Source organism: Bufo bufo, chromosome 2, assembly GCF_905171765.1.
Source record: "Bufo bufo chromosome 2, aBufBuf1.1, whole genome shotgun sequence".
Classification (NCBI taxonomy): Eukaryota; Metazoa; Chordata; class Amphibia; order Anura; family Bufonidae; genus Bufo; species Bufo bufo.
This window is the reverse complement of record NC_053390.1, coordinates 448,932,414-449,070,674: the sequence shown is the minus strand read 5'-3', so window position 1 is coordinate 449,070,674 and position 138,261 is coordinate 448,932,414. Positions and strand designations below refer to the sequence as shown.

Sequence of the window (138,261 nt, the reverse complement as noted above, 5' to 3'; positions counted from 1 at the left end):
AAATGCACCACAGGTTTGGCTAAGGTTAGATGAGCGCATTTGGAAGCGAAAGTAGTTTGTATACCGAAAGCCATGTATGCTGCGAAACATGTCAGGTGGGGGTGGGGGCTCTGTCTTTATTTTTTAAATCGAATGTATTTGATGTTCTGATTACTCTCTGCTTTTAGTATGCAAACTGCATTCATCTATATAGTGCTATTTCTTCTAAACCAGGCATGCTCAACCTGCGGCCCTCCAGCTGTTGTAAAACTACATCTCCCACAATGCACTGCTGTAGGCTGTTCGGGCATGCTGGGAGTTGTAGTTTTGCAACAGCTGGAGGGACGCAGGTTGAGCATGCCTGTTCTAAACATTATACACGCTGCAGGCTTACTGCCTGAGTGCACCAACTCTACATGTATAAAATTAATTAATCCCAATCAGAAACCACTCATTTTTAAATCCCTTAATCTCATTTATTATGTTAATAAAAGTTATGTTTTAACACAATATGAACTACAAATTAATACATATCAATTAGCAGTAATGCATGATTAGGGTACTTTGTTGCCTATTTTCAATTAGCATATTATAGAATGAATTAGATTACCTGGCGCTTACTAGGGGTTAATTGATATATGGTTGTTAACGCACCTTCTAAGGCTACTTTCACACTAGCGGTACGGACCTCCGGCAGGCTGTTCCGTCAGGTGAACAGCCTGTCGGATCCGTCCTGCCGCTAGTGACCGTGTGCCCCTGGACTGCTGCTCCGTCCCCATTGACTATAATGGGGGTGGTGCGGAGTTCCGGTGGAGGCACGGCAGCGCACGGCGAGAGGCTGCCGGAATAAATTTCGGACATGTCGTAGTTTTATTCCGGCAGCCTTTCGCTGTGCGCTGCCGTGCCTCCGCCGGAACTCTGCACCACCCCCATTATAGTCAATGGGGACGGAGCAGCAGTCCGGGGTCACACGGTCACTAGCGGCAGGATGGATCTGAGAGGCTGTTCACCCGACGGAACAGCCTGCCGGAGGTCCGTGCCACTAGTGTGAAAGTAGCGTAAGCCAGCAGACAGAGGGTGGGGTTCCTCTGTCACCCAATGATGTCGCAGGGTGTCAAGTGGTCATCATGGCAGCTAGGGGCGTAAGGGAAGGCACCTTCGCCCTGCCATCATATTACACCCTGAGGCACGGTGAACATGAAGCTAACTGCTGTGGGGTTTCGCTCTGGTAGTTAGGACTAGCGGATGCAGTAAAGAGGCAAAGTACACAGTTCTTGAATCAATACAGCGGTGTTTATTCACACATTGGTGTATAACAAAATGCCGATAATGTGTATCACCAAACGCAGGTGGCTTGGTGTTTGTTCACACAGAAGGAAAGTCCATAAACAATAAAAGTCACCTTTTCTCCTGGGTGTTAATGCACAACCTGTTAGCAGTTTAGCCTCATCAAGTCCATAGGCGGCTTGTTCGCCTTTAGAGGGGCTTGAGTCCTCCAGCCTGGTTCAAATCTCAAATCCCAGCACAGCCCTCAGTTTACAGCACACAGACTCCTGAACTCCACTGTCAGAGGGAGGTAAATCCACACACCTGGCAGTGCTGGCTGCTTTTATGCCTGGCAAAACCCAGCCTGGAACATGGGGAGTAGTCACCCACCCAGCACTTTGACTACTCCCAGCAAGAGCCGTCCTGGATCAGCTATGACAGCCATGCTAAATAACAAGGTGTCAGTTAGCAATAGCTGCTGCTAACAAATAAAAAAACGGCTCTTACTTCACCGAGACCAGGAACCTCGGTGACACATACCTTCCATCCATAATGATTCCAGGTACCTTATTACACTGCTCATGGGTGTAGGCTGTCTTGCAAAAATTCCATTTCCCCACCAAATCTGTACCAAACAATGCTTTTTTTGGTGCGGATTTGATGTGGTTTTGCCAGAGATCTCATCCTTGCATAGAAAAGGCTGAAACCCGCACAAAAAATGGAAATGCTGTGGAATTCAAAATACACATGGCAGGTCAATTTCCACATGGAATGAAAAGTTTACATGAGATTTGCCTAACTGCATACATTTTACTGCAGTTTTTCCGCACGAGAATCCACCAGGAAAAAAATGCATGTAATATGCAAAATGTGCAAATAGGTAAAGGCTAGGTTTACATCGCTGGCATATTTTCCATCTTTATGTTCCAGTCTAGGAACTGAAAAAAAATGGTAATGCTGGATTTGTTATGACACCATTGACTATAAAGGGGGCATCAGGTTTCAGGACAGACAAAATGGCAGGTAAAATAAAGTTTAATAAAAAATTTAAAAAACAAACAATAAAGGCTCAAAAACCCAGCTTTTCCATTTACTACATATAAAACCTAAACAATTAGTTGGTCAAATTGGGGGATGAATTTTAATGTTGATAAGTGTAAAATAATTCACCTAGGTCACAGTAATCGTATGGGTACATACACATTACATAGAATAAGAAAAAGACTTGGATATTCTGGTCACAAGTAAGCTAGGCTCAATGTCAAGCAGCAGCTGCCAAAGCAAATAACCTTTTTTGTCACCGCCAGTTCTGTGAGAAGATCTGGCAGACGTTCTTCTCTACCTCTTGTATGATGTTCTATGTTTTGGTTTCACTTTCTCATCTCCTTTCCTTCTGCCAGGTGTCACTTATTTTGACTAATTGTCTTCCTTTATAATCCCTCCCATACTGCCTCACTTTGCGGTTTATACTACTTCCTGGATGAGGTGTTCACTGCTGGAGGCTGCTTTTGCTGTTTGCTCAGATAAGTCATTTACTTTATCGTGTTTCCTTGCTGGCTTGATTCTAGGTGACCCTAACTCCGTCCGTATTAAGTGCAGGGAGCCGGTGGTCGTGTCCCCTCACTATTATAGGATTTTCAGGTGTCACACAGTATTAGGTACGAGGGCATGCAATCGTCTACCATACAGACCCTTGCATGTGCATAGCAGTCAGGGAGAGCTCTTAGGGTTTTATAGAGCTCACCTATAAGCTCCTTAATTTGGGATCAAGCCAGTCGCTCATTTATTTATATGTTCCAGCTATCTGCTAACTTCATCCGTGACATTATAAACCGCCATAACCGTCTTAAGCATGGATCCGGTTTCAGCCTTGATTGACCGCATGCAAGGTCTTTCGCTGGAGGTAGCAAATCTCCGTAAAACTGTGTCTCAGTTTCAGGTGACCGGTTCTGCTGGCGTTCATGTAGTTTGTTCCAAGCCTAAGATCTCGCTCCCGGATACGTTCTCCGGGGGTAGTGAGAATTTTGTTCGCTTTAGAGAGGCTTGCAAACTCCATTTTCGCCTACTTCCCCATTCCTCTGGTGATGAGGAGCAGAGGGTGGGGATCATCATCTCGCTGCTCAGGGATAACGCTCAGTCTAGGGCCTTTTCGCTGCCGGTGGGGGCACGGCCCCTCCAATCGGTGGATTAATTTTTTTGTAGCCCTGTGGCAGATATATGATGACCCGGATCGTATTGCTCTGGCTGAATCTAAACTGCGTCTTTTATGCCAGGGTAAACAGTCCGCAGAGATATATTGTTCAGAATTTCGGAGATGGGCAGCTGATACTGGTTGGAATGATGCTGCACTCCAAAGTCAATTTTGCTATGGTCTTTCGGAAAGATTGAAACATGCATTCGCTTTTCATGAGAGACCAGCGTCGTTAGAGTCAGCCATGTCTCTAGCTGTTCGTATTGACAGGCGTCTTAGAGAGAGAGAAAGAGGAGACTACTCTTTCCTATCATATTCAGCCCAAGGACAGTGGGGCTGTCTCATTCAGTGCGCAGGGGTCTCAGTCTCTGTCAATCCCCTCTGAGGAGGAGGCCATGCAGCTGGGTTTGCTTGCCTCTGATAGTAGAGGATTCAGCTCTCAGAGGAGGGTTTGTTTCTGTTGTGGGGGTATAAATCATTTGGCTAATGTTTGCCCCTCTAAGAGATTCATGGCGTTTTCTGAGGGTAATAAAAACAAAACAAAACAAAAAAAAAACTCTAAAAACTGTCCATTTGCTACTATTGGCAAGGTTGATGCGGAAATTGAAGCCGTTTGCTTGTAGTTCCCGTTTTCTCCTACCTGCCAGGGTGGCGCTAGACAGCAAGAACATTGTTTGTGACATTTTTGTAGATAGTGGAGAAGCTGTCAATCTCATTGATAATCAATTTGCAACAACGCATGGTTTCCAGGTATGCACTTTGGAAAAGGATATACCTGTTTTTGCTATCGATTCCGCTCCACTTTCTCAAAGATCGTTAAAGGGCATAGTTCACAATATCCGTTTGACTGTGGGTGACGCTCATGTTGAGGATATGTTATGTTTCGTCTTAAGCGGATTACCTACTCCTCTAGTGTTGGGGCTACCCTGGCTCACTAAACATAACCCCACCATTGATTGGCAAGCAAGGCAAATAAATGGTTGGAGTGAGTTTTGCAGAGAGAATTGCCTCACTGCGTCTCTTTCAGAGGTTTCTACCAAGACTGTGCCATCTTTTCTCTCTGAATTTTCGGATGTGTTTTCCGAGAGTGGTGTCCAGGAGTTGCCCCCTCACCGGGAGTACAACTGCCCTATTAATCTCATCCCAGGCGCCAAGCTGCCAAAATCACGACTATACAATCTTTCCCAACCTGAAAGAGTCGCTATGCGTACTTATATCTCTGAGAGCCTGAGAAAGGGACACATCTGCCCCCCGAAGTCACCTGTTGCCGCAGGTTTTTTTTTTTGTTAAGAAAAAAGATGCTTCTTTAAGACCTTGTCTGGATTTCAGGGAGCTGAACCGTATCACGATTCGTGACCCATATCCGCTTCCTCTGATCCCGGACCTGTTTAACCAGATTGTTGGGGCTAAAGTTTTTTCTAAGTTGGATTTAAGAGGAGCATACAACCTAGTCAGGGTCAGGGAAGGGGATGAATGGAAGATGGCCTTCAATACCCCTGAGGGTCATTTCGAGAATTTGGTTATGCCCTTTGGTTTGATGAATGCTCCGGCCGTCTTCCAACATTTTGTGAACAGCATTTTTTAGCATTTAATGGGGAAATTTGTACTGGTGTTTCTAGATGACATTTAGATTTTTTTTCCTGATTTCAAGACTCATCGGGACCACCTATGTCAGGTCTTGCTGATTCTGCGAGAGAATAAATTATACGCTAAACTGGAAAAATGTGTGTTTGCAGTTCCGGAGATTCGATTTCTTGGTTTTCTTCTCTCTGCTTCTGGTTTTCGATGGACCCTGAGAAGGTCAGCGCTGTCCTTGATTGGGAGCTTCCTGAGAATCAGAAGGTGCTGATGCGGTTTTTGGGTTTTGCCAATTATTACAGAAAGTTCATTTTGAATTATTCCTCTGTTGTTAAGTCACTCACTGATATGACTAAAAAGGGGGTGGATTTTTCCTCGTGGTCGGTAGATGCGCTTAAAGCCTTTTCTAGTAATTAAGAGAGTTTTGCTTCCGCTCCCATTTTGGTACAACCTGATGTCTCTCTACCTTTTATTGTTGAGGTGGATGCTTCTGAGGTGGGTGTGGGTGCGGTCTTATCTCAGGGTCCCTCTCCTGCCAAATGGCGACCGTGTGCCTTTTTCTCAAGGAAACTCTCCTCTGCAGAGAGAAATTACGATGTGGGAGATAGGGAGTTGTTGGCCATCAAATTAGCTTTTGAGGAATGGCGCCATTGGTTAGAGGGAGCCAGACACCCTATTACCGTGTTTACCGACCATAAGAATCTGGCCTACTTGGAATCGGCCAAGCGTCTGAACCCGAGACAGGCCAGATGGTCTTTGTTCTTTTCTAGGTTTAATTTTGTTGTTACGTTCCGCCCTGGGGTTAAAAATGTGAAGGCGGATGCCCTGTCACGTTGTTTTCCGGGAGGGGGGAACTTTGAAGACCCTGGTCCCATTTTGGCTGAAGGGGTGGTCGTCTCTGCTCTTTATCCTGATTTAGAGGCAGAGGTTCAGGCAGCCCAGGCAGAGGCTCCTGATCTTTATCCCCCTGGGAGGTTGTTTGTGCCTCTCGCTTTATGACACAAGGTTTTTAAGGAGCACCACGATACTGTCCTTGCTAGGCACCCGGGAAGTAGAGCCACAGTGGATCTCATTGCTCAGAGATTCTGGTGGCCGGCTCTTCGTAAGACGGTTGAGGGTTTTCTGGCAGCCTGCGAGACCTGCGCTCGTGCCAAGGTCCCTCATTCACGGCCATCAGGTTCTCTCCTCCCGTTACCCATTCCTTCCCGTCCTTGGACGCATCTGTCCATGGACTTCATTACGGACCTGCCTCGTTCCTCGGGGAAGACTGTGATTCTGGTGGTAGTAGACCGTTTTAGCAAAATGGCACATTTCATTCCCTTTCCTGGGTTACCCAATGCTAAGACGCTGGGGCAAGCGTTTGTTGATCATATTGTTAAATTGCATTGCATTGCATTCCTTCAGACATCGTTTCTGATAGGGGCACGCAATTTGTTTCCAGATTCTGGAAGGCCATCTGTTCTCGCTTGGGGGTTCGGTTGTCGTTCTCTTCTGCTTTTCACCCGCAGTCGAATGGTCAGATCGAACGCGTCAATCAGAATCTGGAGACATATCTGCGCTGTTTTGTGGCGGAGAATCAGGAGGATTGGTATTCTTTTTTGTCCCTTGCTGAGTTTGCTTTAAATAACCGTCGCCAGGAGTCCTCTGATAAGTCACAATTTTTTGGTGCATATGGGTTTCATCTGCAGTTTGGGACATTCTCTGGAGAGGGGTCTTCTGGTTTACCTGATGAGAGATTTTCCTAGTCTTTGTCATTTATTTGGCAACAGATTCAGGGTAATCTGAAGAGGATGAGTGAGAGATATAAGCGTGTGGCGGATAAGAGACTAGTGCCTGGTCCGGACCTGAATGTTGGTGATCTGGTGTGGTTGTCTACAAAGAATATCAAACTGAAGGTTCCCTCCTGGAAGTTGGGTCCTAAGTTTATTGGGCCTTACAAGATCTTGTCCGTCATCAATCCTGTTGCCTTCCGTCTTGATCTTCCTCAGACTTGTGAAAAACATTATGGATCTTCCAAGTCCCTATTAAAACCTTATGTCCAACCCACTGTACCCTCCTCTTTGCCTCCTCCTCCGATTATTGTTGATGGTAATCTTGAATTTCAGGTCTCTAGAATTGTGGATTCTCTCATTATCCGCGGTTTTCTTCAGTACCTCGTTCATTGGGAGGGTTATGGTCCTGAGGAGTGGATGTGGGTCCCAGTGGCGGACATTAAGGCCATTCGTCTCATCAGGACTTTCCATAGGTCTCAACCTGAGAAGGTGGGCTCTGAGTGTCCGGAGTCCACCCGTAGAGGGAAGGGTACTGTCACCGCCAGTTCTGTGAGAAGATCTGGCAGACGTTCTTCTCTACCTCTTGTATGATGTTCTTTGTTTTGGTTTACTTTCTCATCTCCTTTCCTTCTGCCAGGTGTCTCTTATTTGTCACGGATGGTGTTGCAGAAAGCTGGAACTTATAAATAAACATCCGACTGGCTTGATCCCAAACTAAGGAGCATATGGGTGAGCCCTATAAAACCCTTAGAGCTCTCCCTGACTGCTATGCCCTTGCAAAGATCTTTATGGTAGACGATTGCATGTCCACGTACCTTATGCTATCTGACACCTGAAAACCCTATAATAGTGAGGGGACACTACCACCGGCTCCCTGCACTTAATACGGACGGAGTCAGGGTCACCTACAATCAAGCCAGCAAGTAAACACAAATAAAGGAAACAGACTTATCTGAGGAATCAGGAGAAGGAGCATCCAGCAGTGAACAACTCATCCAGGAAGAAGTATAAACCGCAAAGTGAGGCAGTATGGGAGGGAATATAAAGGGAGACAATCAGTGCAAATAGATGACAGCTGGGAGAAGGAAAGGAGATGACAAAGTGAAACCAAAACAAAGAACTTCATGCAAGAGGTAGCGAAGAACGTCTAACAGACCTTCTCACAAAGCTGGCGGTGACATTATTTAGACTAATTGTCTTCCTTTATAATCCCTCCCAAACTGCCTCACTTTGCGGTTTATACTACTTCCTGGATGAGGTGTTCACTGCTGGAGGCTGCTTTTGCTGTTTGTTCAGATAAGTCATTTACTTTATTGTGTTTCCTTGCTGGCTTGATTCTAGGTGACCCTGACTCCATCCGTATTAAGTGCAGGGAGCCGGTGGCCGTGTCCCCTCACTATTATAGGGTTTTCAGGTGTCACACAGTATTAGGTATGCGTGCATGCAATCGTCTACCATACAGACCCTTGCATGTGCATAGCAGTCAGGGAGAGCTCTTAGGGTTTTATAGGGCTCACCTATAAGCTCCTTAGTTTGGGATCAAGCCAGTCGCTCATTTATTTATATGTTCCAGCTATCTGCTAACTTCATCCGTGACAATTTTAGGGTCAATAAAAAGAGAGATGAAAACCTGTGATCCCAGTGTAATAATTCCCCTCTATAAATCCCTCGTAAGGCCACATCTTCAATATGGGATTTAGTTTTGGGCTTCATATACTATAAGGGCTCATGCACACAACCGTACTGGCTCAGTGAGGACTGTAAATGGCTGGTCCGCAATATAAGGGCACTGGCCGTGCACACTCCATGGCGCTGCCAGATACAACTGAAGATAAGACTTCACCTGTCTTTTGCATAGCAGAGGTACGGATCAGAAGACCACGGAAGCACTATGAAACTCTTCCGTGGGCTTTCTGATCCATGTTCTATCTTGGGTCGTAACTTGTGGATCGCGGACCTATTCAAGTTAACGAGTCTGTATCGGCAAACAGAGGGCACACAGCCAATGCCCATATATTGTGGACCGCAAGGGCACTGAGCCATTACGCTTGTGCGCATGAGCCCTAAAGCATACAGGAGAGCTAGAAAGGGTTCAGGAAACCAGATTACTAAATGGGATAGAAGGTGTGTCATATAATAAGGGGTTTAAAAAATTGGTCTTAGTTTGAAAAAAAGACGCTTCAGGATACATCCACAAGTTCAGCTTGTTTTTATGCTCTTTTTGAATCCAAAATCAGGAGTGGATCATAAAAGAAGAGAGAGTATTAAGGACAAATACTAGAGGAGAGATTTTTCAAAAATGGTGTAAAGCTAAACTTAATTGTTCATAGCAACCAATCATATTCCACTGTTCATTTTCCAAAGGAGCTCTGAAAAATGAAAGTTGGAATCCGATTGGTTGCTATGGGCAACTAAGGTATCTTTCCTTTAAAACAGTTTTCGTAGATGTCTCCTCTTCTTGAAACCACTCCTGGCTTTCCAAACCCTGAACGTGTGGCTGTACCCTTACTTAGAGGAGTTCTCATTTAAATGTATAAATACACGTGTGGTCAATACAAAGAACGACAGATGTAGCAGACACACACACTTGGTGAGTTATCACATCTAGTTCACGCGTTATGACTGTTAACTCTGCTGCATTTGTACAACATGATTTTTTTTATTCTAAGACATTCACAAAGGACCAGGAAATATTCTGGAGGAAAGGCGATTTAGACATCAAATAAAGGGGTTGTCTGCTGTATTTATATTGACGTATCCCCAGGATAAGTAATCAATAAAGATCATGGGGGGGCCCTTCTGCTACCTTAAGCGAAAACTGAAACCCCCCCCCCATTCCAATTTCTTAACCTGACCCCTTCCCTCCAGCCTTACTGTTAAACACATACTTGGAAAACATTACATACAGAGCTACAAAACATAAAGGATAATACAGCGCCACATAGCTATTACATACAGTGACATGTCCTCTGATGTAGACGTTCTCTTTCTTTATCTTCTCCATTCAGACCAGACCGCCATGATAATTTCTTTCAGCCATTTCTTCTCTGCAGAGTTTGACAGACATTGTAGTTTCCTACTTTTCCATCATCCTTCCCATCTTCTGAACACCCCATCCTGCCACCCCCAATACTGGGCCCACTGTGATCCCCAATACTATACTGCAGAAACAGATAACTTCCCTGAAAATACTAGTACCACACAGATAGTCCCCCTTCAATAATTTTTAGCACACAGTGCCCTAAAAAAAAACTGTACCCAGGAAATAGTGCCCCTAAACTTATAGTGCCATAAAACATAGTGTCCTCCAAAAATAATTGTGCTAAGCTGATACTGTGCCAGCGTGCCTACCAATGTAACAGTCCTCCAAAAAGTCCCACCAATAATAATAATTCTCTGCCAGAGTGCACTATGTGGTAACAGTGCACCCAATAGTAATAATGTCCCTCATTTTGCCCCCAGAAGTAATAATGCCCCCATAGTGCCCCTAGTAGTAATATTTTCCCCTATAATGTATGCCTGTACAAAAAATACCCCCTTATAATGTGTGCCAGTACAAAAATATAACCTCTTATAATGTTTGCCAGTAAAATAATCCCCCCATGTAATGTGCGCCAATACTAAAAATGCTCCCTTATAACGTGTGGCAGTACAAAAAAAACCTACTTTTTATTGTCCCCTGTGGAACAAATGTCCCCATAGTGGTCACCTTAGAATGTGTGCCAGTAAAAAAATGCCCCCTTATGTGCCAGTACAAAAAATGCTCCTTTATAATGTGTGTCAGTACAAAAAAGTACCCTCTTTTAGTGACCCGGGTATAACAGATGTCCCCATAGTGGTCCCCTTATAATGTGTGCCAGTATAAAAATGCTCCTTTTCACAGCCGCAATGTCCCCATAGTGCTTTATTCAGTTACAAAATAATGACTCCCACTCCATTGTGGCCTAACAGCATGCTGCCAAATAAAAATAATAAACTCAAATACTTACCTCCATTCTGCTGTCAGCAATGCAGTGCAAGACATAGACCTCTTCTAGTCTATGTCCTGAGCTCTATACAGCCCGGCTCAGGCAGCGAGATAATGATGACACCGGCCTCTGATAGGCTACAGGAACTAGGACTAAAGCCTATTAGAGGAAACGGTGGGCATTGGAGACATCACTCCCATGCCCCATCGTGGCATTCAAATGTATTGCTGTCCTGAGTATAGCGATGCAGTTGAATATGTAGAGATGAGCATTTCCAAGATGGAAGCACTCATTGCCAATGGCCCTTCTGCTGCCCCCTCTTGCCCCATCTGGTACTGTCTGAGGCGATCACCTTACCTTGCCTCATTGGTGGTGCACCCCTTGCCCCCACCGATCAGCTGTTTAAAGAGAAAGTGAACAGGAAGGAGCCGTCCCATAGAAGTGAATGGGGTGGCTTATGTGTAATTACACATGTTCACCACTGCGTTTGCAATGGTGAGCAGGTAAACAGTGAAGAGAAGGCAGCATTCGTAAAAGTACTGCATTCTCTGAGGATAGGTCATCAATATAAATAAAACAGACAACCCCTTTAACAGTTAGAGCAGTAAAACTATAAAATGCCCTACCCCAAGAAAGAGTAGTAATGGCAGATACTGTGTCAACATTTAAAAAAGAACCAGATGCTTAAAGGGATTGTTCACCTTTGTGGACCTTCTCTATAGACCCCACAGCATGGCCAGACCCGTGGTGGTAATCATACTAACCTAATCCCCTCTTCTGGGTTCTGGCTCCATTGCTGCCCTGTCGGCTCCTGGGTCTTGCCGCTTTAACATCTGGTTTGATGCCAGATAACATGATCTCTTCAGCCAATAACTGGACGGAGCAGTGACATGTGACCCATGCGTCATGTCACTGAGTCATGTGACATCACCTATGTGTCACATGACCCTGGATCACACCACATGTTGACACAGGACACCCGGGACCTGGAGAGCAGCGATGGAGCCAGAACCGAGCGGCGGGGATCAGGTACAGTTGTGTTCAAAATAATAGCAGTCAGACATCACTAACCTGATCAATCACTGTTTTTGGTAGAAATGATATTTCTACATGGCAAATAATTTACTAGCAGGTGTAGTAGATTAATAGAAGTCCAACAGACCCAACAGTCATGACATGCATGCTGCTGATTCTGTGCAATTGAATCACTAATTGAAAGGGGCATGTTCAAAATAATAGCAGTGTGGAGTTCAATTAGTGAGGTCATTCATTCTTCAAAAAACCATTGGCAATTATTGCCCTTTTTTTAACCACCTCCGGACCGCCTAACGCAGGATTGCGTTCCGGAGGTGGCAGCGCTGCGCAGAGTCACGCATATACGCGTCATCTCGCGAGACGCGAGATTTCGCTCAAAGCCGGCCCGCGCATGCGCATCGTGGGCCGGCAAAATTAAAAGAAGTATTTCGTCACCAGCCTGCCAGCAACGATCATTGGCTGGCAGGCTGGCGATTTTCAAAAAATCCAATCCAAAGTCATATAACAGATCATATTAGTAAATATGATCTGTTATATGGCTTGTCTGCTCCTGTGCTGGTCCTTTTCGTCGGTTGGATCCAGCACAGGAGCAGACTGAACTGTGAGTAGCACCAACACTACACCTTAGCCCCAGATCACCCACCTGCACCCCAATTAACCCTTTGATCACCCCTTTGATCGCCCCTGTCAATCACTAGTGAAAGGAAAAAAAGTGATCAGTGTAAACTGTCACTTTTTTTTTTTCACTGGTATTGGCTGTTAGGTTTTAGGGATAGTTTAGGCCCCTTGGTTAGGTAGTTAGCGTCAGTTAGCGCCCACCCCACCGCAGTCACTTTTATTCGCTGTTTAGCGTATCGCTAATCAGCATTTGTACTTTTATAGTATCTGTAAGTGATCAAAACTGATCACGGTCAGATCTATAATAGTATTAGTGTCAGCTTAGCTCGCCCTCCACCCAAAACGCAGTGTTTGCCCGATCAGGCCTGATCGGTCGCCCACACGTGCGTTCACCCACGCCCGCCCCACCGCAGTGACAAAAAATATATATTTTTTGATCACTGCACATTCATTTTACACGCACTGCGGCGATAAAAAAATCAGTTTTGATATTTTTTATCAACCGCAGCAGCCTCCGGTACTTCGCTAGCCTCCCCTTTGTAAGACAGGTTTGCTTTTTTTCTTGGGTAGTCTCAGGGAATACCCCTAAATTTAGTAGTCCAAAATGTCAAACAGGGGGTATTCTTCTGAAGAGGCCTACAGGATTCTGACCCAGTCGGATGAGGAGTGGGAACCCTCATCTGACGAATCTAGCGGGTCAGAATATGAACCTGTGGAAAGCAGTGGCTCTCTGACCCAAAGTTCGGACGAGGAGGTGGAGGTCCCTGGCAGCACCAGGCGTACCCGGCCCCATGTCGCTAGACCACAGGTTACGCAGGATCCGCTTCAAGAGCAGCAGAGTGGGGCTGTCGCTGCCGGATCACATGGTGAGGCATACACCAGCAGCGCAGCCCTTCCTGGACCTAGTACCAGCACTGCCGTACAACATGGTGAAGTAGCGAGCACCAGAAGGGCAGTTGAAGCTGGTACGGGGGCACGTGCAATAGTTACCCCGTCGCAGCCACCGCAAAGACGGGCCCGTAGAGCCCCTAGAGTCCCTGAGGTGCTGGCAAATCCTGATTGGCAGTCACCAACTTCAGCCGCACCAGTAGTTCCCCCTTTCACCGCCCAGTCTGGAGTTCGGGTTGAGACGGCTCAAATCGGTTCGGCCCTGGGATTTTTTGAGCTGTTCTTGACTGCGGAGCTCTTGGACTTAGTCGTGGCAGAGACCAACCAGTATGCCACACAATTTATAACCGCTAACCCGGGAAGCTATTATGCCCAGCCTTTCCGGTGGAAACCAGTCCAAGTTTCCGAACTTAAAATTTTTTTGGGCCTTCTCCTCAACATGGGCCTGACAAAAAAGCATGAATTGCGGTCATATTGGTCAACGCACCCAATTCATCACATGCCCATGTTCTCTGCTGCTATGTCTAGGACACGATTTGAGACCATCCTACGTTTTCTGCATTTTAGCGACAATACCACCTCCCGTCCCAGAGGCCACCCTGCTTTTGACCGGCTCCACAAAATTCGGCCCCTCATAGACCATTTCAACCTGAAATTTGCAGATTTGTATACCCCTGAGCAAAACATCTGCGTAGACGAGTCCCTAATACATTTTACCGGGCGCCTTGGCTTCAAACAATACATCCCAAGCAAGCGTGTCCGGTATGGGGTCAAATTGTATAAGCTCTGTGAAAGGGCCACAGGCTATACCCACAAATTTCGGATCTATGAGGGAAAAGATCAGACCCTGGAGCCGGTCGGTTGCCCTGACTACCTGGGGAGCAGTGGGAAGACAGTCTGGGACTTGGTGTCACCCTTATTCGGCAAGGGGTACCATCTTTATGTGGACAATTTCTACACAAGTGTGGCCCTCTTTAGGCATTTGTTTCTAGAACGGATTTGCGCCTGTGGCACCGCGCGAACTAGTCGCGTGGGCTTCCCCCAACGGCTTGTAACCACCCGTCTTGCAAGGGGGCAGAGGGCTGCCTTGTGTAACGAAGAACTGCTCGCGGTGAAATGGAGAGACAAGCGTGACGTTTACATGCTCTCCTCCATTCACGCAGACACGACAATCCAAATTGAGCGAGCAACCCGTGTCATTGAAAAGCCCCTCTGTGTCCACGACTATAATGCGCTCATGGGAGGGGTGGACTTCAATGACCAGATGTTGTCTCCGTATTTAGTATCCCGCAGAACCAGACGCTGGTATAAAAAGGTGTCTGTATATTTAATTCAATTGGCGCTCTACAATAGTTTTGTTCTCTACAGTAAGGCTGGGAGAACAGGATCCTTCCTCAAATTCCAGGAAGAGATCATCGAGAACCTCCTTTACCCAGGAGGTTCCGTGGCCCCATCCACCAGTGTAGTTAGCCGTCTACACGAGCGACATTTCCCCAGTGTCGTTCCTGGTACCTCAACCCAACCGTCACCCCGAAAAAGATGTGTCTGTAGCAGGAGTGGAATAAGGCGTGACACCCGCTATTTCTGTCCTGACTGTGCTGACCACCCTGCCCTATGCTATGGAGAGTGTTTCCGGAAGTACCACACACAGGTACACCTAGCATAGGGATCACATCTCACCAGGACAGGCACACAGGGCTATTAGGGCCCATTCACTCACAGCTGCTGCAAACCTCTCCTTTCACCTGGGATAAAGTGCATAACGTACTTCGCCACATCTTTGGGCGATTTGCGCTTTGCACATTGTCCCATGGGGAAGGAGAGGTTTGTTCTATAAAAGGTAAAAAAAACTAAACAAAAAAAAAAATACCGGTAAGTAAAAAAGTTAAATGTTCAGTTAAAAAAGTTTAAAAAAAGTTTCTATGTTCTGTTCAACAGTTAATAAAGTTATTGCTTTGCGGCCTGGTTTTTTCTTTTTTGTTTTGTTTTTATTACCTTTCAGGTGGACCAACCGATCGACTAGCTGCAGCACTGATGTGCATTCGGACAGAAGCATTGCGCTGCTGTCAGATTACACGCAAGTCGGTGTATGCGGCGCTGCAAGACGAGATTTCTCCTCTGCAGTAAAAGATACGTTTGCCGAGGCATATGAGCTGAGGAGGTGGCGGTGTTCATATACTTTGGCAAACACTTTGTATATATAAAAAAAAAAATCCCGGCAATGATTTATTCATCCACATCGATTGATGTGAATGGAGAAATCTGGTTTGCCAGGGCATACGAGCTGAAGTGGGTATGGATGTTGGGCGGAGCTCCTATGTCCTGGCAGACGCCTTTCCCCTCCTTTTTCTTTTTTTGGCAGAGATTTTTTCATCCACATTGATCGATGCGAATGAAGAAATCTGTGCCGTTCATTTTTTTCTTTCAGCCCAGAGGCTGAACGGAAAAAAAAAATCTCATTACCCGTATGCTCAATATAAGGAGAATAGCAGAAACTCCTAATGCTAGGCATACATGTAATGATTGCGGAGACCCTCAAATGCCAGGGCAGTACAAACACCCCACAAATAACACCATTTTGGAAAGAAGACACCCCAAGGTATTCGCTGAGGGGCATATTGAGTCCATGAAAGATTGAAATTTTTGTCCCAAGTTAGCGGAAAGGGAGACTTTGTGAGAACAAAATCAAAAAAATCTATTTCCGCTAACTTGTGCCAAAATTTTTTTTTTCAATGAACTCGCCATGCCCCTCATTGAATACCTTGGGGTGTCTTCTTTCCAAAATGGGTCACATGTGGGGTATTTATACTGCCCTGGCATTTTAGGGGCCCCAAAGCGTGAGAAGAAGTCTGGTATCCAAATGTCTAAAAATGCCCTCCTAAAAGGAATTTGGGCACCTTTGCCCACCTAGGCTGCAAAAAAGTGTCACACATGTGGTATCTCCGTATTCAGCAGAAGTTGGGGAATATGTTTTGGGGTGTCATTTTACATATACCCATGCTGGGTGAGATAAATATCTTGGTCAAATGCCAACTTTGTATAAAAAAAAATGGGAAAAGTTGTCTTTTGCCAAGATATTTCTCTCACCCAGCATGGGTATATGTAAAATGACACCCCAAAACACATTCCCCACCTTCTCCTGAGTACGGAGATACCAGATGTGTGACACTTTTTTGCAGCCTAGGTGGGCAAAGGGGCCCACATTCCAAAGAGCACCTTTCGGATTTCACAGGTCATTTACCTACTTACCAGACATTAGGGCCCCTGGAAAATGCCAGGGCAGTATAACTACCCCACAAGTGACCCCATTTTGGAAAGAAGACACCCCAAGGTATTCCGTGAGGGGCATGGCAAGTTCCTAGAATTTTTTATTTTTTGTCACAAGTTAGTGGAAAATGATGATTTTTTTTTTTTTTTTTCATACAAAGTCTCATATTCCACTAACTTGTGACAAAAAATAAAAATTTCCATGAACTCACTATGCCCATCAGCGAATACCTTGGGGTCTCTTCTTTCCAAAATGGGGTCATTTGTGGGGTAGTTATACTGCCCTGGCATTCTAGGGGCCCAAATGTGTGGTAAGGAGTTTGAAATCAAATTCTGAAAAAAATGACCTGTCAAATCCGAAAGGTGCTCTTTGGAATATGGGCCCCTTTGCCCACCTAGGCTGCAAAAAAATGTCACACATCTGGTATCTCCGTACTCAGGAGAAGGTGGGGAATGTGTTTTGGGGTGTCATTTTACATATACCCATGCTGGGTGAGAGAAATATCTTGGCAAAAGACAACTTTTCCCATTTTTTTATACAAAGTTGGCATTTGACCAAGATATTTATCTCACCCAGCATGGGTATATGTAAAAAGACACCCCAAAACACATTCCTCAACTTCTCCTGAGTACGGGGATACCAGATGTGTGACACTTTTTTGCAGCCTAGGTGGGCAAAGGGGCCCACATTCCAAAGAGCACCTTTTGGATTTCATAGGTCATTTTTTACTGAATTTGATTTCAAACTCCTTACCACACATTTGGGCCCCTAGAATGCCAGGGCAGTATAACTACCCCACAAGTGACCCCATTTTGGAAAGAAGAGACCCCAAGGTATTCGCTGATGGGCATAGTGAGTTCATGGAAGTTTTTATTTTTTGTCACAAGTTAGTGAAATATGAGACTTTGTATGAAAAAAAAAAAAATAATAAATCATCATTTTCCACTAACTTGTGACAAAAAATAAAAAATTCTAGGAACTCGCCATGCCCCTCACGGAATACCTTGGGGTGTCTTCTTTCCAAAATGGGGTCACTTGTGGGGTAGTTATACTGCCCTGGCATTCTAGGGGCCCAAATGTGTGGTAAGGAGTTTGAAATCAAATTCTGAAAAAAATGACCTGTCAAATCCGAAAGGTGCTCTTTGGAATATGGGCCCCTTTGCCCACCTAGGCTGCAAAAAAGTGTCACACATCTGGTATCTCCGTACTCAGGAGAAGGTGGGGAATGTGTTTTGGGGTGTCATTTTATATATACCCATGCTGGGTGAGATAAATATCTTGGTCAAATGCCAACTTTGTATAAAAAAATGGGAAAAGTTGTCTTTTGCCAAGATATTTCTCTTACCCAGCATGGGTATATATAAAATGACACCCCAAAACACATTCCCCACCTTCTCCTGAGTACGGAGATACCAGATGTGTGACACTTTTTTGCAGCCTAGGTGGGCAAAGGGGCCCATATTCCAAAGAGCACCTTTCGGATTTGACAGGTCATTTTTTTCAGAATTTGATTTCAAACTCCTTACCACACATTTGGGCCCCTAGAATGCCAGGGCAGTATAACTACCCCACAAGTGACCCCATTTTGGAAAGAGACCCCAAGGTATTTCGTGATGGGCATAGTGAGTTCATAGAAGTTTTTATTTTTTGTCACAAGTTAGTGGAATATGAGACTTTGTAAGAAAAAAAAAAAAAAAAAAAATCATCATTTTCCGCTAACTTGTGACAAAAAATAAAAAGTTCTATGAACTCACTATGCCCATCAGCGAATACCTTAGGGTGTGTACTTTCCGAAATGGGGTCATTTGTGGGGTGTTTGTACTGTCTGGCCATTGTAGAACCTCAGGAAACATGACAGGTGCTCAGAAAGTCAGAGCTGCTTCAAAAAGCGGAAATTCACATTTTTTGTACCATAGTTTGTAAACGCTATAACTTTTACCCAAACCATTTTTTTTTTACCCAAACATTTTTTTTTATCAAAGACATGTAGAACTATAAATTTAGAGCAAAATTTCTATATGGATCTCGTTTTTTTTGCAAAATTTTACAACTGAAAGTGAAAAATGTCATTTTTTTGCAAAAAAATCGTTAAATTTCGATTAATAACAAAAAAAGTAAAAATGTCAGCAGCAATGAAATACCACCAAATGAAAGCTCTATTAGTGAGAAGAAAAGGAGGTAAAATTCATTTGGGTGGTAAGTTGCATGACCGAGCAATAAACGGTGAAAGTAGTGTAGGTCAGAAGTGTAAAAAGTGGCCTGGTCTTTCAGGGTGTTTAAGCACTGGGGGCTGAAGTGGTTAAGGAAGGAAGGCAGCAAATGTTGTACATGCTGATTACAGTGCATTTCTCTATGAGGAAAATGGGTTTCTTCCAGACACTGTTCAGAAGAACAGCGTACCTTGATTAAAAAGTTGATTAGAGAGGGGAAAACATATAAAGAAGTGCAGAAAACGATAGGCTGCTAAAATGATCACAAATGCTTTAAAATGGCAACCAAAACCTAAAAGACATGGAAGAAAGCTAAAAACTACCATTCGAATAGATAGAAGAATAGCCAAAATGGCAAGGACTCAGCCAACAATCAGCTCCAGGAAGATCAAAGAAGGTCTAAAGTTACCTGTGAGTGCTGTTACAATTAGAAGAGGCCTATGTGAAGCCAAGCTATCTGCAAGAAGCCCCCGCAAAGCCCCACTGTTGAAAAAAATGCAGTTTCTGAGGCAAAACCAAGAAATGGAGAAGAACTGTGGAATGTAGTCCAATTATCCTGGGCTGGAATACCTGTTCACAGGTGCCAGAAGTTAGTTGACTCCATGCAACACAGATGTACAGCAGTTCCCAGAAACAGTGGTTATACAACTAAATATTAGTTAAGTGATTCAAAGGAAAGCAAAATCTTCAAACATTTTTCAGTTTGAATGTTTGAGTTTGTAAAGAAGAATACAAACACTGCTATTTTTTTGAACAGTCTAATATTTACTTTTCTTTTTTTTAGAGTAACAACACAAATTTGATATATTTTTCTTCATGTTTTGATTTGGAATAGAATGTGTAGTGTTCCCAATGCATTTGTGTGTATGGAAATAAAAGCTATTAGAAGGATTTTGAGCTTTATTCACTTTTTTAAACACACTGCTATTATTTTAAACACAACTGTAAGGATGATTGCCACCGTGGGTTTGTCCACAAAGGTAAACTATCCCTTTAAGTAATAGCAAATGGTATTGAGGGTTATAAAAAAACTATTAATGTTATATAATTATTCGAGAAAGGCTGACCTTGATGGACCAATGTCTTTTTTCCACCTATGTAATTATGTAATATAAAATGAACTTCATTAGTATGTTTTTATAAATAATTTTTAATTATACTACATTAAAATGATTACTAGAGAGCCAGTAATTTATTAACTACATAATTAGTATTGTGCCCGTACAAATCTGAGCTATCAAAATATTTTTACTACAATTTAGAAAAAAAAAAATACATAATGCCAGAATTGTTGTTTTCTTGTCACATTGTCTTCTTTAAAAAAAATAGAATAAAATCATTTTGCCTTTCTGTAATAAAAATCGGTTCTCCATGTGCTGACATCCAAATGATCCTGTGATAAATTTGTGATACATACTGCAGTCATTGTGAGGAGGCAGAGCTGCAATGGGAGAAAGGGGAAAGCAGCCTGAACCAGTGATGAGATGTAGACTCCTCTTAGCAGTGTAGCTGAACTGAGCTGAGGGACTTTTACACTGGCCAATTATCGGAAATGAGCATTCATACAAACATTTATTCCTGATAATCGGCCTCATGTAAATGCTCCTTAAGTTTAAAAGTCAAGCATCAAGCTCGCAGGTATATCTCAACAAATGTCACTGACTTGCATATGGTTTTGAAGCTTGCAACTGGACACTGGCTTTAAGGCTCAGTATATTCCCATATCCATTTTTAGTAGGTTTGAAAATACCTTAATCTTGTACCTATCCTTTACAGCCTGCAATAAAGTATTTGATGTTATCTAATCTGCTCATGATTTGATTTGCATTATGCTTTGTATATATTCCCCAAAACTGTCTGTAGGTGGCACTATTTATTTAATTATGCCATGACTCAGCAGAGGGAATTTGCTTTCCCCTCTGAGGGAGGAGCTTTCTAGTCAGAATTGCATCAGACATTTCAGTTTAGCTCTGACTGAAAGAGGCAGATGCTGGTTCAGTTCCAGGAGAAACATTAATCCTGTTGAGAGAAGAATCCCTGAGGGAAAGCTGGAAAAGACTTAGACTGTCCAGGATCACAAGGCTGTGTGTTCTAGAAAGTTTATGCTGTTTATGGCTGATATAGAGACATTATTGCTTGTGAAAGGATTAACAGTTAACTGCACCTTTCACACTTATATAATAGGTTGACCAACCGTTTGTAGGATTTTCAACCCGCTATGGGACTACAATACTTATTTTTGAGAGTTTTGCACACCGGCAATCACCTTTTGAAAGGTTGCAAAGTGTTTAAAATAAACTCAGGGACTACTACTCCTATTATCATCATTGTTGCCATTTGCCTATATACAGCTATTGGGAAGAGACTGCACTGTGACTTGTCTTGGAACTGTGTTTTGATACCGTTAGATATACTACAACTCCCATTCTGAAATTTAGTAAAGAGAGACTTGTTTATTTTCTGCAATCTGCCTGGTTACTAACTCCAGCACCATACACCGACCACAGCACCTACTGCCTTGCACCCATACAACAATCATAACAGCAAGGCCACCCCAACTACCTCCAGACTGTGCCCAAGGGAAGAAGGGGTGTGCTCTCCTGTCACGGCCTTTGGTTTGCGCTGTGACACTGTCGCCACACTTGCGGTTGCCTACGGCAACGTGTTGCTGTGCGAGCATGCGGTAACAGTGTCTCAGCCTTCTGGGTGATTGCCGTGACATGGTTGCCACGCATGCTGTTGCCGGTGGTAACGTGTGGTTTGGTATGCTTGTGTGTGCACTTCCCCTTTAACCCCTTAAGGACATAGGGCGTACAGGTACGCCCTTGTGCCCTGGTACTTAAGGACACAGGGCGTACATGTACGCCCTGTGTATTTCTGATCACTGCCGCCCGGCCGGCTGTGATCGGAACAAGGTGCCTGCTCAAATCATTGAGCAGGCAGGCTCAAATCATTGAGCAGGCACCTCGGCTAAATGCCCGGGGGGGTCCCGTGACCCCCCCATGTCGGCGATCGCAACAAACCGCAGGTCAATTCATACCTGCGGTTTGCTGCGCTTTTTGCAGTTTCTGATCCCCGCGGATCAGAAACTTTAGTGTGCCTAAACTAATATATGTTTCACCCCCCCTGCACCCCTGAATGATTTTATAAGTTTATGAATATAATTGGAGATTAGCTGTTATGTGCCAACCTCCATTAAGTTCAAACAAGGAGTAACCTTATCGCCTCCTTTAAGGAGGCGTATTTTGTTTCCGTGTCCGTTCCGCTTTTTTTGCAGATAGGATGCGGACCCATTCATTTCAATGGGTCCGCAAAAAATGCGGACAGCACACCGCGTGCTGTCCGCATCAGGATAGACCCGCGAAAAAAATAGAACATGCCTTATTCTTGTCTGATCCGCAAAAAAAAAACAGATGGCATACGGATGTCATCAGTTTTTTTTTTGCGGATCCGCAAATTGCGGACCGCAAAACACATACGGTCGTGTGCATGTAGCCTTAAATGCAACCCTGGCCCCACTGCATTAACCTATTCACAAATTATATGATCCTTCAGGCGGACATAATCGCCTCTAAGTTCTTTTATCGAGTATCTTAATTTGATTTGTGCAAGCAGTGAAACAAAGGGACAATTGTCGATGCAATAATATATATGTAATTTATTTTACACAATACAAACTAAGGATATAAAATCAATACAATTGCAAAGACAAACAATGAAGCTGTAAAAAAATACCCAAAATATGCCACACGTGGTGCTAACACACCACTATCTCACCAGCACAGTACAACTTAAAGTTACTTATGACAACATGCCAATGCTATACTTTTTACAAACAGACCAATGATTTAGTCCTTTAGACTTTTCAAATATTGTCAGATCCTCCATTAGCAATATGCATCTTTGCTAAGAGAATAATCAGCATTATAGAGGCGCCTAACACTATATATTCCCACAGTATGGGCACTTTTGGCTATATACCGAGAGAAATATCTTATTATTATCACAAGCAATAAGCACAGTATACGTTACCGGGTCCAAGGTAGACAGAGTTTCAGATGGGACCAGTTCTCAAGAACTTTCCTAATAGTCAAAATATAATCCAAGTTTCTTTTGGTATATCTTTCTTGTGGTCAGTTTCCTTTGTGAGTTTTTCTTTTTGGTCTCTGTTTCCTGATGCCCTGCACACGAGTAATTATTCCACACCTTATCTAAGAATCATCCCCTTCTGGATTAGGGATTTCCAATGAGGTAAGTTGGGTGTATTCTTATGCTAATAACACAATGATGTCATATTAACCCTTGACATGGCATAAAAAAATTGTAAAATAATATAATATTGTCCATCTGCCTCCAGATGGCACTGTTGTACAACATATTAACATCAGACTTTTACTACATATTATACCTTTGACCTTTGAAACTATTCTCAATGTATATCAAAGAGGAGGGATACTTCTCTGACACTCTGAAGTAATCTTTCCAGACTTACTGGTACTATCATGACTCTTGAATTCATGTGTTTGATAAGAAATACAATGGGCCTTACACTTGCACCGTGGATTTGTATATCTAACTGTCCAAGCTATTGAGTAACGATGCCTGGAATAACATTAGCTTTTCTGAGAGAGAAACTTCCATTAGTAGAAAACCTTAGACTATATCCACTCATGGCATAAAGTATACCTTAATACTTGGTTATTCTATATATCAATATTGCATATACATGAATTATTGATATATTGTTATCCCATATATAGCCGTATATTAAATAAGTTCATGATCTATACTATATATGGCAATATTATAATAGATAGAAACTGTAGCGCAAGTTAACTTAATATCGATGTCTATTAAATAATTCTATGATGAATAGAGTAAACATTAATGATACTATAGATATAAATTATAGTGAAAACTAATGTAGTAATTATAAATCCCCTGTGCGGTCCAAATCGTAGCGGGCGCATGCGCAGTAGGTATCGCGATGCCCTGCCAGGAGCGGGCATCGCATTGCGCATGCGCCTGCTACGATTTGGACCGCACAGCAGCATTGGAAAAGGACAGGGGAGGGGAGTAAACAGGCGGGCAGAGGCGCACGGAGGGCGGGGTTATGAGCCGTTTAGGAGGTGCTGCCTGGGGCTTCGAGGATTGAGAGACCGCCCTGGGCACTTGAGAGGGCTCATTAACATAACCTTATAAGTTCATTTTCGGCTAAAAGAAAAGTCCGTTTTCTACAACAAAGGTACCGTTTTTAAGTTCTGGGTGGATCATATAACCCTATTTGATCGGTCTAATATGCTGAAATGTGGTGACAGACTCCCTTTAAACCGGCTGATAAGGGGGGAGGGGTAGTTGTCTTGAATAAGGTCGATTATAATACCGAAATGCAGAGAATCCTTAGTGATATTATCACATACAAAAAATTAAAGAGTGACCCGATAAATGATTACAAAAAAGAACTTAAAATTCTCTTGGATAGAGGATTAACGCAGAAAGTGTTGAATCAAAAGGAGTATCAATATTTAAATAATTTACATCCAAAGACTCCCACCATTTACTATTTACCTAAGGTACATAAGAATGCGGAGTTCCCCCCTGGGAGACCTATAGTCTCGGGGATTGACTCGATCACTAGCCGTGTATCAGAATACATTGACATTTTTTTACAAAGATATGTAACTACCACACCTTCCTATCTAAGGGACACTGGACACATTTTGGATTTTTTAAAAGAATTTGATAATATCCCTGAGAATGCCTTTATGATGACTTTAGATGTCACTTCATTATATACAATCATACCAAATAACATAGGTATGGAGGCGATCAAATTTTATATGGATAGAGACGATCAAATGCGTGAGGAACAAAAATCCTTTATTTTGGATTGTATACAGTATTGCCTCGGGCATAATTACTTCTGGTACGATGATTATTCTTTTTTACAAATTTCTGGCGTGGCGATGGGTGCGAAATTCGCACCCAGTTTCGCCAACCTTTTTATGGCTTATTGGGAGCATTTTAATATTTGTCCAGTTATAAAAAAAAGATATGGAGGGTGGCAGCTTACAACTTTGGAGAAGGTATATTGATGACTGCATTGGAGTCTGGTACGGCACTGAGATAGGATTAATGGAATTTATTTCCCAGATTAATTTAAATATGTGGAATATTCACTTCACCCAGGATGTGAGTAAAAGTACCATCCATTTTTTAGATCTTGAGATTAGGGTGGAAGAAGGAAAAATTAGAACTGTAACCTATTTCAAGCCGACCGACCGTAATGGTTATATAGAAAGGAGCAGTTGTCATTATGAACCTTGGATTTGCAATGTACCAAAGGGGCAGCTAAAACGCATTAAAAGAAACTGTACCAGTATTGATGAAACGCAGAGTGACATTATTGTGAATAAATTCATAGAAAAAGGCTACAAAAAGGAAGCATTATATAATCAGAGGGAGGAAGTGAAGTCCGAGAATTTGAATATAATAAAAAAAGAAGGATTCGAGTGAATATAAAACACAGAATAGGGATAAATATAAATTTGCATTCTCCACTACTTACTCCATCAATTGTCCCCAAATTAAGAGAATTATTAATCAAAACTGGAATGTCCTAAAAAATGATTCGGTTATAGGAGACCTCATCCCCACCAAACCCCCTTTTATATTTAAAAGAGCCCCTACAGTCAGAAATAGCATTGTGCGTAGCTTTGTGAAAGAGGACGTGAAATTATCCAAACCCCGTAATGTCTTCACCTGGTGCGGTTTTTGCCAGTGTTGTAAAAACCGCTCCAGGGAGGATAAGAAAAAAAGTAAAATGGAGGAAATTGTGTCTACTTCTAAATCTATTTCCAAAAAAGTTAGAGGGAATATTTTGTGCGAGTTTATGGGGGTTATTTATATACTTGAGTGCCCATGCGGACTCCAGTATGTCGGTAGAACACTGAGGAAGCTGAAAGTCCGAATTGCAGAACACATTAGGAATATTAAAAAGGGGTTGGAGACCCATAGTGTCTCGGCACATTATAAAAAATTCCATCAAAAGGACCCTATTGGTCTTAAATTTTGTGGCGTGGAACTAGTGAAGCGCCATTGTCGAGGAGGTAATCCGGCTACACAAATTAATAAAAAGGAGGCTGAATGGATTTATGAAATGAATACATTGCAGCCACAAGGACATAATATTGAATGGGCCATAAAATCAGTCTGCATGGTGTGATTTAGTTGAATATATGTTGTCTGAATTTATTTATTGTTTTTATATTTATCAGCTTTATATTAATTAATTTTATATTTCATTATTTTTAATGATATTTTGGGATATTGATACGTTTTATGTAAGGGATTGAAGTGTTTTATGTAATATACTGTAAGTTTGTACATGTTTTTAGCAATTTTAGCATGTAATTGTTTGATATGTTGCCAGACAACGGAAGTCCGTTTTTGTTCCGGGGTAAAAGGTTGTTATATGCTCGTGGACTACAGCGGCGTTTGTACCGCAGCCCCTGACGAAGCTAATAGCGAAACCCAGGTCGGGCAATCATATATGCATGTGAATACCTTGGAGTATGTGAGTAAAATAAAATTTGTTCACCTCTGATTTTTTAGGGTATTGCACCATCTTTTTGTCCTTTTGTGAAGGTAATCTTGATCCGGTTTGGAGTGAGCGGTTGGTGGCTCAAAGCGAGATCTAACGACAGGCTGGAGGTGGATAGCAGGTTCATTACATATGAGGTTCGGACTTGTGATTGCCACTTCTGACAGCTGGATATGAACTCGGTTCTTCACGTTTATGGTTCTTCATTCCAACTACTTTCATAAACTGTTAAAAATACAGCGCGGTTCCCGTATTTAACTTTTCACTTTATATTAAGGAGATTGAACCTACTCTATTAAGGGCACCGCTGCTTGGTCTAGTTTTTTCACACCAAACATCACTTGTTTTACCACTTTGTTACACCACAGACCGCTATATCACAGATTGTTATAAAAGTATACGAAAAGTTACACCTTGGTGTCCGGAAATCTACACCACTCATGCACGGAGTGCCATTACCAGCGAGAGACGACTCGTGGGGCTACTAATGTCCGTAAATTTACATCACGCAGGCGCAGAGTGCCGTTACCAGCGAGATTCAACTCGTGGGGCCGCCAGCATACAACTCAGATTCCAGTAGGTACCACTCCACAGACGGAGCCACAGACAACTGGTAAGAAGCGAATCTGCGCTTAATGCTGTGTGAGAAAAAAGGAGCCGACCATTAGTATATTCATCAAGTTTTAATAGCTATGGGATGGTAGCTGGCCGTGCTCTATTTTGGTGAGCTTCCCAATATTTTGCTTTCCTTTAAGTAATGGTCTGCTATGGGTCTTCTAAAAAATCCAGAAATCTACAGCATCAAAATCTGCACCAAAAAGTGTGGATTTTGGTATGGAAATGTTTACCACAGATTTCACCCTCTGCAATGCAAAATGTGAAATCCACAACATTTTTCCATTTAGGATGTCGTCAGCCCATCTATAGCAGCGAGGGGATATAGATATGGGATCCTTTTTTCAAACTGGTGTAAAGTAGAACTTGCTTAGTTGCCCATAGCATTTTATAAAGGAGCTATGAAAAATGAAAGGTGGAATCTGATTGGTTGCTATGGGCGACTAAGCCAGTTCTACTTTACACCAGTTTGATAAATGACCCCAATAGTTCTCAGTTGAGCACATCTCCGGCAGTCAGTGCGCCTATACTGAAATCTGGCGTACATTTCAGTATTCTTTTACACCAGAAAACTGGTGTAAAAGAAAAATAATGAAAATTAATGAGCTGCACCCACCCCTCTCTGCCCTTACAATACCCCTTTTGCAGCAAAAGGGCAAGAGCGGTAGAGAAACTCCACTTGTGTAAAAAATATTGTGCTTGTGGGCTTAAAAAGTCAGAAATACAGTTTTTGCAACTTTTCCCACCAGAATACTGACAGGGGGGGAGGGGGAGGAGGTGAGTGAATAATAAATCCCCCATGTATATTTCCCACACAAAATTCTGCTGTTGAAAAGCCACCGCATTTACGCCATTTGTGACCATACTCTAAAGGGGCTTTGCAGCAAATCAAAAATTAGTGGCAGCAGGATTGGAGTGGCTTCAAACCATAAAACAAGCAATATTCAGCTGTTCAGATGCTGCCCAAATCTCATTTCAACACCGCAATCAATGGTTGAGACAAATCACCGCTGCAGCCAGGGATTGGATAAGCAGGAATTTCACAGAATTTCTGTCACGTCCAGATGGGAATTGGAAGTAAACAGCTGTCAGGACCTGGGTAATGTTCAAAATTGGAGTTCTTTGGATTTTCCCTAATGACAACACACTCCTTTGATGGTGAGCAGTGCAGGTACTGAATGAGTCTAGAGCTACATCTTCACTGCAGAAGAGGGCCATGTGTATTCCTGCTCTAAGAACAAGCTTCTGATTATGGCTGGGATTAGATACTGCCCATTTAACCCTTTTATCCTCATGGTCCACCTAACTTATTAGGAGGCACATGCTTTTTAAAGTGAACCTGTCACCGGGATTTGATGTATAGAGCTGAGGACATGGGTTGCTAGGTGGCCGCTAGCACATCTGCAATACCCAGCCCCCATAGCTCTGTCAGAAAGCCAGAGCGCCGTAATCTTGCGATGCGCGAGCTAACGCATGCGCAGCAGTAGTGGATTACAATAGGGACGTTCGGGTCGGCAGCCCCGGGCCCAGCACCGCTGGGGGGCCCAACACCAACCCGAACGCCCACATACTGCGGCGGGGCACGGGAGCGCATAGCTCCCTGTCCCGTTGCCGATCACCGCCATAGGCTTCAGGCCTAGTAGGCCTGAGGCCTATGCGGTAGTGAAATCCCGGCGCAGGCGTGCGTGATGACGTCATCGCGCGCCTGTGTCGGGACGCAGCACTGCCTCATCCCACCTTCCTCTGCGAGCAAGCGGCTGGCCCTGGACATAGGTGAGTATTTAGCTTTTCATTTTTTTTTCTTTTTTTCTTGTTTTATTTCATGTGCCTACTTTGGGGGACATGTGGGGGGTGGGGGACAAACTGTAGGACATATTAAGAGACATGGAGTACATGGGGGGGGGGGGTGTGGGGCCAAATTATTATGGGAGGGAATACTATGTGGGGACAAATTACTGTGTGGGGACAAATTATTATGGGAGGGACTACTATGTGGGGGCAAATTACTATATGGGGCAGTGTGGGGGCAAATTACTGTATGGGGCAGTGTGGGGGAAAATTACTATGTGGGGAAAAATTATTATGGGAGGGACTACTATGTGGGGGAAAATTACTATATGGGGCAATGTGGGGGAAAATTACTATATGGGGCAGTGTGGGGCAAATTACTGTATGGGGCTGTGTCAGGGCAAATTAGTATGTGGGGGCAGTGTGGGGGCAAATTATTATGGGAGGGACTACTATGTGGGGGCAAATTACTATATGGGGCAGTGTGGGGACAAATTATTATGGGAGGGACTACTATGTGGGGGCAAATTACTATGTGGAGGAAACTATTGTGTGGGAAAAACTATTGTGTGGGGACAGTGTGGTGAAATTGCTATGTGGGGGCAAATTACTATGGGGGGCAGTGTGGGGGCAAATTACTATGGGGGGACAATGTGGGGGAAATTACTATGGGGGGCAGTGTGGTGGAAATTACTATGTGGGGACAGTGTGGGGTAATTTCTATGTTGGGACAGTGTGGGGTAATTTCTATGTGGGGACAGTGTGGGGTAATTTCTATGTGGGGACAGTGTGGGGTAATTTCTATGTGGGGGCAGTGTGGGGTAATTTCTATGTGGGGGCAAATTACTATGTGGGGACAGTGTGGGGGCAAATTACTATGTGGGGACAGTGTGGTGGAAATTACTATGTAGGGGCAGTATGGTGGAAATTACTATGTAGGGGCAGTGTGGTGGAAATTACTATGTAGGGGCAGTGTGGTGGAAATTACTATGTGAGGCAGTGTCGGGGGAAATTACTATGTGGGGGCAGTGTGGTGGAAATTACTATGTAGGGGCAGTGTGGTGGAAATTACTATGTAGGGGCAGTGTGGTGGAAATTACTATGTGAGGCAGTGTCGGGGGAAATTACTATGTGGGGGCAGTGTGGTGGAAATTACTATGTAGGGGCAGTGTGGTGGAAATTACTATGTAGGGGCAGTGTGGTGGAAATTACTATGTAGGGGAAACTACTGTGTGGGGGCAAACTACTATATGGGGGCAGTTTGGGGGAAATTACTGTGTGGGGGCAAATTACTATGGGGGGATTACTGGGGCAGTGTGGTGGAAATTACTATATGGGGGTGTTGCTATTGGGGAGGCACTGTAGGGGCAATTCTATTATTTTTGGGGACACTATACAGGAATTATTGCCTGGAGCACAATATAGGGTGTTATTATTACTGGGGGCACTCTAGGGGACATTATAGCTGCTGTGGACACTATAGGAACATTTGGGGTAATTTATCAAACTGGTGTAAAGTAGAACTGGGTTAGTTGCCCATAGCAGCCAATCAGATTCCACCTTTCATATTTGACAGCTCTTTTGGAAATCCAGTTCTACTTTACACCAGTTTGATAAATGACTCCAATTATGTCTTTTTGGGTCACTATTTTTTCAGCAATATAGTACCTTGGACATTGGGGAGCAAAACGGGCACAGTATTGGGAGTGGCAGCAGGCTGACACTGTGGGGACACCAGGATGAGGAGGTTGTTGGAAAAATTTAGAAATCTATTGTGTCTGTGTTACAAACTGTAGAGACGAGATGCGGCTGAAAGAATTTGCCATGGTGGTCTGGGTCAAATGGAGGAGAAGAGGAAAGAGAAGGTCTACATGACAGGAGATGTCACTGGATGTAAGAGGTATGTGGTGCTGTATTCTCCTCTATGTCTTTTCTATTATAATTATATGTATTTTAAATTTGGCAACCAAATTTTTCAGTTTAGGACCCAATTTGGGGTATTTTTTTTTTAGTCTGAAGATGTCATATGGCCTAGGAAGAGACTGTGGCGCTCATGAAGCACCGCAGCCTCTTCATACAAAAAAAAAAAAACGAAACTAAAATGGAGGGAGGGGCCCAAGTTGGGTAGACAGCCCCGGGCCTATCATGCACTTAATCCGCCCCTGATGCGCAGTGTCGGCATAGTGTTCCTTCCCTGTGCTGGCATCAGCCTCAGGGAAGGAACTGCGCATGCATTAGCCTCAGGGAAGGAACTGCGCATGCATTAGCTCGCGCATCGCGAGATTACGGCGCTCTAGCTTTCTGACGTCGGGGAGCAAGGAGGAGATTCTGAGCATGCCGCGCGGTGTTGGGCTCCTTCACGCTGGACTCATCTCAGGGACAGGACTCATCTCCGGTTAATTTGCATATGTATCAAATCATTTTTTTTACACAATAAAAGCACACAGAGCTATGGGGACTGGGTATTGCGGATGTGCTAGCGGCCATCTAGCAACCCGTGTCCTCAGCTCTATAAATCAAAGGTGACAGGTTCCCTTTAAATGTGTCACATCTTGGGCTGCCCATGCACTACAAGCCGAAATCTACTCCAGCTATGGGCTGATGGAAAGTTAATCTGCACTGTATAATTTATGCCAGTTTTCTTGTGTACACTGTGATAAACGTGTTGAGGCCAATTAGAGCAAACATGGCAAGAGTGGTATAAAAAGAAAAACACATACTTTGCGCAAAACGCTGCTTACACACAAGTTTGCGAAATTTGTGCAAGGAAAAGTGACAAAAAATTGGTGACGATTTTTCAGCGCGAGTGCAAAGTGTTTTAATGCGTTTTGCACGTGCGTGAGAAAAATCGGCATGTTTGGTACCCAGACCCGAACCTGGACTTCTTCACAGAAGTTCGGGTTTGAGTTAGGTGTTCTGTAGATTTTATTATTTTCCCTTATAACATGGTTATAAGGGAAAATAATAGCATTCTTAATACAGAATGCTTAGTAAAATGTCCATTGAGGGGTTAAAGATAATTAACAAATTTAACTCACCCCATTTACTTGGTCGTGTAGCGGATCGCCTCTTCTTTCTTCAGGACCTGGCTAAAGGACCTTTGATGATGTCACTGCGCTCATCACATGGTCCATCACCATGGTGATGGAACATGTGATCGATCGTGTGATGGACCATGTGATAAGCGCAGTGACATCATCAAAGGTCCTTTAGGCGGGTCCTGAATAAAGAAGAGGAGATCCACTACGCGACCAAGTGGATGGGGTGAGTTAAATTTGTTTATTATTTTTTAACCCCTCCATCCCTAATTTACTTAGCATTCTGTATTAAGAATGCTATTATTTTCCCTTATAACCATGTTATAAGGGAAAATAATAAAGATCGGGTCCCCATCCCGATCATCTCCTAGCAACCATGCGTGAAAATCGCACCGCATCCGCACTTGCTTGCGATTTTCAAGCAGCCCTATTCACTTCTATGGGGCCTGCGTTGCGTGAAAAACGCAGAATATAGAGCATGCTGCGATTTTCACACAACGCACAAGTGATGCATGAAAATCACCGCTCATGTGCACAGCCCCATAGAAATGAATGGGTCTGGATTCAGTGCGGGTGCAATGCGTTCACCTCACGAAAAACTCGCACGTGTGAAAGAGGCCTAAAGAGGACCTTTCATGTTTTTTTATTTTTAGGTTAGATAAATACCTTTCCTTGCGGGGTACTGATGCTGCCACCCTGCCTGTTTTTTTCAAATATCACTCACACGCCCCACTGTGCCCCCCTGCAGTTTTCCTGCTCAGTATGCTAATACTGAGCATCGGTACAGGGAAGAGGAGACGCCAGGGTTTCTCAATGGGCATCTCCTTCTCCCTGGCTGTGCCATGATCCAATCATGCGGAGAGTGTCACAGCCAGGGAGGAAAAAAAAGCTTGCCTTCTCCCTTGCAGGCATCAGCAGGGAAACCGGCAATGTGCGTTCCGCGTTTTGCGGACCGCACATTGCCGTCACGAATAGAATATGCCTATACTTGTCCGCTATTATGGGCAAGAATAAGACATATTCTATTTTTTTCGGGATCGGAATTGCGGACCCGGAAGTGCAGGTCCGCAATTCCGGATCCAGGCCGCACATCATACGGCCTCATAGAAATGAATGGGTCCGCAATTCCATTCCGCAAAATGCGGAACGAAATTGCGGACTTGTGAATGGACCCGAACTCCACAATATTGGCATAAAGAGCTTGATGAATACCCCTTATTGTGTTTAAAAAGCAGCATAAATTCTTGGGGTTGGCCAATTTCCTATGACTATACACTCATTGATAAAAAAAAAAAAAAAAATGCACCCAGATAGAAATATTTTATTCTGGCAAAACCCAGCATGCAGCCATGTCTCAGGCAGATATGTAAATGATTACAGGTTTGGTCTGATTACACACTGGATCTTTAGCCACAAAAGAGTGTAAAAGTGCTTCCCCTGCTACCCTCAGGGTCTCAGGCTATTTTTGGGTAGTGTTACTCTTGGTGAGATCATTGATTGAAATAAATACTTCTGCGAGGCAAAGACCTTTTGCTCAGTTGACAGACTTTGAGAGGGGGTGCATCATTGCACTTAGAGAAGGAAGATAGTCATTTCGACAAATTGCCTGTCATCTAGGCCATTAAGAACCAGGAGGTGTTGGGAGCAGTGGTTATGTTACGGCACACAAACACACTGTGGACTGCCCAGACAGACTACCAGGTTCATTGTCCACCATCCAGACACTGGTGGCACCTTCATTATTCAATCTTGTCTCTGCCCAGACCATTTCCAGGCACTTATTAGGAGGAAATTTGGTGTCATAGCTCCCATTCTGTGACCTGCCATTGACAGCCTGGCACAGTCATCTTAGTTTGCAGCATTGTCATGAACAAGAAACCTGGACTGCTACGGACTGGAACCATATTGTTTTTTTACGATGAATTCAAGTTGTGTTTGGGATCCCACGATGGTCAGGTTCAAGTATGGAGGCCTCATTGTCAGCACTTTAATCATGCCTTTGCTGGGGAGTGACACGCTGGCTCAACTGCTGGCTTGATGATCTGGGGAGCCATTTCATATGGTAGTCATTCACACTTTGAGTAGTGATACGAGGGATACTTGCAGCAAGCTCAGAAGAGGAGAGTGGAGGATGGGAGTAGTAGTAGTTATGGCTCTGAGGGTAGTAGTACTCAGAGTCCATGGTGACAATCTCCACGTTGACACTTCCTAGGATCATGCAGTGACTGGAGGGCATACCCTTTATTCTTAGGGCTTCTGCCTTATGATAATTGGGGTTGTTTGTCTGGGTGCAGGCAGAAGTTAGTGAAGTAGTGTCACGCCCGAGTGTGGGAGGGAGACACCACACCGGATGAAGAAGGAGAGGGAACAAGGACCAAGGCCTGAAAGCAAGGGAAGAAAGAAGGACACCTCCTAGTCAAATCCCTAGTCACAGTTCTGACTGGCTATCAGTATGAACAGACCCCAAAGGTAGGCGAGTCCTAACTCACCCTATAAGGCCCTAGCGATAGTGACAGGACTGAGACTACCTGTTTCTCCAGAAAGGAAGGACAACCAGGAGTCTCCCTCAGGCTTACAACAAAGGGCAGGGTAAAAACAACACACAGATACACCAAAACAAAATGCAAAGGAAACACTTAACTTTCCAGTAGCTATGGCAGCAACAGGAACTCAGCTGAGAACCAAGCATCAGCAGACAACAGAAGCTTGAAGGAGAAAATGAAAAATATATAGTATAAAACCATCTGATTATGCTTGACACTACATTCCCAAAATGTATGTTTGTGTACACATTCCTAAGGTGGGGGCACTGACTTGGGTGAGGGGCTATAGATTAGACAAAATGAAGCAGGCATTGGTAATGAATAACAGATATTGCCCAAGAAGAACATGAAGCAAGCACGCATTGTCCATGCATGGAGATGTCCAATAGGGTTGTAGAGGGAGTTTAACCTATCCAATGAGGATAAGACAAGTATGTAAAGTTTAGGATGTGTGTATAAGATGAGTGTGGGCCTCTCCCCCTTTGAGCATTTTCCTTTGTGCGATTGAAGCTGTTAATGCTCCTGGCTAGCCGCAATAAACCTTATTCTTCCTCAAGAATGCTTTTTTTGAGTGGTATTCCACAAGAAGCTATAAACCGCACAGGATTGTGGGAGAAGCAACTATAAATAAGCAAAGTTAAATGACCACACTAGCAACACCTGGAGGTTAGAGGTGTGGCCAGTATCAGAAACAACACAGATGTCTATTGATCCACAAGGAAACTTGTCAGATGAAAGCACGTGTTGCCATTCACACAGATCTTCTGTCACCCACTGTCGTGGGGACGTCCGTATGTCTCGGTATGTCCGTGACAAGTAGCCAGCGAATAGTGTCGTCAGTAACCAGTTAACTTGATTGCAACAAATAAAGTATCTCTTTACTAGAATGCAAAATGGGAGTAGCAGTTCATGCAGCAGGAACAAAAGCACAGTTCCACAGTGTATAAGGCCCCTTCCACACGGGCGAGTTTCCCACGCGGGTGCAATGCGTTAGGTGAACGTATTGCACCCGCACTGAATCCAGACCCATTCATTTCTATGGGGCTGTGCACATGAGCGATGATTTTCACGCATCACTTGTGCGTTGCGTGAAAATCGCAGCAAGCTCTATTTTGGGCGTTTTTCACGCAACGCAGGTCCCATAGAAGCGAATGGGACTGCGTGAAAATCGCAAGCAAGTGCGGATGCGGTGCGATTTTCACGCACGGTTGCTAGGAGATGATCAGGATGGAGACCCGATCATTATTATTTTTCCTTATAACATGGTTATAAGGAAAAATAATAGCATTCTTAATACAGAATGCATAGTACAATAGGGCTGGAGGGGTTAAAATAAATAAATAAATGAACTCGCCTTAATCCACTTGTTCGCGCAGCCCGGCTTCTCTTCTGTCTTCAGGACCTGGGTAAAGGACCTGTGATGACGTCACTGCGCTCATTACGTGGTCCGTCACATGATCCATCGTCATGGTAAAAGATCATGTGATGGACCATGTGATGAGCACAGTGACATCACCACAGGTCATTTACCCAAGTCTTGAAGAAGAGAAGCCGGGCTGCGCGAACAAGTGGATTAAGGTGAGTTAAAATATTTTTTATCCCCTCCAGCCCTATTGTACTATGCATTCTGTATTAAGAATGCTATTATTTTTCCTTATAACGATGTTATAAGGGAAAATAATACAATCTACCCAGCACCTAACCCAAACTTCTGTGAAGAAGTTCGGGTTTGGGTACCAAACATGCTGATTTTTCTCACGCACGTGCAAAACGCATTACAATGTTTTGCAATCGCGCATTTTCCCACAACGCACCCGCATCTTATCCGGGCAAAAAACATGACGCCCGTGTGAAAGAGGCCTAAGAGTGTTATGCTTTCTCAATGGCAGCGTATGGTCGATGGAGTGCAGATTTAAAATACGGTTGGCCAAACCGTCTCAGAGTGGAAGGGTGCCTTAGCAATAATCCCTCTCCCATCAACAAAATCTCTCTCTGCCATATACATGCACAATACCTTACTGACTTACTCCCATGCATGGCATTGTAGGTTCCAGACCTTCTAACTACCCTTTTCTCTAGAGCACTTAGATGGTAACAGTGCTTTTTTTGGCTGTAGAAGTCTCACAGACAGTGGTTTGCTAAACTTGGGCCTTGCCAGAACTAGATTCTCAACTGATTAATTGGGTGGCAGACTCACCCTGACAAGGTAACCAGTGAGCCAAGATGTTAACCATTAATTGTCCCTGCGATGCCATATAGTAGACTTTCACAATATAAATTTCTTTCAAGTCCAACAACTCCTTCCTGGTGTGCTATTTTCTGTCAATGAGCATGTTTCATGTAGGTCTACATATAAAAGTATAGCTTTTTGTGAAAAAAGAGAAAAATCTAACGAAGGCCCCCAAGTCCATCATGACTATGCCAGGGTGGGGTGGGAAGTTAAGTTAAATGGGTTATTCAGCTACTTAATGCTTTTTTGCTCACACCAATGGAGGGGAAAAATATTTACCTTCTCTCTGCTGCTCTGTTCTGGCTCCTTTGGTCCACTACTGTGTTTGTCGCGCTCCAGCCCCCACACATCACTAGGTCATGTGACACTTGCAGTGGACATTGGCTGCAGGGGCACATGTGACCCCCATCCATTCCTGACATTTACAAGCAGGGATCAGAGAGCAGCAGTGGACTCGAGGAGCAGGTAAGTATGATTTCCTCCAGAGGTCCAGCCAGGAGAGGGGTCAGTGTAAAAAAAAAAAAGCTGCACCGTGTTGTAGGTGGATCAAAGTTGACAAAAGGCACGGCCGACCGAAGCAGGTGGAGACAGCGATACCATAGTGCAGCAAAAAAATACCTACCCAGAAGCTGCCCCTCTGTGCTGGACAGCTCCAGCTGCCATGTTCTGTCCTCCTCCAGTTGTCTCTAATTATCTGCAGCATTTCTGTTTCTAATCTCCAGCAGAAGAAAACGCACCAAAAGCTGCCTTCAGAGGGTTTTGTTGCCGAAAAAACTGCTGATTAGATGCAGAATTCATTCTTTGTATTGGAAAAGGTGAAAACCGCAGTATAAATTGACATGCTGCAGATTTAAAATCCACACCACAGGTCAGTTTCTGGATGAATGGGCAAAAGTTCTCACAGACACACAAAAAAGTTGTAGAAAGTCTTGGCTGAAGCCTGGAAGCTGTTTCATTTGCAAAAGGGGGGGGGGGGGGTATCTAGCCCTTATAATGACACCCCCCTCCCCCAAATGCCCAGGCACCTCATATATAGGTTATACTTACCCCAGGTGGTAGAAGGCAGCCAATAGCACCCTACAACGGGAATGAGCCTCCCGAGCATTGCAGGTGACACTAGGAGGCTTGTTCCCATTGCAGCCTGCTATTGGCTGCTCCCCCCCCCAATCACCAGATGTTTGGATAACCCCTTTAATGCCTATAGATATAGAATTAGAGATTATAAAGCCTCTGGCAGGTGTATTGTGTAGCTGTCCCAATCATTTTATCCGTATAGAATAGGGGTATGTACATAGAGGGGAATCTGAAGGCAGCATAACTAGTGACAGACCCTAGAGAAAACAGGCTATTTAATTGAAATTAGCATTGAGCAGTTCCAGCACAAGCCAAGTGCAGGACTCCACTACTGATGACCTTACTAGCCATTGACTTTGCAGAGGCGAGCAGATGTAATTGCAGCTCCTCCTTCCCATGGAAGTGAATAGTGATGGAAGAGCTGCAGTTACAACTGCCCAGTGTTGGGGAACCAGCCTCTTCTGTCTAGCCCCAGTTCTGAATTAAGCAATTATGCGAGTTCAAGCTCAGAGAATCAAAGCACAAGACAAGGTGAGGTCCAAGTTGACTACTTTATTGAGGTCAGGGTGGGCCTTATATACCCTTGTTTGCATAAATAGAGGGTTGTGCAGAGAAGGGTGCTGTTCCAAAAACCTAGTACAAAAGCCTTATTGCTATTACCTTTATCCTAGTTGGTAAAGAGCCTAAAGCTATGTTATAAGACCTTGGTATACCGAGATAAACACATCCCAAAGCAAGTACATGTTGGGGGGGGGGGGGGGGGGGGGGCGAGCTTTCTATAGAGGGTTGCTAAAGTCTCAACTGCGGTCCTCGTGACCCACCTACCAGTCAAGTTTTCATGATTTCCTTAGTATTGAGCAGGCGATATAATTAGTGTCCATGCATCAGGTATTCATTCTGTGGGATATTCTCAAATCCTGACCTGTAGGTGGGTCCTAAGGACAGGACAGGAGTTGAAACCCTGTGAGACTGTTGAGATACAACAGGGATCAGCAACCTTCGGCACGCCAGCTGCTGTGAAACTACAATTCCCAGCATGCTCTGCTCATTTCTATAGGAATTCAAAGAGCACAGTTAGCATGCACGCTGGGAGTTGTAGTTTCACAACAACAGGAGTGCCGGAGGTTGCCTACTCCTGAGATACAAGATGGAGTACATATTGACACCTCTCAACAGCAAACAGTGAAGAGAAGGCAGTGCTTGCACAAGAGCTGCATTCTCTTCAAACAGCTGATCAGTGGGGTGTCAGCCATTGATGACACATCCTCATGGTACATAATCAATATAGGAAGGAACCCTTTAACCACCTCCCAACCGCCTAACGCACGGATGCGTCCGGAAGGTGGTTGATTCATTCCTCCTGGACGCATTCGTGCATCATCTCGCAAGACGCGAGATTTCGGTCAGAGCCGGCCCGCGCATGCGCATCGTGGGCCGGCAAAAGTTAAAGAACAATTTCGTCACCAGCCTGCCAGCAACGATCATTGGCTGGCGATTTTCAAAAAATCCAATCACAAGCCATATAACAGATCATATTAGTAAATATGATCTGTTATATGGCTTCTCTGCTCCTCTGCTGGTCCTTTTCGTCGGTTCGATCCAGCAGAGGAGCAGACTGAACTGTGAGTAGCACCAAACACTTCACTGTAGCCCCAGATGACCCCCCTGCACGCCAATTAACCCTTTGATTGCCCCTGTCAATCACTAGTGAAAGGAAAAAAAGTGATCAGTGTAAACTGTCACTTTTTTTTTCACTGGTATTGACTGTTAGGTTTTAGGGATAGTTTAGGCCCCTTGGTTAGGTAGTTTAGCGTGAGTTAGCGCCCAGCCCACCGCAGTCACTTATTCGCCGTTTAGCGTATCGCTAATCAGCATTTGTACTTTTATAGTATCTGTAAGTGATCAAAACTGATCACGGTCAGATCTATAATTGTATTAGTGTCACCTTAGCTCGCCCTCCACCCAAAACGCAGTGTTTGCCCACACGTGCGTTCACCCACACCCGCCCCAGTGACAAAAAATATATATTTTTTGATCACTGCACATTCACTTTACACACGCTGCAGCGATAAAAAAAATCAGTTTTGATATTTTTTATCAACCGCAGCGGCCTCCGGTACTTCGCTAGCCTCCCCTTTGTAAGACAGGCTTGCTTTTTTTCTTGGGTAGTCTCAGGGAATACCCCTAAATTTAGTAGTCCAAATGTCAAACAGGGGGTATTCTTCTGAAGAGGCCTACAGGATTCTGACCCAGTCGGATGAGGAGTGGGAACCCTCATCTGACGAATCTAGCGGGTCAGAATATGAACCTGTAGAAAGCAGTGGCTCTCTGACCCAAAGTTCGGACAAGGAGGCTGAGGTCCCTGATAGAACCAGGCGTACCCGGCCCCGTGTCGCTAGACCACAGGTTACGCAGGATCCGCTTCAAGAGCAGCAGAGTGGGGCTGTCGCTGCCGGATCACGTGGTGAGGCATACACCAGCAGAGCAGCCCTTCCTGGACCTAGTACCAGCACTGCCGTACAACATGGTGAAGTAGCGAGCACCAGAAGGGCAGTTGAAGCTGGTACGGTGGCACGTGCAGTAGTTACCCCGTCGCAGCCACCGCACAGACAGGCCCTTAGAGCCCCTAGAATCCCTGAGGTGCTGGCAAACCCTGATTGGCAGTCACCAACTTCAGCCGCACCATTAGTTCCCCCTTTCACCGCCCAGTCTGGAGTTCGGGTTGAGACGGCTCATATCGGTTCGGCCCTGGAGTTTTTTGAGCTGTTCTTGACTGCGGAGCTCTTAGGCTACTTTCACACTAGCGTTGTTTTAATCCGGCGTTCAATTCCGACACCGGAACTGCCCGCCGGATCCGGAAAAACGTGTGAAAACGGATTACATTTGAATCCTGATCAGGATTTTGATCACAATGAAAAAATGCATTGGAAAAAACGGATCCGCCATTTATGGACTTTAACTTTTTTTTCACATTTTTCGGGCTTAACATGCAAAAGCCGGATCCGTTTTGACTGAACACACAGTGCCAGATCCGGCGTTAATGCAAGTCAATGGGAAAAAGGCCTGATCAGGCGTTCAGTCAAAGTGTTCAGGCTTTTTGGCCGGAGGTAAAAATACTGCATGCTACGTTTTTCTGAAAAGCCTGATCAGTCAAAAAGACTGAACTGAAGACATCCTGAAGGACTGACTCTCCATTCAGAATGCATGGGGATAAAACTGATCAGTTCTTTTCCGGATTTGAGCCCCTAGGACGGAACTCAGCGCCGGAAAAGAAAAACGCTAGTGTGAAAGTAGCCTAAGACTTAGTTGTGGCAGAAACAAACCGGTATGCCACACAATTTATAACCGCAAACCCGGGAAGCTTTTATGCCCAGCCTTTCCGGTGGAAACCAGTCCAAGTTTCCGAAATTAAAATTTTTCTGGGCCTTCTCCTCAACATGGGTCTAACTAAAAAGCATGAATTGCGGTCATATTGGTCCACGAACCCAATTCATCACATGCCCATGTTCTCTGCTGCTATGTCCAGGACACGATTTGAGACCATCCTGCGTTTTAGCGACAACACCACCTCCCGTCCCAGAGGCCACCTAGCTTTTGACCGGCTCCACAAAATTCGGCCCCTCAGACCATTTCAACCAGAAATTTGCAGATTTGTATACCCCCGAGCAAAACATCTGCATAGATGAGTCCCTAATACATTTTACCGGGCGCCTTGGCTTCAAACAATACATCCCAAGCAAGCGTGCCCGGTATGGGGTCAAATTGTATAAGCTCTGTGAAAGGGCCACAGGCTATACCCACAAATTTCGGATCTATGAGGGGAAAAGATCAGACCCTGGAGCCGGTCGGTTGCCCTGACTACCTGGGGAGCAGTGGGAAGACAGTCTGGGACTTGGTGTCACCCTTATTCGGCAAGGGGTACCATCTTTATGTGGACAATTTCTACACAAGTGTGGCCCTCTTTAGGCATTTGTTTCTAGAACGGATTTGCGCCTGTGGCACCGTGCGACCTAGTCGCTGGGGCTTCCCCCAACGGCTCGTTACCACCCGTCTTGCAAGGGGGGAGAGGGCTGCCTTGTGTAACAAAGAACTGCTCGCGGTGAAATGGAGAGACAAGCGTGACGTTTACATGCTCTCCTCCATTCACGCAGACACGACAATCCAAATTGAGCGAGCAACCCGTGTCATTGAAAAGCCCCTCTCAGTCCACGACTATAATTTGATCATGGGAGGGGTGGACTTCAATGACCAGATGTTGTCTCCGTATTTAGTTTCCCGCAGAACCAGACGCTGGTATAAGGTGTCTGTATATTTGATTCAATTGGCTCTGTATAATAGTTTTGTTCTCTACAATAAGGCTGGGAGAACACGATCCTTCCTCAAATTCCAGGAAGAGATCATCGAGAACCTCCTGTATCCAGAAGGTTCCTTGGCCCCATCCACCAGTGTAGTTAGCCGTCTACACGAGCGACATTTCCCCAATGTCGTTGCTGGTACCTCAACCTGAAAAAGATGTCGTGTCTGTAGCAGGAGTGGAATAAGGCGTGACACCCGCTATTTCTGTCCTGACCACCCTGCCCTATGCTTAGGAGAGTGTTTCCGGAAGTACCACACACAGGTACACCTAGCATAGGGATCACATCTCACCAGGACAGGCACACAGGGCTATTAGGGCCCATTCACTCACAGCTGCTGCAAACATCTCCTTTCACATGGGACAAAGTGCATAACGTACTTCGCCACATCTTTGGGCGATTTGCGCTTTGCACATTGACCCATGGGGAAGGAGAGGTTTGTTCTATAAAGGTAAAAAAAAGAACAAAAAAAAACCCACCAGTAAGCAAAAAGGTTAATGTTCAGTTCAAAAAGTTAAAGTTTATATGTTCTCTTCCAAAGTTAATAAAATTGTGTTGCGGCCTGCTTTTTCTTTTTTTTTACCTTCCAGGTGGACCAACCGATCGACTAGCTGCAGCACTGATGTGCATTCTGACAGAAGCATTGCGCTGCTGTCAGATTACACGCAAGTCGGTGTATGCGGCGCTGCAAGACGAGATTTCTCCTCTGCAGTAAAAGATACGTTTGCCGAGGCATATGAGCTGAGGAGGTGGCGGTGTTCCTATGCTTTGCCAAACACTTTGTATATAAAAAAAAAATAAAATCCCGGCAATGATTTATTCATCCACATCGATTGATGTGAATGGAGAAATCTGGTTTGCCAGGGCATACGAGCTAAGTGGGTATGGATGTTGGGCGGAGCTCCTATGTCCTGGCAGACGCCTTTCCCCTCTTTTTTTTTTGGCAGAGATTTTTTCATCCACATTGATCGATGCGAATGAAGAAATCTGTGCCGTTCATTTTTTTCTTTCAGCCCAGAGGCTGAACGGAAAAAAAAAATCTCATTACCTGTATGCTCAATATAAGGAGAATAGCAGAAACTCCTAATGCTGGCCATACATGTAATGATTGCGGAAACCCTCAAATGCCAGGGCAGTACAAACACCCCACAAATACCATTTTGGAATGAAGACACCCCAAAGTATTCGCTGAGGGGCATATTGAGTCCATGAAAGATTGAAATTTTTGTCCCAAGTTAGCGGAAAGGGAGACTGAGAAAAAAATCAAAAAAATCAATTTCCGCTAACTTGTGCCAAATTTTTTTTTTTTCCTATGAACTCGCCATGCCCCTCATTGAATACCTTGGGGTGTCTTCTTTCCAAAATAGGGTCACATGTGGGGTATTTATACTGCCCTGGCATTTTAGGGGCCCCAAAGCGTGAGAAGAAGTCGTATCCAAACGTCTAAAAATGCCCTCCTAAAAGGAATTTGGGCACCTTTGCCCACCTAGGCTGCAAAAAAGTGTCACACATGTGGTATCTCCGTATTCAGGAGAAGTTGGGGAATGTGTTTTGGGGTGTCATTTTACATATACCCATGCTGGGTCAGATAAATATCTTGGTCAAATGCCAACTTTGTATAAAAAAAAATGGGAAAAGTTGTCTTTTGCCAAGATATTTCTCTCACCCAGCATGGGTATATGTAAAATGACACCCCAAAAAACATTCCCCAACTTCTCCTGAATACGGAGATACCACATGTGTGACACTTTTTTGCAGTCTAGGTGGGCAAAGGGGCCCACATTCCAAAGAGCACCTTTCGGATTTCACCGGCCATTTATTACAGAATTTGATTTCAAACTCCTTACCACACATTTGGGCCACTAGAATGCCAGGGCAGTATAACTACCCCACAAGTGACCCCATTTTGGAAAGAAGACACCCCAAGGTATTCGCTGATGGGCATAGTGAGTTCATAGAAGTTTTTATTTTTTGTCACAAGTTAGTGGAATATGAGACTTTGTAAGAAAAAAAAAAATCATCAGTTTCCGCTAACTTGTGACAAAAAATAAAAAGTTCTATGAACTCACTATGCCCATCAGCGAATACCTTAGGGTGTCTACTTTCCGAAATGGGGTCATTTGTGGGGTGTTTGTACTGTCTGGGCATTGTAGAACCTCAGGAAACATGACAGGTGCTCAGAAAGTCAGAGCCGCTTCAAAAAGCGGAAATTCACATTTTTGTACCATAGTTTGTAAACGCTATAACTTTTACCCAAACCATTTTTTTTTTTACCCAAACATTTTTTTTTTATCAAAGACATCTAGAACAGTAAATTTAGAGCAAAATGTATATATGGATCTCGTTTTTTTTGCAAAATTTTACAACTGAAAGTGAAAAGTCATTTTTTGCAAAAAAAATCGTTAAATTTCGATTAATAACAAAAAAAGTTAAAAATGGCAGCAGCAATGAAATACCACCAAATGAAAGCTCTATTAGTGAGAAGAAAAGGAGGTAAAATTCATTTGGGTGGTAAGTTCCATGACCGAGCAATAAACGGTGAAAGTAGTGTAGGTCAGAAGTGTAAAAAGTGGCCTGGTCTTTCAGGGTGTTTAACCACTGGGGGCTGAGGTGGTTAAAGGGGTTATCCCACAAATTTAAAAAACTGTTCTTTACTTATCTGGAGGATTTTCTTTCCTTTCTGTAGGTGGCCAGAAGCTCAAGCACCTCCATCTACACACACCAAGCTTGCACAAAGTTTTGTTAATTTTTGATGGGTGTTGTGACCCACTCACTGTTCAAAAAAACTGGCTGGACCATGAAACGGCCCAGCATGATTAGAACCAGTCTGGAAAATGTACATTATATCTGAAATCTACCTCCGCAACCTTGCTGGCAGATTTCAGTTCCGGAGCACATGCCTGCACAAATGCTCAAACTCAATATCTGAAGAACTTTCTTTCCTTCCTGAGGCACTGCAATTAGTTCTGGTAACACCTTCCTCCCCTGCACAGAAAATCGTTCCTCATCTATAGCCCCAGAGACACAAGTGGTATGTAACACGCCCACAATTTCCTACTCCACTGTCTGGAGTAGGGATGAATATAAGGTTGGCAGAGAGCACCAGGGAAGTGTTAGGCCACCACTAAATGCAGGAGAGAAGATGGACCAAAAGGACAGCAAGGGGTACTGCCACAGAGCAAAAATGTAATAAGAAAATATTCTATTGCAATAATTCATTTTAATGCCCTCTTCATTGAATAGTAATACTGCGTGGCCTACCAAACATACCTTCAAATGAAGCAGAAATCCACGTGCTTGTCGCCAAAACATTCGCATTCAAACAAATGGAACGGATTTTCAGTCAGAAAATTTCTGCAACAAAACCTGCCACATGTGAAGGGACTCCAAATATACTGCATAAGTTCAGGAGTCCTGAAATTCATGAGCTACTGGCTCCACGTATCTGGTTAGTAGAACAATAAAGAAAGTAACCAGCAGCATGGGGGGGGGGGGGGGGGTCATGAATATGAGGACCCCCGAGCTTCTGTAGCATACAGTGGACTGCACCACTCAGGTTGCGTTAGAGCTGTTCAATAAAATAGCCAAACCGGTGAATCATTTAATACAAGTGACTGTTTGTTTGCTCAATGTCTCAGACAGGGCAGCATAAAGCCAGTAATAGGCTCCTGGGCCTGAAGGGTTTCCCCACACCAAGAGCAAGGAGCCGGTTGGTGGTGGTAGCTGCCTCAGGGCTTCTGAAGGATCCAAGGCCTGCCACAGCAATGGTACTATGTGCCCGTTAGGGTCCATTCACACGTCCGCAATTTTGCAGAACAGGTGCGAACCCCTTCATTTTCAATGGGACCAGAATGTGCTGTGCAGAATTTGGGGGTTGAAATCTAGAGATAAGAAATTATTTTTCCCCAAAGATTATGTTTAGGGAAGGCAAGAAAAAAAAAAAATGGTAGGAAAACAAAAACCACAGGAACAGGTTAATAGCAGCGGTTACTACTTGGTCCCATTGGGCAGGACACACCTTCAATACTCTGCAACATAGGGTCCTATGTAACCATGAAGAGACCGCAGCTGATCAGCCAAGACTCAGAAGGCCTGAGCCCCCTCAGGATATGCCACAGACCTCGCGGGTCACCACAGTCCATGGACCCCCATTCGCCATACACTGCTCATGGAGAGGCACGGAAGGCGATGGCTTTTACACAAAGCGACAAGTAGTACATGTCAAGTCCTAAAAGTGTATTCTATTGAGAATACTTAAAAAAAACAAAACACGTCATACAAGTAGGCAATCCTCCTCAAATACAACCACTGGGTCAACACGTATAAGCAGCCATGTCTAGCGCTCCATTAACGCCAGCCGAACCGAGCCGCGCCGCAGAAAGTGAAACTAGCATCGTTCTGGCGGGAAACGCAAGCCCTCGGAAACGCCCCTTTTTTACGGAGCAAGAGGAAGCCTGTCATTGGTCGCTTTAAATAAGCGGTGAGAGAAGGCCCCGCCCCACTTTTCTTCACACTCCCTGGTTCGTGGAAAGAGCAAGGAGGAACTGCGGTAAGGGGCGGGGCTTTGCAGGCTGTCATCAGTAGGGCGGTCTCGGGTTAGTAACCGCGGACACTGAGCAAGCTGACAGCCGCCGGTAGGGTACGCTGCGTGTGTATGGGTATGCGGTGTTGTTTTGTGTGCATCATCTCCTGGGAACTGTCGTGCGCCCGCGATCATGTAGTTAGTAGCCCTGGCAGCGCTTCTCTTTCACCCCTGTCTCCCCCGGCTTTATGCCATGCGATGACTCCACCGTCTGAACGTGGCTGGAGGTTGCATGCATTCCGTAAAAGTTCCTGATTGCGGTTCATCTCTTCGTGTGATAGTTGGATCAGCTGTGTCATCAGTACTGTATGTCACCTGGGGCCACACACAATCGCCACAGGCCCTCTAGCATGTATATTTGGAGGCATTGCTGGCATCTGGGCACTGTGATAAGCCATTCGTGTCTGGCTGGTTGAGGGTGTGTCTGCTGGAACAAATCCACAGGGGCCCCAGAAAATATCTGCTGGCCGTACATAATGGCTGACCATGTGGCCCCCCAAAGAAAGCCTAGCAGTAGATGAGGTGGCACAGTTCTGGCAGTCAGCGAGGGTCCGACCCCTTGTATATCCCAGCGAAATGCCATGTCTGCAGTGGGACAACCCCTAAACCTCCCACATGTATATGTTAGAAGGGTGCCAGACCCCCACAGATGAACGTTGGGGTCCCACCGCTAGACCTGCCACTAGAATGGGGGTCCCGACCTTTGTTCCCCCACACCGCTACATTCAAACTGTGAAGAGGAACAGGACCCCCATTCTAGTGACTGGTGGGGGTACCTCCAATATGAAAATAAAGTGCTTGTCTTAGTAGGGCACATGGGGGGCCTTATGAAGTGGGGTCCCCTCCCCATTAGGCCTCATGCACATGACTATGTATTTTGCGGATCTGTAAAATACAGATACCGTCCAAGCTGCATCCAGATTTTTTAAGGACCCAATGACTTCAATGGGTCTGTGGTCCAAGTATGTGGCACGATCTATCTTTTTTGCGGAAAGGACACATGGATCATCTGTATGTTCTGCAGAAAGATAGAATATGTCCCCAATGTGCAGACCACAAATGGGTCTGCACACAGACTGCATCCGTCTTAGGCCTTAGTCAGAGCAGAGCGCCATTACAGATAGCTGTGCTTACTCTGCAGGATGAATTGGCATACATTTGGCTTCCTTCAAGCTCACATACCTTCAGTGTCAGCTAAATTACAGTGTATTCCACCGTAACCGTGGCAAATGTCGCAGCCTTCCATTAGCGGTATATTTCAGGAAGTCCTTGTATACCTCCAATGAAGGGCTCGTGCAGGGGGTCTTCCTTTAGGACAACCTGCATACATTTTAGGTAGGACTGACATTTAGGGTCCATTCACACGTTCGCATGAATGGGTCCGCATCCGTTCCACAATTTTGCGGAACGGGTGCAAACCCATTCATTTTCAATGGGGCCGGAAAAGATGTGAACAGCACACATTGTGCTGTCCGCATCCGCACTTCCGTTCTGCAAAAAAATAAAACATGTCCTATTCTTGTCCTCAGACACGGACAAGAAAAGGCATGTCTATTAAAGTGCCTGGCATGTGCGGTCCGCCGGTGTCCGTGTTTTGCGGACGTGTGAATAGAGCCTTAGGCTACTTTCACACTAGCGCTTGATCGGATCCGTTCTGAACGGATCCGATCATATTAATGCAGACGGAGGCTCCGTTCAGTACGGATCCGTCTGCATTAATAACTTAGAAAAATTTCTAAGTGCGAAAGTAGCCTGAGCGGATCCGTTCAGACTTTCAATGTAAAGTCAATGGGGGACGGATCCGCTTGAAGATTGAGCCATATGGTGTCATCTTCAAACGGATCCGTTCCCATTGACTTACATTGTAAGTCTGGACGGATCCGCACGCCTCCGCACGGCCAGGCGGACACCCGAACGCTGCAAGCAGCATTCAGCTGTCCGCCTGGCCGTGCGGAGGCGAGCGGAGCGGAGGCTGAACGCCGCCAGACTGATGCAGTCTGAGCGGATCCGCATCCATTCAGACTGCATCAGGGCTGGACGGAAGCGTTCTGCTCCGCTCGTGAGCCCCTTCAAACGGAGCTCACGAGCGGACAGCAGAACGCTAGTGTGAAAGTAGCTGTTTCTTCAATGACACCATTCATCCCAGGCTGTTGTATGGAGGGATTCTCCTCAGAAACATGGCTCATAGGGCAGAATGTGGTGCCAAACAGAAGCAGTATATGGGTCCATATGCCTCCATACAGGGTCTAGGCCAGGGGTGCACAACCTTTTTTTGGTCTAGGGGCCACATTGTCACATTATAAGGGGCCGCAAAAAAATAAAAATAATAATCAGCTCTTGTTTACATCAATGCGAAGTGACTGGGGAGGAATGATCACTACCACAGTCATTCCTCCCTCATTCACTTCTATTGATTATCGGTAGCACATTCCTGATTACACGGTGAGATGTGCTGACCAGAATTGTACATCTTTCACCCTGATAAAATATGTAAATCAGCCGACAAACGAGTGATTCCTTGTTTATTGCTGATCAGTGGCACCATTAGGGCTCTTTCATACGAGCGGATGCCGTGCGGGTAATCCGCAGCGTGAATGACAGCCAAGCCCCGCTCTGGACAGCAGAGACACAGAGCAGTAACATGATTGATAATGCTCTTTGCCTCTCTGTGATCTTTTTACTACAAAATAACGGTGACATCTTTATCTCACTGTGTGATTTTGTAGTAAAAAGATTACAGAGAGGCAAAGAGCATTATCAATCATGTTACTGCTCCGTGTCTCTGCTGTCCAGAGCGGGGCTTGGCTGTCATTCACGCTGCGGATTACCCACTCGTGTGAAAGAGCCCTTATACAGACCAGATATCAGGAATGGGCTTCCTATGAAGACTTGTTCCCAGTAATTGTCCCGAATTTCGTGCAAAAAAAATATTTTTTACTGGGAAACCCCTTTAAATGGCGACATTTCTTTCCTGCCTCCTATTCACAAATGAGTGCTTTCCTTCACTTTAGAGGACGGCGCCCACTGGTTCTTACCACCTCCTGCACCCCCAGATGTACTGTAGGTGCCCTGCAATAACCAGTAAGCACTTTCCCTAAGGGCTTATGCACACGATCGCTGTTTTGGTCCGCATCCAATCCGCATTGTTTGTGGCTTGGATGCGGACCCATTCACTTCAATGGGGCTGCAAAAGATGCGGACAGTAAGACACGGTACGGTCGTGTGGATGAGGCCTTAATGACAAGGCCTTAAAGAGGACCTTTCACCGATCCTGACATTGTGAACTAAGTATCATGATATATACAGCGGTGCCCGGGGATCTCACTGCACTTACTATTATCCCTGGGCGCCGCTCCGTTCTCCCGGTATGTCCTCCGGTATATTCAGGGACTTGGTTATAGTAGGCGGAGACTTAGGGGACTTGGTTATAGTAGGCGGAGTCTGCCCTTGTTCTGCTGGGCATCTCCTTCTCCTAGGCCAGGGGTGGCCAACCTGTGGCTCTTTGCTTCTTCAAGTGTGGCTCTAGCTGTGGAGCCGGGAAGCAGTCAGACGGCTCACTCTCCACCCCATGCTCAGATCTCTTTTCCTAATCGGGCACTGTTACTCCTTTGCAGCTCCATCTCACTCTTCACCACGTCCTGATGCACACAGTGTGCGAACGTAGTACGTGGAAACACGCACTATGAACTGACGTTGTGCTCGTCAGGTCACAGTGGAGAGCGTGTCAGACCTGCAGAGTAGCAGGTGCCCGAGCAGGAGCCCAGTGCCTGATCAGGACAGGGAAGAGATTTTTTTTAAATTATAGAACTGAGCAGGGGGGTCCTGATCTGAGCATGGGGGTCTGATCTGAGCGGGAAGATTTGAGCATGAGGGTGCAGATTTGAGCATGGGGGGCAGATCTGAGCAAGGGGGTCTTGTTTGAGCATGGGGGGCAGATCTGAGCAAGGGGGTCTTGTTTGAGCATGGGGGGCAGATCTGAGCAAGGGGGTCTTGTTTGAGCATGGGGGGCAGATCTGAGCAAGGGGGTCTTGTTTGAGCATGGGGGGCAGATCTGAGCAAGGGGGTCTTGTTTGAGCATGGGGGCAGATCTGAGCAAGGGGGTCTTGTTTGAGCATGGGTTGGTCAGGTCTGAGCATGGGGGTCATATCTGAGAAGGGGGGAGATCTGAGCATGGGGGGGGGGGGGGTCTGAGCACTGAGGGTCTGACACTGGGAGTCTGATTTGTGTTGTCTGATCCGAGCATTGGGGGTCTTATTTTGGGGGTCTGATTTGGAGGTCTGATGAGGTTTGGGGATCTTATTGTAGGTCAGATGAGGATTGGGGATCTGATTTAGGAGTCTGATCTGAGGTCTGATGAAAAATATATTTTTTCTTTTTTTCTCTGCTAATGAAAAATAAGAAAAAAATATTTTTATCAGTCCTCAGATCAGATGAAAAATCTTTTTTTTTCTCTTATTTTTCTTTGTTAAAACCTAGGTGCATCTTGTAGGGCGAAAAATACGGTGACTCGTGTGTAAATGTATAGCTTGTGGCTCCTGGTAGTCATAAGTTTTTTTTTTTTTTGGCTCTTTGTGTATGTAAGGTTGGCCACCCCTGTCCTAGGCTGTAGCGCTGGCCAATCGCAGCGCAGAGCTCACAGCCTGGGAGTTTTTTTTCTCCCAGGCTGTGAGCTCTGCGCTGCGATTGGCCAGCGCTACAGCCTAGAAGGAGACGCCCAGCAGAACAAGGGCAGAATCCGCCTACTATAACCAAGTCCCTGAACATACCGGAGGACTTAACGGGAGAACGGAGCGGCGCCCAGGGATAATAGTAAGTGCAGTGAGATCCTTGGGCGCCGCTGTATATGTCATGATACTTAGTTCACAATGTCAGGATCGGTGAAAGGTCCTCTTTAATGACCACTCAATGATCATCCAAAGGAGCCCTAGCTACAGGGGAAACCAGCCTGCTGGGGGAAGTCTTTGTACCAAGGCAGAGCTGGTCAGGGTCTACTGACCCTGTAGCTCTACATTCCTCTGCCCCCCTGAGACACCTGGTGATCACCGGGTTACACCCTGCATAGCTCTCCTTAAGGAGAAGAAAGAAGCACTGATAAACCGCTTCTGCCGGGACCTGTTGTTCTTATGGAGCAGTTAAATCTAATGGCTGCTGAACGAAATGGCAACTGATAACAGTACTTGTGCAGTCTAGTGCAGGAGGGTCTGCTGGAACTTATTGTTTTTGGAAGTTATAACCTCCCTTCTAGTCCTCAGCTCTGTCATGTGATCAACCCTCTGACTCTCCAGCTGACACAGCATCTTATGTGTGGACAGGGAGCCAGTTTCTCTATTAACAGTTTTCTGAGACTTAAATACTGATGACCTATCCTCTGAATAGCTCTTCAGTGTCTAATTGGTGGGGGTCTGACACCTGGGCCCCCCGCTGATCAGCTGTTTGAGAATGCAGCGGCGCTCGCAGTAGCGCCACGGCCTTCTCCCAGCTTAACCCAGGCCTAGTGATGTTTATCTGTCACGTGGCCTAGGCACAGCTCGGCCCCATAGAAGTGAATGAGGCTGAGCGTGATACCAAGCACAGCCGCCATACAATGTACGGTGCTATGCTTGGTGAGCTGTGAGAAGGCTGCAGCACTCAAAGGAGTGTCTTCTCAAACAGCTGATCGGCAGGGGTCCTGGGTGTTGGACCCTCACTGATCAGTATTTAAGTCTCGGAAAACCCTTTTAATTCTTTTGGCATCCTCAATGTCATTCTTATAGGAATGAATAGAGAAGTAACTAACTTCCTGCCCACAGAGGACAGTGTCGGGCACATGGCACAGTTTAGCACCAGAAGGGAGGGGATAACTCACAAATAGTCACAGGTAAAGAATATTGCCTACACTACATTTTACATCATGTACCTGTCTCACAAGCAAGAGAATAAAAAAAAGTTTCTGGGAGTACTTCTTTAAACTCATTGGCAAAAAAAGTTACAAAACCTCGTTTTGTTGCACAGCCATTTTTACTAGGACATCGGCCCTGACAAATTTAACATCTGGAGGCGTAAAAGATGAGTGAAAACTACTCCAGTCAGGGGATGTCGCAGTTTTCACTCCAGGAGCACCATATTCCCTAATGTACCGTATTTTTCAGACTGTAATATGCACTGAACCATAAGATACACCTAGGATATAGAGGAGGTAAATAACAAAAGACCTCAGATTAGTCCTCTGTATCAGATCCCAATTCCTCCTCAGATCAGACCCCTATGCTCCATTATTAAAAAAATAAAATAAATGAATTCACCTCTCCTGCTCTCACCGCTATATGATCTTCTTCTGGGCCCCTTCGCTGCACTGTGACCTGACATTGCACAGGGTCAGCTCATAGTGTGCACAACATCCTGATGCTGTACGTAGTCTGGACACCGTGCAGAACGGGCCCTGGAAAAAGACCAGGGAGTGGTGAGTACAGCCAGCGCAGTGATTCTCTCCCCGCGCCTCCTGCATGCTAATGACTGCTTGTATAATGGAAGCGGGCATTAGCACTATAAAACACACTGCCATTTCCCCCCGCTTTTGGGGAGGAAAAAGTGCGTCTTGTGGTCCGAAAAATATGTATGTGAGAATGCAGGAAGGTGTTAAAGACCGTATTGCAGTGTATTTTGCCTGTCAGCTTAACACTGTCCCGTTGGACCCTTTCTCAGTCACCCAAAAAACTGAGCCCCATATTCAAGATCAGGCAAAGGAATTCTAGAGGGGCTGGTTGGCCTGGACCAATTCACAGCACCTCTTAAGAAAGTTGTAGTGTGTTCTTTTATGGGTAATCAGGCTAAATAATGCATCAGTTTTGCATACTGCACATTGTGAGAGTTCAGAAACCTGATCAGTAAATACAGTAGTACCCACTTTAAAGTGAGATATCCAGTTGTAAGCAAGCTGGTGCTCTTAGATCAGTGATGGTGAACCTTTTAAAGGCTGAGTGCCCCAATTGCAAACCGAAACCCACATATTTATTGCAAAGTGCCAACATGGCAATTTACCCTAAATATTACAGTCCAATATAGTATATCTTCCATGTACTTTATCATTTAGCTATAATAGCACTGCCTGTGCTTTTCATAGTGCGCCCTGCTCTGATGTATGGCAGGAAAAGTCTAATGCATATTGGTACACCATAGACTTTTTCCAGGGTGCGGGTACCCACAGAGAGGACTCTTAGTGCTGCCTCTGGCACCCATGCCATAGGTTTAACACCACTTTCCTAGATGATGCTTACCTGCTTTTAAATATAGGTGACTGTAGTTAGCTGCATTGCCTACAAGGAGCTTGAGGCGCACCTGCTGTGTATTGGTCCAGGCTCCTGCAACCTTCGTCCTCTTCAGGAGAGATAGATGTCACCTATCAGTAGGTTTCAGTTTCTGCCGACTGTTGTGTTGCGGCAACCTGAGGGTCATAACGCTACCGCCTTCACTATTATTTGTTGCACTGTTGTGGCACGACATCTTGTGTAGTAAATTTATGCTTTCTGTTTTTATTAATAGAACTAAAAAAATATCCTCACCACTGAAGAACTAAACTATCTGAGGGGTCTTAAAAAGTGCTCTGGATATGATCAAACCACCTATCTTCTCAGCATCTCAGAACTAAGGTGGACCCAGCATGCAAGCTTGCGAAAAGAAAGAGAACACCGTTGACCAAACAGAACATAAATCTTCTCGAACAACTCCTAGGCAACATAAGACTAGTGGAAAGGAGAAAGGAAAATGTGAGGGAAATAATAACAAAAAGAAAGATACAAATGCAGACATTCTTAAAGATGCTTTGGAAATTCCTACATGTGACACTGGCGTTTCTCCAACAAAAGATAGCATGGACAAAAGGCAAGATGAACCTCTAGGTGAAGAAGAAACAGTTTATGGTGACGTACCTCTTTCAGATGATCAAAAATCTACCAAAAGTGTTATTTCAGTCAGCAAAATAAGGAACTATATCAACAAGATAAAGGATTTTGATTCTTCGACAAAATCTCTGGAAAAAAGAGGGCAGGAAGAGACTAAGCAGCATTCTGCACAATGCAGACTACGTCTTTTCAGCAAGAGAAATCAAAAGACAAGTACAGATGCGCAGGAGGAATCTTCTGATACTGACTGCGAGAATGGCAGTGGCCACAGATCTTTGAAGCACCCCATGCCAGACTTCGAAGAGGATAAAGGTTTGGCATAAGCAATTAGTCTTATTTTAATCATTTCACGATGGAAGGAAATATTAAAAGGGTTGTCGTAATTAGACAATTCCTTTAAAGGCTTTGTACACCTTCAGAGGGAATTTTTTTTATGCATGTTACTCATTTTTGGCTAAAAATCTTTTTTTTTTCAATTGGCCTTAGAAATTAAAAATATTGAGCGGTTCTGTCACAATGGGTTAACAGTTTTTGTAGCTGAGTGACTGGTACTTTCACTTTCACTTTTGGTCATCAAATAAACCTTATCTCTAAAATACTGAGAGGAGAGAGCAGAGATAAGGAGTCCATCTGCTCCTAGTCAGACGGAAAAGAAAACCCAAAGGGTGCTACTACAGCATGTCAGCTCTGTACAGAAAAAAGGACACCATGTTTTTAATATAAACCAACTTAAAAACGTATTTTTAGCTCAAAATAAGTACAATGCAATAATTTAAAAATATTGTCCCCAAAGGTGTACATAGCCTTTAATGATAAGCTGGTCACAGGATGCTCTACTTCTTTAGGTGTAACTCCTAGTTACAACCAACTCCACAGATCATCAATCAATGTGTTGTAAGGCAAATCTAGCACCCCAATATGAAAATACAATACAACACAGGATTTATACTTACAAATAACTTTATTACATATTAAATAAATCATAAAACCACATAATTGGTGATGGCATACATATACAGAAAAAAACGGAGAACACTAAAGCAATGGCAACAATCCTTAGACCCCACTACTGAGCACAGTGCATGGCAATATAGCACCTCGCTTCGTATATATATATACACCGCCAAAGTAAAGTGCATAGTGCAAATCAGAAATAAATAACAGTATAAGGCTACTTTCACACCTGCGTTTAGGTCGGATCCGTCTGGTATGTGCCCAGACGGATCCGCACCTATAATGCAAACGCTTAGATCCGTTCAGAACGGATCCGTTTGCATTACCATGATAATGATAATGCAAACGGATCCGTTTTGACTTTACATTGAAAGTCAATGGGAGACGGATCCGTTTGAAAATTGAGCCATACTGTGTCAACTTCAAACATCCGTCCCCATTGACTTACATTGTAAGTCTGGACGGATCCGTTTGCCTCCGCACGGCCAGGCGGACACCCGAACGCTGCAAGCTGCGTTCAGGTGTCCGCCTGCTGAGCGGAGCGGAGGCTGAACGCTGCCAGACTGATGCATTCTGAGCGGATCCGCCTCCACTCAGAATGCATTAGGACTGGACGGATCCGTTCGGGGCCGCTTGTGAGCCCCTTCAAACGGAACTCACAAGCGGAGCCCCGAACGCTAGTGTGAAAGTAGCCTAAGGCTACATTCACACGTCCGTATTTTTCTATATCCCGATTTTCGGTCCGTTTTTTTGCGGATCCGTTGTTCCTGAAAATGTTTCCGTATGTCATCCGTTTTTTGCGGATCCGCAAAAAAACGGAAACATGTATAAATTTCAATAAGCAAATAAAGTTGTTTGGATTTCTTTTGAAAAAAATAAAATAAAAAATTTTAAAATGTAATTTCCAGGAACGGAATCCGCATAAAACGGATGACATACGTAATGACATCCGAATGTCTTCCGTTTTTTGCGGATCCATTGACTTTGTATTGTACCAGGATCCGAATTTTGCGGAAAAGAATAGGACATGTTTTATATTTAAACGGACATGCGGAACGGAACAACGGAAATGGACAGCACACATTGTGCTGTCCGTTTTTTTCCAGGACCCATTGAAAATGAATGGGTCCAGATCTGGTCCAGATCTGTTCCGCAAAAAACGGAACAGATCAGGAAAGAAAAAACGGACGTGTGAATGGACCCTAAAACAGAGTAGTCTATAAGTATAGATCAATATACTATAATAAACAAAGCATAGGTCCAGAAGGGGAACATATAAAATATATATAGATACTGACCAGTCTAGCTCCAACCCCAACGTACGTTTCGCCTTAAGCTTCCTCAGGGGAAACCTGTAAGTAGCGGAAACCAGTAGCAAGTATTTGGCTTCACTGCAGTACCTCTGCAGGTCAAATTAGGCATAATATAGTTCCCATTCAAACCAGTGGACTACCTGCAATGCAAAGACAGACTCTTTCAGAGTAAGAGATACTTTGACTGATAGCTTAGGTTCTTTACTTTTTGCACTACATAGGTTGAATTCCACAGCTGTAAAATGATGTGGCTGTACCCATAAGATCCTAAATAGGAACCTCACTATTACTTTGAAAGTGGGTTTCCTAAACCAGACAATCCCTTTAAAGAGGAACCTCTTCAGTAATTTATCTTGGTTTAATAACTACTTGCTTGTAATAAGCAGTCTAGAGCATCTATTCTTATTGCTCTATGATGTTCCATTCATTTATTATTCCTGCTATTATGAATGAATTAGTAGCAGTTTGCAGTGAAGGTCCAGATGGGTGTTACCAGTTGGGGTGTATCTCTGCACAGTCTGACACCAGCAGCGCTGACTGAATAGTGTCAGACTGTGCAGGGTCACAACCCCAACTGGTAACACCCATCTAGACCTTCAGTAATTAATAAGGAATTACTGCTAGTAATTCATTATTAACTTCAAGGGGTTCTGCAGTTCTTTTAAACTGATGATCTATCCTCTGGATAGGTCATCAGCATCTGATCGGCGGGGGTCCAACACCCGGGACTCCTGCCGATCAGCTGTTTGAGAAGGCAGCGGCGCTGGCAGTAGCGCCGCGGCCTTCTCGCTGTTTACCGCAGGCCCAGTGACGTCACAACTAGTATCACTGGCCTGGGCGCGGCTAAGCTCCATTCAAGTGAACAGAGCTTAGCCGTGCCCAGGCCAGTGATACTAGTCGTGAGGTCACTGAGGGAAACCGAGAGAAGACCGCGGCGCTACTGCCAGCGTCGCTGTTTTCTAAAACAGCTGATCGGCAGGGGTCCCGGGTGTTGGACCCCCGCCAATCAGATGCTGATGATCTATCCAGAGGATAGATTGTCAGTTTAAAAGAACTGCAGAACCCCTTTCAGGAAGGAATAATAAAGAAATGGTACATCATACAGTAATAAGAATAGATGCTTCGAAATTATTAAATGAGGAATGCAAATACCGTATTTTTTCACCCTAATAAGAAGCACCTAGGTTTTAAATTTTTTTTTTTTTATCAGACCCCCAATGTTAATCAGAACTCAGCTTAGAGCCCTAATCAAACCCCATTGTTAGCAGACTTCAGATCAGACCCCCAGAGGATAGCTCATCAGTATTACAATCTCTGAAAACCCCTTTAAGTCATATGGACTTCATAAAGTAGTTTTCTCCGCCCGGAGCCTCCTGCTTTGGCAGACCGGACTCGTCACGGCAACCATTCACTTCAGCGGTTACCAAGTGTGGTGCCTTGCGTGTCCCCCACACCGGCCTCTGGCTGTTACTATAGCCACAGTTCATTATGTTCACATGATTCCCTCATTTGCTTCCAGGACTATTATCATCTGAGCTTTCTATGGAAATTAGCTCTCCTGAATTTAAGACTCATCATGCAGTGTCGCCATCAAATGATGACACAGAGGAAGACATACAACTGCCGATAGTTGTGCTGAAGAAAGGTAAGTCGTTTGGTTGGAGTTCAGTTGACAACTTCCTCTTCTCCGGCTGTTTTAGAAGGACTGTATTAGGACTATCTCTTTACCCATTAAGCTCTACTAATATATAGTTGGAGGTATTCCTTCTCTGGGACATGTATGAAATATCCACAGGGTATGCCGTAAATGTCCATTAGGTCCCACATCTTGGACCTGTGGCTGCTCCCATAGAAATGAATGTGGAGAGAAGATCGTGCACGGCCACCTCTCCATTCAGAAAAATAACCTTGTTTTTCCCTCTTTCATTCCTCCTGGGAATTGTATGAAGAAAATGAGAACTGTGTTTTAAAGGGAACCTGTCACCGGGATTTTGTGTATAGAGCTGAGGACATGGGTTGCTAGATGGCCGCTAGCACATCAGCAATACCCAGTCCCCATAGCTCTGTGTGCTTTTATTGTGTAAAAACCAGATTTGATACATATGCAAATTAACCTGAGATGAGTCCTGTCCCCGACTCATCTCACATACAGGACTCATCTCAGGTTAATTTGCATATGGATGAAATCTGTTTTTTATACACAATAAAAGCACACAGAGCTATGGGGACTGGGTATTGCGGTTGTGCTAGCCGCCATCTAGCAACCCATGTCCTCAGCTCTATACACAAAATCCCGGAGACAGGTTCCCTTTAAGGCTCTAGTCACATGGTGTCGTTAAAACACTCTGCTTTCACAGCAATCTTTGCCACAAACGCCACCCCATGAAATTAAGTCCTTACCTTGTTCTTTGTCAAAGGGGCATGTACCTAAAAAGTTATACACTGTCCAATCAGCACACCATAACAAGGGGAAAGGTCATTATCATATGTCAGTTTATTCATGCATTCCCAAGAAGACTGGTACAAGATAAGGTGCTCCAGATTTGTTATTTCTTGGGGAGTACGAATATTTATTAGCCGAGTTGTCAGGTCCTTTTTAATGGGAATCTGTCACCAGTTTTATGCTGTCCTGACTACTATATCGTAACCGCTCCAGCGCATGCTGATGAGTCCTGATATTCATGAGCGCCAGGCTCTCCCCAACCCCTGCCTCGGATTGACAGTTGTTTCCTCCAGCATGCACTGGAGTCATTAGGACAGCATACAACTAGTGACTGATGGGGAAAAGATTTTAGCAAAACAGCTAAAGAAAGTGACTTAGAGTTTAGCTGAGAAGATGTGTCACTAATTCATGCTGCCCTTAGTTAGGACACCATAAAGGGGGAAAATCCAGTGCAGATAATCTTGTAATATGTCCCAGAGACGAGAATGAATGAGGTAATTGGTGAAGTCTGGTGTCTTGTACATCAGTGATTTCAAGAATGAATAGATTAAAGGAAATGCAGTTCAATCTGCGGGCATCATATTACAGAGCAGGAGGAGCAGAGCAGATTGATATATAGTTTTATGGGAAAAAATTCAATAAGTCTTCCATCAGTGACTGACAGCTATGTATGTATACACACATACACAGAGAATGCTACCAATCATTGATAACACCTCCCCCATGTACAACTATCAGTGACTGACAGCTATCTATGTATACACACTTACATAGAGAATGCTATCAATCACTGATAATATCTCCCCCATGTACAACTATCAGTGACTGATAGCTATCTATGTTTACACACATACACAGAGAATGCTATCAATCACTTATAACACCTCCCCCGTGTACAACTATCAGTGACTGACAGCTATCTATGCATACACACTTACACAGAGAATGCTATCAATCACTAATAACACCTCCCCCATGTACAACTATCAGTGACTGACAGCTATCTATGTATACACACTTACATAGAGAATGCTATCAATCACTGATAATATCTCCCCCATGTACAACTATCAGTGACTGATAGCTATCTATGTTTACACACATACACAGAGAATGCTATCAATCACTTATAACACCTCCCCTGTGTACAACTATCAGTGACTGACAGCTATCTCTGTATACACACTTACACAGAGAATGCTATCAATCACTAATAACACCTCCCCTGTGTACAACTATCAGTGACTGACAGCTATCTCTGTATACACACTTACACAGAGAATGCTATCAATCACTTATAACACCTCCCCTGTGTACAACTATCAGTGACTGACAGCTATCTATGTATACACACATACACAGAAAATGCTATCAATCACTGATAACACGTCCCCTGTTTACAATTATCAGTGATGACAGCTGTCTATATATACACACTTACAGAGAATGCCGTCACTAATAACACCTCCCCTGTGTACAACTATCAGTGACTGACAGCTATCTATGTATACACACATACACAGAGAATGCTATCAATCACTAATAACACCTCCCTGTGTACAACTATCAGTGACTGACAACAGGGGGCGACATACCGCCTTTGCAGCCGGTTCGGATGCACAGGGGCCGAGTGCAGGAGGGGGCCCCTTCTTACCGGCGGCAGGGGGAGATGAGCGCTTCCATTGTGGAAGCGCTCATCTCTCTATATTCATCTGTATAACCGTCCTTAGGACGGCGATACAGATGGATGCTGCGGCGGGGCAGGGGAGAGGCATCTCCCTTCCCAGTTCTCTCATAGGCTGCAGTGCCTGTAGCTTACCAGAGGCAGGCGTAGGCAGCGCAATGACATCATCGCACCACCTGAGCCGTACAGCGCGGGACACAGGCCGGAAGAGGCCTGCATTGCATTGCTGAAAGCGCTAAGGAAGTAAGTATATGTGTTTTTTTTATTTTTATTTACACTTTGCTAGGGGCCCTATCTGGCACTCATAGGGGCATCTACTGGGAGCCCTATCTTATGTACTGACACACGGGGGGAGTACTATTAACACCCTATTTTATATACTGAGAGTAGGAATACCCACGGCACTCCAGTTGAAGAATATGCAATTCTTTTTAATAATCAACGAAAGCTTTAACATAATTTATATTTCCATACAGTATTATTCATATCCAGGAGTAGAAAAAATATTACAGCCACATTATCTTCCCCAGACATTTCGGTCTGTAATTAGACCTTTTTCAGCGGGATCTGTAATAAACATATCGCATCTTAATTTGGACTGGTATAAAATGTTCAGAAATAGGTGAGTGAGAGGAAGGAGATGATTCCTCTCTCACGAGCACCCAGACCACAACATTGGAGTGCAGAACACATATTTTTTATCATTATTATTTTATATACTTGCACACATGGGGGGCACTATGGAGGGGGAGGAGCACTATGGGGACCCTCTCTTATATACTGGCACACATGAGGGGCACTATGGGAAAGGGGGGGAGCACTATGGGGGCATTATATAGGTGCATTATACTGGTACACATTATGGGGGTGTTTTATACTGGCACATTGTCAGGCACCATGGGGACAAAGGGAGGCACACTTTTGGTGCACGATATAGGAGTATTTTATACTGGCGCAAATTATAGGGCACTATGGGCACCTTGGCTCTACAGGGGGCACTAAGAGGAGGTATTTTTTATACTGCCACACAACAGGGAATTTTTATGTACTGGCGCACATTATAGGGGGCATGTTTCTACTGTTACATATAAAGAGATTTATTATTACCAGGGACATTATAGTGGGCTTTATTACGGGACTATGAGGAACTTGAATACTAGTATGAGCACTATGGGAGCATTATTACTTTTGGGACACAGTGGGGACATTACTGTAGGGGCACTATTACTACTACCTGTTGTCTGGTAGATAATTATTTCTAATGGTGGGACTTTGGAGAGCACTGTTACCTTGGTGGGCACCCTGGCATAGTATCAGATTAGCACAGTTATTTTTGGGGAACATTATGTTTACACTATTAGTGTCAGGGACACTGTTTCCTGGGCACAGTTATTTTTTTAGGGCACTGTGTGCCAATAATTATTAAAGGGGAACTATCTGTGTGTAAGGCTAGCTTCACACTCGCGTTTTGAGCAGATCCGTTGTGGATGTGCAAAAATGTATCTGTTACAATAATGCAACCGCATGCATCCGTTATGAATGGATCCGTCTGTATTATCTGTAACATAGCCAAGATGGATCCGTTATGAACTCCATTGAAAGTGGATGGGAGACGGATCCGTTTGACTCAGTTTCGTCAAGCGGACAGGAAAACGTTGCAGGCAGCGTTTTGGTGTCCGCTTCCAGAGTGGAATGGAGACTGATCGGAGACAAACTGATGCATTCTGAGCGGATCCTTTTCCATTCAGAATGCATTAGGGCAAAACTGATCAGTTTTGGACCGCTTGTGAGAGCCCATGACTGATCTCACAAACGGAAAGCCAAAACGCCAGTGTGAAAGTAGCCTAACTAGTATAGGGAGCACAGCAGGCACAATATTAGAGGTGGCAGGATGGGGTGTCCAGGCACATTCTTTGCACAGGGGCCTCTGCTGTCTGTGTCCGCCCCTGACTGACAACTTTGTATGTATACACACTTACACAGAATACTACACTGCTCAAAAAAATAAAGGGAACACTTAAACAACACAATGTAACTCCAAGTCATTCACACTTCTGGGAAATCAAACTGTCCACTTAGGAAGCAACACTGAGTGACAATCAATTTCACATGCTGTTGTGCAAATGGGATAGACAACAGGTGGAAATTATAGGCAATTAGCAAGACACCCCCAATAACGGAGTGGTTCTGCAGGTGGTGATCCCAGACCACTTCTCAGTTCCTATGCTTCCTGGCTGATGTTTTGGTCACTTTTGAATGCTGGCGGTGCTTTCACTCTAGTGGTAGCATGAGACGGAGTCTACAACCCACACAAGTGGCTCAGGTAGTGCAGCTTATCCAGGATGGCACATCAATGCGAGCTGTGGCAAGAAGGTTTGCTGTGTCTGTCAGCGTAGTGTCCAGAGCATGGAGGCGCTACCAGGAGACAGGCCAGTACATCAGGAGACGCGGAGGAGGCCGTAGGAGGGCAACAACCCAGCAGCAGGATCGCTACCTCCGCCTTTGTGCAAAGAGGAACAGGAGGAGCACTGCCAGAGCCCTGCAAAATGACCTCCAGCAGGCCACAAATGTGCATGTGTCTGCTCAAATGGTCAGAAACAGACTCCATGAGGGTGATATGAGGGCCCGACGTCCACAGGTGGGGGTTAAGCTTACAGCCCAACACCATGCAGGACGTTTGGCATTTGCCAGAGAACACCAAAATTGGCAAATTCGCCACTGGCGCCCTGTGCTCTTCACAGATGAAAGCAGGTTCACACTGAGCACATGTGACAGACGTGACAGAGTCTGGAGATGCCGTGGAGAAGGTTCTGCTGCCTGCAACATCCTCCAGCATGACCGGTTTGGCATTGGGTCATTAATGGTGTGGGGTGGCATTTCTTTAGAGGGCCGCACAGCCTTCCATGTGCTCGCCAGAGGTAGCCTGACTGCCATTAGGTACCGAGATGAGATCCTCAGACCCCTTGTGAGACCATATGCTGGTGCGGTTGGCCCTGGGTTCCTCCTAATGCAAGACAATGCTAGACCTCATGTGGCTGGAGTGTGTCAGCAGTTCCTGCAAGACTAAGGCATTGATGCTATGGACTGGCCCGCCCGTTCCCCAGACCTGAATCCAATTGAGCACATCTGGGACATCATGACTCGCTCTATCCACCAACGTCATGTTGCACCACAGACTGTCCAGGAGTTGGCAGATGCTTTAGTCCAGGTCTGGGAGGAGATCCCTCAGGAGACCGTCTGCCACCTCATCAGGAGCATGCACAGGCGTTGTAGGGAGGTCATACAGGCACGTGGAGGCCACACACACTACTGAGTCTCATTTTGACTTGTTTTAAGGACATTACATCAAAGTTGGATCAGCCTGTAGTGTGTTTTTCCACTTTAATTTTGAGTGTGACTCCAAATCCAGACCTCCATGGGTTGAAAAATTTGATTTCCATTTTTTTTTTTTTTTGTGTGATTTTGTTGTCAGCACATTCAACTATGTAAAGAACAAAGTATTTCAGAAGAATATTTAATTAATTCAGATCTAGGATGTGTTATTTTTGTGTTCCCTTTATTTTTTTGAGCAGTGTATCAATCACTTATAACACCTACCCTGTGTATAACTATCAGTGACTGACAACTATGTATGTACAGTCGTGGCCAAAAGTTTTGAGAATTGGATAAATATTGGAAATTCGAAAAGTTGCTGCTTAAGTTTTTATAATAGCAATTTGCATATACTCCAGAATGTTATGAAGAGTGATCAGATGAATTGCATACAGGGAGTGCAGAATTATTAGGCAAATGAGTATTTTGACCACATCATCCTCTTTATGCATGTTGTCTTACTCCAAGCTGTATAGGCTCGAAAGCCTACTACCAATTAAGCATATTAGGTGATGTGCATCTCTGTAATGAGAAGGGGTGTGGTCTAATGACATCAACACCCTATATTAGGTGTGCATAATTATTAGGCAACTTCCTTTCCTTTGGCAAAATGGGTCAAAAGAAGGACTTGACAGGCTCAGAAAAGTCAAAAATCGTGAGATATCTTGCAGAGGGATGCAGCACTCTTAAAATTGCAAAGCTTCTGAAGCGTGATCATCGAACAATCAAGCGTTTCATTCAAAATAGTCAACAGGGTCGCAAGAAGCGTGTGGAAAAACCAAGGCGCAAAATAACTGCCCATGAACTGAGAAAAGTCAAGCGTGCAGCTGCCAAGATGCCACTTGCCACCAGTTTGGCCATATTTCAGAGCTGCAACATCACTGGAGTGCCCAAAAGCACAAGGTGTGCAATACTCAGAGACATGGCCAAGGTAAGAAAGGCTGAAAGACGACCACCACTGAACAAGACACACAAGCTGAAACGTCAAGACTGGGCCAAGAAATATCTCAAGACTGATTTTTCTAAGGTTTTATGGACTGATGAAATGAGAGTGAGTCTTGATGGGCCAGATGGATGGGCCCGTGGCTGGATTGGTAAAGGGCAGAGAGCTCCAGTCCGACTCAGACGCCAGCAAGGTGGAGGTGGAGTACTGGTTTGGGCTGGTATCATCAAAGATGAGCTTGTGGGGCCTTTTCGGGTTGAGGATGGAGTCATGCTCAACTCCCAGTCCTACTGCCAGTTTCTGGAAGACACCTTCTTCAAGCAGTGGTACAGGAAGAAGTCTGCATCCTTCAAGAAAAACATGATTTTCATGCAGGACAATGCTCCATCACACGCGTCCAAGTACTCCACAGCGTGGCTGGCAAGAAAGGGTATAAAAGAAGAAAATCTAATGACATGGACTCCTTGTTCACCTGATCTGAACCCCATTGAGAACCTGTGGTCCATCATCAAATGTGAGATTTACAAGGAGGGAAAACAGTACACCTCTCTGAACAGTGTCTGGGAGGCTGTGGTTGCTGCTGCACGCAATGTTGATGGTGAACAGATCAAAACACTGACAGAATCCATGGATGGCAGGCTTTTGAGTGTCCTTGCAAAGAAAGGTGGCTATATTGGTCACTGATTTGTTTTTGTTTTGTTTTTGAATGTCAGAAATGTATATTTGTGAATGTTGAGATGTTATATTAGTTTCACTGGTAAAAATAAATAATTGAAATGGGTATATATTTGTTTTTTGTTAAGTTGCCTAATAATTATGCACAGTAATAGTCACCTGCACACACAGATATCCCCCTAAAATAGCTAAAACTAAAAACTACTACCAAAAATATTCAGCTTTTGATATTAATGAGTTTTTTGGGTTAATTGAGAACATGGTTGTTGTTCAATAATAAAATTAATCCTCAAAAATACAACTTGCCTAATAATTCTGCACTCCCTGTAGTCCTTCTTTGCCATGAAAATTAACTTAATCCCAAAAAAAACTTTCCACTGCATCTCATTGCTGTCATTAAAGGACCTGCTGAGATCACTTCAGTAATCGTCTTGTTAACTCATGTGAGAATGTTGACGAGCACAAGGCTGGAGATCATTATTTCAGGCTTATTGGGTTAAAATGGCAGACTTGACATGTTAAAAGGAGGGTGATGCTTGAAATCATTGTTCTTCCATTGTTAACCATGGTGACCTGCAAAGAAACACGTGCAGCCATCATTGCGTTGCATAAAAATGGCTTCACTGGCAAGGATATTGTGGCTACTAAGATTGCACCTCAATCAACAATTTATAGGATCATCAAGAACTTCAAGGAAAGGGGTTCAATTCTTGTTAAGAAGGCTTCAGGGCGTCCAAGAAAGTCCAGCAAGCGCCAGGATCGTCTCCTAAAGAGGATTCAGCTGCGGGGATCGGAGTGCCACCAGTGCAGAGCTTGCTCAGGAATGGCAGCAGGCAGGTGTGAGCGCATCTGCACGCACAGTGAGGCGAAGACTTTTGGAAGATGGCCTGCTGTCAAGAAGGCCAGCAAAGAAGCCACTTCTCTCCAAAAAAAACATCAGGGACAGATTGATCTTCTGCAGAAAGTATGGTGAATGGACTGCTGAGGACTGGGGCAAAATCACATTCTCCGATGAAACCTCTTTCTGATTGTTTGGGGCATCTGGAAAAATGCTTGTCCGGAGAAGAAAAGGTGAACGCTACGATCAATCCTGTGTCATGCCAACAGTAAAGCACCCTGAGACCATTCATGTGTGGGGTTGCTTCTCATCCAAGGGAGTGGGCTCACTCACAATTTTGCCCAAAAACACAGCCATGAATAAAGAATGGTACCAAAACACCCTCCAACAGCAACTTCTTCCAACAATCCAACAACAGTTTGGTGAAGAACAATGCATTTTCCAGCACGATGGAGCACCGTGCCATAAGGCAAAAGTGATAACTAAGTGGCTCGGGGACCAAAACGTTGACATTTTGGGTCCATGGCCTGGAAACTCCCCAGAACTTAATCCCATTGAGAACTTGTGGTCAATCCTCAAGAGGCGGGTGGACAAACAAAAACCCACTAATTCTGACAAACTCCAAGAAGTGATTATGAAAGAATGGGTTGCTATCAGTCAGGAATTGGCCCAGAAGTTGATTGAGAGCATGCCCAGTCGAATTGCAGAGGTCCTGAAAAAGAAGGGCCAACACTGCAAATACTGACTCTTTGCATAAATGTTATGTAATTGTCGATAAAAGCCTTTGAAACGTATGAAGTGCGTGTAATTATATTTCACTACATCACAGAAACAAAGATCTAAAAGCAGTTTAGCAGCAAACTTTGTGAAAACTAATATTTGTGTCATTCTCAAAACTTTTGGCCACGACTGTATACAGACTTAGGACTCATGCACATGACCGTATGCCCTCCGAGACATGCTGTCCGTGAGCGGGCCATATGTCCCGGAGCAGCATACATCGTGCGCACAGGAGTGCACAACATCATAGGTTACTATGACACTGTGCGCATCGGGCCGCCCGCGGGGCTATTGTCCCGCACTCATAAGATCATATAAGTGTGGGACAATAGTCCCGCGGGCAGCCCGATGCGCAAAGCATCATAGTAACCTATGATGCTGTGCCCTCCCGTGCGCACAATGTATGCCACTCCGGGACATATGACCCGCTCACGGACCGTATGTCTTGTAGGGCATACTGTCGTGTGCATGAGCCCTTATACAGAAAATACTATGAATCACTGATGACACCTCCCCGTGTACAACTATCAGTGACTGACGGCTATGTATACACACTTACTCAGAGAATACTATCAACCACTGATAATACGATCCAAATGGCTAATGAGCTCAGAAAGAGCAGAGATTTTAAGGGGTTCTACACTTTCATTTAACTGATGATCTGTCCTCTAGATAGATCATCAGCTTCTGATCGGCCGGGGTCCGACACCCAGGACCCCCGCCGATCAGCTGTTTGAGAAGGCAGCGGCGCTCCAGAAGAGCTGCGGCTTTCTCACTGTTTACCGCCGGGCCGCCGGCACACTGACGTCACGACTAGTATCAACTAGCGTGGGCGGGGCTAAGCTCTGTTCACTTGAATGGAGCTTAGCCGCGCCCACGCTAGTTGATACAAGTCGTGACGTCAGTGGGCCGGCGGCCCAGCTGTAAACAATGAGAAGGCCGCAGCGCTGCTGGAGCGCCGCTGCCTTCTCAAACAGCTGATCGGCAGGGGTCCCGGGTGTCGGACCCCGGCCGATCAGAAGCTGATGATCTATCCAGAGGATAGATCATCAGTTAAATGAAAGTGCAGAACCCCTTTAAGGAGGCGGCCCTGACTGTGATTGACTGCCTTCCTTCTATGACTGTGTATACAGAGATAGCTGTCAGTCACTGATAGGACCACCTCCTTGACTTCAAAGCCCAGAATAAGCAGGAATATAAATGAATGAAATACAAGTTATACTGAAGCTTTTCCCATAAATCTCTATATCAGGGGTGGCCAACCTGCGTTTCGCGAGCCGCATGCGGCTCCTTGCTCCTTTATTTGCGGCTTGCAGGGGAGTGGTCCGGCCAGCTCTTACTATTTAGGCTGCGCTGCTGCGCAGCCTAGTATCTACTCTTATAAGAGAACATGGCATGTGCTGCGCTCAGCGCGCACTATGTTCTCTCCGGCCAGGCAGTGGAGAAGGAGGGAGGGAGTCCCTCCCTCCAATGACGTGGCCGCCGCTGATCCCAATGAAAAGAGCATGCTCTGAAGCTACCCGCACCACTGCCACCAATGAATGGGCGGCTTATTAAAGCAGAAGGAGGGACGGGGGAGGGAATAAACTGCTGCGCCGTCTGAGCTAGTGAGCGCAGCAACCTCCTCCTCCTGAGTGTCCTGTCCTCAGCCCCGGAGTCAGTGTGCAGCCAGCATAGCAGGTACCCCTCCCCCACACAGGCAGGAAAAAAACATATGTATCAGGCAGCCAGTAAGATTGGAGTTAATATAACTCATTAATCCCAATCTTGCCACTGCCATATTGTAACCACTTAATGACCACAGGTTTATACCCCCCTAGTGACCAGGCCCTTTTTTACAAATCGGCACTTCACAACTTTAACGGTTTATTGCTCGGTCATGCAACTTGGCACCCAAATGAATTTTACCTCCTTTTCTTCTCACAAATACAGCTTTCTTTTGGTGGTATTTGATTTCTGCTGAGATTATTCGTTTTTCTGATAATAATCCAAATAGACCGCAATTTTCTAAAAAAAAGTGTATTTTTAACTTTTTCTGGTAAAATTGTTCAAATATAATTACATTTCTATACAAGTTTGTGTCAGAATTTATTGTGCTACATGTCTTTGATTAAAAAAATCCAATAAGTGTATATTTATTGGTTTGCGCAAAAGTTATAGCGTTTACAAACTATGGTACAAAAATGTGAATTTCCGCATTCTGAAGCAGCTCTGACTTTCTGAGCACCTGTCATGTTTCTTGAGGTGCTAGAATGGCAGGATAGTATAAATACCCCCCAAATGACCCCATTTTAGAAAGAAGACACCCCAAAGTATTCGCGGAGGGGCATGGTGAGTTCATGTATGATTTAATTATTTTTTCACAAGTTAGCGGAAAATGACACTTTCTGAGGGAAAAAAAAATAAAAATTAAGGTTTCCATTTCTGCAAACTTCTGGCAAAAAAATAAAATAAAATCTCCCACGAACTCACTATGCCCCTCAGTGAATACCTTGGGGTGTCTACTTTCCGAAATGGGGTCATTTGTGGGGTGTGTTTACTGCTCTGGCATTTTGGGCGGGGCAAAATTGTGAGCAACCCTGTAAAGCCTAAAGGTACTCGTTGGACTTTCGGCCCCTTTACGCACCTAGGCTGCAAAAAAGTGCCACACATGTGGTATCGCCGTAGGGCAATGTGTTTTGGGGTGTCTTTTTACATATACCCATGCTGGGTGAGAGAAATATCTCTGTAAATTGACAACTTTGTATAAAAAAAAATTAGTTGTCATTTACAGAGATATTTCTCACACACAGTATAGGTATATGTAAAAATACACCCCAAAACACATTGCCCTACTTCTTCTGAGTACGGCGATACCACATGTGTGACACTTTTTTGCAGCCTAGGTGCACAAAGGGGCACAAATTCCAATGAGAATCTTTAGGATTTCACAGGGCATTTTTTACGCATTTGGATTCCAAACTACTTCTCACACTTTAGGGCCCCTAAAATGCCAGGGCAGTATAAATACCCCACAAGTGACCCCATTTTGGAAAGAAGACACCCCAAGGTATTCCGTGAGGGGCATGGCGAGTTCACAGAAGATTTTATTTTTTGGCACAAGTTAGCGGAAAATGTTTTTAAATTTATTTATTTTTTCTTACAAAGTCTCATATTCCACTAACTTGTGACAAAAAATAAAATTTTACATGAACTCGCCATGCCCCTCACTGAATACCTTGGGGTGTCTTCTTTCCAAAATGGGGTCACTTGTGGGGTAATTATACTGCCCTGGCATTTTAGGGGCCCTAAAGCGTGAGAAGTAGTTTGGAATTCAAATGTCAAAAAAGGAGCATTTTTACGCATTTTGGGCTAACTAAATTTAGGGGGTATTTCTCTGAGACTACCCAGGAAAAAGAGCACACCTGCCTAGTAAAAGGAGTGCTTGCGAAGTAAAGCTGCGATTGCTAATAAAGATCCAAAAAGCTCAAAAGTGATCTTTTTATAGCGCCGCATCGATTTTACGGTGTTTTTGCAGTGATCAGAAAAAGCAAAATTCTGTCACTGCGGTGGGGCGGACTGAACGCAAGTGTGCGCACAAGATCAGGCCTGATCGGGTGAACACTGCGTTTTTTTGTAGAGCCTAAGGTGACCCTAATGTACTGATATAGATCTGATTGCGATCAGTCTTGATCACTTACAGATACTATATAGTACTAGTGCTGATTAGCGACAGCGATGACGCTAATCAGCGACTAATCAGTGAGTGCGGTGGGCTGGGCGCTAACTACCTAACAAGTAGCTAAGTAACTGGCGGTGATAAGGGACCCTTACAGGGGGGTTATCAATGACAGGGGGGTGATCAGGAGTTAATAAGGGGTTAATAAGTGCCGGGGGGGGGGGGTGTAGTGTAGTGTAGTGTGGTGATTGGTGCTACTTACAGAGCTGCCTGTGTTCTCTGGTGGTCAATCCAAGCAAAAGGGACCACCAGAGGAGCAGGTAGCAGGGATATCAGACGCTATTTACAAAATAGCGTCTGATATACCTATTTGATTGGTTATTTTAAAAATCTACAGCCTGCCAGCTAATGATCAGAGCTGGCAGGCTGTAGTTAAACTTGTGAACTGCGTAATCCTGTGAACGCGCGGAAATCTCAGGTCTCACAAGATGACGCCAATAAGCGTCACTGAGACCTGAGAGCGCTGCCGTCCGGACGCCTATCGGCGTTACCGTGACGGCAAGAGGTTAAACATGATGGGGGTCATTTATTCTTAATGTCGGGCTGGGCACATGCTTTTGGACTGGACCCCATGTGCCTCATTAATAGTAAGTGACCCCCAAACTAAGTGACCCCCTCTGGTGACAGATAAAGCATCAACTCAAATTGAGATGATTACTTACTGACTTACTGATGATTCTCACGGACACACGTTAGGCTACTTTCACACTAGCGTTATTACTGGATCCGGCAGGGTTCAGCAAAAACGCTTCCATTACTGATAATACAACCGTCTGCATCCGTTTGAACAGATCTGGTTGTATTATCTTTTTATCAAATCTTTATTTTGATATTTTCAAAAAAATATAAAAGTGTACAACAAGGGCAACCAGCCCACGGGTCATAGCAGCATAAACAAATATACTAAGGTACATAGTAGGCAAGCATTGTAACAATATTTAGATAGTGAATATCACAATGTAGAAGGGATCATAGAAGCTAAAATTATTAAAATAAGAGTAAGGTGAACACATTGTTAGATCACAGTGGGAGGAATTGCTATTATGATAAGGTGTGAGAATGGTGATCTCTACTTAAACCAAGGTGACCAAAGGGCCAAGTATTTGTCATGGGCAAGGCTCTCCCAACTGGACAATTCCTCCAATCTGCTAATGTCTTGAGTTTTTTGGATCCACTCCGACAATGTGGGAGTGCGCTCTGACAGCCAATTTAAGGGAATCAAAAGCTTTGCTGCAGCTATCAGATGGGAGACCAGAGAATGTTTATGTAGAGGATAGTGGCTATCCGGTTGTATTATTTTTAACATATTTTTAACATAGCAAGGATGGATCCGCCATGAACACCATTGAAAGTCAATGTGATTGTGCCAGAGAAAACTGATCCGTCCCCATTGACTTGCATTGGGGGTCATGACGGATCCGTCTTGTCCACATCCCAGGACGGAAAGAAAACCGCAGCATGTCCCATTGAACAGAATGGAATGTATTTTGGAGCATTCCGTTCTGTTCAGTTCAGTTTTGTCCCCATTTATAATGAATGCTTTTTTCCAGTATTGAGCCCCTATGACGGATCTCAATATCGGAAAACTTTAACGCTAGTGTGAAAGTACCCTTAAAGAATTGCCTTGAGTAGCATAGACTGAATACAAGCCAGATTTGAAACACATTGTGAAAAACAAAGATTGCCAGAAGTCTCACTAAAGCTGTCTACACTACAGGTAGGAAAGGTGGTTTAAATACACTTTTAAATGTTTGATAACTCAATTGCAGTAATACTGTCGTGTGCACGCATATTTGTGTAAATGTATAGCTTGTGGCTCCTGGCAGTCATACGGTTTTTTGGGGGGAGCTCTTTGTGTCTATAGGGTTGGCCACCCTGCTCTACATAAATGTGCTCAGCTCCTCCTGCTCTATAACATGCTGCCTGCAGATTGCACAGAATTTTCGGAAGACAAGTTCCCTTTGATGCACATAGACCGATTTTGCACATACCCATGTTCATTTTACACATTTCTTTTCCTTTGTCTCGTATTTTTACTTTCTCCTTAGAACCATCTCCAGTTAAACCAGGGTCCTTTGTCTGGTGTAAATTTCAGCATTATCCCTACTGGCCATCATTGGTAAGAGCAGAAATATGATTCTTCCTTGATGTTATTGTATGCTTCTCGGAGCCACCAAACAATGTTTCTGTAACAGGTCACATTAGTGGACTCAAGGAACAAGAGGGCAACGATAATATTTTTAGAGGAGTCCATTTCTGATCCTTCAAAGAAAAAGAGGAGGTGAGATGCTGATTTTCTTTTAATTTCTGCATGAGAGAAAATAGGTTGGAGGAATTGTGATCTTGAATGGTAAAAAATGCAATATTCTTGTTAGAAACCAAAACTTGCTTTTTCCTTCAATTTCAAATGTAGGGAACCCCAATTGCCACCCATTGAAATTACAGATATATTACAGTCCGTATGCTGCATTACACTAGCGAAATAAAAGTATAGAAAAGTAATGTACCTCAAGTTATGAATATTATTTTCTTTTTAGATCCACAAATATCTCGGAGCTTGCCTCTGCTCTACCTTTCAGTTTATTTATTTTTGACAAATTGTATGTTTTAAGTTAATGCTTTTGAATGATAACTTCCTTTTCTTCCTCCAGTAATGGAAGCAAACTGTATATAGATTTAAACAGCTGCAATCCTGTCCACAGCCAGATACCCTTCATTTAGCTCTAGGCAGAGTGAAGGAAAGCAAACTATTTGCTCCTCAGTAATATGAAGATGAAGCTCTTGCCCCTGTAAACATACAAATTTAACACCTTAAGGACCCAGGACGAGAACCCAGGACCCCGGTACTTTGCGCCCCAGGACAAGCATTCTCGTCCTGCGGTCCTTCCGCACCCCATATGCGGTCCGGCAATCATCAGCATGGATCCGGCTGTTATTATACTGACGGATCCCTGCTGCATGCACCAACATCGTTGATAACGCCGATGCCGGTGGATTAACCCCTCATATGCCACAGTCAGTGCTGACCGTGGCATATGGGAGGTTTGCGCTTCCTATCCATAGCCATCGGGTCCCGGCACTGCGGTGGTGGGGACCCAATAGTTGCCATGGCAGCCCCGATGCTTTACACAGGCATCGTGGCCTGCCAGTTATGAAAACACAGGAGAGCCTGAGGGCTGGGTCTCCTAGGCTACTGTCAGCATCTTACTGTGTAAGACGCTGACAGTTCAATTCAGTACAATATAGAATGTATTGTACGGAATTGAAACAGGGATAAAACCCTGAAAAGGTGAAGTCCCACAGTGGGACAAATATAAAAAGTGAAAAAAAAGTGTTTTTATATAATACATTTTTTTAAAGTTTTAAATAAAAAATAGTACCAATCTAACCATTACCTCATCCTGCAAAAAATGAGCTCCTACCTAAGACAATCTCCTAAAAAAAAAAAAAAAAAAAAAAAACTATGGCTCTCAGACTATGGAGACACTAAAACATGATTGTGTAAAACTTAAATAAATAAAAGAAAGTATACATAATAGGTATTGCTACTTCCGTAACGACCTGCTATATAAAAATATCACATGAACTAACCCCTCAGGTGAACACCGTAAAAAAAAAAAAAGTGTCACCTTACATCACAAAAAGTGTAATAGTAGCAAGCCATACGCACCCCAAAATCATACCAATCAAACAGTCATCTCATCCCGCAAAAAATGAGACCCTAACTAAGACAATCGCATAAAAAAAAAAAAAAAAACTATGGCTCTCGGAATGTGGAGACACTAAAAAATCATTTAAGTAGTCATATTTGGTATTGTCGCATCCGTAACAACCTGCTCTATAAAAATACCACGTGATCTAACCTGTCAGATGAACATTGTAAATAACAAAAAATAAAAACTGTGCCAAAACAGCTGTTTTTTCTTACCTTGCCTCACAAAAAGTGTAATATGTACCCTTAAATAGTACCAACAAAACTGCCACCTTATCCCATAGTTTCCAAAATGGGGTCTTTTTTTTTGGAGTTTCTACTCTAGGGGTGAATCAGGGGGTCTTCAAATGTGACATGGCAGCTTTAAAATTATCCCAGTGAAATCTGCCTTCCAAAAACCATATGGCGTTCCTTTCCTTCTGCACCCTGCCGTGTGCCCATACAGCAGTTTATGACCACATATGGGGTGTTTCTGTAAACGACAGAATCAGGGCAATAAATATTGATTTTTGTTTGGATTTTAACCTTTGCTTTATTAGTGGAAAAAAGTTGATTAAAATTGGAAATCTGCCAAAAAACTGAAATTCTGAAATTTCATCTACATATTCCTTAAATTTTTGTGGAACACCTAAAGGGTTAACAAAGTTTGTAAAATCAGTTTTGAATACCTTAGAGGTGTAGTTTCTAAAATGTGTTGTGTTTTTTTTTTTTTTTTTTGGGGAGTTTCTACTCCTAGCTGTTGACCCTTGCTTTGTTAGTGGAAAAAAATTGATTAACCACTTCACATCCGCCCATAGGCTATAAACATCATATGGGTGGATGTTTATCTCTGATTGGACGTTCTGGAACGTCCAGAGATGGCAGCTGCACGCTAATCGCAGCTGCACGCTAAATGCAGCCACCGAGCAGGGGGGGGTGCTGCTGTCAGCAGGGCAACCCAGGGAGAAGGCAGGGACAGTTCCCAGGTGTCCCTGCCTTCTAGATCGCTGTATACACCGCACTCAACGAGCGCTGTGTATAAATATCAGGAAGCTTCCTGTCCCAGCCCGGTGGTCATGTGACCACCGGGGTCGGGAGAGTGCAGGAGCTGTCAGTTATTCTACAGACCTCGATCAGCCCTGCCCTGAGGCTATACATAGTAACATGGTAACATAGTACACAAGGCCGAAAAAAGACATTTGTCCATCCAGTTCGGCCTGTTATACTGCAAGTTGATCCAGTGCTGTATTCTGCTGTACAGCCTCTCTGGGGGCTGTATTTCCCCTGTAAGTGGGGCTTCTATGTCAGCCCCAGTTACAGGAGAAATCAATGGTGAAAAAAATAATAATAATTGCCCCCCAGAGGTCTTGTATGACTTTATGGGGAACGCAAAGTGTAAAATAACAAAAAATAAAACAGTTTAAAAAAAATATATATAATAATAATGATTTCACAACCAGCTCTATAAAAATATCACATGACCTAACTCCTCAGATGAACACCGTAAATAAAATAAAAACTGTGCCAAAAAAAGCAATTTTTTTTTGTCGCCTTACATCACAAAAATTGCAAAACCAAGCGATCAAAAAGGCGTATGACCCCCAAAATAGTACCAATCAAACAGTCGCCTCATCTCGCAAAAAATGAGACCCTACCTAAGACAATCGGTCAAAAAATAAAAAAATCATGACTCTCAGACAATGGAGCCAAAAAAATAGATGAAAAACCGCAGCCCTCCCAGTCTTAAATCCAATTTTGTGTTTATTAACACACCGAAAAAAATAGCAACGTTTCAACAGCAAAGTCTTTTTCAAGCTTTTCACTTTGACGAGTCTCAGACCATGGAGACACTAAAATGTTTTTTTTTTTTTTCTTCAATACTGCTATTATTGTGTTAAAGGGAAACAAATATAAAAGTTGAAATATTAGGTATCACCGCATCCGCCCAAAAAAATCACCTAATCCACCAGGTGAACACCGTAAAAAAGATAAATAAAAACCGTGCCCAAATTATTTTTTTTATCACCTAACATCACATAAAGTGCAACACCAAGCGATCAAAAAGGCGTATGCCCCCCAAAATAGTAGCAATCAAACAGTCGCCTCATCCTGAAAAAAATTAGATCCTAACTAAGACATTCGGTCAAAAAATTTAAAAGCTATGGCTCTTAGACTATGGAGACAGTAAAACATCTTTTTTTTTTGTTTGTTTCAAAAATACTATTATTGTGTAAAACTTAAATAAATAAGAAAAAGTATACATATTGGGTATTGCCACGTCCTGCTCTATAAAAATGTCACATCACCTAAATTAAAACGGCTAAAACAACCAATTTTTTGGTCACCTTGCCCCATAAAGTGAAATAAAGAATGATCAAAAAATTATATGTTCCCAAAAATGGTACCATTAAAAACGTCAACTCTTCCTGCAAAAAAACGATCCCCTGCACCAGATGATCGGCAGAAAAATAATAAAAATATGGCGTTCAGAAAATGGAGACACAAAAACGTAATATTTTTTTTTTAAATGCTTTAGTATGTAAAACTGAAACAAACAAACAAAGAAAGTAGACATATTTGATATCATTGCATCCGTAACTACTTGGTCTATAAAAGTAGCACATGATCTACCCTGTCAGATGAATGTTGTAAAAAAAAAAAAAAAACTGCCAAAACAGCCATTTTTTTAAGTTACCTTGCCTCACAAAAAATGTAATATAGACCAATTAAAAATTATATGTACCCCAAAATAGTACCAATAAAACTGGCAACTTATCCCGTAGTTTCCAAAATGGTCACTTTTAATATTTGTAGAACACCTAAAGGGTTAACAAGGTTTGTAAAATCAGTTTTGAATACCTCGAGGGGTGTAGTTTCTAAAATGGGGTCATTGTTGGGTGGTTTCTATTATGTAAGCCTCAGAAAGTGACTTCAGACCTGAACTGGTAAAAAGTTGGTTTTTGAACATTTCTGTTATTATGTAAAGTAATAACTATTTTTGGAGGTATCACTTACTATCTATTATAAAAGTAGAGAAATTGAAATTTGCTAATTTTTCAAAATTTTGGGTAATTTTTTATTTTTTTTTATAAATAAAAATTAAATTTTTGGGCTCAATTTTACCACTGTCATGAAGTACAATATGTGATGAAAAAACAATCTCAGAATGGCCTGGATAAGTAAAAGCGTTTTAAAGTTGTCACCACATAAAGTGACACATGTCAGATTTGCTAAAAATGGCCTGGGCAGGAAGGTGAAAAATGGCTGGGTCCTGAAAGGGTTAATCAGTGTCTAATTTTGGAACACGTAAAGAGGATCGGTCACATCCTAACAGAACTGCAACTAGCTGTATACCTCCATTCTGCTGAAGTTAGTGCCATTAGTTTCAGGGTCCACTGCTAGTAAATTGTTGGGTTGGCCTGTCTTAATCGCTGAGGTGAAGGCACCCATAAGTGTAATGTGCCGTCAAAATTGTACCAGCAGAGAAAGAGTTAAATCAAATTTTTACGTTTATAAAACCCGCATTAATACAAAGTTGTACAAGAAAAGCTGTCCGTTCAGTGCCTCTGTGTTTGCAGAGGAAGCAGGACTCTGAGTATTCGCTGCCTTTAATCAGTTAGTGACCACCATTACATCTTTTTACGGACTTATACGCATTTTTGTCGTGCTGCAGCTTTAGCCTCTGCCAGGTGGAGCAGTTGTCTTATGCTCTGACGGCCGGGATTGAAGAAACCTCTGATCCTGGCTGTTTAACCCCTATTTACCACAACATCTAAGTGTTTTCAGAAGCAGGGGCCCAATCTGTCACCCATCGCACCCCTGTAAAATGCCATCTCAGGGTTATGATGCATTAAAATGGCACTCAGAGTTCTTATGAAGGCCCAGGGCCTTCCTTCTGTGTAAGGCATGGCTTAATCATTTTCTAGTACAAGCATAATACACTGTACTAGGTAGGTAGTACAGTGTATTATCTAAGTGATCATGCAAATGAAGTGGTAAAAAAAAACAACGATCACAATTTTTCCCACCCAGTAAATGTGAAAAAAAACCTAAAATAACAAGGTCAGAATTGCAGTTTATTGCATATCTGGCAACCAATAATGGAATATAAAAAGCACTAAAAATGTCTTATGTACCCCAAACTAATACCAATGAAAACTACAAGTTGGCCCGCAAAAATCAAGACCCACACAGCCCTGTAGAAAGCAAAATTTAAGGTTATGGGTCTTGAAATGTGATGAGGCAAACCTTTTTTCTATTTTTAAAGGGTTTTGAAATGCAACAATTAAAATTGTCCAAAAACAGACTGGTGACCGCTTTTTACATGTAATATCAAATCCTAGATGACCGTTTATCCTTGAGCTCAGCATCCCCTCCCTGTGCTGATGTCATTTTGGACAGAGCCGCTTTACACTCTATTTTTATTGCTTTCCTAATATTAAAATGACTTTTTTGTTTCTTATTCAGTTTTAAAGTTGCGCTTCGTTCCATAAAACTTTATGACTGTCCAGAAAAGCAGCAGTTTTTGGTGAGTCAATGGCCGTTTTATATAACTCGGGATGACTGTTTCAGGCCCACAGGCAGTAATCCTTCGTGACTTATTTACCATTGCAAATACGGACAGCGGATCTGTCAGCTATCCTGACCTGTCTGCTTTAGTAAATGTAGACGTGCAGGGGGCTTTCTGAGGACCCTGCTAAGGTCAGAACATTGCTTGTCTGTCATGCTGCCATAATCCAGGTCAGAAGGACTTCAGCATCCACGGAAGCTGCCACTTCTTCTGCACTGTATGATTTGTGGAGTCTCTCTGTATTGTGCCATTCCTTTTATTCCTCCCTGAAATATAGGTGTAAATTGTTTCAGTTTCCATGGTCAGTGGGAGTTGTCCCTACACAGACATAGGTTAGCTTATTTGGTTGTCAATGTCATTTTCAGGAGGTAGAGGAAAAGAGGCTCCGGAATTATTGAATAGGTATTACACGTATTTACTAAAACAGATATGTCAGGATTGCTGACCTGTTCTCCTAAAGGGAACTCGTCACCTATACTATGCTGCCTAGGGTAGTGACAGACCTGCTGATTTCAGCCGCCTGTCACTTCTGAGCTGGCAGTCAGTTCTTTTCTAGTTCCGACCTACCAAACCCTGCAGCATGCCAACCGTGGACAGGACAGAGCTGATTATTGCCGTGCCGCTCCCATTGAAATGAATTGGAGAAGTGCTGCAGTAACCAGCTCCGTCACAACACAATGGATGGAGCTGTGTAGTTCTGGCAACGACTTTTACCAAACAGCTAGTCAGCCTGTCTTGAGCATAGTTCAACACTTCTGCAAGTGTTTTGTTTTGCAATCTGCGGACCGCACATGGCCAGCCCTGTGATAGAAATGCCTTTTCTTGTCCGTGGTTGCGGACAACTATAGGGCATGCTCTATCTTTTTTTGCGGGGCCGTGGAACGGAACTACGGATGCAGACAGCACACAGTGTGCTGTCTGGATCATTTGCGGCCCCATTGAAATTAATGGGTCCGCACCCGTCCCGCAAAATTGTGGAATGGATGTGAACCCCATTCATACGGACGTGTGAATGGACCCTAAAAGGTTTTTTTCCCATCTCAGACAATGGGGACTTATCGTTAGGATATGCCCCCATTGTTTGATAGGTGCGGGTTCCACCCCTGTGACCCGCACCTACACCTAGAACTGAGCCCTGCAAGTTGTGAAGGACACACTGCGCATACGCAGACATCCTCCATTGATTTCTATGGGGCCGAGCACTGGTTAGGCTATTTCCGTCGGCCCCATAGAAATGAATGGGAGCAGTGGCTGCACAAGCTCAGTGCACTCCCATTCACTACTATGGGGAGAACGCATTGTCTCAGATGGGAATACCCCTTTAAAGAGGACCTTTCATCAGCATCAAGTATGTAAACTGACCATGCATACATGGAGAGCAGCGCCCAGGGATCCCCCTGCACTTACTATTATCCCCGGACGCCGCTCCGTTCTCCGGTTACAGGCTCCGGTAAAGTCATAGTTAGGCTCCACCCATTTGAGCCTGCCGGCGTCTCTTTCTCCTATGTTGTAGCGCTGGCCAATCGCAGCGCTCAGCTCATAGCATGGCTAAGAGCTGAGCGCTGCGATTGGCCAGCGCTACAGCATAGGAGAAGGAGACCGCGGCAGGCTCAAATGGGTGGAGCCTAACTATGACTTTACCGGAGCCTGTAACCGGAGAACGGAGCGGCGCCCGGGGATAATAGTAAGTGCAGGGGGGTCCCTGGGCGCTGCTCTCCATGTATGTATATTCAGTTTACATACTTGATGCTGATGAAAGGTCCTCTTTAAGTAAGCGCATCTGTTGCTCTACAGAAGCTACATACCGTAGTTGCACTCTCGAAACTGTGACCCAAAACTCTGTTACATGCTTTATATAAACTTATGTGATTTGCCAAAAGGCCTCACCTTGCCTTACCCAACAAGGCTCCTGGGAGCTATTCAGCAGGTGCAACAACGCTGATGCATTTTGTATAGAGAATCGAACCGACAATCGTTTAATTGTTATGAAATATTTTTTCTTTTTTAGCATGTAGTTTTACTACTGCATATTCTTTCTCAGCAGATGAAGCCACTATCCCCATATGGCAATAGTGATTTCATCTGTTGAAAACTCTTCAGTTAGTACAGCAGCAGTAGAACCACATGTGGTTTTTCTGATGTGGTTTTTTTATGTGGTTTCCTGTTGGCTCCAAAAACTTATCAAAACAGCAGTGTGAAAACAGCCTAAAAACATCATAAATCCCTGTATTAGCTACAGATGCTCATTTTGTCTAAAGTCTAACCAGGATGGGTTGTGTGCCACTGTAGACCTGTGGAGGGTGTAATACTGCACATTGTTCCTGTTCAGACTGACTGGCCACAAATCGCACGCTCAGCCTTAGCAGGAATGCACAGTTATTCTTTCTAAGTTCTCTTTTCTCGTCTTTTTAATTTAAGGAAAATGCTCGCAAAGACTATGGCAGGTCCATTGACTGGTGTGAGTCCCTGATCTCGGACTACAGAATCCGCTTGGGTAAGGTTTTTATTTTTTTCTTCTACTCCGCTTTTCATCTCCCCCCTCCACATTATTCTATGCCAACCTCTCCCACTATGATCTGGATAATTAATACTTGGAGGAGCAATGACAGAGGCTTGAGTGCAATAACAAGTAGGCCCAACAAGGAACTGTCGGACCGCTCCCTGCGTTGGCATCTTCACCGACAGTCACTGCGCCTGCGCCGAATACAGAAGCGCAGGCGCGGGAATTCGTCCGACATGGAGCGAGGTTGGCTGTCAATCAAGTGGAGCGGGGCGGGCTGGAAGGACGCGATGGGCGGCAGAAATAGTGAGTAGACGGAGCCTCTAGGTGCTGAAAAGACGCCCCCATAGCACCTAGAGGCTCATTTGCATTTCAATAAAAGTAAGTTTTTAACCCCTTAAGGACACAGCCTTTTTTCACCTTAGGACCAGGCCATTTTTTGCAAATCTGACCAGCGTCACTAAGTGCTAATAACTTTAAAACGCTTTGACTTATCCAGGCCATTCTGAGATTGTTTTTTCGTCACATATTTGTACTTCATGACACTGGTAAAATGAAGTCAAAAAAATTATTTTTTTTTGCACAAAAAAAATACCTAATTTACAAAAAAAATTGGAAAAAATAGCAAATTTCAAAGTTTCAAAATTTTCAAAGTTTCAGTTTCTCTACTTCGTACTACATAGTAATACCCCTAAAAATGTGATGACTTTACATTCCCCATATGTCTACTTCATGTTTAATTATTTTGGGAATGAGATGGTTATTTTTTGGGGATGTTATAAGGCTTAGAAGTTTAGAAGCAAAAACTCAATTTTAGGGACCAGTTCAGGTCTCAAGTCACTTTGCGAGGCTTACATAATAGAAACCACCCAAAAATGACCCCATCTAAGAAACTACACACCCCTCAAGGTATTCAAAACTGATTTTGCATACGTTGTTAACCCTTTAGGTGTTGCACACGGAGTTATTGGCAAATGGGGAGGAAATTTGAGAATTTCATTTTTTTGTCTAATTTTTCATTTTTAAACCACCCATTTTTTCCACTAACAAAGCAAGGGTTAACAGAGTGAAAGGTGCGCCGTAGAGTGAAAGGTGCGCCGTTTGGTTTTTGGAAGGCTGATTTTTATGACTGGTTTATTTACACCATGTCCCATTTGAAGCCCCATGATGCACCCCTAGAGTAGAAACTAACTCCTAAAAGTGACCCCATCTAAGAAACTACACCCCTCAAGGTATTCAATAACTGATTTTACATATGTCGTTAACCCTTTAGTGTTGCAACAAGATTTAATGGAAAATAGAGATACAATTTCAAAATTTCACTGTTGTTTGGCAGATTTTCCATTTTAAGATTTTTTTTTCCAGTTACAAAGCAAAGGTTAACAGCCAAACAAAACTCATTATTTATGGCCCTGATCTGGTAGTTTACAGAAACACCCCATATGTGGTTGTAAACTGCTGTTCGGGCACACGGCAGGGGCGCAGAAGGAAAGGTGCGACGAAATGGTTTTGGAAGGCAGGTTTTGCTGGACTGTTTTTTTTACACCATGTCCCATTTGAAGCCCCCCTGATGCACCCCTAGAGAAGAAACTCCAAAAAGTGACCCCATTTTAGAAACTACGGGTTAGGTTGGCAGTTTAGGGTACATATGATTTTTGGTTGCTCTATATTACACTTTTTGTGCGGCAAGGTAACAAGAAATAGCTTTTTTGGCACCGTTTTTTTTTTTGTTATTTACAACATTCATCTGACAGGTTAGATCATGTGGTAATTTTATAGAGCAGGTTTGGCACCCTGGTATACCCACTAGACGCCAACGATTATTCAAGGGGAGGCGGGCTCCGGCCGGCAGTGATCGGAACAACACATGACGTACCGTCATGTGTCCTTAAGGACTCGGGAAACATGCCGTATCGGTACGTCATGTGTCCTTAAGGGGTTAAGCTTAACGGCAGCAGACAAAGGTGATACAAGAGCACTGTTAGGTACAGCAGACACTAGCAGATCGCTAGTGTCAGTCAGCTAAATGTGTCAAAATCTGGTGGTAGAAACCCTTTAAGTGGAGCAAGGCTACAGAAGATCATGGTACCCACCCTGGGTAGTAAGGGATTGACCTATAGGATTCAGCCACACTGTAGTGCTACTGACTGACTTTAAAGGGGTTGTCCGGGATTGAGGACTTTGTTACATTAGTACAAGACAGGCATACATATAACATACATCCATGTCCTACCTTTTCCACATGTTTCTGAAGCCCCGTTTTCTTAAAGAAAACTCTTCACCGGAAGTGAACTTTTCTTAAACTCTGTGAGGTATCGGGTCCGTTGCAGGCGCGCTGAAGCCTCTTCTTCCGGCTGCTCAGGGAGACCGGGAGTAAAACGGCTAGGGCAGCGCTAAAGCCCGCCTATCGGAGCCGGTGACGTCACCGAACACACTGCCCCGGCGGAAGCCTCCCCGGGCAATTTGCTATTGTAAACAAAAGAGCCTTTGCCCTGCTTGATTTAGCGCAGGGCAAAGGAGAGCATCGGAGCATGAACTGCTCCGATGCTCAAGTCAGGGGGGCTGTCTGGGTGAAAATAGAGGTTTGTCCGGGTTCGCTCTGAACCCGGACAACCCCTTTAACTATGAGTGACAACTGAAAACCACAAGACTGTATACAAATACAACTCAATTTTGTCCTTTAAACTGTAGCTATAGTCAAAATTAATCGCTAGCACCACAAAAAGTCTTCATGTTGCCCTAGTCTTTAAAAAGTTGTCCAGTTTCAGGAGGAAAACCAGACAACTCTGGGGATCAGCCCTGCAGTAAATAACTGGTAAGTACTTACCTGGTAGATCCCACATGCTCCCTCCAGTTCTCCAGCTGGCCTCTGTTTACCTGCCTGGTGATGTCATGATGACAACATGTGAGTGCCTGCAGCCAGTCCACTGGCCTCTGTGGTGCACCACTGAGCCCAGTGATTGGCTGAAGTGGTCAGTATACACTTTATGGATCTATATATATTTTTTTATAACTAACCTTTTTTTAATTCCTTCTAGTTGTCTGTATTAGGCCCTCTTCACATGAGCGAGTTTACCACGCGGGTGCAATGCGTGTCGTGAACGCATAGCACCTCACTGAATCCTGACCCATTCATTTCAATGAGTCTGTGTACATGAGAGTTTTTGTTCACGCATCAGTTCTGCGCTGCGTGAGAAATCACAGCATGTTCTATATTCTGCGTTTTTTCACTCAGCCCTGGCCCCTAGAAGTGAATGGGGCTTCAGTGAAAAACGCTTTGCATCTGTGTTTTTCACTGATGGTTGCTAGAAGATGTTGTTTTTAAACCTTCAGTTTTTTATCACTCGCGTGAAAAGCGCATCAAAACGCATTGCATTCACGTGGACTGAACGCAATCGCAGAAAAAACTGACTGCACTTGCTTGCAAAATGGTGCAAATTTCACTTAACGCACCTTGAACGTATCCGGACCTAATCCGTCACGCTCGTGTGAAAGAGGCCTTAGTCATTCTCCCTAAGGCTACTTTCACACTGGCGTTTTGGCTTTCCGTTTGTGAGATCCGTTCAGCGGTCCAAAACGGATCAGTTTTGCCCTTAATGCATTCTAAATGGATAAGGATCCGCTCAGAATGAATCAGTTTGGCTCCGTTCCGCCTCCATTCCGCTTTGGAGGTGGACACCTAAACGCTGCTTGCAGCATTTTGGTGTCTGTCTGCCGAAACTGACCCAAACGTTCAATGGTGTTCAAGACTGATCCGTTTGGCTATGTTAAAGATAATACAAACGGATCTGTTCTGAACGGATGCAGATGGTTGTATTATCTGAACGGATCCGTCTGTGCAGATCCATGACAGATCCGCACCAAACGCGAGTGTGAAAGTAGCCTTAGATGTGTGACGGGAGAGTGAAGGAGGCTGAGAGACAGGACCACACCAGAAGCTTGTGTTGATCCAAACTTAGAGGACCTGTCATCTCTCCTAACATGTGCATTACCCATGCATTAACAATTCTGGAGTATTGTAACGGCACCCCGGGCATAAAAGGGGGTAAAAGCCGTTTAAGAGATATTCCCTTGACAGATGCAAAGGCAGCTACTAAAGACACCAATCTCCCGAACGGCATACAAGGGAATGCTCCAAACTCCCGAACGGAATACAGCATAGCTGCTAGCAGACGAGTAGGAAACGCACCCAAGCGGCTTACACTCCTAGCAATCAGTCTCTAACAGCATACAGTGAATCCCCCCAAGAACGAGACGAGGCTCTGTGTTGAGGGTCAAGAAGTGGTCAGCCAGAGCTTTGTGTTTATTGTTCTTATATACACATTCTTACACATTAGTACCACCCACAGGGTTTTGTAAAACAACCAGTAACCCCGTACAATACACTCAGACACTCCCACACAAAATCCTCCCCTCTGCCTCTGATACAATTACCTTACACAATGGGTTAATGTAATTATCACAGGCAGGAGAATACACAGTTTTACACAATGTCTTCTGTCCTGGAGACAATTGGGAAGTAATCCAATTTATCTCCAAGAGCAGAGGCAAAACTTCATTAGCCACATGGTAGCAAAAGACAATCAAAGACATAAGAATATTTAATTGTGCAGCTATTGCATAAAACATAGACATTTAACATATCCTCAGATAGCTCAGGTCTGAGTGCATATTATTAGGTGAATGGCACTCAGACTACACGAATACAATAGAATCGCCATGGAGCCAAAGTCTTTCACATAGTCTTTTGTTATCCGAATGGGCTCCATGGCATAGTTATCTGGGGTATCACTGTTCACATAGGGCAAGTACCAAATGACCCGGCTTTCATGTCTTTGCAGGGGAAAATCAAGCGTTTCAACATGGGGCCATAGTCTAAAGGAAGCAGGCAGGCAACCAGGCTTCTCCAATGCAATGTGGCGAGATTGGTCTTGTCACAAGTATCTATTCTTGTAACAACTGTGTTATGTCATTCCTTTATTATTCCTGCTAGAAGTTATGAATGAATTGCCAGCAGTCTGCAATGAAGGTCCAGCTGGGTGTTACCAGTTGGGGGTGTATCTGCACAGTCTTACACTGGCAGCCCTGATTGGATAGTGTCAGACTGTCCAGGGACACCCCCAACTGATAACGCCCATCTATTGCACACTGCTAGTATTTCATGCTTAACTTCTAGCAGGAATAATAAACAAATAGCACAATATAGAGTACTAAGAACAGATGCTCCAGAAACATTACAAGGGGAATGTAAGTAATTACTAAAACAGACTTGTCAGGAGAGGTGACAGGTCCTCTTTAACCCCTTAAGGACATAGGACGTACCGGTACGCCCTATTTCCCGAGTCCTTAAGGACCAAGGACGTACCGGTACGTCCTGACTTAAAATCGGGAATTCCGGCGCCGCGGGGGTTAATCGGAACGGGACGCCGGCTGAAATCATTCAGCCGGCATCCCGTAACAACGCAGGGGGGGGTCATTTGACCCCCCCGTATCAGCGATCGCAGAAAACCGCAGGTCAATTCAGACCTGCGGTTTTCTGCGTTTCCGGTCCATTCGGGTGTCCTGTGACCCGATGAACCGGAAAAAGACTGCGATCGGTGGCGTAATTATACACCACCTATCGCAGTCCGAGGATTTGGAGAGGCGGTGCTGGCCCTGCTGCTGAACGCCGCTGTCCAGGGTGCTGATTGGTGCAGGGGAGAGAGGCGCGAGATTCAAACTCGTGCACCCATCGCCACCCAGGTAGGTTAGGGTCAGTGAGGGAGAGGCACCGTTAGGCAGGGAAAGAAGGGAAAAGTAAGTTAGAAAAAAAAAAAGAAAAAGTACTTTTATTCCAAACTTCCATCTATCCATCTAACCCTAACCCAGACCCCCCCCTGTACTTGCCCCACCCACCAGCCTCCCCCCCTCCCCCCCACCAGCCTCCCCCCCTCCCCCCCCCCCCCCCCCCCCCCCCCCCCCCCCCCCCCCCCTCACCACCACTTTTTTTTTTTCTGCGTGCGCTGACTGGCCGGCACTTTTTAGCGTCCGTCCACTGTTAGCGCATCGCCTGCCCCACCGACCGCTGATCAGCAAGTTTTAACTTTTTTTTTTCCTAACACTTGCCCTTTTTTTTTTGCCTTTTTTAGTACGCGAACACCCGTTGCCCCCACACACACGCACATATAATAAAGGTTTACACACACGCACACCTACACGCGCACACACCCATGGCCGGCCGGATGTTCTCGGCCGAGGAGGCATATGCCCAGATTGCCTCCGACTCTGAGAGCCCCAGTGAGGATGAGGATGACCCCACATTCCTTTTATCATCCGCATCCTCCTCATCATCATCGGATGACGATGAGCCACCAAGGCGGCGGAGACGCCGCCAGGCGGAGCCAGGGGCCCCACATGCTAGGGATCCTGTGGCCCACCCTAGTACGAGCCGCCCTGGGGTTCGTACTGGTTTCCCGGCCCACCAAATAAGTCCACCGGAGCCCCCTGCCGATGAACTTAGTTGGTGTCCCCCAGTGGACTTTGAGCCTGAGATTCCGGATTTTGCTGGCAATCCTGGAATCCAGATTCCCACAGTGGGGTTTACTGAAATAGACTATTTTAGTTTTTTTTTCAGTAACCCACTGGTGAATTTGATGGTGGAGCAGACGAATCTGTACGCCCAACAGTTCGTCGCTCAAAACCCAGGCTCAGTTTTGGCTAGACCCGGTGGCTGGACGCCGGTCAGTGCAGCCGAAATGAGGACATTTTGGGGCCTCGTGCTGCATATGGGTCTAGTCCAAAAACCCAGTGTCAGGCAATACTGGAGTGGGGAAATGTCTGCATTATTCCGATAATGCAGCATGTCCACCCCGAGGTGATCCTGCCTATGACCGGCTGTATAAGATACGGCCGGTCATCGATCACTTTGGGGCCACATTTCAGCAGGCCTACGTACCTGGAAGGGAGGTCGCGGTTGATGAGTCTCTCGTTGCGTTCAAGGGGAGACTCAGTTTCCGCCAATACATTCCCACAAAGCGGGCGAGGTATGGCGTGAAGCTATACAAAATTTGTGAGAGTACCTCAGGGTACACTTACAAAGTTCGTGTGTACGAGGGGCGAGATTCCCGTATTCAACCCCCAGAATGTCCCCCCACTTTGGGTGTTAGCGGGAAACTCGTGTGGGACCTTATGTACCCACTGCTAGATAAGGGTTACCACCTGTATGTGGATAACTTTTATACTAGTATCCCCTTGTTCCAGTCCCTTGCCGCCAGATCCACGTTCGCTTGTGGGACCGTGCGGAAAAATCAACGCGGCCTCCCTGCCTACCCCCTCCAGGTACCTATCCCCAGGGGTGAGACCCGTGCCCTTACCAGTGGAAACCTGTTGCTGGTCAGGTATAAGGACAAGAGGGATGTCCTTATGCTGTCCACAATCCACGGTAACGGCACCACCCCTGTCCCTGTGCGAGGTACCGCGGCAACGGTCCTCAAGCCCGATTGTATCGTCGACTACAATCAGTATATGGGAGGAGTTGATCTCTCTGATCAAGTCCTCACGCCATATAACGCCATGCGCAAAACCCGGGCATGGTACAAAAAAGTTACGGTCTACTTGGTACAGGTTGCCATGTACAACTCTTTTGTACTATCCCGAAGCGCTGGCAGCACAGGGACATTCCTCCAGTTCTATGAGGCATTCCTCAAGGCCCTGATCTTTTCGGACCGGGAAAGAGCAGGCCGGAGTACCTCGGGAACTGGAGAGTGTGTCACAAGAGGGGGATACGGAAGGACACCACTACTCAATGTGACACGTGCCCCGATCATCCGGGCCTCTGCATTATCAATTGCTTCAGGGAGTATCACACTTCCATGGAGTACTAAATTTTTATAATCCCCAACAGTCCACTAGAGAACATAAAACACTATGGCTCTCAGACTTTGGAGACACGGAAACAATTTTTCTTTCCCCAAAAAATATTAGTTTTAGTGCAGGCATCCTCAAACTGCGGCCCTCCAGATGTTGTAAAACTATAACTCCCAGCATGCCCAGACAACCTACAGCCATCGGCAGCAGGGCTGTGGAGTCGGAGTCGAGGAGTCTGAGTCGGGGGAAATTTTGGGTACCTGGAGTCGGAGTCGGCAAACAATGCACCGACTCCGACTCCTACTAAATTTAGATTGGAATAAAAATAAAAAAAAGCAAGTTTAAATGTCCCAATTCACAAAAAGTTATAATTAATGACTTCTCTACTGTAAGAATAAAGACCAATGCATGCAGTGCCTCACGTAACCACAAAACGAACACGTTAAGTGACCGTGAAGAAGCAGACTTGGGCAGACTAGATGGGCCAAATATATTGGGCAGACTAGATGGGCCAAATGGTTCTTATCTGCCGACACATTCTATGTTTCTATGTTTCATGCTTTTCATGTGCTTCACTATATGTCACGCAACGCACAATTAGGAGCTGCAATACTTATACTTTCCATTGTGTTGTGTTCTGCTTTTACAGGGAACGCAGCGTCCATGTGTAACCTAGCCTCTCACTGATAAGGGATTAAATAAATATGTTTTTTGCAGGACTAGAGAGTGAGACACTTGTATAAGTGAAGGGAATGGAGGGCCAATAGTTCAAGACTGAAGCTGTAAACCATTGGAAAAACTGCTGTCATTTAGCTAAGGCTACTTTCACACTAGCGTTCGGAGCGGATCCGTCTGATGTTTCATCAGACGGATCCGCTCCGATAATGCAGACGTTTGCATCCGTTCAGAACGGATCCGTCTGCATTATAACTTAGAAATTTTCTAAGTCTGAAAGTAGCCTGAGCGGATCCGTTCAGACTTACATTGAAAGTCAATAGGGGACGGATCCACTTGAAGATTGTGCCATTTGGTGTCATCTTCAAGCAGATCCGTCCCCATTGACTTACATTGTAAGTCTGGACGGATCCGCTCGCCTCCGCACGGCCCAGCGTTCAGGTGTCCGCTCACTGAGCGGAGCGGAGGCTGAGCGCTGGCAGGCGGATGCATTCTCAGTGGATCCGCCTCCATTGAGAATGCATCAGGGCTGGACGGCTGCGTTCAGGACCGCTCGTGAGCCCCTTCAAAACGGAGCTCACGAGGCGGACACCTGAACGCAGGTGTGAAAGTAGCCTAAGGCTATAAAAACTTGTAAACTCCGATTGTTAGCTTAAACTTTAAACATGACTATGGGATTCTCCTAGGGAAATCATGTTTTAGAATAAATGCCCCTCCTGGATCCTCCTTGTTTTCATTGTGTTTGTCTTTTGCTTAAACTGTGCAATACAGTAGACTGTTGGCTTCCCAGCCAGTAGTCCTGTGGTAGGTTGCGTTTCTTTCCCTCAAGGAATGTATAAAATACATTCGCATATTAATACAGAGGAGTCGGAAGTACATAAAACTGAGGAGTCGGAGTCGGAACATTTATCTACCGACTCCACAGCCCTGATCAGCAGGGCATGGTGGGAATTGTAGTTTTACAACATCTGGAGGGCCGCAGTTTTAGGATGCCTGCTTAGTGTTTCCAAAGTCTGAGAGCCATACATATTGGGCATCGTCGCGTGCGTAAAAGTCGTCGCTATAAAAATAACTTTTGGACCAAACGCCTCGGATGAACGGGTTGTTAAAAATATTAAATAAAAACTGTGCCAAAACACCCATTTTTGGGCAAAATTTTCAATTTGAATCCATTTTGCCGTAATAAATCAAGGGTTAACAGCCAAACAAAAACTAAATATTTATTGCCCCGATTCTGTAGTTTGCAGAAACACCCCATATGTGGTCGTAAATGGCTATATAGCCGTCGGCAGGGCATAGACGAAGGGAAATCCATACGGTTTCTGGAAGGCAGATTTTGATGGACAGTTTTTTTTTTACTCCAGCTGTCCATTAGAAGCCCCCCCTGATGTAGCCCTAGACTAGAAACTCCAAAAAAGTGAACCCCATCTAAGAAACTACACCCCTCATGGTATTCAAAAGTTACTTTACAAAACTATGTTAACCTTTAGGTGTTCCACAAAACTAAATCGCGAATCGTAGAAACAATTTTAGAATTTAATTTTTTTTGTTACATTGCCTCAAAAAGTAAACAAGAGCAACCAAAAATCAAATTTACCCAAAAATAGTCCCAAAACAACAACCACCTTATCCCGTAGTTTCCAAGATGGGGTCACTTTTATGGAGTTTCTACTCTAGGGGTGCATCAGGGGGCTTGAAAGGGTACATGGTGTAATAAACCAGTCCAGCAAAATCTGCCTTCCAAAAACCATATGACGTTCCCCTTCTTCTATGTCCTGCCGTTTAGCCAAATAGTAGTTTACGGACCACATATGGGGTGTTTCTGCAAACTACAGAATCAGTGCAACCCATTTTGAGTGTTGTTTGGCAGTTAACCCTTGTTTTACTCCTGGAAAAAATTGATTATATTGGCAAATTTTCCAAAAAATTGAAATTTCAAAATTGTTTCTCCATCTGCATTAACTCTTGTGGAACACCTAAAGGGTTAACAAAGTTTGTAAACCCAGTTTTGAATACCTTGAGGGGTGTACTTTCTTAGATGGAGTCACTTTTTTGAAATTTCTATTCTAGGGGTGCAACAGGGGGCTTCAAATGGGACATGGTATAAACAAAACCAGTCCTGCCAAATCTGCCTTCCAAAACCCATATGGTGTTCCCCTCCTTCTATGTGCTCCCGTTTGGCCAAACAGTAGTTTACGACCACATATGGGGTGTTTCTGCAAACTACAGAATCGGGGCAACCCATTTTGAGTTTTGTTTGGCAGCTAACCCTTGTTTTACTCCTGGAAAAAATTGATTATATTGGAAAATTTTCCAAAAAAATAGAAATTTTCTAATTGTTTCTCCATCTGCCATTAACTCTTGTGGATGATCTAATAGTTAATAAAGATTGAAAAAACAGTTTTGAATACCTTGAGGGGGAGGTTTCTATAATCTAAGCCTCACAATATGACTTCAAACCTGAACTGGTCCATAAAAAGTGGATTTTGAAGATTTCTGAAAATTTCAAAATTTGCTTCTAAACTTCTAAGCCTTGTAACATCCCCAAAAATAAAATATCATTCCCAAATGCTACAAACATGAAGTAGACATATGGGGAATGTAAAGTCATCACAATTTTTGGGGGTATTACTATGTATTACAGAAGTAGAAAAACTGAAACTTTGAAATTTGCTAATTTTTCAAAAAAGTTTGTAAAAATTGTATTTTTTTATGCAAAATAACTTTTTTGACCCAATTTTAGCAGTGACATGAAGTACAATATGTGACGAAAAAACAATCTCAGAACGGCCTGGGTAAGTCAAAGCGTTTTAAAGTTATGAGCACTTAAAGTGACACTGGTCAGATTTGCAAAAAATGGCCTGGTCCTTAAGGTAAAAATGAGCCCGTCCTTAAGGGTTAATAATGATTGCCATAAAATCCAGACATTACTTGGGCCATTTATCACTGAGCAAAGCTGGGGAAGACATGGGCATTGAGACCGTACTGATAATCCCGCAGGGGAACCCTGGGCTGCTTTGAAATAGGACCTTAGATTTCCCTGGCTGCAGCACGGGGTGTGTGCTGCTGTGGCCTGCATCCACGCATTGTAGATGTCCAGGGGGTAAAGGTTACCTCCTTTTTTTAGTTGTTACAAGCTATCTTTTGTGTATCCACATATTTTAGTTATGTATTAATTAGGGTCCATTCACACGTCCGCAAAATGGGTCCGCATCCGTTCCGCAATTTTTCGGAACAGGTGAGGACCCATTCATTTTCAATGGGGCCAGATTGTGCTGCCCGCATCCGCATTTTCGGATCCGCACTTCCGTTCCGCAAAAAAATAGAACATGCCTTTTCTTGTCCGCAGTTTTGGACAAGAATATGAAATTTTCTATGAGAGTGACGGCGATGTGCGGTCCGCAAAATACAGAACGCACATTGCCGGTGTCTGTGTTTTGCGGATCCGCAAAACACATACAGACGTGTGAATGGACCCTTACTGTATCTTTTAATGAATGATTTTTAAGCTTGTAGGTTTCTTTATTAAAGGCTATATGTTTTAGTAGATTGGCATGTGTGGAGCCTCATTTTGTGCTTCTAGTTAAAATTGCAGTTTAGCTAGGAGGTCCCACTTAATTTTATTGGTATGAAGGCCCAAATCTTCGTAGGAGGCTTTATGATGAAATGTATTGTCATTTGTGGGCAATAACTTATTTCCTTCACTGTATTTTAGGCTGTGGCTCCTTTTCTGGTTCTTTTATGGATTACTGCACTGCAGCTATCAGTAAGTGGCATTAGAGCCCTAAAATGTGGACAATTTTGATTTAACTTTAGTATTGATCTTCTTTAATAAAAAAAAAAGTATTACTATGCAATAAATAGAGCATTTCAAATGAAGTATGACAATATACATACATTAACAATGTTTAAGTACATTATATTTTCCTCTCTGGTAGCGCCCCCTGCTGGTTCACCTTCCACTGCATTCAGTGGTGGACTAACATGCACACTAGCTTCCCTTCTTCCTCCCCTCAGTGCTGGTGTAATGACCTGATAATTAAAGATGTCTGGACCACGTCACAATTTTTTTCCTACTTCTAAATTCACAAAAATCTAAAGATCTGTCTCTCTCTGGACAGTGTAAAAGTAAACTGAGAGGGCATTACATGCCATACATATGTATCTCTTGGGCTATGCAGAAAGAAGGGGTTAGCAAGAGCTAATTGCAATGCATCCTGGGAGATGCAGGTTCTTGATGAGCTTCTGCCTGCCTACAGAAAAGGAAGCGTTCAGCCTTTCCATTCTCCTGCTCTGTTATAGGAGCAGAAGAACCGAAAGGACGGATTCAGCAAGAAACTGAGCCTACGGACCCCATAGACTATAATGGGGTCCGTTAGGTTTCCGCTCAGAGGAAGATTTTTGAAGTGGAGACAAAAGTCCTGCGCGCACAACTTTTGTCTCCACTCCAAAATCATCTTTTGAGCGGAAACCTAACGGACCCTATTATAGTCTATGGGGTCCGTAGGCTCAGGCTCTGAAAGGCTGAACGCTGATGTGAACTCCGCCTAAGTGAGTAAAAGAGTTTGTGGAATAACCCCTTTATTGTACGCGAGTAGAGAACACCTTGGTAAATCTATACCAAGTATGGCTTTGTTGGGGCACAGGCTCAATTTACATACTGTCAAGTTGTCCATATGTGTATATAAAGCTGGATAACTCTTCTATATTGGGATAGAGACCCACTTGGTAATGGTCATGAATTTTACATTAAAAGCTGTAACTGGTGTGTTGCATACTGTAGGTTCTAACTGGTGTGATATATACTGTTGTCACGGATAAGGTATAGGAGGAAACACCAAACTGACAACCAGGAGGGAAAGGGAAAGCCACTAGGCCTCAATGCTAGGGAAAAGGAAAAGGTCATCACCTAGTAACCCTGCTCCTGGCCCTGACTCCTAACCGTATGGGCACCCCTTGAAGGTAGAAATGCCCATACCTGGAGACCCTAGAGAGCCCTAAGAATATTGTCAGGGCTGAGGCAACCTGTTCCTTCCCCGATGAAGGAACAGGCATCTCCCTGAGGCCTATTAACAACAAGCAAGGAAGGGAAAACAAAACACAAACAAACGCAAAACTTAACTTCTGTAGTGATGGACGAGCAGGAACACCAGCTCTGACAAACTCAAATGAAGCTATCTACCGCGCAGTCAGAAGGGTGGGGCGACACTAAATAGGGTAGAGTAAGGAGTACTAAGCTACACCTGAAACAGGGGATGAGGTCACAAACAAACACTGAAAGAGTAATCAAAGAGGCTGTTAGATTCCTCCACGCTCAGCCAGTCTCCTTGATCTCCTGATATCTGTCACAGAAGGGACCGTGACAGCTGTAGATTCTAACTGGTGTGTTATGTACTGTAGGTTCTAACTGGTGTGTTATGTACTGTAAGTTGTAACTGGTGTGTTGTGTACTGTAAGTTGTAACTGGTGTGTTGTGTACTGTAAGTTGTAACTGGTGTGTTGTGTACTGTAAGTTGTAACTGGTGTGTTGTGTACTGTAAGTTGTAACTGGTGTGTTGTGTACTGTAAGTTGTAACTGGTGTGTTGTGTACTGTAAGTTGTAACTGGTGTGTTGTGTACTGTAGGTTGTAACTGGTGTGTTGTGTATTGTAGGTTGTAACTGGTGGGTTGTGTACTGTAAGTTGTAACTGGGTTGTGTACTGTAGGTTATAACTGGTGTGTTGTGTACTGTAGGTTGTAACTGGTGTGTTGTGTACTGTAGGTTGTAACTGGTGTGTTGTGTACTGTAGGTTGTAACTGGTGTGTTGTGTACTGTAGGTTATAACTGGTGTGTTGTGTACTGTAGGTTATAACTGGTGTGTTGTGTATTGTAGGTTGTAACTGGTGTGTTGTGTACTGTAGGTTGTAACTGGTGTGTTGTGTACTGTAGGTTGTAACTGGTTTGTTGTGTACTGTAGGTTGTAACTGGTGGGTTGTGTACTGTAGGTTGTAACTGGTGGGTTGTGTACTGTAAGTTGTAACTGGTGGGTTGTGTACTGTAAGTTGTAACTGGTGGGTTGTGTACTGTAAGTTGTAACTGGTGTGTTGTGTACTGTAAGTTATAACTGGTGTGTTGTGTACTGTAGGTTATAACTGGTGGGTTGTGTACTGTAGGTTGTAACTGGTGTGTTGTGTACTGTAGGTTATAACTGGTGGGTTGTGTACTGTAAGTTGTAACTGGTGGGTTGTGTACTGTAAGTTGTAACTGGTGTGTTGTGTACTGTAGGTTGTAACTGGTGTGTTGTGTACTGTAGGTTGTAACTGGTGTGTTGTGTATTGTAGGTTGTAACTGGTGTGTTGTGTATTGTAGGTTTGCCTGTACGGAGAGAACTAGAAAGTGGCAAACAAAAAGTACTCTTCCCTGTAATAGACTCTGAAGAAACTGACTCTCAAGAAGAGATGATCGGCGTGACATCACAGAGAGACAAGAAGCTGCTTCCAGACCGAGCACGGGCAGCCAGGGACTGTGCCAATAAAAAACTGGTGCAGTTCATTGTGAAGGCCAAAGGGGCAGAAAATCACCTTGTAGACATCCTGTCGGGAAAGAAAAAGTCACAATGGCTAGAAAAGTTTCAATCCTCAAACCAGCGCATGAACTTCCTAGAAACCTATATTGAAGATGAAGAGCAGATGGAGCATGTGGTGGGCTACCTGAAGACAGTCTGCAAGAAAATGAGCAGTGCAACAAAACAGTTAATGCTTGGAGATGAGATAAAGTTTATCTTTGAGGTTTTGATCCCTGAGGTAAAATGTTATTCTTTTCTTTGTATCTAGTAACATCTATAGAATCATGACCATAAGTAAAACTATATAACAGATCACTGGCCACCCATATCAACAGTACAGCGTCAATTGGAGTATGTACAAACTGCAGTATGTATGTGCCAGAATAAAGCATAGCCCCAAGATTAACCATTATTGAACTCCTAATGTAAATCTCAACTCCAAACCGGTCTTTAAGCATTGCATCAGCATGATTTGCAATCTTTTCCTTATGATACAGTGGTGGTGACTTGGCTTGGGCCTGTGTCTAAGGGTGTTATCTAAGTGGAACCCCCGTGGTTTTCATCTCTTAACCACTGTTAGAGATTTGGGCTCCACTGAATTTTAGTCTGTGGATGAGCTGTGGGTAGGGCGGACAGAGTTCATTCAATCTAGTAAACATTCCAGAAGTCAGGGCAGGCAGCACAGCGTCAATATGGGAGTCAGGCAGAAGTTAGAGGGTCAGATCCAGTAAACAGGCAGTGGTCAAGCACGGGAAGCCAAAACATAATAATAGTGTACAGTCGCAGGGGCTAGCAAGGTAGAGAACCTAATGCTCAGGCACCCTCCCATAGGGGAAAGAGCCTTTAAAGGGGTTGAGTCACTTCAGCAAATGGAATTTATTATGTTGGGGAAGTTAATACAAGCCACTTACTAATGTATTGTTTTTATTCATATTACTTTCTTTGCTGGCTGGATTAATTTTTCCATCACATTATACACTGCTCGTTTCCATGGTTACAACCACCCTATAATCCAGCAGCGGTGACCGTGCTTGCACACTATAGAAAAAAGCCCAGCCTATGTGCACTACCATGATCCTAGCCACCAGAGAGGCCAGCGCTTCTTCCTATAGTGTGCAAGCACGACCACCGCTGATGGATTGCATGGTGGTCGTAACCATGGAAACGGGCAGTGTATAATGTGATAGAAAAATGAATCAAGCCAGCAAAGGAAACAATATGGACAATAACAATACATTAGTAAGTGCCTTGTATTAACTTTCTCTACATGATAAATACCACTTGCTGAAGTGAGACAACCCCTTTAAGTACCCAGGGGAGGTCAGCCATAGGCTGGGGACAGATTCGGACACACACTGGCCCTTTCAGAGCAGAGGGCACAGGAGATGGAGAGGCTGCACAGGGACAGTGTGGAGCAGGCAGAGCCCCAGCATTTTGGTGGCCATGCAGGAGATGTCAACAGGCAGGGGCCTCTGGTGTAGGAAGACTGCAAGACAGGTTAAGCCCCCTGGCACCCGTGTTCACCAAAGACTATACAACATATATATGTGGAAACATGCCTGTATTTCCACATGCAGCACTGGTTCACAGAGGTGTCCAGATACAATATTTACTGTAACACCCTCATAGACTTTCATGGGCCAGAATTGTTAGGGTAATTTATGTAGGGAAACCTTTTTTAAGAGTACTGATAAGGTATTCCTTTTTTTTTTTCTTTTACTGAACCTGAATAGTGACAAAAAAAAATCAGTATTTAAGATGAACACTATTTTATCTTGGAAGTTAGTGGCAGAAAAATGACACATCTAAATATATATATATATATATATATATATATTTATATATTTATTTATTTATTTAGATTTTTTAACCCAGTCTGCCATAGAACCTATTTCAACTAGGCGCAGCCAAAGTTACCTGTTGCTTCACCCCCCCCACTGATCGCTTAAATGATGGGGCAGTATCACCTGGCTGTTCCTGATTGTCCCACTGCAGACAGAAGATTGAATGGTCTGTGGACACATAGAAAGTCCATTTTCTGCACTCTCTGCAGAGAGTTTTTCAAAGCTAAAGGAGCACAGCACTCTACCCCTTCATTTAAGTCACTATAATGGACTCTGCAGTCAGACCCCCATGATCAAATCTATAACCTCGTCCAAAGTTTTAATTAACTATATATACATTTGAAAGAAACACTCAGTTATTCATATTTGGTGTCCTCCATGATCAGTCGAATTCTCTTCATTCAAGTAAAATAGCAATACAATTTGACTCCCTCTTTGCTATACATCTGAAGTCCTGAAGAGGGCCTCATTGTAAAGCTTTATACTGAAGGAAGCTGTAACGCTACTAGACACTACTGCCTCTGGATATTGCTTATACAAGAGAGGTGGTGTGGGAAACGGGTAGGGAATCAAGAGAGGTCCAGGATACACCATAAAGTTAGAGCCATAAAATGAAATTGTAGAAATGTAGTAATGGCTATCTATCTATCTATCTCATATCTATCTATCTATCTCATATCTATCTATCTATCTCATATCTATCTATCTATCTATCTATCTCATATCTATCTATCTATCTCATATCTATCTATCTATCTCATATCTATCTATCTATCTCATATCTATCTATCTATCTCATATCTATCTTATCTATCCATCCATCTCATATCTATCTATCTATCTCATATCTATCTATATATCCCTCCATTATCCATCTATATATCTATCTATCTATCTATCCCTCCATTATCTATCTATCCCTCCATTATCTATCCTATAAATCTATCCCTCCATTATCTATCTATCATCTATTTATCTATCCCTCCATTATCTATTATCTATCTACCCCTCCATTATCTATCTACCCCTCCATTATCTATCTACCCCTCCATTATCTATCTACCCCTCCATTATCTATCTACCCCTCCATTATCTATCTATCCCTCCATTATCTATCTATCTATCTCTTTAATGTAACAAAAAGTTTGATGTGTATAGACCATTTGCTTCTACTCTTTTTCCAGGCTGTCATCTTTGCAATTGCTGCCACTGAAAAAATGAGCTATGAAAAAGCTAAAGTTAAATACATAAAGGGGCCCCCTGTCACTAGAAGGTAATAACATACGTGGTGGTTATTTATCATATTGGAACATTAACAACGGTCTTCTTAGCATCAGATTTTATGTTTTTGGTATTTTTTATTTAATTTTTTCAGAGAAAGAAAAATCTTTGACGAACAGATTTTAGAAAAGAAGAGGCTGAAGATGTCAGAAGAGGCTAAAGTCAGAAAGAATTCAAGAAAGTAGCTATGTTCAATATGGCTGTCCAGGGAGATTTAGAGGGGGATTTATCATGCCCTACACTCCAGAATTTAGCACCTTTTTTGAGATAATTTGTGCAAAATTTTGCAAGTCACAAACTCTCACTCCAGTAAAAAACTGGAGTAGCATTTCTAGACAAAAGTTTGATGTTTAATGATGAACCAGATTTAACAGATTGGTGCCAAGTGTGAGAATACAGGCTAAAGCAACACTGACTTCAGCTGTACCATCGTGATAAATTCCTCCCTTCATCTTTTGCCACTGGTCCAAGCCTATATCTATCGTCTTCCGTTCCTCAGGTTTTTTCCATTGCCAGTATTGCTTTAGTTCCTTCTCGGGTGATAACTTGATCTCATGTTGTCACCTCTGAAGGCTGTTTTGTGCTATATCCAGCAATCAAACATGCCTATTTGGTTTGGCATATCTCTGTATGTGCAGGTATTTTTTTTTCCTGTTTTTATTAAAGGGGTTTTCCGAGAGTTTTATACTGATTACATATCCTCTGGATAGGTCATCAGTATCTGATCGTTTGGGGTCCGATACCTGGGACCCCCGCGATCAGCTATTTGAGAAGGCACCGGAGCTCGCAGTAGCACATCGGCCTTCTCTCAGCAAACCAAGCACAGCGTCTTACATTGTATAGCAGCTGTGCTTGGTATCACAGCTCAGCCCCTTCACTTCATTGTAGCTGAGCTGCCCCCAAGGACATGTGACCGGTAGAAACAAACAATGAGTATACACCCTCAGGCCATGTGACCAATGAGTGTGACATCACATGGCCTAGAGAAAACGGAGAGAAGGCCAAACCGCTACTGCGAGTGCCGCTGCCTTCAAAAACAGCTGATTGGTGGGGGTCCCGGGTGTCGGACGCCCACTGATCAGATACTGATGGCCTATCCTATTAGTGTAAAACTCCAGGAAAACCCCTTTAAAGACAAACCGGGAGATGTAGTACATATTGCAGATAATTTTCTGTATCTTGCCATATGGAAATGACAAGTTTCGGTGGTTGGAGTGTGTGTGTGTATATATGTAATTTTTTGTATATATATATTGTTTAAAGGGACTATTCACCCTTGGTGAGTGTTTCTTTAGACCCCTGAGTGTGGCTGGATCTGTGATGGTAATCCTACTTATCAGATTCCCACTTCTGGCTTATTCGCCACCCTGCTGGCTCTGCAGGGTCCGGGTCGCCATACTTTATCATCAAGTTTAACACTGGGTCTATTGACTGCTGTAGCCAATGACTGGCCACAGCGGTACATGTCACTAGGTCATGTGCCGCATGACTGCAGTCAATCATTTGCTGCAGCAATCACATGACCCGGTGTCAAACCAAATGTTGATGCAGGGAGACGCAGGACCCTGACAAGCCCTGGAACATGAGGATGAATATACTGTATACACTAAATACAGAATGAAACAAACCTACTCCATACCATCCTCGCTTGAAAACGTGGAATGTACATCACTGACTTAGCATTGATTATAGATCAGCCATTACGAGAATACAGATACTCAAGTACGGTTTTTCCACATAACCTGCACTAGTCCAGGGATCAGCAACCTTCGGCACTCCAGCTGCTGTGAAACTACAACTCCCAGCATGCAAACATGCTCGGCTGTTCTCAAAACTCACATAGAAGTGAATAGAGCATTGTGGGAGTTGTAGTTTCAGAACATCTGGCGTGCCGGAGGTTGCTGATCCCTGCTCTATCCTCTTGTTCCTACTGTGTTTGTTTTTTTGTTTGTTTTTTCTCCAAAAAAAGTTATATTTTTACTTTTTTTACCATATCCGACAAGATTTAAATAAAAAAAAAAAAATTGTTACTAAGAAATAAATGTTTATATGCATCTCTTCCTGCGTGTGTTTCCTATGCCACTTTTCTATAGCAGTCATGTACCTGGATATTATATTGTGTTATCCAAGTGATGGCATCAGTGTCATCTGCTAAAGGGTGCAATCTTATGGGGGATGTGATCAAGGGTAAGTGTGGTGTAGCGGTGCTAAAATGCTATGATGGGCTCTCTTTAGAGCCACACTGTAAAACACAAACACATTTAGCTGACAAATGTTTATGTAGAATTTCAGGAATCTGTTTATATAGCTGGGGTTAATGGATTTCAAAAATGTTTAAATAAATTGAGGCCCATGACAATTCACTTATACTCTTATAGAATGTACAGCATTGTCCTGTAATGCTAGGATGCATAATACAGTTACACATATAAATATATGCTAGCTACATAAATAACAAAAAATACTAAACTATTGTGTATTTCTCAGGCTATGCTAAAAAAAAAAAAAAAAAAAGGTACAGCATACCTAAAATAAATTCAAACAGTGGAACTTTTAGGCCTCTTTCACACGAGCGTGACGGATTAGGTCAGGATGCGTTCAGTGAAACTCGCACCATATTGCAAGCAAGTTCAGTCAGTTTTGTCTGCGATTGCGTTCAGTTTTTTCCACGCGGGTGCAATGCGTTTTGATGCGTTTTTCATGCGCGTGATAAAAAACTGAAGGTTTACAAACAACATCTCTTAGCAACCGTCAGTGAAAAACGCATTGCATCCGCGCCTGCTTGCGGATGCAATGCGTTTTTCACTGAAGCCCCATTCACTTCTATGGGGCCAGGACTGCGTGAAAAACGCAGCAGACTATAGAACATGCTAAAACGCTCATGTACACAGAGTAAGGATTCAGTGCGGGTACTATGCGTTCACGTCGCGCATTGTACCCGCGCAGAAAACTTGCTCGCGTGAAAGGGGCCTTATAGGGAACTCTGAATACTAGTCCCCTCTTCCTCTGTACGTACATGACTGCAGGGAGAAGTACTTCGAATTGAGAAGTCTAAAAATACACATATAAAAGAAAATTCTAAATAAATAAAAGTTTTAAAAATTGTAAGCTTATTTGTCAGTGACTGATACTGGTGTAGATACCTGTATAATGAGTTCTTTCCGTGAACTGAATTAGGGTGCACTTAAAACGACAGAAAATCCTAACTTCCACCATGTTATCCTATTGATTCTGCAAAATAATTCACACCAAAAAATCCACAACTTTGTAAAGATCTGGACCTGTGGATTTTCTGGGAGAAAATTCAGCCACGTTTCAGTGGTCTTCCCCAAACTGTTCCCACAAAGTTTGGAAACATACGATTGCCCAAAATGTCTTGGTATGCGGAAGGATTAAGATTTCCCTTTACTAGAGTAGGGGCCTAGGCCAACCCCATGGCATTATCCCCCCTCCACCAAACTTTACAATTGGCACAATGCTGTCAAGCAGGTAAGGTTCTCTTGGCATTCACCAAACCCAGACTGGTCCATCAAACTGCCAGATGAATCCTTCTACAGATCACATTTTCACTGCTCCAGAGACTAGCGGCAGCGTGTTTTTAACCACGCCATCCTGCGTTTTGTGTCGCATGGCTTGCATGTAGCTGCTCGGCCACGAAGTTCCTTACGTTTTTTTGTGTTGAAGTGAATTCCAGGGGAAGCTGAGAACTCTGCAGTTATTGAGTCAGCAGAGCTTTGGTGACTTTTATGCGCTATGTCCCTCAGTACTCCCCACACTGTAAAATTACGCTGTCTGCTACTTCATGGTCAATTCCTGTTCTAAACCTTCACTCACAGTTGGTGGTGGAATATCTCGGAGGGAAGGAGTTTCGTGAACAGTGGCATCCTATCACAGTACCAAGCTGGAATTCAGGGAGCTCTTTAGAAGGACCCATTCTGTCACAAATGTTTGTAGAGAACATTTTATTAAAATTTGGTTCTCCACCAGATACAACAATCAGGCTGGTGGTGTGAGTGGAAGTCTAGAAAATGATATATATGCCAGCTCCACAAAACTCACACCCCCACAGAAAAAACGTCTCCTATGAGAGATATAGGGACTACAAAAAGCCCACAAAAATAGTGGGGTGGTTCAGTCCAAACCAATGCAAACGTGGTCTGTCCTTGAACAAACAGTCTCCCCACTAGATATTGGAGTGAAGGTGCAGCCACAAGTAGTGTTTAAATGGACCACCTCCCCACTGAATCAGTGGCTCGACATTAATATACAGGTGAAACTCGAAAAATTAGAATATCGTGTAAAAGTTCATTTATTTCAGTAATGCAAATTAAAAGGAATTGTATTAATGCAACTTAAAATTAGAGTTTTGTGAAAAGGTTCAATATTCTAGGCTCAAAGTGTCACACTCTAGTCAGCTAATTAATCCATACCCCCTGAGCAAAGGGGACCTGAAAATTGTGACTTTGGGGTTTCATAAGCTGTGAGCCATAATCATCCAAATTATAACAAATAAAGGCTTGACATATCTCGCCTTGCATGTAATGAGTCTATATCTCATATGTTAGTTTCACCTTTTAAGTTGGATTACTGAAATAAATGAACTTTGCACAATATTCAAATTTTTAGCTGTATATCTATTGAAGCTGAACATGGAAAGGCTTAATACAGAGCGCCTTTCCATGTTCAGCTTCAATAGATATATATTAATGTCGAGCCGCTGATTCAGTGGGGAGGTGGTCCATTTAAACACTACTAGTGGCTGCACCGTCACTCCAATATCTAGTGGCTGCTGGAAGTCCACCCGGCTCCATTCACTATAATGGGGACCGGCCGGACAAATAAATGCTGCACTTCCGACAGCACACATGTGCACACTGTAGTACGGATCCGGCAGGCTGTTCTGCTGGAAAAGATAAACGCCAGTGTGAAACTGGCCTTACCTCAATATATAAAAAATAATCGCTGGCCACCAATTTTTTGTATGTCCTCTCAGGGCCCTACAGTATTTGTAGCTTAGTGCCTTCCAACAGAGCACATAAATTAACGGATTAATGACAAGAAGACTGTACAACCAGCACATATACTTACATGGGGAGAACAGGAAGGGGTTAAAACCCAAATTTTTATTTACATGCTGCATATTTGTTGCAGAAACGTATACGATAACCTCACTCATCTGACTGGGCCCTGCAGAATTCCCAACAGCCAAAACTACCACATTCAGATCAATCAGAGAACTTTCTGCAATAATTCTGCCGCATGTGAATATACCTTAACCCCTATTTATTAGTTTGTGACATACAATACTATCTATTCTGACATGCTAAAATACATAGCTAAAACTATTACTTTAAAATTCATAAAACACTTCGATTACAGTAATATAATATAATTTAGTACATTAAATAATTCTCTGTATTTGGACCAGAGTTTCAAAGTCTTTTATATTGAAAGGATATCGTCTCTCCAAAGGGTTAATTAACTCGGTTTTAGTCTTCCAATTCTGTACTTTATTTCATAGGATTAATTACCAAAATTATCTGGTAATTAATCCCATGAAATAAAGTACAGAATTGGAAGACTAAAAGCGCTTAAAGAAAAAGGGACCGGTGAATATTCGTTCTTAAAGAAAAGCTGGACATCTGTTTTCCTTTGGCGAGATTCTTTTCTGGTGAGAGTTAACTCTGCGTGATACAAACTAACAGCGCAGTAAGAATATACTACCAGGCGATCTCCAGGACAGTACAGCCATACACGATCACCGAGGATCCCGAATTCCGCACAAAAGACCTTCACAAGTCTGGTGGAAATTATAACCGCACTATACCGCAGCCTGCAAAGAACTCCATCACACGTGGGACGCCACGAGTGATGCAACAAAACCGGCACTGCTCCATCCAAAATAGCTCCGGTTTACTTTTGCAAACAGGCAGTGATATTGGAACAGCATTATGCCGATTATGTGAAGTGGCGACTAAGCTACAGAAGATGTAAGTGACTATTTGAAAAAGTGTATCTGATCACTGGGTCCATTTTCATTGTTTCAACTTTATTTGTTGGGAAACCAATCGAGTTAATTAACCCTTTGGAGAGACGATATCCTTTCAATATAAAAGACTTTGAAACTCTGCTCCAAATACAGAGAATTATTTAATGTACTAAATTATATTATAGTACTGTAATCGAAGTGTTTTATGAATTTTAAAGTAATAGTTTTAGCTATGTATTTTAGCATGTCGGAATAGATAGTATTGTATGTCACAAACTAATAAATATATTGTTATATCAACTCTCCTTGTGGAACCAAGTGGGGGTGTGCCCTACTATTCTATATACTTTGTTTAATAATCTTTAGAGGATTGGGTAAATCCTTTTGTAGGAGCACCCATACCATTCTTGACTAGTAGGTGAGCCCTTGCTAATTTTAAATTTTTATACCTTAACCCCTGCCCGCATTATCACGTACATGTACGTGAGCGAATGCAGCTCCTTGCGCATCCTCACATGCATGTACGTGATGGGATCGGGCGAGTGAAGGAGCTGCACCCGCCCGATCCGCAGCACGGGCCCGGCTGTTACTGATAGCCGTGCCCCTGCTGCATCCGCCGGTATCGGTCAGTGTGGCGATGCCGGCGGATTAACCCTTTCATGTGCTGCGGTCAGCGCTGACCACGGCACGTGCGGCGTATACAGAGGAAGGGGGCTCCCTCTGACTCCATCGTCCCCCCGTGCTGCACTGGCAGGGGGTCGATGGCTGCCATGGCAGCCCCGATCCCTTACACAGGCATTGGAGCTGCCAGCCTACGGAAGCCCAAGAGATCCAGCCTGAGCGCTTGGTCTCCTAGGCAACTGTTAGCGTCTCACTGTGTGAGACGCTGACAGTTCAATTCAGTACAATACAAAATGTATTGTACTGAATTGAAACAAGGAACAAACCCTGAAAAGATGAAGCCCCAAAGTGGGACAAATATAAAAAGTAAAATAAAGTGAAAAAAGTGTTTTTTTTTATAATAAAAAAATGTAAGTTTCAAGTAAAAAAAAATGCTTCCTTTTTCCAAAATAAAGTAAAAAATAAATAAATTTTAAAAATAGGGAAAAAAAGAAAAGTAGACATATTACATATTGTGGCGTCCGTATAGACCGGCTCTATAAAAATATCACATGACCTAACCCCTAAGGTAAACATTGTCAAAAAAGTAAAATAAAAACTGCTCTAAAAACAATTTTTGTCACCTTACATCACTAAAAGTGCAACACCAAGCGATCAAAAAGGCGTATGCCCCCCAAAATAGTACCAATCTAACTGTCACCACATGCTGCAAAAAATGAGCCCCTACCTAAAATAATCACCCCAAAAAAAATATATATATGGCTCTCAGACTATGGAGACACTAAAACATGATTTATTTATTTTTTTGTTTGTTTCAAAAATATTAGTGTAAAAAACTTTCATAAATAAATAAAAAAGTAGACATATTAGGTATTTCCACGTCCGTTACTGAATCCGGACCCATTAATTTCTATGGGGCTGTGCACATGAGCGGTGATTTTCACGCATCACTTGTGCGTTGCGTGAAAATCGCAGCATGCTCTATATTGTGCGTTTTTCACGCAACCCAGGCCCTATATGGGGCTGCGTGAAAATCGCAAGCAAGTGCGGATGCGGTGCGATTTTCACACATGGTTGCTAGGATGAAAGTCTATTCACTGTATTATTTTCCCTTATAACATGGTTATAAGGGAAAATAATAGCATTCTTTAATACAGAATGCTTAGTAGAATGTCAATTGAGGGTTAAAAATTAATTAATTAATTAACTCACCTCCTCCAATTGTTTGCGTAGCTGCCGATCTCCTGTTCTTTCTTCAGGACCTGTCAAAGGACCTGTGGTGTCATCACTGTGCTCATCACATGATCCCTCACCATGGTAATGGACCATGTGATTAGCTCAGTGACGTCACCACAGGTCCTGAAGAAAGAACAGGAGACCGGCAGCTACGTGATCAATTGGAGGAGGTGAGTTAATTTTATTTTTTTAACCCTCAATTGAACTTCTACTAAGCATTCTGTATTAAAGAATGCTATTATTTTCCCTTATAACCATGTTATAAGGGAAAATAATAAAATTTACAGAATACTGAACCCAAACCCGAACTTCTGTGAAGAAGTCCGGGTTCGGGTCTGGGTACCAAACATGCCGATTTTTCTCACGCATTAAAACGCTTTGCACTCGCGGGGAAAAATCGCGCATGTTCCCGGAACGCACCCGCATCTTTACTCGCAACGCCCGTGTGAAACCAGCCTTAAAAAGTGGGTTTTGCTTCTAAACTTCTAAGCCTTCTAACGTCCCCAAAAAAATAAAGTGGCATTCCCAAAATGATCCAAACATGAAGTAGACATATGAGGAATGTAAAGTAATAACTATTTTGGAGGTATTACTATCTATTATAAAAGTAGATAAATTTAAATTTGCTAATTTTTCAAAATTTTGGGTAGATTTGTTTTTTTTTATAAATAATTTTATTTTTATTTTGTTACTCCATTTTACCACTGTCATGAAGTGCAAGATGTGACGAGAAAACAATCTCAGAATGGCCTGGATAAGTAAAAGCGTTTTAAAGTTATCAACACATAAAGTGACACATGTCAGATTTGCTAAAAATGGCCTGGGCAGGAAGGTGAAAAATGGCAGGGTCCTGAAGGGGTTTCTAGGATTTTATAAGTTATGGCCTATCCTTAGGATAAGCTATCACTATCTGATCGGCAGGGGTCCATCACTTTTAGGCCTCGTGATCACGACTGTATCTGTTTTGTGGTCTGCAAATTGCAGATCTGCAAAATACAGATGCGGTCTGTGTGCATCACGCACTTTTCACCATTGTAGAAATGCCTATACATGTCTGCAAAATGGACAAGAATAGGACATGTTTTATCATTTGCGGCACGGCTGCGGACAACACACGGATCATGTCCTTGTGCTGTCCGCATTTTTTATGGCCCCACAGAAATGGATGGGTCAATCCACAAAAAATGAGGATCAGATGCGGACTGAAAATACGGTCCTTGACAGGATTCTAGGAGGTGTTCCATGTGTTGGTGATGGAACAACCAGAGGGAAATTTTATCTTTTTCAAATGTCTTTCCCAACATAGTATACAAAAGATGTTTTCTTTAGGATGAAGATGCATTATTTAGATTCTGCGTTCTTAACCTGTCCATGAAGGTGAAGGTACCAGAACAATGCCTTTTGTTTGAGTAGTGTCATATAAATGAGAGGTCACTTTGGGGATATAGGTCATTTACTTACCCTCTAACTGGCCTCCTGAATATGCATGTTAGGGCTTTATAAAACAAAAAAATTATCAGCAGGGGCTTACACAACATTCCAGTGGCGCAGTTGCTTCAAGTGTTTTAACCACTTAAGGACCAAGCCACATTTGGCCCTAAAGGGGTTGTCTGAATTTATCAAGTGGCATTTATCATGTAGAGAAAGTTAATACAAGGCACTTACTAATGTATTGTTATGATCCATATTGCTTCCTTTGCTGGCTGGATTCATTTTTCCCTCACATTATACACTGCCCGTTTCCATGGTTACGACCACCCTGTAACCCAGCAGCAGTGGCTGTGCTTGTACACTATAGGAAAAAGCATTGGCCCATGTGCACTCCCGTGGTCCCAGCCACCAGAGAGGAGAGCTTTTCCTATAGTGTGCAAGCATGACCACCACTGCTGGATTACAGGGTGGTCATAACCATGGAAACAAGCCATGTATAATCTGATAGAAAAATGAATCCAGGCAGTAAAGGAGACAATATAGACAATCACAATACATTAGTAAGTGCCTTGTATTAACTTTCTCTACATGATAAATGCCATTTGGTGAAGTGAAACAACCCCTTTTTTTGTTTTGTTTTTTGTCTCATTCCAAGAGCCGTAACTTTTATTTTACCAGCACAGCTGTATTAGGGCATTTGTTTTGCTGGATGAAATGTATTTTCCAGTGATTACAGTTTCTCTAACTCTTTCTGGGCAGTAAAGATAAAAAACGGTATTTCTGCCATTTTCTAAATTCTGTGCTGCTCACTGTGGCATAAATAATGTTACTTTTATTCTCTGGGTTAGTATGATTGCAGCGATACCAAATAAATATATCTAGGTTTTTTATGTTTTACTACTTTTGCACAATAAAAATACTTTTTGTAAAAAAAATATACATATTTTTGTTTCTGTGTATTCTGAGAGCCATAACTTTATGTTTCCATTCATGGAACTGTGTAAGGGTACTTTCACACTAGCGTTATTCTTTTCCGGTGCTGAGTTCCGTCCTAGGGGCTCAATACCGGAAAAGAACTGATCAGTTTTATCCTAATGCATTCTGAATGGAGAGTAATCCGTTCAGGATGTCTTCAGTTCAGTCTTTTTGACTTTTCAGGACGGAGATAATACCGAAGCATGCTGCGGTTTTATCTCCGTCCAAAATTACGGAACACTTGCTAGAATGCCGGATCCGGCATTTTTTCCCAATGAAATGCATTAATGCTGGATCCGGCCCCGAGTGTTCCGGCAAAACGGATCCAGCATTGCGGTCTGCGCATGCTCAGACCACAAAAAATGTGAAAAAAATAAATGCCAGATCCGTTTTTTCAGATGACACCAGAGAGATCCGGCAAGTCGATGCATTTGTCATACGGATCAGGATCCTGGTTCTGGGGGGGGGGGGGGGGCTTAGGGGGTGGGCAGGGCTGACTGATTAACGCGCATAACAAAACACAAGGTGCATATTAAAATATATAACACTATATAAACTTACTATGGTCTCTGCTGCACTGTACCGTATTTTTCGCCCTATAAGATGCACCTAGCTTTAGAGGAGAACAATAAGAAAAAAATATTTTTCATTACACCTCAGGTCAGACCTGCAATCAGACCCACAATATTAATCAGACCTCAGATTAGACCCCCAATGGCTCAGATCAACCCCCAAACCTTTAGCCATCTATCAGCCCCCAATGTCAGCCATAACCCCCCATGTCAGCCATAAACCCCCCCCAATGTCAGCCATAAGCCCCCCATGTCAGCCATAAGCCCTCCATTAGCCCCTCATGTCAGCCATAAGCCCCCCATTAGCCCCTCATGTCAGCCATAAGCCCCCATTAGCCCTTCATGTATAGCCCTTCATGTCAGCCATAAGCCCCCATTAGCCCCTCATGTCAGCCATAAGCTCCCCATTAGCCCCTCATGTCAGCCATAAGCCCCCCATTAGCCCCTCATGTCAGCCATAAGCCCCCCATGTCAGCCATAAGCCCCCCATTAGCCCCTCATGTCAGCCATAAGCCCCCCATTAGCCCTTCATGTCAGCTATAAGCCCCCCATTAGCCCCTCATGTCAGCCATAAGCCCCCCATTAGCCCCTCATGTCAGCCATAAGCCCCCCATTAGCCCCTCATGTCAGCCATAAGCCCCCCATTAGCCCCTCATGTCAGCCATAAGCCCCCCATTAGCCCCTCATGTCAGCCATAAGCCCCCCATTAGCCCCTCATGTCAGCCATAAGCCCCCCATTAGCCCCTCATGTCAGCCATAAGCCCTCCATCAGCCCCTCATGTCCCCAAGGTCAGCCATCAGCCCCCAGTGCAAATAAAATTAAAAAAACACTTACCTCTCCTGCTCCTGGTCACCATCGCGATCCTCTTCATTCTGCGGTCGGCTTGCTGTGTATAGCGGCGCACAGCGTGAGGTCACAGAGAGACCTCACGCTGTGCGCAGACATGCACAGCCGATAGCCGAGCCGAGGACCAGGAAGTGGTGAGTACAGATCCTTCACCGCTCCCTGGTCCTTCTGTACTAATGAAGCGCTTCCATAATGGAAGCGCTTCATTAGTAGAGAGTTAAAGACTGCCCTGATCGCCGCGGCCCGGCTAACAATCTGCCGCGGCCCGGCGGTTGGGGACCGCTGCTCTAAGGTATCTCAACATGTATATTGCAGAGTATTCTGCCTGATGACACTCCATGACAAAAAAAATAATGCACCAAGAAGGAGTTGTTGGAATTGAATGAAACCTTAAAGGAGTTGTCCGGGTTTAGAGCTATACCCGGACATACTCATATTTTCACCCAGGCAGCCCCACTAAGATGAGCATCAGACCGATACTCTCCTTTGCCCTGCGCTGAATCGCGCAGGAAAAAAGGCATTTTCAGGAGATCTGGTGACGTACCGGGCTCTCCATAGGACTGCCAGGTGAAGGCCTGCTCCGAGCAGTGAGCCCGGTGACATCCCCGCCACTGATGCGGGCTTTAGCGCTGCCCTAGCCTGTAAAACGGCTACGGATTTGGCACATAACTGACAGGAACAGACTCTAACAGAATCTGACTATAATTAAATCCGTTCAGTTTTCTTCTAGAGAACTTTTTTTTGTGAAGCAAAAAGTCCTGCATGCAGGACTTTTCTCTCCGATATGTTTGACAAATTCTGTGACGGAGGCTCCGAACAAAGCCTCCAATGCAGATGTGAACATTTTTCCTTCACACCAGTTCTGATAAATCTCCTATATTACAGTGCCTTGAAAAAGTATTCATACCCCTTGAACTTTTCCACATTTTTTCACAAACTTAAATGTATTTTATTGGTATTTTATTTGATAGACCAACACAAGTATGATAGAACAGTATGTGTGAAGTGAAAAGAAAAGGATACATGGTTTTCAAAACTTTTAATAAATAAAAATCTGGAAAGTGTATTCAGCCCACTGAATCAATACTTTGTAGGACCACTTTTTGCTACAATTACAGCTCTTTTACAGACTTTTTCGGTATTGCTCTACCAGCTTTGCACATCTAGAGGCTGAAATTCTGCCCATTCTTTACAAAATAGCTCAAGCTCAGTCAGATTCGTCTCAGATTTTCAAGTCTTGCCACAGATTCTCAATGAGATTTAGGTCTGGACTTTGACTGGGCCATTCTAACACATGAATATGCTTTGATCTAAATCATTCCATTGTAGCTCTGGCTGTATGTTTAGGGTCATTGTCCTGCTGGAAGGTGATCTCCACCCCAGTCTCATCTTTTGCAGCCTCTACCAGATTTTCCTCAAGTATTGCACTGTATTTATTTCCATCCATCTTCCCATTAATTCTGATCAGCTACCCTGTCCCTGCTGAAGAAAAGCATCACCACAACATGGTGCTGCCACCACCACCCCCATGTTTCACGGTGGGCATAGTGTGTTCAGTGTGATGTGCAGTGTTCGTTTTCTGCCACACATAGCGTTTGGCATTTATGCCATAAAGTTTAATTTTGTTCTCATCTGACCACATCACCCTTTTCTACATGTGTCCCCTACATGGCTTGTGACAAAAAGGACTTATTATGGCTTGCCTTCAAAAATGGCTTTCTTCTTGCCACTGTTCCATAAAGGCTAGATTTGGGGAGTACACGATTAATAGTTGTCCTGTGAAATGTGAAAAAATGTGCAAAAGTTTAAGGGGTATGAATACTTTTTCAAGGCACTGTATTTGTTAATAGTGCATTATACTGTCTAAAATACCGTGAGCTAAAGCTGGCTATTACACTGTGCTACATGATTATATTGTATCTCTATAAAAAATAAAGTTTTCAAAGTACATAATACAGTACACTCTAAATGTAATAAAAATACTGTATATTACAGTGTAATTTGTACATCAGGCAATCAGGTACAGCCATGGCCCACTCACCAATCATTAGGCATTGTGGGCAATTTAGATTAGAAAACATAAACAGCACAGTAGTATTATGGAAATTTCTACATCTCCATCCTGCATATCCAAGCTGATTGATATGTGGCAAACCACTGACGATCCAGTTCTGAAGATGGGAGTTGTAGTGGTCTTGTTGAGATGATATGTCATGGTGTACTTCCTCAGGCCATTTCCCCCTGGAGATCAGTGCAGTGGAAAGGTGATTTGAAAAAGCAGGCCAGAAGTAAAAGTATAAAAGTCTCTCTTTACTTAGTGCAAAATATAACTTGTGGCACATCCAGTAGTAGTAGATACAAAGTTTATGGCACCAGATGATGAGGTATGGTGGCTGGTTAAGTGGCAATTAATTGGCACTTGTGGATATAGGGGTCAACAGTGGAATACATGCCTGGAGTTAGACTGGCCTGGAAGAGGTCTAGGTGATGGGTGTCTGAGCTGTAGTCCCTCACCTGCAGAAGTCTGTAAAGCTGTGTTTTTTCTGATCACTCTGCCGACTAAACATGCTTAAGCTTTTTGGAATGCAGTGTTCTTGATTATAGCAATCTCCCTGTAGTAAGGGTCTCACAAGAGAACTGGTTATAGTCCCTTGGAGTAGCTTCACAGACCTCTGACAGACCAGAGAGACTAGTCACTGGCACAGAAGTACTCGTCAAACTGCTGGTGCCACATCTGAAAAGGCTATCTAGTAGGGAATCAGAGTAATAGAAAGTAAGCGCTTCAGAATAAGAAAGTAAATACCCAGCAGAGCTTTATAAAGCAGAGGATTGAATAGCATTGTTTCCCAGCCAGAAGTAGACGGATGACGCCCCTTTTATCTTGGACTCACAGTGCGGCTTTTTGGGGGAATATACCCTGTATATATAGTGCATACCACCTGCTGTCGTAGATAAAGTGCCAGCAGGGCCCCCCACCAACTCCAGGAAGGAATAACACTCATCGAGAACTCCCTCATACAGAGAGGTCATCTGTTGATTTTCGTTCCAAATGCCATTTGGTCAGGTGGAAATGTCTTATCTTGTCCTTTATTCTGTTTGCCAATATCTGAATAAAGAGCGTTTCCGTACCTCAAATAAATGTTGTACCTTGCCCTCCTTGCACATACATGATTTTTCCCAATCCATTTGAAAAAGGCCAGTTACCTTCTCCAGTTTTAACTTCTTGAGAGGGAGATGGCTGTATGCAAAATTTCTCTTAAAAGGAATGCGTCATCAGATAATTACCTATTATTTAAATCATGTTTTTTATGTTAACCACCTCCCGACCGCCTAACGCAGGGATGCGTCCTGCGGGCGGCCGGGTTATTCCTCCTGGACGCATCGGCGCGTCATCTCGCGAGATGCGAGATTTCCTGTGAACGCGCGCTCACAGGATCGCAAGGTAAACGAGTTGATCTACAGCCTGCCAGCAGCGATCATTCGCTGGCAGGCTGTAGATGCAATTTTTTTAATATCAGAAAGGTATATTAGACGCTGTTTTGTTAGCAGTGTCTGATATACCTGCTACCTGGTCCTCTGGTGGTCCCTTTTGCTTGGATCGACCACCAGAGGACACAGGCAGCTCTGTAAGTAGCACCAAGCATCACACTACACTACACCCCCCCCTGTCACTTATTAACCCCTGATCACCCCATATAGACTCCCTGATCACCCCCCTGTCATTGATCACCCCCCTGTAAGGCTCCATTCAGACGTCTGTATGTGTTTTGAGGATCCGCAAAACACGGACACCGGCAATGTGCTTTCCGCATTTTGCGGATCCGCACATTGCCAGAACTATATAGAAAATGCCTTTTCTTGTCCGCAATTGCGGACAAGAATAGGACATGTTCTATATTTTTGCGGAATGGAAGTGCAGATCCGCAATTCCGGATCCGAGCGGGACAAAGTCTGTCCCCATAGAAATGAATGGGTCCGCAAAATGCAGAACAGAATTGCGGACGTGTGAATGGGGCCTAAGGGTCCCTTATCACCGCCAGTTAGTTAGCGCCCAGCCCACCGCACTCACTGATTAGTCGCTGATTAGCGTCATCGCTGTCGCTAATCAGCACTAGTACTATATAGTATCTGTAAGTGATCAAGACTGATCGCAATCAGATCTATATCAGTACATTAGGGTCACCTTAGGCTCTACAAAAAACGCAGTGTTTGCCCGATCAGGCCTGATCTTTTGCGCACACTTGCGTTCAGTCTGCCCCACCGCAGTGACAGAAATGTTTTTTTTCTGATCACTGCAAAAACACCGTAAAATCTCTACGGCGCTATAAAGATCACTTTTGAGCTTTTTGGATCTTTATTAGCCATCGCAGTTTTTTTTTTTTTTTTTTTGCACATTTTTTGGCCTCATGCACACGACCGTTGTGTGCATCCGTGGCCGTTTTCAGTTTTTTTTCGCGGACCAATTGACTTTCAATGGGTCCGTGGAAAAATCGTAAAATGCACCGTTTTGCAGCCGCATCCGTGTTTCCTGTCCGTCAAAAAAATAGGACCTGTCCTATTTTTTTGACGGACAACGGTTCACGGACCCATTCAAGTCAATGGGTCCGTGAAAGAACACGGATGCACACAGAATTGGCATCCGCGTCCGTGATCCGTGGCCGTAGGTTACTTTCATACAGACGGATCCGAAGATCCGTCTGCATAAAAGCTTTTTCAGAGATGAGTTTTCACTTCGTGAAAACTCATATCCAACAGTATATTCTATCACAGAGGCGTTCCCATAGTGATGGGGACGCTTCTAGTTAGAATATACTACGAACTGTGTACATGACTGCCCCCTGCTGCCTGGCAGCACCCGATCTCTTACAGGGGGCTGTGATCCGCACAATTAACCCCTCAGGTGCTGCACCTAAGGGGTTAATTGTGCATATCATAGCCCCCTATAAGAGATCAGGGGCTGCCAGGCAGCAGGGGGCAGACCACCCTCCCTCCCCAGTTTTAATTTCATTGGTGGCCAGTGCGGCCCCCCTCTCTCTATTGTAATATCATTGGTGGCCATTGTGCGGCCTCCCCCGGCCACCCCTCCCTCCCTTTATTGTATTATCATTGGTGGCCAGTGTGCGGCCCCCCCTCCCTCTATTGTATTATCATTGGTGGCCAGTGTGCGGCCTCCCCCGGCCCCCCCCTCCCTCTATTGTATTATCATTGGTGGCCAGCGTGCGGCCTCCCCTCTCACCCCCCCCCGATCATTGGTGGCAGCGGAGATTCCGATCGGAGTCCCAGTTTAATCGCTCTGGGGCTCCGATCAGTAACCATGACAACCAGGACGCTACTGCAGGCCTGGTTGCCATGGTTACTTAGCAATATTACAATATTAGAAGCATCATACTTACCTGCTGCGCTGTCTGTGACCGGCCGGGAGCTCCTTCTACTGGTAAGTGACAGATCATTAAGCAATGCGCTGCACAGACCTGTCACTTACCAGTAGGAGGAGCTCCCGGCCGGTCACAGACAGCGCAGCAGGTAAGTATGATGCTTCTAATATTGTAATATTGCTAAGTAACCATGGCAACCAGGCCTGCAGTAGCGTCCTGGTTGCCATGGTTACCGATCGGAGCCCCAGCGATTAAACTGGGACTCCGATCGGAACTCTCCGCTGCCACCAATGATCGGAAGTGGGGGGAGAGGGGAAGCCGCACACTGGCCACCAATGATAATACAATAGAGGGAGGGAGGGGGGGCCGGGGAACCCCGTTTTGCGGACCGTGAAAAAATACGGTCGTGTGCATGAGGCCTTTGGCAGAGATTTTTTCATCCACATTGATCGATGCGAATGAAGAAATCTGTGCCGTTCATTTTTTCTTTCAGCCCAGAGGCTGAACGGGAAAAAGAAAATCTCATTACCCGTATGCTCAATATAAGGCCTCATGCACACGACCGTGCCGTTTTTTGCGGTCCGCAAACCGCGGATGCGCAAAAAACGGAAGGCGCCCGTGTTGACTTCCGGAACGGGCGCCAGCAATATAAATGCCTATTCTTGTCCACAAAGTGCGGACAATAATAGGACATGTTATATTTTTTTAGCGGGGCCGCGGAACGGAGCCATGGATGCGGACAGCACACGGAGTGCTGTCCGCATCTTTTGCGGCCCCATTGAAATGAGTGGGTCCGCATCCGAGCCGCCAAAACGGCAGCTCGGATGCGGACCCAAACAACGGTCGTGTGCATGAGGCCTAAGGAGAATAGCAGAAACTCCTAATGCTGGCCATACATGTAATGATTGCGGAGACCCTCAAATGCCAGGGCAGTACAAACACCCCACAAATGACCCCATTTTGGAAAGAAGACACCCCAAGGTATTCGCTGAGGGGCATATTGAGTCCATGAAAGATTGAACTTTTTGTCACAAGTTAGCGGAAAGGGAGACTTAATGAGAAAAAATAAAATAAAATCAATTTCCGCTAACTTGTGCCAAAGAAAAAAAATCTTCTATGAACTCGCCATGCCCCTCACGGAATACCTTGGGGTGTCTTCTTGCCAAAATGAGGTCACATGTGGGGTATTTATACTGCCCTGGCATTTTAGGGGCCCTAAAGCGTGAGAAGAAGTCTGGAATCCAAATGCCTAAAAATACCCTCCTAAAAGGTACTCGTTGGACTTTCGGCCCCTTTGCGCATCTTGGCTGCAAAAAAGTGTCACACATGTGGTATTGCCGTACTCAGGAGAAGTAGGGCAATGTGTTTTGGGGTGTCTTTTCACATATACCCATGCTGGGTGAGAGAAATATCTCTGTAAATTGACAACTTTGTATAAAAAAAAGGGAAAAGTTGTCATTTACAGAGATTTTTCTCTCACCCAGCATGGGTATATGTAAAAATACACCCCAAAACACATTGCCCTACTTCTCCTAAGTACGGCGATACCACATGTGTGACACTTTTTTGCAGCCTAGGTGTGCAAAGGGGCCGAAAGTCCAATGAGTACTTTCAGGATTTCACAGGGCATTTTTTACGCATTTGGATTCCAAACTACTTCTCACGCTTTAGGGCCCCTAAAATACCAGGGCAGTATAAATACCCCACAAGTGACCCCATTTTGGAAAGAAGACACCCCAAGGTATTTCGTGAGGGGCATGGCGAGTTCATGTAAAATTTTATATTTTGTCACAAGTTAGTGGAATATGAGACTTTGTAAGAGAAAAAATAAAAATAAATTAAAAATCTTTTTCCGCTAACTTGTGCCAAAAAAAATATATTCTAGGAACTCGCCATGCCCCTCACGGAATACCTTGGGGTGTCTTCTTTCCAAAATGGTGTCACTTGTGGGGTATTTATACTGCCCTGGTATTTTAGGGGCCCTAAAGCGTGAGAAGTAGTTTGAAATCCAAATACGTAAAAAATGCCCTGTGAAATCCTAAAGGTACTCATTGGAATTTGGGCCCCTTTGCGCACCTAGGCTGCAAAAAAGTGTCACACATGTGGTATCTCCGTACTCAGGAAAGGTAGGGCAATGTGTTTTGGGGTGTATTTTTACATATACCCATACTGTGTGTGAGAAATATCTCTGTAAATGACAACTTTAAAAAAAAAATTATACAAAGTTGTCAATTTACAGAGATATTTCACTCACCCAGCATGGGTATATGTAAAAATACTCCCCAAAACACATTACCCTACTTCTCCTGAGTACGGCGATACCACATGTGACACTTTTTTGCAGCCTAGGTGCGTAAAGGGGCCGAAAGTCCAACGAGTACCTTAAGGCTGGGTTCAGACCTGAGCGTCTTTGATATGCGCGTTTAACGCGCGTTTTTGATGCGCGTTTTTGACGAGCGTTTTTTGCAATAGTAAACGCGCGTTTGACGCGCGTTTGTGTGATTGACTGCAATGTCCTATGGCCACAAACGCGCGTCAAAACGCCCCAAAGAAGCTCAAGTACTTGTTTGAGCGTAGGGCGTTTTACAGCGCGTTTTTCAGCGCTGTAAAACGCTCAAGTGAGAACCAGGGCCATAGGGAAGCATTGGTTTTCATGTGTTGAGCGTTTTACAGCGCGTTTGAACGCGCTGTAAAACGCTCAAGTGTGAACCCAGCCTTAGGCTTTACAGGGTTGCTCACAATTTAGCCCCGCCCAAAATGCTAGAACAGTAAACACACTCCACAAATGACCCCATTTTGGAAAGTAGACACCCCAAGGTATCCACTGAGGGGCATAGTGAGTCATATTTGAACAATTTAAACAGAGAAAGTTAAAAATACACTTTTTTTGAGAAAATTGCGGCCTATTTTGATAAATATCGGAAAAACGAAAAATCTTAGCAGCAATCAAATACCACCAAAAGAAAGCTGTATTTGTGAGAAGAAAAGAAGATAAAATTCATTTGGGTAGTAAGTTGTATGACCGAGCAATAAACCGTAAAAGTAGTGTAGTGCAGAATTGTAAAAAGTGGTCTGGTCATTAAGGGGGTTTAAGCTAGGGGGGCTGAGGTGGTTAAACATATTTGCTTTATAACTTTTGGTGATTTTTGTTTTTATTTTCCATGTCACTGGCTATATTTTAAGAAATAGTTTTCACACTGCCAACTGAGCCTAATATGTGGAGACTTCCTGTTTTGTACAGGTAACTTTTCAGAAGCCATCTCACTATCATCACAGACAGGATTACATTGACAGATATCACCTTTGTATAGATAACACAGGATCCACCATTCACAGTAGGATATATCAGAGCTTATCTATTCACTCCTCTTGACCTCTGCACAGGTCACAGAGCAAACAGAGTAAAATCTCCCAGAGGAGTCAATGAGGTTTCCTTCTGTCCACTGTGTCTGATTTGCATTGCCAAAAAATTCTAAAACAATGGGGGTCATTTACAAAGACGAACGTTTTATGTTAGTCTTTCATTGCCCCTGCGCTGCCAGGGGATACCATCATAAATTAGGCACATCTAAAGCAGTCTGTGCACCTGGAGTGAAAAACTACTTCGCTCTCTGAGCAGAGTAGTTTTTCGCCAACTTTTACGCCTGTTTTGAGGCGTAAATGTTAGTAAATGACTCCAAATATGTTTAACATAAAAACCAGATTTAAACAAAGTCGATTTCTGATTCCCTTTAAAGCTGCTGCAGCTACACAATGTAAGCGCTTTCTACACCCCTAATACTACTATATCCTGATGGGTCAAACCAAAGATTCCCCACTGATGATTAAGTGGCACAAAAGTACAATCCTTTTTAGGGTATGTGATTGTTCTTACCATGGATCTGACATTCTGCAGTTAGGTCTCTTTCCCACAGTCAGTTGGCTAAGTTCACAACAGCGTTCAGCCTTTCCGTTCTCCTACTCCGTTATAGGGGCAGGAAAAGACGGAAAGGACGGATTCGGCTCATAACTGAGCCGAACGGAGCCTATGGATGTCTAATGGGGTCCATTAGGTTTCCGGCCAGAGGAAGATTTTTGAAGCGGAGATAAAAATCCTGCATGCACTACTTTTGTCTCCGCTCCAAAATCATCTTCTGAGCGGAAACCTAACGGACCCCATTATAGTGTATGAGGTCCGTAGGCTCCGTTCGGCTCAGTTATGAGCCGAATCCGTCCTTTCCGTTTTTCCTGCCCCTATAACGGAGTAGGAGAACGGTGATGTGAACGAAGCCTTATTTCCATCAGTTATGAGCAAAAACCAGGATTGGAGCCTCCATTGAGATAATGGTATAATAGAAACATCTGCTCCTGTTCTGTGTTTAGAGCCGCACCTGGTTTTGGCTCAAAATCACTGACCAAACACTGACTTTGTGAATAAGGCCTAACTGTGTGAAAGCAGCCTTATATGCCTCAGTTACACATCAGTGTTCGGTCAGTGATTTTGAGCCAAACCCAGTTGTGGCTCTAAACACAGAACAGAAGCACATCTTTCCCTTACGCCTTGTCTGTGTAGCTCCAATTCAGTTTGTGGCTCACTGATGGAAATCTCAGACCACAACACCGACGTGTAAATGAGGCTTTAGAGCTGTATTAGGCCTCATGCACTGGAACGCAAAATAGGCGGCTCGGATGCGGACCTGTTCACTTCAGTGGAGCCCCAAAAGATGCAGACAGCGGTCCGTGTGCTTTCCACATCTGTACCTCCATTCTATTTTTGTCCGTATTACAGACAAGGATAGGAATGGTCTACTGAGGGCCAGACCTTCCATTCCGCAGAATGCGGAACGCACACGGCCAGTATCCGTGTTTTGCAGATCCGAGATTTGTAAACCGCAAAACACAGTACAGCCGTGTGAATGAGGCCTTACACTCCTAGATTTAGCAGACAATTGTCTTCCTGGCAAGCGCCTGCTCGTCAGTGAAGGAGACTGCTGCATAAATCCCTAATGCCATCGCTCGTCCCCATACAGAATCATTGTTTGCCGGCAGCAGAGCATGATTAGACACCACGATCTGCTGCCGGCAAACGATTTTTGTGATCGCATAAAAGATGTGATTACCCGATGAACGAGCGTTTGCTTGTTCATCATGTAATCGGTGGCACCTTTACATCGGCAGACGAGCGTTCCTAGCTGTAGACTATCTGCTATGATGCTGGTATTTGCGCTCGTACACTGCACTCTCATTGCAACTCTGCTCTCCACTTTACTTTGCACCAAGATTTTTTCTGCTCTCTCAGACGCACATCTGGAGATGCTGAGGAGGGCTGTGCCGTGCCAGCATCAGAAGCAATGCGGATGCCGTGCCAGGGAGCAAGGTAAGTACTATCTGTGTGAGGGGCCCGGGCATATGGGGGGACATTATAGGTATTGGATAACCCCTTTAACTGAGAAACATCATTGTCAGAAGCTCACTGTCCTCTTCAACAACAATTTGACAACTCCCCCGGATAAACAGGAGACCTCCAGGATGGGTTGGCACACAAGCCACCCGGAACCTGCTGGAAAAAAAACAGCAGTTCAGTGCGTGACCCTGGGATGTTGCTCAGACACAGCCCCGATGATGCTGTATCAACTTACTTATGAAAGCATAAACTGTCTTACTGGATGTCGCTGAATCTCTCAGGCAATGCTAGCTGCCCCTGTTCCAGGTTACCCCTCTAATTCCTCTACTCTAGGTTCCCACCCTCCTCTAGTAACTCTACTTCCGACTCCTTCCTCTAGGACCTCTACTTCAGGCCCCCCTCCCCTTAAGGTCTGACTCCCTTTCTAGTTAGTGCTTCTGCTCAAGGTCTCCTGCTCCAGTCTCCCCTGGCTCCTTTAGGGCCTCTGCTCCATGTCCCACCACTCTCTTGTGCCATTGCTCCTGGTCCTCACCTTTAGTGTGCCTGCTCCAGTCCCCCACCCCTCTAGTGCCTCTGCTCCAGTCCCCCACCCCTCTAGTGCCTCTGCTCCAGGTACTTCCTCACCTTCTAGTGCCTCTGCTCCAGGACCCCCTCACCCTCTAGTGCCTCTGCTCCAGGTACTCCCTCACCCTCTAGTGCCTCTGCTCCAGGTACTCCCTCACCCTCTAGTGCCTCTGCTCCAGGTACTCCCTCACCCTCTAGTGCCTCTGCTCCAGTCCCCACCCCTCTAGTGTCTCTGCTCCAGGTACCCCCTGACCCTGTAATGCCTCTGCTCCAGGTACCCCCTCACCCTTTAGTGCCTCTGCTCCAGTCCACACCACCCCTCTAGTGCCTCGCTCTGCTCCAGGTACCCCCTCACCCTGTAATGCCTCTGATTCAGATACTGCCACACTTGGTACTTCTGCTCCAGGTCACCACTCCCCCTCGTGTCCCAGCTCCACATTTGGTGTTTCTGCTCCAGGACCCCCTCACCCTTTAGTACCTCTGCTCCAGTCCCCCACCCCTCTAGTGCCTCTGCTCCAGTCCCCCACCCCTCTAGTGCCTCTGCTCCAGGTACCCCCTCACCCTTTAGTGCCTCTGCTCTATTCCCCCACCCCTCTAGTGCCTCTGCTCCAGTCCCCCACCCCTCTAGTGCCTCTGCTCCAGGTACCCCTCACCCTTTAGTGCCTCTGCTCCAGTCCCCCACTCCTCCAGTGCCTCTGCTCCAGTCCCCCACCCCTCTAGTGCCTCTGCTCCAGTCCCCCACCCCTCTAGTGCCTCTGCTCTAGTTACCCCCTCACCCTTTAGTGCCTCTGCTCCAGTCCCCCACCCCTCTAGTGCCTCTGCTCCAGTTACCCCCTCACCCTTTAGTGCCTCTGCTCCAGTCCCCCACCTCTCTAGTGCCTCTGCTCTAGTTACCCCCTCACCCTTTAGTGCCTCTGCTCCAGTCCCCCACCCCTCTAGTGCCTCTGCTCCAGTTACCCCCTCACCCTTTAGTGCCTCTGCTCCAGTCCCCCACCCCTCTAGTGCCTCTGCTCCAGGTACCCCCTCACCCTTTAGTGCCTCTGCTCCAGTCCCCCACCCCTCTAGTGCCTCTGCTCCAGTTACCCCCTCACCCTTTAGTGCCTCTGCTCCAGTCCCCCACCCCTCTAATGCCTCTGCTCCAGGTACCCCCTCACCCTGTAATGCCTCTGATTCAGATACTGCCACACTTGGTACTTCTGCTCTAGGTCATCACTCCCCCTCGTGCCCCAGCTCCACATTTGGTGTTTCTGCTCCAGGACCCCCTCACCCTTTAGTGCCTCTGCTCCAGTCCCCAACCCCTCTAGTGCCTCTGCTCCAGGTACCCCCTCACCCTTTAGTGCCTCTGCACCAGTCCCCCACCCCGCTAGTGCCTCTGCTCCATTCCCCCACCCCTCTAGTGCCTCTTCTCCAGGTACCCCCTCACCCTTTAGTGCCTCTGCTCCAGTCCCCCTCCCCTCTAGTGCCTCTGCTCCATTCCCCCTCCCCTCTTGTGCCTATGCTCCATTCCCCCACCCCTCTAGTGCCTCTGCTCCAGGTACCCCCTCACCCTGTAGTGCCTCTGCTCCAGTCCCCACCCCTCTAGTGCCTCTGCTCAAGGTACCCCCTGACCCTGTAATGCCTCTGCTCCAGGTACCCCCTCACCCTTTAGTGCCTTTGCTCCAGTCCACACCACCCCTCTAGTGCCTCTGCTCCAGGTACCCCCTCACCCTTTAGTGCCTCTGCTCCAGTCCCCCACTCTTCTTGTGCCTCTGCTCCAGTCCCCCACCCCTCTAGTGCCTCTGCTCCAGGTACCCCCTCACCCTTTAGTGCCTCTGCTCCAGTCCCCACCCCTCTAGTGCCTCTGCTCCAGTCCCCACCCCTCTAGTGCCTCTGCTCAAGGTACCCCCCTGACCCTGTAATGCCTCTGCTCCAGGTACCCCCTCACCCTTTAGTGCCTTTGCTCCAGTCCACACCACCCCTCTAGTGCCTCTGCTCCAGTCCCCCACCCCTCTAGTGCCTCTGCTCCAGGTACCCCCTCACCCTTTAGTGCCTCTGCTCCATTCCCCCACCCCTCTAGTGCCTCTGCTCCATTCCCCCACCCCTCTAGTGCCTCTGCTCCAGTCCCCCACCCCTCTAGTGCCTCTGCTCCAGGTACCCCCTCACCCTTTAGTGCCTCTACTCCAGTCCCCCTCACCCTGTAGTGCCTCTGCTCCAGTCCCCACCCCTCTAGTGCCTCTGCTCCAGTCCCCACCCCTCTAGTGCCTCTGCTCAAGGTACCCCCTGACCCTGTAATGCCTCTGCTCCAGGAACCCCCCCACCCTTTAGTGCCTTTGCTCCAGTCCACACCACCCCTCTAGTGCCTCTGCTCCAGTCCCCCACCCCTCTAGTGCCTCTGCTCCAGGTACCCCCTCACCCTGTAGTGCCTCTGCTCCAGTCCCCACCCCTCTAGTGCCTCTGCTCCAGTCCCCACCCCTCTAGTGCCTCTGCTCAAGGTACCCCCTGACCCTGTAATGCCTCTGCTCCAGGTACCCCCTCACCCTTTAGTGCCTTTGCTCCAGTCCACACCACCCCTCTAGTGCCTCTGCTCCAGTCCCCCACCCCTCTAGTGCCTCTGCTCCAGGTACCCCCTCACCCTTTAGTGCCTCTGCTCCATTCCCCCACCCCTCTAGTGCCTCTGCTCCATTCCCCCACCCCTCTAGTGCCTCTGCTCCAGTCCCCCACCCCTCTAGTGCCTCTGCTCCAGGTACCCCCTCACCCTTTAGTGCCTCTACTCCAGTCCCCCTCACCCTGTAATGCCTCTGATTCAGATACTCCCACACTTGGTACTTCTGCTCTAGGTCACCATACCCCTCGTGTCCCAGCTCCACACTTGGTGTTTCTGCTCCAGGACCCCCTCCCCCTGGTGTCCCAGTTCCACACTGCTCCAGGTGTCCCCCCTCCGGATCTAAAAGTATAAGTCTAGTAAAGGGTGTATATGCTATAAAACAGAGTACGGGCTGTAAAAGGGCATATTGCCTTCCCCAGTGGTCAGGGTTTAAGTCCAACACCACACTGCAGATAAGTGGCAAGCAGACTGAAGTCAGCAGGCTGCGATGTAGTTTATGTAACTGCAGCTTCACTACAACCCATGACTTCCGGAACCCGATAACATCAGCCTTGTACTCCGGGGAATGACTTTCTGCACGGACCGCACTCAAGTGTTCGCCGGAAGCGTCCAGGGGGCGAACTAAGCAAAGATGGCCGCGCTGACAGGTGAGAGGGTCACCGAAAACACGAAGTTGTTGTCACCAAGGACATTGATGAGGCTGTAATTGCCCAGACATCTGAGCGCTCCCGTAGTCACCCTGTATAATAGGCTAGCTCGGGCTGTACCGTACTTATCATGTTCTGTTTCCCTGCAGTTCCCAGGCTGTCTCGGCTCTGGCTGCAGACTGCTCGGTAAGTGATGGCCATGCTCGTACATCTCAGTGCAGTGTCTTCTCCACATCACTAATGTTCTCCCTCTGCCTGCAGACCTCTGCCCGTTGCAGCCCTCCACACTCGTGTCTGGCAGGCGGCCACAGACGGTGACAATGCCATCAGGTAATGACCATTCAGCTACAAAGAGCTCCAGTATGGCAGCATGTACTCAAAGCAGAATAAGAAGCACGGGGTATTCACTATACACCTGTGTATATGGAATATGTGTCCATTCCACTGTACACTGCACATCTGTCCTGTCCATCCCATGTATGAGAAGCACGGGGTATTCACTATACACCTGTATATATGGAATATGTGTCCATTCCACTGTACACTGCACATCTGTCCTGTCCATCCCATGTATAAGAAGCACGGGGTATTCACTATACACCTGTATATATGGAATATGTGTCCATTCCACTGTACACTGCACATCTGTCCTGTCCATCCCATGTATGAGAAGCACGGGGTATTCACTATACACCTATATATATATATATATATATGGAATATGTGTCCATTCCACTGTACACTGCACATCTGTCCTGTCCATCCCATGTATGAGAAGCACGGGGTATTCACTATACACCTGTATATATGGAATATGTGTCCATTCCACTGTACACTGCACATCTGTCCTGTTCATCCCATGTATGAGAAGCACGGGGTATTCACTATACACCTGTATATATGGGATATGTGTCCATTCCACTGTACACTACACATCTGTCCTGTCCATCCCATGTATGAGAAGCACGGGGTATTCACTATACACCTGTATATATGGAATATGTGTCCATTCCACTGTACACTGCACATCTGTCCTGTCTATCCCATGTATGAGAAGCACGGGGTATTCACTATACACCTGTATATATGGGATATGTGTCCATTCCACTGTACACTACACATCTGTCCTGTCCATCCCATGTATGAGAAGCACGGGGTATTCACTATACACCTGTATATATGGAATATGTGTCCATTCCACTGTACACTGCACATCTGTCCTGTTCATCCCATGTATGAGAAGCACGGGGTATTCACTATACACCTATATATATATATGGAATATGTGTCCATTCCACTGTACACTGCACATCTGTCCTGTCCATCCCATGTATAAGAAGCACGGGGTATTCACTATGCACCTGTATATATGGGATATGTGTCCATTCCAGTGTACACTACACATCTGTCCTGTCCATCCCATGTATGAGAAGCACGGGGTATTCACCATACACCTATATATATATATATATATATATGGAATATGTGTCCATTCCACTGTACACTGCACATCTTTCCTGTCCATCCCATGTATGAGAAGCACGGGGTATTCACTATACACCTGTATATATGGAATATGTGTCCATTCCACTGTACACTGCACATCTGTCCTGACCATCCCATGTATAAGAAGCATGGGGTATTCACTAGACACCTGTATATATGGGATATGTGTCCATTCCACTGTACACTGCACATCTGTCCTGTTCATCCCTTGTATGAGAAGCACGGGGTATTCACTATGCACCTGTATATATGGACTATGTGTCCATTCCACTGTACACTGCACATCTGTCCTGTCTATCCCATGTATGAGAAGCACGGGGTATTCACTATACACCTGTATATATGGAATATGTGTCCATTCCACTGTACACTGCACATCTGTCCTGTCCATCCCTTGTATGAGAAGCACGGGGTATTCACTATACACCTGTATATATGGGATATGTGTCCATTCCACTGTACACTGCACATCTGTCCTGTCCATCCCATGTATGAGAAGCACGGGGTATTCACTATACACCTGTATATATGGGATATGTGTCCATTCCACTGTACACTACACATCTGTCCTGTTCATCCCAAGTATAAGAAGCACGGGGTATTCACTATACACCTGTATATATGGGATATGTGTCCATTCCACTGTACACTGCACATCTATCCTGTCCATCCCATGTATAAGAAGCACGGGGTATTCACTATACACCTGTATATATGGACTATATATATTATAGAGGAGGAAGGAGCAGATTGATACATAGTTTTATGAGAAAAGATTCAGAAAAACTTGTAATTTATACATTTAAATTTCCACTCATTCTGGGCTATGAAGTCCAGGAGGCAGCCCTATCAGTGACTGACCGCTATCGCAGCTTGGACACCGTGTTCACCCTGACAGGTTCCCTTTAACTTGCAGTGTGTTGAGATCTGTACATGTGAGTTCTGTTGCATATTCTCCAGATGTTATATTTGTGTAGAGCTGACAGATTCCCTTAAAGGGCTGCATCATGAAGACAACCACTTTTCAAAAAGAACTCTGCAAGACAGTCAGCTGTTAGCCGCTGGTCCTGCTTCTCTCCACCCAACAATCTGCTATTTCATATTTCATGTGAAAGGTCATTAATGTATGGCATGGGCATGCCAGGTCTGCCAGAGTGGCTCTGGCTTGTAGGGTGGGTTTGTGCAGTCACATGCCTGAAGTCACAGAAGGGGTTCACATGTGTCGTAAAGAAGTGGTGGGAGTATCTCCTGTATATTACCTGGATGCCCTATGCCAGCACTGCCTGGTTCTCAGGATCAGAATGAGTTTATGCTGCCACCAGGTAGCCAGGCTCGTTTTCACCATAAATTTTGGTACGTAGAGCTCCATATCAAAAACGGAATTGTCATTACATTTCTTAAAATCACCCGCTGAATGGCTCTCTAATGGGCAGTGGCAGTGCCTCATACCCCTCCAGTGCAGTAGTCACACGTGATAAATTCTCTTGTTTCAGTGCTTTGCCGGTCAGACAGAAGAGCAGCGCTGTCAGTGCAGCACAGCCATTAACAGTGAGCAGCAAGGGCGAGTTTGTCGTCACAAAGCTCGATGACCTGATGAACTGGGCAAGAAGGGTACGTTTTTTGTATTGTACAAGCATTTACTAGAACGACACTGCAGAATTTAGAGTAGCTGGTCACGTGTGGAAAGTTTCTTTAAATGGGCTATTCACTGTCATGCATCTCCCACTGAAAGTAGTGGTCTGTAACTGTATATTGAGTTCTACAAAAGCCCCTATTTCCCAGACTGGAATTCTAGGGTTCTGTGAGCTGTTTCCTTCATCCTGCTGTATTAGATGGCTGGGCTGTTCAAGAGGAAGGGATGACAGTCTTTCCGTAGTTGTCCTCCTACACTACACATCCACCCAGACCAAGTATTGCTGAAGCTACTCGCAGCTCCCTGATCTCCAGTCCTGTGGGCGGTTTCCTTCATCCTGCTGTAGTAGATGGCTGGGCTGTTCAAGAGGAAGGGATGACAGTCTTTCCGTAGTTGTCCTCCTACACTACACATCCACCCAGACCAAGTATTGCTGAAGCTACTCGCAGCTCCCTGATCTCCAGTCCTGTGGGCGGTTTCCTTCATCCTGCTGTAGTAGATGGCTGGGCTGTTCAAGAGGAGGGGATGACAGTCTTTCCGTAGTTGTCCTCCTACACTACACATCCACCCAGACCAAGTATTGCTGAAGCTACTCGCAGCTCCCTGATCTCCAGTCCTGTGGGCGGTTTCCTTCATCCTGCTGTAGTAGATGGCTGGGCTGTTCAAGAGGAAGGGATGACAGTCTTTCCGTAGTTGTCCTCCTACACTACACATCCACCCAGACCAAGTATTGCTGAAGCTACTCGCAGCTCCCTGATCTCCAGTCCTGTGGGCTGTTTCCTTCATCCTGCTGTAGTAGATGGCTGGGCTGTTCAAGAGGAGGGGATGACAGTCTTTCCGGAGTTGTCCTCCTACACTACACATCCATCCAGACCAAGTATTGCTGAAGCTACTCGCAGCTCCCTGATCTCCAGTCCTGTGAGCTGTTTCCTTCATCCTGCTGTAGTAGATGGCTGGGCTGTTCAAGAGGAGGGGATGACAGTCTTTCCGGAGTTGTCCTCCTACACTACACATCCATCCAGACCAAGTATTGCTGAAGCTACTCGCAGCTCCCTGATCTCCAGTCCTGTGGGCTGTTTCCTTCATCCTGCTGTAGTAGATGGCTGGGCTGTTCAAGACGAGGGGATGACAGTCTTTCCGGAGTTGTCCTCCTACACTACACATCCATCCAGACCAAGTATTGCTGAAGCTACTCGCAGCTCCCTGATCTCCAGTCCTGTGGGCTGTCAGCTCACTTTAATTTACGTGAATGCAGAAATGGGGCACGGCCACTTCAAAGTGGATGGAGCTGTGTCGTTTCCGTGCTGGTTGTTGGACCCCTGCCAAACTGGTCTGTCCTGAGGGATAAGTCCTCAGTACTTCAGTCCCTTTTAACTTGGGCATCATATAGATATTTCACATGGCAGGTGCACTTAGCATCTTTGCAGGGGGGCTGAGTATCGTTTTTTGTACTGAAGTACCATGTCGTCATTTCCCTATATTATACCTACAGAGCTCCCTGTGGCCCATGACCTTTGGGCTGGCATGTTGTGCCGTGGAGATGATGCACATGGCTGCCCCACGCTACGACATGGATCGGTTTGGTGTTGTTTTCCGTGCTAGCCCTAGGCAGGCAGATGTCATGATTGTGGCTGGGACTCTCACCAATAAGATGGCACCTGCCCTAAGAAAGGCAAGTATCTGTTTTTCAGATTTTTTTCTACTAGTAAATAGTGTGGGCCATGTGTCAGAATAAGGCTACTTTCACACTTACAGCAGAGGATTCTGGCAGGCAGTTCCGTCAAAACGTATGCAAACTGATGGCATTTGTCAGACGGATCAGGATCCTGATCCATCTGACAAATGCATTGAAATGCCGGATCCGTCTCTCCGGTGTCATCCAGAAAAACGGATCTGTCATTTACTTATTTACATTTTTTGCGGTCTGAGCATGCGCTGACCGCAATACCGGATCCATTTTGCCGCAACACTTTAGGCAAGATCCGGCATTAATGCATTTCAATGAGAAAAAATGCTGCATCCGGCATTCCGGCAAGTGTTCTGGAATTTTGGACGGAGATAAAACCGTAGCATACTGCGGTATTATCTCTGTCCTGAAAAGTCATAAAGACTGAACTGAAGACATCCTGATGCATCCTGAACGGAATACTCTCCATTCAGAATGCATTCGGATAACACTGATCAGTTATTTTCCGGTATTGAGCCCCTAGGACGGAACTCTATGCCGGAAAAGAATAACGCAAGTGTGAAAGTACCCTAATCTATACTGTACTTTTGCATAGTAACTTTTTACACTGGGTCAGAATGAAGTATTTTATTGCCCGAAGGCATGTTTTCAAGTTTAGTCAGTGCGGACGGGCAATCCCTGATCTCGTCAAGAAGTGTAATAATGCCACTAACACGTTTATTCTATCATTCACAGGTTTATGATCAGATGCCAGAGCCACGTTATGTAGTCTCCATGGGCAGGTACACTGATTATTTGCTTAAAAGAACATTAGACTTGTGCAGGGTAATACAGCGGTGATGCATCAACTGCAGAGCTGTGCTGACCCATGATGTGGGCCGAAAAGAAAACCTAGAGCGATGTCAGCCTGGAGCTGAAGCAGCTTGCATGTTTCTTGCATGCAGGTAAAATCTGCAGTGGATTACAGTATCAGGCAAATCTCACTCACTTGCTGCACAGATTTTCCATGCAGAAGTTGACTTCTTTTAAAATCCTCAGCATGGTCAGCAGCAAATGCATGAGGTAGGATTCATCCACAGTGGAAAACCGGTAGGATTCAGTGCAGATCGTAGATTTGTCTTGCTGATTTGCTGTGAAGATAATCCACAGCAAGTCTGACCCATGTGGATTTACCCTACAACTGCACTTAGGCCATTGTGTGTGTTTTTACCATAAGAACATATTTTTCCCGGCATGGCGATGCCAGCTGATATATCCATTCTCCTGTAAATAGAGTTGTAATTTTCACACTGCTTAATCTGTTTGTCCTACAGCTGTGCTAATGGAGGAGGCTACTACCATTACTCATATTCCGTAGTGCGAGGCTGTGACAGAATTGTTCCCGTTGATATCTATGTTCCAGGTAACTGACTTAAAATTGGCTATTCTCAATTATATCTTCAAGTTATGTTTTGCCTGGAAGTTCTGTTGCTGAATAAAGGGTTACTACACTGTTTTATTCTGTGCATTTACTTAAATGGAGTTTCGGCCAGACACCTTCCCCCACTTCCCGGGCCTGTGAACCAAAGCATACTTACCTGCTCCCTGCCACAGTATTCTCGCTTCTTTGGTCCTATGCTAGATCGCTCTGCTTTTTCTCCTCAACATCCAGTTTGATGGGGCCATGTGTCCCACTGCAGTTAATGACTGGCTGCAACTGTGATGTGTCCATGTGCATTATGTGACCTATTGATGTGCTGCATGGGGGCATGCAACGGCACATGTGACGGATCAGAAAATAGCGGCGAGTGACTGAAGGAGCCAGAACCAGGGAGCAGGTACATATGCTTGCCTCTGCAGCTTAAGTGATGTGGGAGGTCATTAGCTGACAGGCCCCCAAACATGGACAACACCTTTAAGTATATTAGCACCTGTATATTATGTGCAATGTTTATTTACAAATATATTGACATGGCTCAGTCTGTGTATGTGCTGTATACTTAGAGCAAGCCTCTGTGTATGTGTAACGTGCCCATAGACTGTGCTGTGTGGATGTTAAATGGGTTGTCCCACCATTAGAGAGGTTTTCCGACATTTTACTATTAATGACCTATCCTCAGCATCTGATCGGTGGGAGTCCGACACCCAGGACCCCCACCGATCAGCTGTGTGAGAAAGCACCGCTGCTGTGAGTGCCGCAGATTTCTGACAAGTTTTCCTAGGCCAGTTACCACACCTTCATCAGTCACATGGCCTAGGCGTAGCTCAGCCCCATTGAAGTGAATGGGGCTGAGTGTGATACCAAGCACAGATGCTTTACAATGTACACCGCTGCTCTTGGTAAGCTGCAAGAAGGCTGCAGTGCTCACAGAAGCGCCAGTGCCTTCTCAGACAGCTAATCAGTGGGGGTCCTGGGTGTCGGACCCCCACTAATCAGGTAAAATGTTGGATAAACCTTTTAAATATCACTCGTTGTGTATATATAACTAGCAGAAGGACCCGGCTTCGCATGGGTATATTTCATCGATTTCATTTAATGTTTGTGTATGTCATGAAAATATATCGACAGTATCCACTATAACAGTGACATCTACAGTACCCTGCCCCTTTAAAGGGAACTTGTTACCTGGAAAACACATATTAAACCAACCACAGTACCTTAAAGTATCCCCCAGTGTGTTGCTAATTATGATTTTCTTTCCTCATTCTGTCTCCTCATATTTGTTAAAATCACAGTTTTAGGCTAGGTCTACACGACGACATTTGTCGCGCGACAATAAGTCGCGTGACAAATAGGGCGCAACATTTGTCGCACCAATGTCGCGCAACAATTTTTATAATGGCAGTCTATGGTGTCGCACTGCAACATGCGACATGCTGCGACTGCGACGCAACAGTCGCAGAAAAATCCATGCTGCAACATGCGACATGCTGCGACTGCGATGCAACAGTCACAGAAAAATCCATCTCGATGGATTTTCTGCGACTGTTGCGTCGCAGTATGTTGCATGTTGCAGTGCGACACCATAGACTTCCATTATAAAAATTGTCGCGCGACATTAATGCAACAAAATGTCGCGCGACAAATGTCGTCGTGTAGACCTAGCCTTAATGTCTGTTGGCGCCTTCTTCAAGTCAGGCTTGAAGTCAAGGGGGCAGCGGCCTCCTTGCTTCAAGGCACGATAAGCCCGCCCCTTAACCCTCCTCTCTACATTGAGATGGACATCTTGCCGGGACCGCGCTCTTCTCGCGCTTGCGCCGTGCACTGCCTGTTACAGCGCATTTCCAGCTCCTTCACTCACCGCCTTCATTTTGCAGACTGCGCATGCGCCATTCAGTTCCATCGCGGTCGCGCACGGCCGTCGCTTCTCGTCTTTAGCGTGAGCGTGATCACTGGCTTGCGTTATCCAGCGCCCGAAGCCAGTAATCGCGCTTCTGCTAAAGACTAGAAGCGACGGCCGGGCACGAGCACGATGGAACTGAACGGCACATGTGCAGTCTGCAAAATGAGGGCGGTGAGTGAGGGATCCGGGATTGCGTTGTAACAGGCAGCGCACGACTCATGCACGAGAAGAGCGTGCTCCCGGCATCACGGCAAGATGTCCATCACAATGTAGAGAGGAGGGGTAAGGGGCGGGGTTATCGTGCCCCCTTGACCTCAAGCCTGACTTGGAGAAGGCGCCAACAGACATTAAAACTGCGATTTTAACAAATATGAGGAGACAGAATGAGGAAAGAAAATCATGATTAGCAACACACTGGGGGATACTTTAAGGTACTGTGGTTGGTTTAATATGTGTTTTCCAGGTGACGGGTTGCCTTTGAAGCTCACCTACAGCAGTGAATTCAAATGGCTGGGTTGTTATGGAAACCTGGTGTAAAACTGTGTGTATCTGGAGAGTAAGGGCCTGCAAGCTTCTATTGGCTGATATGGGTCATGTGACCAGACTTCTATTGCCTAATACATTTTTTGGGAACATCTCACGCAGGGATGTCCTTTTGAACAGCTCACTCTCAGACAGCAGCACTGTGCTGTCTGAGCTTGAGCTGCAGGGAGAAAGTCACAGTCTCTCCCACCCCTGAAGCTGACAGAAGTTGATTTTTACCTTCATTTTTTTTTTCAATCCCTGTCAGCTGCAGAGTGGGAGGAGCGTGGCCTACCCGGATCGGCGGCGTGGCCTAACCAGATCGGGGGCGTGGATTTTAAGTCCGTCTTTTGAGGGTGGCCTGAATGGCCACCCTACCTGCCCCCTGAACTGTGACCTCCACAGCACTCCGCTCCCTTAACAGGGTCATCCACAGCACCTTTCCCCTTTAAAGCTGATCTCCAGCAGTGAAGAAAAAAGGCTGGTTTGTTATGGAAACCTGGTGTAAAACTGTGTGTATGTGGAGACTAAGGACCTGCAAGCTTCTATTGGCTGATAAGGGACATGTGATCGTGTGTATGACAGTTGGGATATGAAGAGAAAGACCTGCAGGCTTCTTTTGGCTAATGTAGGTCATGTGATGTGCCATATTTGCATTTTTTGGGAATATCTGACCCCCACAAGATTTCTTTCCTGTATACCAAGTTTAGTTGAAATCGATGGTTGCGTTTTTGAATGATCGAGGAACATACATACATAAATACATATATACTTACATACATATAGTCATACATATATACGTTCTTTATTTATATATATATATATATATATATATATATATGTGTGTATATATATATATATATATATATATATATATATATATATATATAAATAATCAAACGAATGATGAGGCAGCACTTCCAGTATAAAGTGAACGGGTGAGGACCCCAAACTTTATTCAAGCGACGTTTCGGCCTGCTCAATGAGGCCTTTCTCAAGCTACATGTAGCTTGAGAAAGGCCTCATTGAGCAGGCCGAAACGTCGCTTGAATAAAGTTTGGGGTCCTCACCCGTTCACTTTATACTGGAAGTGCTGCCTCATCATTCGTTTGATATATTTCGTGGAGGAAGAGCCGACCTCTGTGGGGATTTTGAACCCGGTACACCGTGTCTGACTGTGCTGCTGCATTATTTGTGTTTTTTTTATAGATATAGATATATATAGATATAGATATAGATAGAGATAATAAAAAACATATTTACCAGTTAGGCAGCACTTTTAGTCCGGCTGCCTCTCGGCATGCGCTGCCATGCTGGAACAGCCTGCTGCTAGTGTGAAACTAGCCTTACTTTATTAAAAAAATGATCAAATGATCAAGCTCAGCTCTTCCACTCTCAATCAAGCCGACAAGTCAGTCCACCCGGAAGTGGAGGCACAGGTGGCTTCACTGAGAGCGGACAAGCTCAACTGCTGGAGGTATTGGGGGCATTGTCCCCTGCCCATACAGCCTTTTCTCCCTTGTCCTGGTGCTCTGCTGTCAACAATGAGTGCCAGGACTCGCATGTCATCCTAAGCACACACTGGTACAATGACTCATTCGGCATTAATGATACAATGACTCATTCGGCAATAATGATATTGGGGGTGTCTGAATACAGGGCTGGATGACATGTCTAGCCATGATAATCAAAGGGGAAGCGGTCATGCACAGAGGAGATGGATCTTAGAATAGCACAGTGCTCCAAGCCTTCTGGCTCCTCATTGGTGCTCGAAAGAGCTAATCTATCTATATACACTCACCTAAAGAATTATTAGGAACACCTGTTCTATTTCTCATTAATGCAATTATCTAGTCAACCAATCACATGGCAGTTGCTTCAATGCATTTAGGGATGTGGTCCTGGTCAAGACAATCTCCTGAACTCCAAACTGAATGTCAGAATGGGAAAGAAAGGTGATTTAAGCAATTTGGAGCGTGGCATGGTTGTTGGTGCCAGACGGGCCGGTCTGAGTATTTCACAATCTGCTCAGTTACTGGGATTTTCACGCACAACCATTTCTAGGGTTTACAAAGAATGGTGTGAAAAGGGAAAAACATCCAGTATGCGGCAGTCCTGTGGGCAAAAATGCCTTGTGGATGCTAGAGGTCAGAGGAGAATGGGCCGACTGATTCAAGCTGATAGAAGAGCAACGTTGACTGAAATAACCACTCGTTACAACCGAGGTATGCAGCAAAGCATTTGTGAAGCCACAACACGCACAACCTTGAGGCGGATGGGCTACAACAGCAGAAGACCCCACCGGGTATCACTCATCTCCACTACAAATAGGAAAAAGAGGCTACAATTTGCACGAGCTCACCAAAATTGGACTGTTGAAGACTGGAAAAATGTTGCCTGGTCTGATGAGTCTCGATTTCTGTTGAGACATTCAAATGGTAGAGTCCGAATTTGGCGTAAACAGAATGAGAACATGTATCCATCCTCTGATGGCTACTTCCAGCAGGATAATGCACCATGTCACAAAGCTCGAATCATTTCAAATTTGTTTCTTGAACATGACAATGAGTTCACTGTACTAAAATGGCCCGCACAGTCACCAGATCTCAACCCAATAGAGCATCTTTGGGATGTGGTGGAACGGGAGCTTCGTGCCCTGGATGTGCATCCCTCAAATCTCCATCAACTGCAAGATGCTATCCTATCAATAAACGCAACCATCGATTTCAACGAAACTTGGTATACACATCCCTTGCTACCTGGAAATAAATCTTATGGGGGTCACAGCTCTCTAGCACGTGCTGTTCCTGAGATATTCCTAAAAAATTCAAATATGGCACATAACATGACCTACATTTGCCAATAGTAGCCTGCAGGTCTTTCTCTTCATATCCCAACTGCCATACACACGGTCACCTGTCCCTTATCAGCCAATAGAAGCTTGCAGGTCCTTAGTCTCCACATACACACAGTTTTACACTAGGTTTCCATAACAACCCAGCCATTTTTCTTAAAAGCCACGCCCTGATCCGGTTAGGCCACGCCCCTCACACAGCCGACAGGGATAGAGAAATGAAGGTAAAAATCAACTTCTGTCAGCTTCAGGGTTGGTAGGGACGGTGACTTTCTCCCTGTAGGTCACACTCGGACAGCACAGTGCTGCTGTCTGAGAGTGAGCCGTTCAAAAGGACATCCCTGCGTGAGATATTCCCAAAAA

At 44.6% G+C, this 138,261-nt stretch overlaps 2 protein-coding genes across 5 annotated transcripts in view; both read left to right on the top strand.

Annotated features, from left to right (window-relative positions):
- The first annotated feature begins 37,033 nt into the window (after positions 1-37,033).
- On the top strand, positions 37,034-101,345 carry PWWP3A (PWWP domain containing 3A, DNA repair factor). 4 transcript variants are annotated; one of them, XM_040417549.1, is made up of 11 exons: positions 37,034-37,055; positions 54,120-54,790; positions 58,265-58,390; positions 73,247-73,317; positions 73,394-73,479; positions 79,357-79,417; positions 81,878-81,953; positions 94,195-94,245; positions 96,829-97,262; positions 100,053-100,141; positions 100,244-101,345. In XM_040417549.1, the coding sequence occupies exons 2-11, from the start codon at positions 54,238-54,240 to the stop codon at positions 100,332-100,334; spliced, it is 1,638 nt and encodes a 545-aa protein (XP_040273483.1). In that variant the 5' UTR covers positions 37,034-37,055; positions 54,120-54,237; the 3' UTR covers positions 100,335-101,345. The 4 variants fall into 4 exon arrangements, with proteins under 4 accessions (XP_040273483.1, XP_040273480.1, XP_040273482.1 ...); XM_040417546.1 differs by lacking the exon at positions 37,034-37,055 and adding an exon at positions 46,604-46,653; XM_040417548.1 differs by lacking the exon at positions 37,034-37,055 and adding an exon at positions 46,605-46,658.
- Positions 101,346-126,268: 24,923 nt separating this feature from the next.
- Positions 126,269-138,261, top strand: part of NDUFS7 (NADH:ubiquinone oxidoreductase core subunit S7) — a 15,950-nt gene continuing 3,957 nt past the window's right edge. Inside the window, exons 1-7 of the mRNA XM_040417545.1 lie at positions 126,269-126,373; positions 126,523-126,559; positions 126,635-126,703; positions 129,373-129,490; positions 131,005-131,184; positions 131,935-131,981; positions 132,513-132,601. Of these exons, the coding sequence (XP_040273479.1) occupies positions 126,358-126,373; positions 126,523-126,559; positions 126,635-126,703; positions 129,373-129,490; positions 131,005-131,184; positions 131,935-131,981; positions 132,513-132,601 (556 nt within the window). The 5' untranslated portion in view covers positions 126,269-126,357. The remainder of the gene's footprint in view (positions 126,374-126,522; positions 126,560-126,634; positions 126,704-129,372; positions 129,491-131,004; positions 131,185-131,934; positions 131,982-132,512; positions 132,602-138,261) is intronic.

Coding starts and splice junctions, on each gene's coding strand:
- PWWP3A (XM_040417549.1), top strand. CDS start 54,238: ATGCAAGCTTGCGAAAAGAAAGAGAACACCGTTGACCAAACAGAACAT. Junction 73,480..79,356: donor CCTTCAAAGAAAAAGAGGAG/GTGAGATGCTGA, acceptor TTTCTTATTCAG/TTTTAAAGTTGCGCTTCGTT. Junction 100,142..100,243: donor GGGCCCCCTGTCACTAGAAG/GTAATAACATAC, acceptor TAATTTTTTCAG/AGAAAGAAAAATCTTTGACG.